General features: G+C 51.7%; 1 protein-coding gene across 1 annotated transcript; it reads left to right on the top strand.

Moving 5' to 3' along the window:
• Nucleotides 1–17,229: 17,229 nt before the first annotated feature.
• Spsb1 (splA/ryanodine receptor domain and SOCS box containing 1) lies at nucleotides 17,230–80,336 on the top strand. Its single transcript, XM_052178222.1, has 3 exons — nucleotides 17,230–17,445; nucleotides 68,402–69,243; nucleotides 78,291–80,336. The coding sequence occupies exons 2-3, from the start codon at nucleotides 68,550–68,552 to the stop codon at nucleotides 78,416–78,418; spliced, it is 822 nt and encodes a 273-aa protein (XP_052034182.1). The 5' UTR covers nucleotides 17,230–17,445; nucleotides 68,402–68,549; the 3' UTR covers nucleotides 78,419–80,336.
• The last annotated feature ends 28,523 nt before the right edge of the window (nucleotides 80,337–108,859 follow it).

The raw sequence follows: 108,859 nt of genomic DNA, 5'->3' as shown, positions 1-108,859 counted from the left end.
CGCACAGAGGCATACACACACACACAGGCATATACACACACAGAGACATATACACACACAGAGGCACACAGAGGCACACAGAGGCACACAGAGGCACATACACACACACACACACACACACGCACGCACTCACAGAGGCATACACACACACACACACAGAGGCATACACACACACACACACACATGCACAGAGGCATACACACACGCACGCACAGAGGCATACACACACACACACACACACACATGCACAGAGGCATACACACACACACAGAGGCATATACACACATAGAGGCACATACACAGGTACACACACAGGAATACACATTTACATATGTACACACGCACACACACACACCATGCACACACGCACAGGTACTCATACAGAGGCACACACATGTTCATATATAATAAATTTTTTAAAAATGTTATTCTTTTGGAAATCAGAAATGCTACTCAGAACACAGTTGAATTTACATATCCACCATGAAAAACAGCCATGACAGAGTCAAAACTAAAAAGAAAAACACCGCTCTCATGACTCTGGTGGGCTTGGCCTGTATTTCAGCCTTCCTCACCACCAAACATCCTCTCTATCTCCTTTTTAAGTCTTGTGTCTGTATGGTCTCCTGTTGCCTATTTACCTGCACACATAGACGGCTACACTCGGAATATGATGAAGAACATGTGTTTTAGGTTTTTCTTTATGTCTTAGGGGAACCCCGTATAATAATGTACTTTCCTGGTCCGTCTGTTTTCCTGAAAAAATCTCACAATTTCATTTTTTTTTTAACTCTACAGAAGAGTCTTCCAGCGTGTAACTATCACACGCTGGCTTCGTCCAGTCATCTGCTGACGAGCAGCTAACCTGCTGCCATTTCCTTGTTCTCCTGAGTAGAGCAGCAGGAAACATGAGGGAGCAGACATTTTTGTGGCAGAGTTTGAGGGCTTTGATAAATGCCCGGGTCTGGAATGGCTGGATCGCAGGGTAGTTCTACATTTAACTTGTTGAGAACCCTCCAAACTCCTTTCCACAAAGGCTGCCTTACTTTATACTCCAGCAGCGAACAAAGGCTCCCTTTCCGTACACTATTTCTAATGTTTGATGTCAGATTTCTTTTTTAAATAAAAAAATTAATATAATATTTCTATTAATTCTCTTTCTCCTCTCCCTAACTTCCCCTGGATCTGGGTCGATCTCTACATCAACAGCCCTCCCCACTTTGTTTTATATCTTTTATTTTTGTTACTTTTATGTGGATGAATGTTTGGCCTGTGTGTATTTCTGTGTGCCACATGTGTCTAGTGCCCAAGGAGGCCAGAACAGGACATCTGATCTTCTGGAACTGGAGTTGCAGATGGTTGTGAGCCACCGTGCGGGGGCTGGGAATTGAAACTGGGTCCTCCAGAAAAGCAGTCAGTGCCCTTAACTGATGAGCCACCTCTCCAGTCCTTGTGCCCTCTTTTTCAAAAGAAAAAAAAAACCAAAAAACACCACCCAGTCCCATTGGGCTGCCCAAAATCTCATGGGTGGCGGGCATCTACTAGGCCAAGGTCAACCTACTAGGGGCCACACCCTTAAAGAAAATTGACTCTCCCTCCCCCAGAAACCATCAACTGTCAGTAGAGGGAGTGTGTTACTGGCTAGTTTAATGTCAACTTGTCCAGAGCTAGAGTCATCAGAGAGGAGGGAGCCTCAACTGAAGCCCCTAAGATTGGGTTGTAAGCAAACCTAGAGAGGATTTTCTTTTCTTTTTCTTTTTGTTTGTTATTTTGTTTTCGTTTTTTGAGACAGGGTTTCTCTGTGTAGCCCTGGCTGTCCTGGAACTCACTCTGTAGACCAGGCTGGCCTCGAACTCAGAAATCCGCCTGCCTCTGCCTCCCAAGTGCTGGGATTAAAGGCAGGCGTGCATCACCACTGCTGATTAGTTAATTAGTCATTGATGGGGTTGGCCACCCAGCCCACTATGGGTGGTGCCACTTTGGAGCTGGTGGTCCTGGGTCCCATAAGAAAGCAGGCTGAGCAAGCCACAAGGAGCAAGCCAGTGAGCAGCACTCCTCCATGGCCTCTGCATGGCTCCTGCCTCCAGGCTCCTGCCCTGTATGCATCCCTGTCCTGACTTCCTCTAATGAAGAGCAGGCAGCATAAGCCAAATAAACCCTTTCCTCCCGGAGTTGCTTTCTGTCAGCAACCCCAACTAAGACAGGCTTCTCAGGTTTCTTGATGACAGCCATTCTGAGTGGGATGTGGCGGTATCTCAAGGTAAGTTTAATTTGCATTTCCCCAAGTGGTGGACACTTTAACAATGGTTCTCGCCTGTGCGTTTCTCCTTTTGACAGCTGTCTGCTCAGCTCCACTGGTCCATACGCAGTATTTATTTCCCTGAGGTTTTATTACTCTGGTCTCTTGCGCATTCCGGACATTAGCCCTTATCGTTGGTACAGCCAACAAAGATTTTCTCCCCTGCCTTGGGCCGTCTGCATGATCTGCTGCCCCTTTTCCTTGCTGTGCAGAAACTTCTTGTGTAGTTCTGACCGTTAAGACTTGAGGCTGGTCCCTGTGCTGTTGGTGTTCTGTTCAGGAAGTTCTCATCTGTCCCCATGCCTTGAAGAGCATTCCCTGTGTTCTTTCTTTCCAGAATTTAAACTAAAGTCTTTAATCATCTCAAGTTGATTTTGCACAGGGTAAAAGATATGAATCAATTTCATTCTTCTATAGGTAGAAACCCAGCGTTGCTGGCATCATCTCCTCAATAGGACATCTCCCCTCTCCCACCCCACTGCAAGTTTTTTCTCCTTTGTCAAACATTAGCTTCCCCTGGCTTTGTGAGTTTATTTTTGCATCTTGTTTTGTTTTTATTTATTTTTTTATGTTTGTGAATATACTGTTGCTATCTTCAGACACACACCAGAAGAGGGCATCAGGTCACATTACAGATGGTTGAGAGCCACCATGTGGTTGCTGGGAATTGAACGCAGAACCTCTGAAGAGCAGCCAGTGCTCTTAACCACTGAGCCGTCTCTCCAGCCCTTATTTTTGCATCTTCACATCTGTTCAGCGTCCTGATACAGCCATCTGTGTTCTTCTCTTTAAGGACTGCTTTGGGTTTTCATGGTGTGTGTGTGTGTGTGTGTGTGTGTGTGTGCTTCCACGTGAATTCTTTGTGTTTTGTTTTGTTTTTTTCTAGATCTGTGAAGAAAGCTGTCAGAGCCGGACATGATAATGCAAGCCTTTAATCCCAGCACTTGGCAAGCAGACTCAAGTAGATCTCTGTGAATTTGAGCCAGCCTGATCTACAGTAAGTTCCAGGACAGCCAGGGCTATGTAAAGAGACCTTGTCTCAAAACAAACAAGCAAACAAAGGATGTTGTCAGGGTTTTGGTGAGTATTGCATTGATATTGATATTGAATATCTGCGGAGGCCTCTGCTGCCTCTGCAGCCTCCACAGCGAGGAGTGACAGTCTGAGGGAGGCAGAGGGCCTTCTGTTCAACTCGACTAAATAGCCAGTGTCGGTTTAAACTTCTGAAATCTGACTCCAAGTAGTTTATTTCAGGTATATTTAAGCACAGCACAGTCTGGTGAAAACTTTTCTGGTGATAATTAACTTGTCTGTGTGTACAACAGAGGACACATAAATTCCATCAAGGAACAAAGGAAGTTAAATAAAGATCGGACATGACCACAACAAAATTCTCTGTAAAGTGCGTGTGACACCTTTCACAAAGATGGATTCTATAGATTGACTGGAAAGAACACGGTAAGGGTTTGGGGGAGGAGCCAGTGTGATATTGACCACACCGACAGTGCAAAGGTCTCCAGGCTATTAACCACGCCCGCTCCGAGCCTTCTGGTCAGATGACAGGTTACAAATCCCTTCCTTTGAAGGGGCAATATTGTGTATTTAACATTTCGGGTTCCCCTGTACCTATTTTGGAGCGTAGGACCTCCGACAGCTATCGAGATTAATTTTGGTAGTAGAACTATTTTCATGACATCAGTTCTGCCGATCCAGAAACATAGATGGTTTTTGCATTATCTAATCTTCTTCGTTGCTTTCCTTTCCTTCTTTTGTTTTTGCTTTTTCAGTAGGGTCTCTTTATGAAGTCCTCTCCATCCTGGAACTCACCGTGTAGACCACCTTGAACCGTGTAGGCTGTCCTTGAACTCACAGAGATCTGTCTACTCCTGAGTGCTAGTATTTAAAAGCCTGTACCACCACACCCAGCTTTGGTTTCCTTTTTCCGATGTGTTTTAAGTTTCAGTGTGTGTGTGTGTGAGTGAGTGTGTATGTGTGTGTGTGTGTGTGAGAGAGAGAGAGAGAGAGAGAGATGGTTTTTGCATTATCTAATCTTCTTCGTTGCTTTCCTTTCCTTCTTTTGTTTTTGCTTTTTCAGTAGGGTCTCTTTATGAAGTCCTCTCCATCCTGGAACTCACCGTGTAGACCACCTTGAACCGTGTAGGCTGTCCTTGAACTCACAGAGATCTGTCTACTCCTGAGTGCTAGTATTTAAAAGCCTGTACCACCACACCCAGCTTTGGTTTCCTTTTTCCGATGTGTTTTAAGTTTCAGTGTGTGTGTGTGTGAGTGAGTGTGTATGTGTGTGTGTGTGTGTGAGAGAGAGAGAGAGAGAGAGAGAGAGAGAGAGAGAAGAGAGAGAGAGAGAGAGTGTGTGTGTGTGTGTGTGAAGGCACACATGTCAGAAGACAACATGGGAAGTCGGTTCTCTCCTTCCATCCTGTGAGTTCCAAGGATTGACCTCAAGTCATTAGGCAAGCACCCACCAAGTCCTCTCCCACAGACTGATGCTTCCTTTGGTCTCTGAGGTCAAATGCTTAAATGCCTTCCTGGGGCCTCAAAAATCCAGAGGCTGCCACAGCTTCTCCGCTCTCATCCGCCTTTGATTTCTTGTATTATGACTTCCTGTGCTGTGGCGGATACCGCACAGAGCCATGGGGGGTGGGAGGGGCTCTGGTGTCTGTTAGATAGAGGTGACATAGCAAATGCTAGGTGTGAGACACAGGTGAGCGGAGACGGTGCCTCTGCACACTTTCCCATGTGCAGCCGCTGCTCAGCTCCACTGTGGGGGAGTAGCTTAAGAAAGAGCTTTCCAGGGACAATCAAACCAACAGGCTTCCTTTTGATCCTTTCTTGCCCTTCTCTCTCTTCCCCCCCCCCCACCTGCAGTCTCCAGGTGTCCCATCTTTCTTCTCTTGCCACCCTAAATATCTCAGTACCTTCCTTCAAGGATGTGTCCCCAACTCAGCTCCGTGCATCTGTCAGGCAGTCCAGGGCCCCTCTAGGCCGGGTCTCAGAGTACCTGGATCTGTCCCTCCCATGTCTACACAAACAGAAGAATGCATGCTACCCCCAGTCTAAGTCCACGCCCTAGAAGGTGGGTCCCGGACCATACTAGTGTCCTGAGTACCAGGCTTTGAGATGGCCTCAGTGATCTCTTTCATTTGTTTATACGCCTTGAGTAGAAGCGGAGGAAGAGATGGAGGGAAGGGGATAGTGCTAACGATAGAAAGAGAAACCTTGTGTCAGGGAGTCTACGGCCATGGCTTGGACTTCTCATCTCTTCCCTGGTTCCAACTCCGAGCCCTTCTCAATAGGGAGGCTGGCTGCACTAGGCTGCTTCTGTCTGGGCATCCTCCCCTGGCCACAGATACCCAGGGAGAGGGGAGAGGAGCCGTCAGCTTAGGTCGTCTATAGGTGTCCTGCCCGGTAGCTTCCCCTCCATCCCTTCTAACACGATCCGAGGGAAGTTCATCACACAGAGTGCGCTTGGCCCTGACCAAGGTTTGAGGTATCAGTGGGCATCCATCTGGGGCAGGCCTTCTCGCCGCCTAGCCCTTTCCTTTGGGTCTTCAGAAAGGAGTAGAGGAGGGTCACAGCAATAGCACCCAGCACGGCTTTCCTAACAGACATGTGCCAAAGGCCAGGCAATAGGTCTCACACAGCCCTCTGACATCTTCTACTTGGATTTGAGAGCAAAAGAGAGTTTCTCTTTTTGTCTAAGAGCTGATCCTGTGTTTCAAGCCTGCAAAGCAGGCATTTGGGTCTCTTTCCTCCCCCATTGCTGGTCCCAGAGAAAGAAGCCAGCAGACGAGGGGCCTGAGGATTCCAGCCATTCCGTGGTGCCCAAGGCTCTGCCCACGCTTCCCCCATCCTGTAAACCAATCCATCTGCTTCTTTCCCAACTTAAACTACTTTGAACTGGATTTTTTTCACTCTTAAGGAAGAACCCCTGGACAACGGAGCGAACAGACATAGAAGAGAGCATTCAAGGCCAGTGCTCTTCCACAGAGACACATCCCCAGCCCAAGACGATATTAGGGACGTAGGTTTCTTCATATCCGTATTATTTTTAGTTTATATGGTTTTTTTTTTTCAGGGTTGGGGATTAAACTGAGGGCTATGTGAATGCCAAGGTACAGAAAAAACAGGTTCGTTGTTATTGTTTATTTTTTTGAGACAGGGTCTCATGCATCTCAGGCTGGCCTTGAACTCACCGCTTTTGGAGTGCTGACATCGTACGCAGGTGTCCAGCCAGTATTGCTGCTGTGTGAACGCAGGGGAATGCCGGGGAATGCTGGGGAATGCTGGGATGGGTGATCTGCACACCACCACACCATTCACTCACTCATTCACTTTATCCACGCCACCGTAACTCTTCCACTCAGGTCACGCACAGTGGCAGACTATTGATGAAGCTGACCAGGTCCTCCCTTCCAGTGCCACACTGTGACATGTCTCTCCATTTAAGGGCAAGGGCCTGCTGTTCCTTCCTACACACCCTCCTGGTGTGCCTTGAATACTGAGAAAGTGAGTCAGGCCATAGGCCGGACCACCGTGCTGCCCTGCCCACGCACATTACCCTCCCGTGGGCTTGCTCAGTATCGGACTGGCTCATGCCGGTCCGCTGGCACTCTGCCCACACACCCTTCTTTGGCTCCTGCCAACGGCGATTTCCTTTCAAACCTCCTCCGAAGTCCACAAGGGAGGATCGGCTTTGCCTGTGACACACTTTCCACCCTCTCTGGAGGAAGCGGGGAGCAAGGGTGTGGGGTCCCAGTTGTTCTCAGCCTGTTGAGGAGACAGATGCCTTGTAAGATTCCAAACATGAAAAATCCGAGTTCAAATCCTGGCCCCACTACTTAGCAGCGAATGCCACGGGGTTGTGTCACCACTGTGAACTTTGGTCTCCTTCTCTGTGAACTGGGAATAGTTGACTCTGCTGCTTTCCAGAAAGGAAGCACAAAACCAGGGCTCTGTATGAAGTCCTGAGATCTTAGGATGGAGCACAGCAGGGCTCTGGGCCCTTCTGTTGGGGACAGTAAGAATTAGGAAAAGATTTCCACTGAGCCAGGGCTACCGATAAGGAGTTCGGTAAATGCCATAAGCTGATTTTGTGTGGTCCCACAGGTACTTCCTAAACACATACGGTGTGTGGGGACAAAGTTCATAGCAAGACAGAGAATGCCATGTCCCAGGATTCCAGTCTGAAGGAGACAGGCAGGGTCCCAGGCAACCACAGCCCCGACCACTGCCTAGCCCAGCTAAGACTGTGTGCAGCCAGGAGCTCTGTAGAGGGAGCCTCTCAGGAGACACCTGCCCTCAGCTGGGGCCAGTCAGATGGGCCTGGCCTCACCCTCTCTCGCCCCAGCAAGCTGCAGCGGCCTTTCAGGCTTTGGCTGTTGCCATGATCTAATTCCCTGGCATTCTCAGATTAATAGGACCTACTTGGAAAGACCAAAGCACCCCCCCCCACACACACACACACTTTCCTTTTCATATTTTATCTATTCTTCCTCCCACCCCCAACCGGTTTATGCACAAGTTTGACATGCCTGTTGAGGTCAGAGGACAGCTATCAGGAGTCGGCTCTGTCCTGACTGTAGTTTCTGGACATTGAACTCAGATCTTCAGGGTTACGCTGTAGTGTTTTTTATCCATTGAGCCACCTGGGTGGCTCTCTTCTGCGTTTTGGGTTTTGAGACAGGGTCTCGTATAGTCCAGGCTGGCCTCGAACCTGCTGTGGAGCTAGCCGGCGTTGGACTCCGGATTCTCCTGTCTCCTCTTTCCAAGTGTCGGGATTAGGGGGTGTGACCACCATAGCTGGCTAGGACTGAAGCCCTCTGAAAGGCCTTCGGAGAGTGCTCTTACAGTGGAGCTGGCTTGTGGAAGCAGGCTGATGACCCAGCCTGGCCACAGTGGCCTGGACCACCTCCTCCACCAGATCTGTTAAGGGAGGCACAGCTTCTCCCAGAGCCTTAAATGTAGCTCTCACAACCTTGCCTAGCTAGGCAGAGGAGCTGTTTCCCCTTTGTACCACTAACCCTGCCTGCCCGCCGCCCGGAGCAGGAGCCCTGTGAAACCCAGACCTGGGAGTTTAGGCTAACATCCTGGACCAGCCCTGGCCCCAGGCCCCAGCTGCAGAGAGTAGCTTCCTGAAGCAGGTTCCTCCCACTCCTGGTGCATTCCAGATCCTGGGTGGTCCAGTTCAGGGACTCAGAGGCCAGAGGATCTGGGTTCAGATTGCCACCAATTTCCTGAGTTTTTTTTCCCCTCCTAAGGCTCCAGGCAAACCTACCAGTTGAACAGGAAAAATAACAGACCCCACACTTAAAACCAGATGTCAGAATCTCTCCTGAGCCATTCGGAGAGGCAGAAGGCGCCAGCTCATCTCTTCTCCTTCCTCCTCTGTACAGTCCTTGGGTCAGCCACCACGAAGCCACACAACACACAACTTAGTCGGCACCTAAAAATATTGCCTTGTGTTTCTCCTCTAAATAGAAAGGTCCCTCGGCTCGATCCATGCCAGGCCTCCGCCTTCTGGGTTCTGGGTGGGCGCCTGGGACTTCAGCCAGACTCAGGGTTGAGCTGCCCTGGCTCAGCGGGGGTCGGGCAGGGTCGGGTGGGGTGAGCTGTGATGGGGGAGGTGGTGCTCGTGCACTCCTGATTGCGGCATGGGATGATACAGGGTAGACTGGTGTTCGATTCACCCAACGTCCCAGAGCATTATGTATTCAGATGGGCCCCATTTCAAAGCCCAGGACACCCCCGTGGCACAGATGAGAGACTAGAGTTCAGGATTGGAGGATCCGGTGACAGCAGAAGGGGGCGGGGCTACCTCATCCGGGGATATCTGACCTCCTGAGGTGCCAGTGAGAGCCGGGAAGCCACAGCCCATGAGTTATGAGCTCTGCCTGGCAGGAGAGACCTTGGGTTCAAGGGCCTTTTCTTGGAAGGACCAACCAGGGGCCCCTGTTAATAAAAAGATAGAGAGGTAAAAGATATGTTCTATGGGGGTGCGGTGAGGTGTGTCTCACTGGGTGGTGGCGGCACACTCCTTTAATCCCAGCACTTGGGACGCAGAGGCAGGCGGATTTCTGAGTTCGAGGCCAGCCTGGTCTACAGAGTGAGTTCCAGGACAGCCAGGGCTACACAGAGAAACCTTGTCTCGAACACCCCCCCCCCCCCCCAAAAAAGAGGGTAGTAGAGGCAGAGAAAGGCAGAGAGACAGAGGGAGAGTAGAGAAGTAGAGGCCGGCCATGACCACGCAGAGAGAGGAGGCAAGGGAAGGGGGAAGGGAAGGACCCAAGAGGGCAAGAGAGAAGCAAGTAGGGGGCAAGGAGCCCCTTTATCGGCAGCCAGGCCTGCCTGGCTGTTGCCAGGTAACTGCGAGGGTGGAGCTTGGACTGAATGCTAACACCTGGCGGCTGGGAGCCCTCCTCAGTTCTACGTCTCTGTCCCAATTGGAGCCAGCTCCACGGTCACTGTTCAGTGGGAAGAGCAGAAAGAGGCAAATGCCGGGCTGGTGGCACCTGTGGCAGGGCACACAGTGGACCTACTGTTCTCCGGAAGATGCCCAGGTGACCGTGAGAAGGCCACCTCTGGGCAAGGGGGTCGCTGGCCTTGGCTTCTCTTGATTTGCACTATAATCAGGATACCACAGGCTAGTGCCAACTGAATGTTTGTGTCCTTAGAGCCGAATGGTGATCTCATGAATGGGATTAGTGTCCCTATAAAAGAGGCCTGGGAGACTTTCTCCACTCTTCCACTGTGTCGGGGACACAGTGAAGAGAGGTTACTTAGAGGAGGTCACAACAGTCTAACAGGTTATGTTAGTTGTTTTTGTCACCTTGACATAAGCCAAGGAAGTCACCCAGGAAAAGGGAGCCCAGAGGGAACCCTAACTGAGAAAATGCCTCCCTAAGATTAGCCTATTGGTGAGTCTATGGGGGCATTTTGTTGATTAATGATAGATATGGGAGCGCTCAGTCCACTGTGGGCGGTGTCACCCCCTAGGCAGGTGGTTCCGGACTGTGTAAGAAGCTTTGGACTTCATCCCGGTCTCTCCAGCCTCCAGAACTCGGAGAATGAAATCCCCACGGTGGTTTGTTATAGAAGTGAACTATTTAAATTGCATGCAAGTCCTTTATTTGTTTATTTTAGTCTGCAGTCCCTGTGATCAGACGGGGCCCGAAGCATGCAAGGAACCTGATCTTCCATTGGGCTATCTTTCCAATCACAAATCCGTTTTTACATGAGAAAGATACAAGTCAAACAACACACTCTTTCCCCAGGGGCTTCCTGCCCGCCCCTCCACACCCCAGCTGTTACTCCCAGAGGGACTGGGGGAGGGGACTACTAGAATTCTTTTTTTTTCTTTGTTTTTCTGTGGTTTACTCTCACATTTTCCAATAGTCTTCCTCCATTACCCCCCATAATGCTTATTTTATTTTTAAATCATGCATTCAATTTATTTAAATGTAAATAATTAAATTTTAATTCAAAATTAAAAGGCATAAATTAAGATTATATGTATATATTTTTAATTTTAGTTTTAATTTTTTAAAAAGATTTATTTATTATATGTAAGCACACTGTAACTGTCTTCAGACACACCAGAAGAGGGCATCAGATCTCATTACAGATGGTTGTGAGCCACCATGTGGTTGCTGGGAATTGAACTCAGGACCTCCAGAGAAGCAGTCAGTGGTCAGTGCTCTTAACCACTGAGCAATCTCACCAGCCCCTAGTTTTAATTTTATTTATTTATTTGGTTTTTTTCGAGACAGGGTTTCTCTGTGTAGCCCTGGCTATCCTGGAACTTACTTTGTAGACCAGGCTGGCCTCGAACTCAGAAATCCTCCTGCCTCGAACTCAGAAATCCTCCTGCCTCTGCCTCCCAAATGCTGGGATTAAAGGCATGCGTCACCACCGCCCAGCCCAGTTTTAATTTTTAATTAAAGAGTAAAGTGTCTGAGGCGGCCAGAAGTGGGCATCAGATACTTTGGAGCTGGAATTGCTGGTGGTCGGAAGCTACCTGATGTGTGTGGGTGGTGGGATCTGAACTCACGTTCAGTTCCTCTGCAAGGACAGCTGTGCTCTTAACTGCCGAGCCACGTCTCCAGCCGCATATTTTCATTTTTGATGTTACCTAAACGTGTGATTTCACGAAGAGACCTGGGTGAGATGCATTTAGCAGCTGGAACAGGAAACCTCCTCCATGGGAAGGCTCTTTATTTTGGGAAGTCCCGGGATCTTTGGGACTGTGGTCTGACCCGCAGAAGTGGCTCTCTGGCTGGGAGCCTTGAAGCTGGTCTCTGATTCTGCTTCTGGCCTCAGTCTCTGCTTCTTGTCCCTCCAAGACAAGAGGCCTCTGTCTCTCACTCTTGCCAGCTGGGGACTGGCCTGTTTGTACCAGAGCTGGGGCTCTATGCGTGCCACAGCCCAGAAGTCACCTCGGAAGCACAGGCGTGGAACAGGTCACATGGGCTGCGCTTTCGGGCTCCTCCTCTCCAGTCTTCACCGTGCTATCCCTTCTTTTGACTCAGCTGTTCCGTGCAAATGGAGGTCTTCATTTACCATCCAATACTAGCTGAGGGCAGTGGGGACTGAGATTATTAAGGAAATACTCGCCGTTCTCTGGTTCCGTCTACTGGAGCGTCTTCCTCCTTCGTCCTTGTGACTTTTTGCTCCCGAAGGGAGCAGACCAGAGACCTAAAGGGCTCACAGCTGTAGGTTCTCCGTGCAGGGTTTCTGCCGCCTCCTCAGCTCCGGTCCCTGGGTGCATACACTGGGTTGCTCATCTGAGTCAGGCTCAGAAAGCCCGGGAACCCAAGGCCAGGAGAACCAGCTCATCCTCAGCCACCCAACGAATGTGAGTGGGGATAAATAATTGCTCTTTAAAGCCTCTGGGTTTGGGGGTCTTTGTTTCACGGCAGTGACCGAGAGATGCCGTGTGTCAGCCTTGAGCATCCGTGGGATCGCAACGTAGCCCTTCATGTAATATAAATCTGGTGAGATTAGGATGACCCAAAGATTCAGACAATCGATGGAGAGAGTGCCTTTCTCACAGGGGCTGTGAGGGAGGGCTAGGTCGTAGAGAGTGTAATGGGGGTGGGGGGGTGATCAAGCAGATGGGCGGATAGCAGCTGGAGCCAGAGCAGAATGGGGGTTGGTGGGGGAAGAGGCTTCTGGAGAGAGAGGCCTGTAGCGCAGTCGTGGAAGAGAAAGCAGAGGCTCGAGGAGGTAAAGCGAGGAGGAAGACTGCCCCGGACTTATTGGACATCCTCAAAACGTCTATATTACCCCCTCCTCCAACACAAGCCGCCCAAGGCTTATTGGACATCTTCGAAACGTCTATGTTAGCTCCTCCCCCTACGCACACTGCCCAAGGCTTATTGGACATCCTCGGAACAGACAAATTTAAGATCTGGAGAACGGGGAGGCGTGACATGGAATGCTGTCGTCTTGACATGCGTGGCCGCTCTGCCTGTGACCTCACTGCAGCGGTGGTTCCTGCAGAAGCCCAGTGTAAGAGTAAGCCAACCAACGTGATCAGTCCACATAGTAGCAGGCAACACCGACTGAACTCAGTGGGTTAAAAAAGAGAAGAAAACGAAAAAAAAGAGAAGAGCTCAATATATATCCATTAAGATCCTCAAATTTTAATTAAAAAAAATATCGAGAGACTGAAGGAAGAAATACTCTCAGGAAGCATTTGCTTTCGCCGTTTAAATAAAGATTTACTGTTCCAGAAAAGGCGTCCCATGGGGAAAATACCCCGAAGGACTGGCAAAAATTGCTAGCGACAAGCTGACCGAGGCACAGCGTCCCAGCCGACTGGCTATCATTTTACTGAAAGAAGTCTCAGAAACTATTGCAGTAGGAACTGGAGAGGTGGCTTAGTGCTAAGAGCACTGGCTGCTCTCTCAGAAAATGTGGGTACAGCTCACAGCCATTCATAACTCCTAGTTCCAGGGGGTCTGGACCTTCTTCTGGCCTCCACCAGTACCAGGCACTCACACAGCACGCTTGGACATGTAGGCAAAACACTCATTGATATAAAATAAAAATAAGAACATCCTTTAAAGCAAACAACAAAAACCATTGCAATAATGGCTCTCCCAAGATGCCCCCTCTCCCTCCAACCCCATCTCTTGGGATCTCATGTAGCCCAAGCTGGTCTTGAACTCACTATGTGAAAGATTATAACCTTGAACTTCGGATCCTCTGCCTCCACCTCCCAAGTGCTGGGTTTACAGGTCCATGCCAGCAAGGCCAGGATTATGTGATGCTAGCTAAAAACCGCTGAGCTGCATACCCCCAGAATGACCATTTCTCCGTTAACATCTTCTCGGAGTCTTAAGAGCTCCTTTCACGTCTGGGTACCACCCAAAGCCTGGCATAGTTACTGAACCTTAGAATGTTTGACATCGCTATACTGCAATCTCATATCCTGTCAGCAGGTGTCACTGTTCAACAACGTGATCCTGCATCAGCGCCCCCGACAAGAGTTTTACCTTGTGAGCGAGATCTGTCTTAGGCTGTGGGATTGTCTACTTGTATTAATATGCTCCCATGTTTGTTCTCTCTGTTTTGGTACCATGTGCAACACTTTTGTGTCATGGGTTGGTCTCAGAAACCCTTGGGAATATTTAAACTCCTCAAATCCTTTTTTATTTCACGTTTGTTAAATGAGTGCACATACGTGTGTGAACATGCCTCTCTCCAAACCCTGGGAAACACGAAGAGCAGCTTTATGGACAACAAAACCAAATACCTCGAGCTGAGTAAAGTAAAGGAGGCTGTGGTAGTGATCAGCATAATCTCACTTAAATATTCATACTTCTCAGATTAGGAGCGCGCGTGCGTGCATGCGTGAGTGTGTGTGTGTGTGTGTGTGTGTGTGTGGACTGGAGAACCCCCAGAAGCTCCTGTAACCCCCAGAGACACTTGTATCTCTCAATCTGATTGTCAGACTATTGAAACAATGGACCCCCAAAGAAATGGAAATTTCCCTAGAAATCTTACAATGACAGAAGAAATGACTCTGGCCAGAGGGGGAACTTGTCTCCCAGAATGATTTCACACAGTTCTAAGAGTTCAGACCTCCCTATGGGATCTGACTGAGGCCCAGGCCATGATGGGCCAGCGGAACCACATTTTGACTGTAACTGCCTAGACGCGCATATCCTTGGCCTCTACCTCATGTCACAACCCCACAGATGAACGTGTGGGATTTACGAGACCTCTCTGCCCCTCTTCCCAGTGCGACCACACCAAATATATCTTTTTTTTTTTTTGCTTTCCACTTTTAATTTGGCTCCATTAATTGGCTTATTGAGGATGGGTAACCCGACCTGATTTGGACGTATGTTGTAACCCCCAAGTTCAATAATATGCCCAGACCAGCTAGCCTGGTGTATGCAGCACTAAGCAACAAACGCTAGCCTTAAACAAGGTGGAGGGCAAGGACCAATGCCCGGGGTTGTCACGACCTCCATAGGCACACTGTGCTACAATTGTACCCACATTACATTTACACATACTGGCATGCACACAAAATTAACTTCAAACAAATCGAATCTCTGCAGGTTAAATATCTTCATGAAGGACACCCAGTGGGTGAACAAAGGGGTTTACCCTAGGCTGGTCTTTTTGCAAGGGGCCTCAGAGAAGACAGGGGTCCTGTCGCCCTTAAAGAATGGCAGGATTCTTTCCCTGGGGGCCCCAACCGTCCAAGACATCTCTAGCTAGACCTCAAACCAACCTCAGAGAACAATTCTGCGAAGACTTGTTCCCTAATGACCCATCCTTATCATTCTCTGAAGATTAAACGACATGAGCAAACCCATATCAACAGAATCCGTGATGTGGGAGTGGGGTCTTGGGACGTCCTGAGCAGAACAGGGCGTCTGCAGCCTCCTCCTCCTCCTCCTCCTCCCCCTCCCCTGGGGCTCACAGATTTGACTCAGGCTGAAGCAATCATCAGCTGACATTTTCGATCGTGTTTATCAGCTGGTGTTACACTATTGCTAGCTTATGACTTTTTAACAAACAATAGGATCACGCCCCTTCTACCGACTCTGGCCTTGAGTTCTCTTTCATCCCGGTCACTGCTCATGACTAACCATGCGATACTGGCCCACCTTCCCAGTATCCCAGGGGCAGGAGGATGACTGTAAGCTAAGCTTAGCTATTTAGACCGTCAACATCTAGTCACCCAACAGGATCAGAACTCAAGAATTCAAGGTCCGTGCTGATAGAGAAGTACTCAAGCTTTTTGAGAGCTGTCTTTCTCCAGGCCAAAGCTAAGGACCCAAATGGACAGCTGCCCTTCTATCCTGGTCTGTCCTGGGAGCTTTCCCCCAGGCAAAAGACAAGTCTTAAAGCGTGTGTAGTTCCTGGTGTATGCTGCAGTACCTGCCCTGTGGGGTCACCACACCTGATAAGAGACACGTACTTCTCCCTCAACAGACGGAGTGTGGCTCTCCTTCCGAGCTATATGGGTCAGCGGCTGCTGTGCTCACAGGGAATGCTACACATTTCCAGACTTTGAAGAGTCCAACAGGAGGGAGTCACCCCTGAGTCGCCGACAAGGCCCACAGGGCCCCGCAGAGGTTACTATCCTCACACAGGCCCACCTTGTCCACAAGCAGTCCCGAAGCATCTGTGTTTTCAAACAAAACTGGCAACTCAGTAAGGCGATTGGGGTTTACACAGTAGCCCCCGGCCCTTTGAGTCTTTATAGTGAGTGCTTAAATAACTTCAGCGGCCACAGTATTGATAGCAACTTCTCTAGCCTCCCTCGACACCTGTGGGTGAGGAGTGGAGAGATCTTAGAGGTATGTCGTTAAGACGGGAATGTAAAATCCCCCCAGTCACCTGTGACTATTCTCTTCTGTAGGGAGGGGATAGGAAAATCCCTTTCAGACTAGAGTCTCTAAGGGGGTACTTTTACTGTGAAGTTCCTATGCCTTGTGCCATCCTAAGCTCGGTGTCTAGGTACTGTGGATGCCTTTGCGACCAGGACCTCAGGGTCATGAAGTCCTGAGATGACTGACTGTCTTCAGGAGTGCGGAAATAGTCCATGAGTGCATCCGGAGTTGAATGAACCTCAACTCCTCAATACTGTACCGGACACCACCACAGGCCCCACAGGTTTTCCGTTATTATGATTCCCCGCCTTAGGCCCAGCCTTTCCTAAAATCTCCATCAAAGGGATCAAAGCTCTTGTTGCAGGGCAGATGTATGTCTGAACCACGTCTACAAGAGGTTGGTACAATTCCTTTGTATGGCAGAACCTTAACTCGGAGTTTCAAACGAGTTAAGCAAGAACTTGCTCCTGTGGTTATTGTTATAACCTCACCCTGCCAAACATTTTGTTCCCTAATGAATGAACCTCAACTCCTCAATACTGTACCGGACACCACCACAGGCCCCACAGGTTTTCCGTTATTATGATTCCCCGCCTTAGGCCCAGCCTTTCCTAAAATCTCCATCAAAGGGATCAAAGCTCTTGTTGCAGGGCAGATGTATGTCTGAACCACGTCTACAAGAGGTTGGTACTGGGGTCTACAAAGCTCGCGCGGAGCCGCAGTCCGGCCCTGCCTCAGAGACCCGAGCGCTCAGCGCTGCTCTCGGGCGCCCCGCAGCGCTCAGCCCGGGGAAACCAAACACTGGGTCGGAAAGTAGAGGGGCGTGGTGGGGAAAGGGGCGTGGCGCAGGGCGGGGCTAAGCGGGAAAGTGGGGAGGGAGAGGGACGCGAGGAGCGACGGGCAGAAGTGAGGGCGGGGATAAAGGGCGTGACCCGAGGCGGGGCATGGTGAAGGAGCGTGACACGGGGCGTGGCAGGGCAGAGGGATGCGGGGTGGGGCGTACAAACCCCGCCCACGGCGCGTCCCTCTTTTTCTCCGCCCCCCCACTTTAGAGCGGTCGGTGGCTTTTTCTTCTCAGCGCACGAGTCGCGCTCGAACGGCCCGCGCGCTTGCTGCAGGAACCAGCTCCAGGCGCTGGCGCCGGGGCCGCGGGAGGAAGCGACTTTGCTCTCTGCAGCGGGCGCGTCCCTGGGCACCGCGAGCCTCCGGAGCTCCCAGAGCTGCGGCCTCTCTGTGCGCGGTAGGCGGCGCGGGACACCGACGACCCGTTGGGTGGGTGCGCGTTCGGGCTCTGGGATCCGAGGAGCGGGGGAGACACGGGGACCACCTCATTGTGGGAACGGAGAGGGTGGGCGCGGGGCAGAGCGTGGACATAGGGTGGGCACCAGGCGGGGAGCCATGATCGATCTCGGGTCCCCGGAGAGGGGCCGGGCGCCGCCCAGTGCGCTGCCGCTTCTGCTGCGGAGGGGCGGCTCCTGGAGGCTCTGGGGTACCACCTGCGGGGGCGGCATTGGGCGGGGACCTCAGTGGAGCGGGGACTGTCGCGCCCTAGGATGAGCCTAGGCTGCAGACCGAGAAAGAGGCCTGGGGCGCGCCATAGTCCCGGGGCGCCTTAGGGTTCTGGTTGTCGAGTCCAGAGGACCCCTTCTGCCCCGTGCATCGCGACCCTGCTGAGTTAAGTTAGTTTCGCTTCCCCCGCCCCCGCCCCCCCCCCCGCCAGTCAGGGTTCTGATTTGCAGTGGTCACTGCCCTGGTCCCCCTTCCCGATCGGGGCCCCGTGTAGCGCCTCTCTCTGGGAGACCTCCTGGTGACACAGAGCGCGGCGCCAGCCACTCCGGAGCCGCCGATGATTCTCCCGGCAACCGAGGTTATGTCAGGAAATCGATGGAAACAGAGAAACAAGAGCAGCCTGAATCGGCTGGTGGAGCCGCGGGATGGGTTGTCCCGCGCCTGACGGGTGTGCAAGGACTTGTTAATTTCCAAGTTTAAGGATGTGCCATGGCAAAGACTGAATGTTCACAAATGGTGCCTGTGAGGATGCTTGCCAGCCAGGAAGTTGTATAGTTGTGTGTGCTTTTGCGAATGAGAGTGTGTCCTTGTGTTTCTGTGAGTGTCTGTTCGTGTATCGGTGTGAATATGTGTGTTTCCTAAGTGTTCTTGCCTGTTTGTGAACATATTTCTCTGGCATGAGTGTGTCTGTACACATCTGTGTGTGCCCACTGCCATCTGGGATAACCCAGCAGGGCTCTGGAAGGTCGTGGAGTGTGACTCCCCTTGCTTGGTTGGTTTGGGTAAGTGGGGTATTGCTGGAGGGTTGGCTGGCACCTTTCCAGGGACGCTCCTGCCAGCTGAGGAGGGCTCAGGCTTCTCTCTCTCCCCCTCTCTTTTTCTCTGAAAGCAAACTGTACAGTGTGGTGGTGAGCTGGCAGAGGCTGCTTCCTGAGTGAGTAATGGTTAATTAAACACTTTAGTTAGCAACATCAGAAACTGCTCATGAGCTGAGTTTTAACAGGTGTTTATGGTAAGGGCGCCATTCCCCATGATGAAGGCTTGGTGTCCTTGAAGAAGGCTCACAATCACGGACGAGTGTGTGTGTGTGTGTGTGTGTGTGTGCGTGCGCGTGCGTCCAGGCACAGGCTGAGGTGGGAGGGCCTGGAGGGAGTTGGTTTTCTCCCTAATTGTTAGACTCCAGGAGAGAGTGGGATTCCCTTTTGCTTTCTGCCCCATGCCTTCTGAACTTGTGTCTCTGGGAGGCAGAAAGCACCACACTAACATCAGTAGTACAGACAGAAGGAATCATGCAGTCAGAGAAGCACTACATCATTTAGAGAGTAGCTAGCTAGACCAACCCTTTCCCAGTGGAGGCCCAGAGAGGTTGGGTCACTTAGCCAAAGTGCACAGCCAGGGCTATGCACCAAGTCTTAAATCCTGGCCGTTGGTTACTGTCCTTAGCCCTGAGGTCATAGGCCAAGTGTCTGCAAAGTGATGGGCTGGATTAGATCATCTGAAACATTTCTTCTTCTCCTCTTACTGCAGGGAACACTCCTTCCAGTAGATCTCAGGCGTTATCTAGATGAGAGGTATGGAGTTTCTGAAGCCAGAAACTTTACAAGTCTTTTTCTTGCTTAGCCTGTATCCCACTCAAATCAGCCAGACCAAAACCTGGGGAGAAGCACAACTGTCAGAGTCTTAGGAAGGCCTTGTCTTGCCTGGGGCCCTGGGCGAGGTCACTGGGGGGGGGGGTAAATTGGGCTTCTTGAGTGTGAGACTGTGCCAGCAAGAGTGGACACACCCTGCAATGGGTTCCTCATGGCTGCTGCATAAAATGGGTCCCCCTGGAGTCGGCAGAGATGTCGAATTTCTCCTTGCTCCCCAGGCTGCTGTTGATGGGGATGCGGGCGCTTCCTCCTTGAAGCTGCTGCCGTCTGCAGGGTGGATGAAGCTGTATGGAAGGCAGATGTAGTTACCTCTGCTTTATCCGAGTCTTTGCACTTCTCATCATGTTGTGAGTTTAGTCTAGGGATTTACACCACCAGTCCCTTTCAGAAATAGGGTGTGGCCAGTATTTGTGATTTTTTATTATTTTTTGGTTACAGTGCACAGTGCTTGGCAGGTGTGCCTCGGTGGGTCTGGGCGCCAGGGCACAGTCCCTGCATTCACTGTAAGCCGTATCGGTGAGAGCAAGAGCAGAAGGCTGCCTGTCACCCAGGCTCTCGGTGCCTCAACTACCCTTCTGCAGATGGCATCCTGGGCTCTGTGAGCCCTCACACCCTTGCTAGGCAATGGCTGGTACTGGTCCTGGGCTCCAATCCAAGTCCTTGACACATCGGGTTGTCTCTTCTTCCCAGGCGCTTGGACTGGGTGCTCTCCCGCTTCGTCCCCCTCGGCCCCAGCAGGTTACTTAACCAAGGTCTGCTTGCCATCGAAGGGTGGAGCCGAAACTCCAACCCAGTCACCATCACCATCACAGCGTGCCTCTCTTCTGCCTTCCCTGTCCCTTCAGCAAGTTTGTGTTGGCTGTTAAAATATTTATTAATGCATGTGTATGGTGTGTGTGTGTGTGTGTGTGTGTGTGTGTGTATGTATGTGTGTGCATTTGAGTGTGTGCGAGTTTGTGGCACTTTTTCTGCTGCACCATCTTGATAGCCCCTATTAACTTCATAAATGGATTTTTTTTTCTGTTGTTGCTGCAAAAAGCTCAATCACATACTCGTGGAAAGGATAACATAATGGCTATGTCTTCACATTTCTTCACCCATTTTGAGGGTCAATGTGTGCACATGCGTGAATGCATACCTGCATACATACATGTTGGGATATTTGGAAGCAGAAGTATGTTTGTCAAATTACTTGTCGAACCTTGTAAGATATATTTAAGGGGACAATTGGCTTAAAAGCAGACCCTGTGATCCTGTATGAGGTTAAGGTTTGTGTATCTTCAGTGTGGTTTCTCACTGAACGTGAGGAGGAGGATGCCGTATTCTGGGAACAACGATGGTGATCACGCCTCCAGCAGCCCGTCAGGGGCTCCAGTTTGGTGCCACTCTTCAGAGTTGCGGTCAGCGCTTGGCTTCTTTAGCATTATAAAAGTTCTGTTCATTGCCTAATATTAAAAACAATGAGTCTGAGGATCATGAGGCAAACCACATCGGTTTAGGCCCTATCGGCCTCCCTGAAGAGTTGGGCAAGAGAAGTCGCCAAGACACAGCCCGGCTCTGCCTTGCTGTGGAGGCCCAGGCCTTGTGCAATGCTCGTGCCGGGGTCACGGCAGGCCTGGGTGTTAGGAATGAGACATGATTTGTCAACACATGCTGGATTAGACCTCAGCCCAAGCTTAACTCTTTAGCTTGCAGTGCTGGCCATGTCTGGAAGGGTCTGGAAGTGTTGGGGAGGCCCTGCTTACCCCCAACTTCCATGTGCCCAAGGCTGAATGTGGGGGGTATTGGGATGTGACCTCCACACTCACAGAAGGACAGCTGAGTGGGACTTTTGCGTCTCAGGGTTGGAGGACCCTGCCTTAGGCACAGTCTCAACTCTGCCCCTCACAGTGACTCCTGCTTGCCAAGTTAGCTATGTGGCTATGAGGCTGCCAGCTCTTTTGGGGGCCACCTTGATTGTTAAAGTTACACCTGTGTAAGTTACTTTTCTTATTGCTATAACAAAATATTTGATTTTGTTATGGATAGGTAGGTAGGTAGGTAGGTAGATAGATAGATAGATAGATAGATAGATAGATGATTGATTTGAAACTATAACAAAGAACAACTTAAAGGAAGGCTGTTTCATCATCTTGGAGAAAGTTTGAGTATAGAGGCCAGAGGTACCTGATGTCATGGTGGCCACAGTCAGAAAACAGTGAGATAAGTGGTCATACTCAGCTGGCTTTATCCTGTTTAGTCAGCCCACGCTGGACAGTGACACATTTAAGGTGGGTCTTCCCTCCTCTTCAGTGTTCTCATAGACACACTAGGAGTGTCTCTGAGGTGATTCTAAATCCTGTCAAGCTGACAAGGAGGAGTAAACATCACAGCATCTCTGAGTTGTACACACACACACACACACACACACATACACATCCCGCCTGCCATCCCACCCTTAATGAGTAAAGGTACTCTCCCCTTGGGACACCTCCCTTTGGGTCATCTTACTTGTGCACAGCGAGCTGCCTTCCAAAGGAACTTCTGCGCTTCCTAATTTCCTAGGAGGAATTCACAAGGCTATGGGGTAGATTTTGTGCGTATGGGGTCTAGGTGGCAGGGGACATAAAGTTGGGTCTGCTGTCTCTATCAAGGTTCTTCAATTAATGCTGCAGTTTCGGGGGTTATGGGGAACATTAACATGTTGGTTGGCTAGCTGGAACATAAAAAGCTGGCACACTGTGTCAGAACTGGAGATGCCAAGTCTCTTTGGGTTCAGTGGAGGAAGGGTCAGTGGCAGCTGGAAAGGTTGGGATTCCAGAGGATTAGATCCCTCCCTCTTCAGACCTCACCGCCCATCCTGGGAGGGCCCAGAGGACGAACTTCCTTCCCACCAGTCCTCTGGGAAATAGATTTGGGAGACCCACTCCGAAGTGCTCACTGCTCTTCTGCGACCTTCTGTGGAACGCACGCGTCACTGAGAAGTCTCGAGTTAGTCGGATGGGGAAGAGGAGGCTGAGAGGTGGCTCTCTACCTCCAAGGGCACGGTGGGTGTAATTAGTAATTACCAAAATGGGCGGTCGAGCAAAGCGGTAATCACAGCCGTCTGGCTCGTGCAGACCTATGGGGCTGGCCAGATAATCACCATGTTCCTCGGGGTGAAGTCGAAGAGAAGCCTGCTGCATTCTTGACTGCAAGCGGGTGAGCGAACTGAGGTGTAACTCAGATTGTAAAAACAGAAGCGTGGATCCTCAACTCGTCCCACCTAAGTGATGGGAGGCGAAGGCGGGGCCATCCGAACACACCCAAGTCACTCATGAAGGAGGTGCACACTGATAATCTTTCAGCCAGGCCTCCCTGAAGGGCCTTAAGGTCTTTGACCAGACTGGCTGTACACTAGTGGACAGGAACTCATCAGAGAACACGGGGGCTTAGTGATGTTGTCTGTGAGCTGACTCGATTCCAGGAGTCTGGAGTGCCATTGTGGTCCTCTCTTCCCAGAGGGGCTGATGGAGGTCACGGGGTCAGTGAAGTTTTAGCTTAGGCCCAGCTTAGAGGGTGCAATGGATCCCTGAACATCTCCCATGGTTATTTATTAGAACAGAAAGTGTAGCAGCTGGCCTAATCATCACACTGACTCTGCCCCGTGGAACAACACCAGGGTCAAACGGAAACCGTTTGAAATGTGTTCAGCCAGGGAGAGATGATGGATTGGAAGCAGTGATTGATTGATATATCTCTCGGAGGGTTACAGAGATGAGCATCCCATCAAGGATTTGAGAGACGCCAAGGGTGGCGGTCTCCTCACCCACATGCCGGATTCAACTCAATGAGCACAGGTAGCCTATGCAAAAACGACTCTGGGTCTTAGAGAATGATAGTGCTTATCATTAAATGGGCCAAACAGTGACTCCAGCTGCAGCTGCTGCTGTACCAGATGTGGCTTTCTTGTTTGAGTGCACGCATCTGGTATATAGCTATTGATCTAGAAAATACATTTTGTTCTCCAGTCCTGTCCACAAGACCTTCTGGAAGTAGTTCATTTCACCAAGCAAGGCCAGTAATACACATGCATGGTCCTACCTAAGGGGCAGGTCACTCTCTGTGCTTTGGCACAAAGCCTACCGTGACCTTTACAATGTGTCACAAGTGCCAATGATGCTAAAAATATTATGCTGCTTGGATTGAATGAGTGAGAGGTGAAAACCGCTCTGGACTTACTAGGAAGATCTTCTTGGCAAAAGCTGGAAATAAGACCTATTGAAATTTAGGACCCTTTGCATCAGTGAAGTTTTTTACGAGTTGTGTGGGGAGAGGCGTGCTGGCTCACCCCTTCTCTGGCAAAGGATACGTTGTTGTGCCTTTGTCTGTCTGTTTACAGCTAAGAAAGAAGCCTAATGCTCGCAGACCTATTTGGAGTTTGAAGATAGTACATTCCAGACTTGGGTGTGTTGCTTGGGCCGCATCTATCTGAATGGATAGGACTCTAAATGCTGCTGGTTTTGAGTGGACCTGGAGCCGGAGAGGGTTCTGCAACAGATCCAGGCTCCCGTGCAGGCTGCTTTTGTGTTTGGGCTGCGTGATCCAGAGGCTCAGGGATCCTGGAGGTGCTGTGTGGTAGATAAGGATGCTATTTGGAGCCCTTGGCAGCCCCCAAAGTGAATCACAGCACAAGTGTTTGGGATTTTGGAGCAAGGCCCAGCTGCTATCCCCAAATAACTACTCTCCTTTTGAGAGACAGCCCTTGGCTTGCTGCTGGGCCTTAGCGCAAAATGAACCTCTGACCGTGGGCCACCACTTTATCCTTTGATCTGAGACAACCATATAAACTGGGTGTCATTGGGTGCTGCCCACAAAGTCATATGGACGTGTACATAGGAACAACCCATGATCCCAAAATAGTTTCTATGGCCCTGAGCAACGCCTGCAGGCTTGAGTGTGTGTCTGAGTAGACGAAGAACACATAGCTAGATTTGAATGGATAGGATGCTTGTTTTGAAGATACCGGACAGTCTCCGTTTCCAGCCATCCTTCCTGTTGCCCAAGGATGCCCTGAAGTAACTATGGTGCCAGAAAAGGATATGGTGTGTGAGAAGCAGAGAGACTGATACTCGTATATGTATATTATAAGCATGCATGCACTGCTTGCTTCTTTTCTGTCTGTATGGAAAATAGGCACTGGGCTTACAAACCTGGGGCTGACAGATCCTGAGGAATGACATGCAAGGTTGTCCTCCGGTCTCTGCATGCAAAGACATGCGTATTTGCACATGGACATGTATACACGCATACAGAGGGGGAGACAGAGAGAGAGACACAGAGAGACACAGAGAGACAGAGAGCTTGGTAAGGAGTCTATAACTGGAAGGTCAGGGGAAGCCACTATCTAACACTGGCCTGCCGGTGGGGGGATGACCTGACAGCAGTCCTCACGTGCAGGGCATGCGCTGGGAGTTCACTGGGCATGAAGTGTTAAAGGGGTGTGTGTAAAGAAGAGTGGGTGTGTCTGAGAAACCTGGATGGTTAGGAGGTCATGGTAGATCAAGGCCCTGGAGAGAGGTCCAGGGACTAGTACATGGAGGTGCTTGGAACCTGTCCTGGAGTACATGGCTCTTGGAGGCCTGTCCACATGACAGACAGGAAGGCTTGGGGTCAGAGAGAGAGAGAGAGAGAGAGAGAGAGAGAGAGAGAGGACTAGACCAGCAACTAGGAACTGGAGCCTTTTTTGAAAGGAAGTTTCTCTGCCAGCAGAAGATTGCACGGCATGAGGTGAGACATCACGGGGTTGGGAGCCACGTTGGGCATCTTCTTCCAAACAAGGAAGAGGACCTTTGGTGGCCTCGCAAGCCTGGGGCTTTTACCTGGTACACCCTGTCTGGGGAGAGGCTACCTTTGAACACCAGCAGACACCTGCTAGCTGATGTGTGCTCCGACCTCTAAGGGGAGTTTCATAGTATCTGAGAACCTTCTAGAAAGTCTTTGAAGAGAAAATTATGAAGTCTACCATTTCTAACATTACTTTTCTTCAGTGTTGGGGATTGAACTCAGAGCCTTGTGTGTGCTGAAGAAGTGTTCTCCCACCGAGCCACATTTTCAGCCCCTGGGTTTTTGAGGCAGTCTTGCCGTTCTAGCTTAGATTGGCCTTGAACTTGTGATCCTGCATCAGCATCCCTGATGCTAGGATTATGGGTATGAGCCACAATGCTCAGTTTCTGTGTTTATAGAAATAGAAACCAGGTCTTGGTGCATGCTAGACCGATGCTTTCCCGGCGGGGCCTGGGGAAGGTAACTTTGTGGTGTACCTTTAAGGTGATTGTAGAGACATGAGCTCTGTGGGTAGCCATGGCTTTCCTCTGATGCCCTCTTCAGCTGGATTGTAGGTGGAGTGAAGTTACTTGTGCTGCAGGTGGGGGAAAGGTCTAGAGGCTAGAGAGGTGCCCTGTTGCTCTGGTTTCTTGGCCATTAGTGCCCCCACCCCAACACACACACACACACACACACACACACACACACACACACACACACACACACACACACTACCTCTGTCCTGGAACAAGAGAAATAACACCAGTCATGGCCCAGCCCCTGTTCCCAGGTCTTTAGATTGTGGTCCACACAATCGTCTCCGTTCTCAGCTTCCCTCACCCTCCTAACCGCTGCTCCAGCCTGATCCTGGCAGCCCTGGATACTAGAACTGCTCAGCAGAGCTCAGTGATGACCTGTCCCCATCAGCCATACACTCTAGGGTGTTCTTGCCCTCCCCACCTGCTCAGGAGCTCCTGGACGCTCCTTGGGTCTCCCCTGATGTCACCAGACCCTGTTTCCTTCCCCTCCACTGCCACCTGCCACCTTATCTCCATTCTATGACTTTTTATTGCTATGACAAATACGTGAGAGAAACAACCCAAAAGAGGACAGCTGGACCTTTGGCTAGTGGTTTCAGACCTTGTAGGCCATGGCCACTCAGCTCTCCTGCTTCCGGGCCTGTGTGACACTGTGTAGCTCATGGGCAGGTGAGGAACGTGATGCAAAGAGGGGCACCTCGTGGGAGTTGGGAAGCGGAGAGACTGGTGTTTGGGGAGCTAGCAAGATCTTCTCTCCGTTCCTGCCTGACAGCTTCTGGTATTCTTCCCACACTTGGGCCGGCAGTCAGCAGTGGAAGGTGTCTGAAACACCATCTTCTTGAAGCACGGTTCTGCTAGTTTTGTTGGAATCTTTGTCAAATGCCTTCTCTGCCAGGCTCGGTGCTCGACACCCTCAAATGGCCCCGTGAGGTAGACGCTGCTGCCTTGTTTATGGCTGAGAATAACGAACTTCAAAGATGTTTCCTGAGCTGGAGACAGCTTCCAGGTTCCCGTGGATCCCGAGAACACGTGAATTCCAGACGCGTGTGGCCATCAAGAGGGTTCCTACAAGGCTGGGATTTTCCGGTCAGTGCTAGGAAGACTGGCTTTCACAGGGAAGCCAGAGGTGTGGCTGCTACATTGCAGGGGGTGGCATCCTGTGTGAGGCCTCGTGGTTGTTTGTAGGTTCAGGGTATCCTTGTACCCCCTCCTCCACAATCTCACCTCCAAAGCTATTCCTGCGATATTGATCAGATAGAATTTCCTGCTTCAATTTCCTCTATTACCTTGTATTTAAAACACCATACCTGTGGATCCTGGACATTTTCTCTCAGAAGACCCAAATTCAACCCCCTTGTCTGTCCAACTGCCTGTGCCCCCTCCCCGCCGGGTTGTTGATGCCCCCTGGCAATGCTCTGTCCACTGACCGAGGCACAGGTGTGCTGCTCAGTTACCTAAGTCTTCCCTCTCGTGGGTTCCACGATAGGAAGACAGTCCTGTGCCTGCTGTGGGGAGGGACGGAGGAAGCGAGCCATCTGATGGGGACCCTAGGAAGCTGGCAGTCCCCAAATTAAGCAGACTTTGTGAGGGATGAGGCATTTGGTCTGAGAAAGCCTTCAGAGGGTGTCCGGATGAGACCGGTAGACAAATCCCCCGGGAAGGGAGCCCTGGAGCTCGGATTCCTCGAGGATGAGGGATGCGGGAGAGCGGTGCATGGTCTCCAGATCCCAAGCTCGTCTCAGCTTGGCGATTTGTGGGCCCGTGAGAATGGCGGCAGGATGTGTCTGTGAAGCACAGACGTGGGAAGAAGAAGGGCTTCCCAAAGATGCACAGCAGTGTCCAATTTATGATAATTGCCTATAAATTATATATATGTTGCAGACTTCCTTTGAAAAGACTGTCTTCAGAGTGATGGATGGATGTGAGGCCCAGATTTCTCTGTCCTTTGTGTGCTGCTGTGTTGATTCTGAGCCGATTCCTATGGTCTCCCCACCCACCCACCCCAGATCCCATTTGCCCTCAAAGCCAGCCTTCTTACCACCCAGCTTTCGGGGCTATCTGGAAAGCTCACGATAAAAGGCTTTCTGCTCCCCTCTTAAAAAAAAAAAAAAAAAAAAAAAAAAACCTCCCTCATCATTCAGCCGCTGTCCCCTGAATGCCTGCTCTGTCTGGACTGTCCCCGTGTCTGCACTGAGGGAGATGCCCAGACAGGGCTAAGCCGGAGGTCTGAGTCTGAGCTGCACCCTCGTGACTGGGTCTCTTTCTTCCTGCAGTGGGTCTTGCCACAGCGGAGGGAGGTTTGACCGGCTGTCAGATGTTTACTGTGGAAACTTGCAGACAGGGATACCTCCGGGCCCCGCCCTGGCCACCCAGGTCACTGCTCATTCCCTGATCTCCTCAGCAGGCAGAGTCATCCTCCCTAGAAAACCCACGAGGCTCAGGAATAGTCAGAGTTCTAGGAAAGATCAGCAGGGCTCTTGTGCATTGGGGGTTTACACTGAATGTCCCTGAATCTGTGTCTTTGGACACCATCCACAGTTTGTGCAGAGAGGGGTTCTATTTACATTGGATTTAGGGAAGAGGTAGTATAGGGTTTTCTACTTATGTTTTTGAGAGGGGTAGTTTGTACTGCTCAGCATAGATTTGGAGACCACTCCCCTAGAAGCTGACTCTGAGGGGCTGCCTCCCTCCCCTCTCTGTCTTTCAAAATGCTTCCAGGAGCCGGGCGGTGGTGGCACATGCCTTTAATCCCAGCACTTGGGAGGCAGAGGCAGGCGGATTTCTGAGTTCGAGGCCAGTCTGGTCTACAGAGTGAGTTCCAGGACAGCCAGGACTACACAGAGAAACCCTGTCTCAAAAAAAAAAAAAAAATCTTCCAGGAATGACACGGGGAGGGGGGTGGAGCCAGGCAGAGCACAGGATGTTGCTGGACGACAGGTGTGACATATGGCTTCACCCAGCATATTTGAGGCAGTGCGGGATGTTCTTCCTGAGAAGCAACCTGAGGGAAGTGAATTTTCTCTGTGGTACTTGGCTGCCTGTGGTACTTGGCTGTCTGTCCTTCCACCCCAGCACTATGGAGTCTGTGCTCAGACCCCATAGAAACCAGGGCCGGAGCGCGGGCTCTCTCAAGCCTACCGCTCACGGAGTTGAGACTCAGTCCAGTAAAAGTGGCACAGCGTTGGAAAGCCCCCAAGGAAAGCTGTCCCCAGGAGGTGACCAAGGGTAGCATAAGAGGCTTGTCCACGCAAGGCTCATTGTGTGAGCAGGGTGGCCATGCTGCACATGGGTCACCCATTTCCTTCCTGTTCGTATCGGAGTTCCTTCTGGATCTAAATGTTTTCCACTAAACACATGGTGGGGACTCTTAGGCCCATCCACAGATAGGTAGATGGATGCTAAAAAATAAACCCTCAAAAACTATACACGGAGGTACAGTGCATGCTTCTAATCCCAGTACTTGAGAAGCTGAGGCAGGAGAATTGTTATGTTCCAGGCCAGGGGGACTATTTAGTGACCCAGTTGAAAGAAAACTTAAACAGGAATAAAAGAATAGAGTCAAATATCTGTGCCACCATAGTGATATAGATGCAAGAAAACTGTGCTTTGTTGTGTGTTTTTATTTACATCTTTCCTGCATATGTGTTGTGTATGCATTTTTTGCAATTATGTGTGTGTGCTTGTGTGCAAGTGTGTACACAGGGTGTTTGTGTGCTTGCTTGCATGTGTGTGCACAGTGTCTGTGCTTGTGTGCATGTGTGAGCACAGGGTATGTGTGTATGCTTGAGTGCATGTGTACACAGGGTATATGTGTGTGTGCTTGTGTGCATGTGTGTTTGTGCTTGTGTGCATGTGTGCGCATAGAATATGTGTGTGCTTCCTTGCATGTGTGTGAACAGTGTCTGTATTTGTATGCATGTGTGAGCACAGGGTATGTGTGTGTTTGCGTGCATGTGTGTGCACAGAGTGTGTGTGCTTGAGTACATGTGTATGCACAGGGTGTATGTGTGTGTATGCACGCATGCATGCGTGTGCATGTGTGTGCACAGGGTGTGTGTATTTGCATGCATATGTGTGAATAGGGTGTGTATGTGTTTGTGCTTGTGTGCATATGTGTGCACAGGGTGTGTGTGTGTATGTGTGTGCTTACTTGCATGTGTGTTCACAGGGTGTGTGTATGTATGCTTGCATGCATGTGTGTGCACACCAGCATATGCATGCTTGTGGAGTCCCGGGGCTGATGTTGGGAGCCATCTGCCATCCGCCATCACTCTTTCCCATGGTTCCTAAGTCAGTTTCCTGGTCAAGCCCAGACTGTACCAGTAATGCTAGCCTTACTGACCAGCTTGTTCCAGAGATTCTCCGAACCTGGAATTACAGGTGGGCTGCCATTCCCATCTGGCACTTTTGTGGTTTCTGTGAGAGTGTGGGATCCAAACTCTCAGTAGTCTTCCTGCTTTAAGTGCTGAGCCATCTTCTCCAGCCCCTCCGTCTGTATCCTGACCCTCTGCCTACCACTGAGCTGGAAGACTCAGGATGGGGAGATGAGAGGCAGTTAGTTACTGGTCACAAAGGGTGAGCCCTGGGGTGGGGGGCCACGTGACTTGGTCTGGAGGAGGAGGTGAGAGGGGGCCCTTTCCGTGCTGCGAACAGCAGTGCACATCCAACGCACTCCCAATCCCAAGCCTTCAGCACATGTTCTTGTGGGTGACAGCAGCATCTTCAGAGGGGTAGGAAAAGACCCTGAGTCTTGTGCTTTTCCCAGACAACCCTAGACATGTTTAGTGGTTCTGCTGGGCTCTCAGTAGACCAGCCACACCCAGCGAATCCTCTTCTTTCTCACAAATACCTGGAGCAGCGCCCGGCTGGGAAAGCTGGAGAACTCCCCTTAGCTCCTAGACGGGTCCAGCTGGGAGCTGTCCTTCCCCAGGTTTCGAGTCTCAGACCCATCTCCTAATGCCTGGAGGGGCAGCACCCAGAGGGATGCTTACTGGGGTGGGGTTTGCATTGAGGAGATTGAGGGAGGTGGGGGGGGGGGGGAGAGAGCAGGGCCCTGATGCTTGCTTCTGCTCTTTGTCTAAGAATTCACATTTAGACGAACTGAAAGACTGATGGTCCCCAAGGCTGGCCTTCCCTCGTGGTGCCGCTTCTCTCTGAGAAAAACCAGCCTTGGGCGTCAGACTTTAATTACCTTCCCGAGGGACGCTTCCTGTGGATATTTCTAGTGATGAGTGGCTGAGGCTGAGCTCTTGAATAAAATTAGGGTTTTTAACTGGGTCATAAGCTCCCGTGCTTCCAGAGGCTGGGAAGGGAGGTAGAAGGGCATCGGAAAGCCTGTGGTGTAAAGAAGTGTATGTCCCTGCTGAGGAGTAGCCCCTGGGACTGCAGAGCCCACTGGCGTGGAAATGTTTTGATTTGGTTTGCGTTTTCCCCAAGACAAGTCAAGAAAACACACACACACACACACACACACTGATAAGTAACTCAATGAGTTTCATTAGAGAAGTCCCAACACTACACAGGTTGAAAATGAATCTTTGAGACAGCACACAGCTCACAACTGGGGAGTCCACTCAGTTTAGGTCCAGGCAGCTGGGATGGGAACTGGTTCTGCACCCCGTCCAGCCCCAAGCCCACGTGCCCAGGTTGCATTGTGGTTAAAACTAAGGACCAGCTCAGCAGATTCCACTACAACATGAGATAATACACGGTGGCTCTGAGGAACAAGAGGGAACAGCCTCCTACTCCTCAAAAGATGGCATTTGCATGGTTGTCTTTTGGGCACCCTGTGTAGGGTAGCTCTGGTCAGTTTTTTTTTCTCACACTTTTGGAAAGGTAACACACAACAGGACTCCTGGTAGGAACTTACTTTATGTTGCAGATAAGCAAATTGTGTGACCTGCTGGGGCCCCACCTACTTTGGTGGGTGTGGCTTTAATAACAGGACTGATGGCCGTGTGTGTGTGTGTGTGTGTGTGTGTGTGTGTGTGTGTGTGTGTGTATGTATGTATGTGCGTGCGCTCCCCAGTGACCTCGCCCTCAAGGCATGGGCTATATTCAAATTATACAGGGTGTGGAGGTCAAGGTCCCCCAGCTCCTCTCCTCTTAGGCACCTGCAGGGTCCACAGGCTGTCCCACCCATGAGCACTCTATAGGCTGCTGACTAATTCTCCTCGAAAAGGGCTCAGTTTCACATACAGGGGCTTCCAGGAACCTCGTGGGTGGATTTGTTTCACTAAAGGGTAAAATGAAACAAAACATGGAGGGGTTTTCTTTCCCGAGAAGAGGAGTGAGTAATTAAGGCTGCACGCGTGTGTCTCTGGGCATCCTCCTGGTGCATTCTGCAGCCGGCAGGGCCTCTTGGCAGCCGGCTCCAGGGAGAAATCCCTTAGTCATTTACGAGCAGATCCAGGTGTGGGAGGTCAGGGAGGTGCAGGGGCTGCGGAGGCACAAGAGACCCTGTGGTCCCTGCCCAGGGAACCACATCAGATGGGTGCTCCTTCCAGCTCAGATCTGCCCCCAAGCCGGGTGAAGAGGAAGGGGGCAGGTGAGACAGCAGACCAAACCCTCGGGCTCATGGCGCTCCCAAAGGGCATGGCCTGACAAGGAGATGCTCCCTGCTGGCCAAGACCATCTGCCTACTGCAGTTGAGTACCTAGGCTGCTTAGATTCTGCAGGAGGGTGTACACATCAGTCAGTTCCGGGAGGTGTGTGTGTGTGTGTGTGTGTGTGTGTGTGTGTCTGCATTGTATATTCCCACACAGCCCCCTCCAGGTCATCACTATACCTGGTTGGGTCTGGGTCCACCTTGTTCTGGTCCTGATATTTGACAGGGTCCCGTGAGGCTCTGCTGGGTCCTAAACTTAAGGCAGAACCTCGTTTAGTCGCTTTATGGTGAGGAGGCACAGGTCAGAGCAGAGACTGATTGGTTGGGCAATTTTTGGTACCCTGCAGCCCATGGGTGTCCCTTGTCTCAGAACAGGGACATCAGCAGACTGTGCAGTGACCTCTCCGAATGCGGTGTACTCTTCTTTAGGGTGGCAGGCTCTCGTCTGGATGAGGCCGCAGGGGACGCCGGGTTTAGTCTGTGTGGAGGAGGTTGAGGCTGTTTTGAGCTTGGCTGGGAGTCAGGGAGATGACTGCAGTCTAGCGTAGGAACTTCCAGCCTCTATGACCTGAGAGTCCTGGTCACTTCTCTGAGCCTCCCGTCTCCCCCTTGGAAGTGGAAGCGTCAGAATGACCCCTTGAATGCGGTGATCTGATGCAGGTGAGTTGCCAGGGGTTGTCCCCCTCCCCACCCCCAGTATCCAGGATGCCCTGTCTATTGGGAACAAGACAGTTTATCATGAAGAGGATGGGCAACTGGATAACTCCTCCCAAATACCACAGGAATGGAGGTGGCGAAGGGTCAGCAGGGGTTGGGGAGGCTTTTGATGGCTATCAGGATTTATTCGGGAGACTATGGGAAATCTACCCAGGGGTGGTGTCTCTGACCCTACTCACAGTCACAGTCACAGTCTTAGTGCTGTGAGAGCTGAGAAGGAGGAGAGGAAGACAAGAAGAGACATTCACTGGGTGAGGGTAGTGTGCACGCAGAGTCCTCAGGCGCTTAGCCGGGACTTAGAGTCTTACTAGCACCTGAGAAATGTCGTCAGTAAAGGCAGAATGACGTCTGGATTTTCAGTTTCAATATTAGAGAGAGAGAGAGAGAGAGAGAGAGAGAGAGAGAGAGAGAGAGAGAGAGAGAGAGAGAGAGAGCGTATGTGTGTGTGTGGTGTCCGTAAGTCTGTCTGTGACTTCCCCTACCCCTGCAGCTCGATTGGTTTCTTGGATCCGACCCTTTTATTCTTCTCTGACCTTCTGTTTATCACACACATGCACATTAAGGATGTCTGTGGGCCAGGCTGGCCCAAGTACCAGCCCCTCCCCATCCCCAGCCATAGGAAGCACAGTGGACAGCTGTGGGCTGTGACAAGCCAGGTGGAGACGGGAAGCAGCTGGGCTGTTTCCCCCCTTTCCGGGCAGGTTAGGGAAGCTCGGTGATTGTTCTGGGAAGCTCAGCTTGGACAGCACCCACGTTTCCTGCGGCCAGTGAGGGCGTGGCCTTGGGGTCTGGGCTAGGCAAGGGTTGGGGTGGGCGTGGGCACCAGAGGCTTACAGCGCCATGCCACATCTTCGGCTAGAGAGGTGGCTGGTGGTGATGGACTCTGCCCATACCCATGGTTTGCTGTGTATGCTCTCCGGTCGTGCTTTCTTCAGTCTCTCTGAGTAGCAGGCAGGCGGGCGGGCGGGTGAGACTGAAGAAAGCATCTGTGTACTGGGTCTCTGCCACGCTCTTTGCTCCAGAGCCACCTCCCCACGTCCCCTCCCCTCCCAGGCTTCCGTGTCTTGAGAACACCGTGATTTGGTTCCGGCTTCTGACCTGGATCTCGGACAAGTTCCCGTGCCTCTGAGTCTCAGCTGTGGAAATAGGTGTGAGCTCCTGGTGCAGAACCATGGCTATCTGGACTGAGCAGAGGTGCGGACAGATGTGTGGCTGGTGCCACTGGCGCCATCGTTTAGACGACTGTGCCTTTTGTGGGTTCAGTGGCTCTGTCAGACTCTGGATGCAAACACAGCTGGGTTCACAGCCCTTCCACAGTGGGGACAGTCATATGAGCTGGTGATTAGAGCACAGTGTAACTGCAGGAGCGACCCTGGCAGGATCCCAGCCCATGATTGTGCCCCAGAGCAGGTCCTGAGGAGGAGTCAGGAGCCTCAGAGGCGGAAGCCTGAAGGGCAGTGTAGTGTGTGACTGTGTGAGTCTCCCAGGCCACTGCTCACCAGACTTTTCAGTCCCGCATCATACCCAGCTCCACTTCAAGATAGCCCCTCCCCTCTGGGATCCTGTTTGCTTCTAAGGGTGCGCTGATCTGAGGAGGTATGGACCCTTTTAGCCGCATATCTTTAATAAACACTGCTAAGGCAGGAGGATTGCTATATGTTTGGGGCCAGCCTAGGCTATGCAGGGAGATCCAGTGTAGGAGAGGTAGGCAAAGAGTTCTACTTTCAAGTGCGCTGGGATCCTGCAGCTCTGGCTGTCTGGGGATAAGGCACAGCCCCATCCCAGAGACCAGATGTCCGTGTTGCTTCTGCCGCAGTTTCTTTGCCTTCTTCCTGATTTTTCATGGCAAGAACTTCCTCCTATAAACAGGTGTGGAGATCCACTGGTACTGTAGAGTGATCTTAGTGAGGGGGTGGGTGGGCCGTTCAGTGGGGCAAACACTAGAGGGCTATAAGTAGCCATCACCGTCTCTTGGGGCATCTTAAACACTTGTCCACTGGTTTGGCTGGCCAAGCCAGAAGCTCAAACCTCCAGAAGCCTTTGTCTCCTCTCAGCTCCCTGGCGCCTTTGCCTGGCCTCATGTGTGTGCAGATGTGGGGAGGCCACAAGAACCTTTGCCCCCCCCCCCCACGTGATCTATTTGGTAAGTCTCAGTTCTTGGAACACAGAGGCAGGAAGTACCCACCTCCTTCCATCTTCCAAATATTTTAGGCAGTGGCAGAGTAGAACCCCGTGGGAGATGTGGAGACCCATCTAGGGCTGACCCCTTCCCTCAGTATCAGGCCTGAGGGTGTCTAAAGAACCCACAGGTCCCAAAGGGGATGCTAGAGCACACTCCAGACACAGACATGGCTTGATCACTGTGAGGGTTTCGGGTGCCCATCTTATACAGTAGCTGGGACGTGGTGGCCGCACAACGGTGGATGTTTGGTAGACACTGAGTTAAGTGGATAAACAAATGAATGAGCTAGCTCCTCTCTCCACTGATGGTGGAAAAGAGAGCATCTTTGCTCTGGCCAGGTTAGACTTTGTGGTTATCCACGGATTGGCTCTCAGGGGCTCCATCCACTTGGTTCTGAAGCCACTGTGTCTAGGACAGTGCCTAGCTTACAAGGGATTGATTCCTTTGGCCTAGTAAGATGGACAAGGTTACCTTTGGCCCTCTAGCCTGTGTCCCCTCCTTGAAGGGTCAGGTCTGTCTCCTTCCTCGCCCAAGCTGGCCTCTCCAAGCTCAGACTCCTGCCTTCCTACTGAGGGCAGACCTGTGCTCTCCCCACACAAGCTGACCATCTTCCTCCTCCGTGCCCATTGAAGGCGGGCTCTGGATGTCTTATTTCTCCTTGAGAGGCATTTTTGTTTATGTCACCGGTGTTCTTGAGACCATAACATCCTGAGGTAAGACAAGCGGAATGGAGTTACATAGGACTCTTGCTGGTCAAGTTTAGGGTACCAGGAGGGACCACGTTTTACTAGGCTCCAGGGGAAGACCCCACCCCTCCTCTGCCCCACCCACCCTATGTCCTGTTCGGATGTCTGAATCCCCGAGAGCCCCACCCCCACCCTCTAAGCAAGGGGAGTATCTTTGGCCATGATTCTGGGGAAGGAGGCGGCAGGGTAATTACAGTTACTGGAAATAATCTTATTTCCTTTCACCCTTCTCTATCCCACTGAAAGAAAAAAAAAATAAAAAAGAAATCAAAACAAAACAAAACAAAAAACCGTCCCCAAAACACCAAGCCGAAAGAATTCTTAAACCTCCCTAGTTTAGTCTGTGCGGTTGGTTCAGCTGAAGGCCTTAAACATTTGCATCCCTGGAGCTTAGCTGGCTCTTTGGGTGTAGGGTTTCTGGGTTAGTGGTCCTCCAAGGTGGAGTCAGAACTCCTTACAAAGAAAGTGTGTGTGCAGTGGAATGTCAAAAACCTGCTGGGCATGGGTGGGCTCCCAGAGCACCGGGGGATAGAAATGGACTCTGACCTATTTACAGGTCACCTCTGTGCTGGGGAGAGAAATGTCCCCTAGTTGGATCTTCAGACCTTTTTTTAGCATATTCACTGTGTGTTGGGGTCACAGCTGAGAAGAGGTAAGAAGTTTGGGAGACAGACATGGGGTTGTTCACATTTCATCAAAGGCCATTAGGGTGGAAGTCACCGGATTGTCACTGTAAGGTGCCCTGTAAGGTGCCTTTGTCTTTAGGACTGCCAATCTGATGACAGAGATTGTAAAATATGGGTCACATGACTGAGTCCGTGTAGGGGCGGGGGGGGGGGGCAGAAAATGAATATGCTAGACAGGTGGGTGGTGATGTGGTGATGGGTAGGCCAAGGTCACGGGGAAAGGTTGTTATGGACAGGCAAGGTGGAGAGCACAGACCTGATTCTTCAGGCAGGACCCAGGGATGGGAGACCAACCAACTGCACGCTGAGTCGAGAGGCCCCTGTCGGTGGGAAACTGTCGTCCGCCCCGGGCTGCAGGGCTGCGTGTCTCTGTGGCTCACCGCAGGCCTGGAGAGGGTGGCACACAGGAACAAGCCCAGAAAGTACCACCTATGAATGCCCCAGTGTGGCCTCTTGTCCTGTGAAGGAGCAGCTCTGGCATCTGTGTTCTATGTGGGCAAAGGCTGTCTGTCCTCAGGAAATACACAGCTGGCTCATACTGCATGCCCTCTCTGAATTCCCATCCTGTGGGAGGCTCACAGGGTCTTTATTAAATGCCTGATTTTAGCCCAGTGAGTGAGCCTTCCTGTGGTCCTGTTCCTGTGGCTTCCTTTTAATCAGCTCTTGGTCCGTGCCGGGCTCGGGACCTAGTGGATACCAGCATTGTCTCCTCTAATCTTCAACTCATTCCTATAAAACGAGACTGTTAGTCCCATTTGTAGAAAGGGGGAAACTGAGGCCCACAATATCTCAGGTCATAGCTGAGCCAAGGTCACAGCTCACATTGGAAATACAGAGCTCTCACCTCTCTCCGATTTGAGCCAATTCTCAATAGACTTCTTGTTTATCCTGATTGGAGATCTGTCCGTTAACCTGCCTTCGTCTGAATGGTGTGACAGCTCTTGACAAGTGTGAGCAGAAATCCCAGCCTGGTAACTGATCAAGACCAGACACCTCTGACTAGACCCAGGATCCTCCGCTAATGTGCTTTCCTCAAAGCTGGATGAGACATGCCTTCATCTCTGGAGAGGGGCTGAGGGGACTAGGGAATGAATGCTCTGCTAGGGAGTTCTGAGTCAAATCTGAGGCAGTCAGGGTCACCTGCTGGTTCCATTGTGGTTGGAACTTAGTGGACGGTTTTGGAGGGCGAGAGAAGCCACATACAGGTCCAGGTATTACAGAGGGACAGTGACTTATAATGCCAGACTTAGACGTGGCTACTCTGATGGCTAGCAGGAGGCTGGGGCCTTGACCTGGAGGCGAGCTCTAAGTTAAGTCAGCAGACACATCCAGCCTCTTACCCTCACCACACCCTTCCTAAAACTCTTCCCAGACACCTTTTGTTGTCTGACTCTGACAGACGTCTGGGCTCCCAGGGAGGTTCCTGATGGGGGGCTGGGGGGGGGGAGGGAACCTTGGAAATAGGTCACTCCCTTCCCGTGTTGCCAGCACTGACCCAGATGTGACCTGCCTCATGTGACAGTGTCAGTCTGAGTATCTTTGATGCTGGCAGGACCAGGTGGCCGTCTCTTCCCAGCACTGGCCTTTGAAGACTCTGCCTCCTCAGCTACAGCCCTCTGAGTGCTCCCTCAGTCAGCCCCTCCTCCTCTCTGCCATATTGGAAAGGGGAAATCCAGTCTTGACCTCTTCCGCTCTCACGAGTGGCCTGGCTGGGCCGGCGGCTCCCAGTCTCTGGATGAAACAGGACAGTTCCTGCAGAGCCGAAGCCAAGGGCTGCTGGGCCTAGAGATGGCCCTGCTCTGGCCCCCTACCCTTCAGCATCCCTTAGAATCTTGGCATTTTTCCATCTCTTCCTGGCTGGCTTTCTCAGTTGTACCCCATCCCATAAGCCTTTTGGCTGGAGCCTTAGGAGATGCTTGGACCCATAGACCTCCCTCCTCTTCCTCTCAGGCTTCCTGGGAGCCAACGAGAAAGTCCAGGGGACTTTCTTCCAACAAAGAAAATGGAGGTACAAACCCCAAGGAGGAGATCTTTTTATCTGAGCTGCAGAATTCCTCTCAGAGTATCTGGTCACAGTTCCTGGCTGTTCTAGGCCTTTTCTCTTTCTGCTTCCTCTAGTTTCCAATCTTTTTTTTTTTTTTTTTTTTTTTTTTTTTTTTTTTGTGGAGTTCTATTAGGACCTTTATTTATCCCTCCCTAGACAATCTCAACTTGGTGGAGTGTGTGGTGTGTGTGTGTGTGTGTGTGTGTGTGTGTGTATGTGTGTGTGTGTGTGTGTGAGGTTGAATGTGAAGGTAAGAGGACAACTTGTGAGAGTTGGTTTTCACCTTCTATGGTCCCAGGGATCAGACTTCGTAAGCTGGGTTACCAGCTGGGTTGTTCTATCGGGCCAAGGGACCCTGACTTCTAATCATCTCATGCCTACATTTTTCTCAGTCAGCAAGTCTGGCCCTTGTGATGCAGCTGGGTCAGACCCCAAGGAAGCAGGCTTGTCTCTATCACCATGTGGACCCACTGTGAGGCAGGCACACACACACACACACACACACACACACGGGAGCTTACACACAGCCATCCGTGGCCACCGTGATGGCCTCAGTGACTGGCAGTGTCATCCCATCTGTGGCTCTGCAGGCTCTTCTGCATTCCCACTGTTCAGCACATAGTAGGTCCTCAGTAAGCTTCTCATTGGGAGTGAGATGCCCAGTGCTGATGGAATATGCCTATCGTTGATGTCTTTGTGGCCAGGTTCAGAAAGTTTGGTGAAGTGGCCTGGGGGTCCTGGACTGTAATCACTAAGGACGCTCATTGGGTAGCGATGGCGTAGGTATTGTATCCTTGGAGAAAATCCAAACCTGGCTTTCTCTGATGCTGGATCTGCCCGTGGCCAGCCTGTTTTCCCACAAAGACAACTTTGCATGGATCCTCATGTGAGGCAGCCACTGGCCACTTGTCCCCTGGTGCCCAGAGATTCTGGGTTGCATGTGACAACCTTGAAGCCAGGATGCAGACAACTCTATGATGCTTAACTTAAAGCTGCCATTAGACTAGACAGTCATGTTTGGGACAAAAAGTCTGATCTCTCTGCCAAGGGGCCTGCGTGGCCAGATCCGGTGCAGACACATGCTTTCTTAGAAGACAGTGTACAGAAAGCACCGACATTGGCCTCTCGGACTGACAGAGAGGTGGCTGGGTGCAGGGCGCACCGTTGGTTGCCCTGTCTGGAAGGATTGTACTTACTAGCTGTTGCTCCTGACGAGAGTGCGCCTGTGGATGGAGGGAACATGTTGAGCTTCTTCTGTTCCCAATGTAGACGTGGGTTCCCCGAGCTGGAGCTGGGTGCCCAGAAGGTCCAATGCTCTTATCATCCAGCCCAGAACTGGGACTTTAGGCTCCAAACCAGAGAGGGTGGAGGGAGGGACTGAAGCCGCTGTTCTTTCCCAGGAGGACTGGGTGGCGTGTCCGTGGAGCACGGTGCTATAAGATAGAAGGAGCCCTTCTCATCCAATAGGCATTCACATAGTCCCATGCCGGCCACTGCCCCACATCCTGAGATGCGGTGAGCTAGGTGACATGCATGTCCTCATAGAATGACTGTCCGGGTAAAGATGGTGTCTTAAGCTGGTGTCTCGGGAGAAGCATGGAATGGTCTCCTGAGACAGGAGGGCTGGGGCAGATACATCTGACCTCATGAACAATGGCTGCCAGGCCTCGGTAGTGATAGATGTTGGAACAGAGACCTGATGGGAGAGAGGGATAGCCCTCTGAATGGTGCAGAGACCCTGAGTTTGAGACTGCCAGAAGACCGGAGAAGCTGGACAGACATGTCAGGGTGAGGAAGATCAGGGGACAGCAGGGTCCAGAGGGAAGGCCTACAGGCTCTGTGAGATGTTAGCTCAGACCTGAAGGCAGCCACAGGGGAGGGTGGCCAGTGGGCAGCAGAGGCATGAGCTGGCTTAGAAGAGACACAGGGAAAGAGAAAGGAACCTGAAGGAACAGACGTGTGGAGAACAGTCTGGTTCTCCTTAGGCTGCCTGGGTTTCTTCCCTCAAACTTGTACGTGATGTGACATCAAATAAGGGTCGCCAGGATGTAGGCACTCCATCCACACTTGTCCGGCGTGTGCTGTGTGCCCGGTACTAACTTTGAGAAGGTTTAGTACCAGCAGTTATGACAGCCCATGTGAGACTGAGTCAGGGGACATCATAGGGACAGGGCTCCCGTGGCTGAGCACATAGAGGATGCTGGGAAGCAGGTCAAGAATGGAAGGCACAGGAGGGGTGTCACAGAGGAGAGGCCACCAGACTTCCCGATGTCAGAGGCTCTGTGGGGAGGCAAAGTCTGATCAGGAAACAGGGTGTGCCTGGTGGGAGAAACGGTGAGCCGGAAAGCAGCAGCCTCTAAAGCTGTCTTTGGGATCGTGGGAGAGTTCTCAGTTCACCAGCAGGTCTGCCTCAGTCCCCAGCACCCTAATACATAAAGTTTATTTATGCAAATTCACAAAACCCCTCAACCTAGGAAGATGACTCAGTGGTTAAAGAACTTGTCATGCAAGCACAGGGAGCTGAGTTTTAATCCCCTAGAACTCACACAAGCCCCAGCGTGTGACAGCATGTGCCTGTAAGCCCAGTGCTGGGTAGGCAGAGATGGGAAGAGCCCGGGGGCTTGCTAGCTCCATCAGTGAGCTCCAGGTTCAGAAAGAGAGCCTGCCCCAAAAGATAAGGTAGAGAGTGAATATGGAAGACACCCAGTGTTGACCTCTGACCTCCACTTGTGCACGCGCGCGCGCGCGCGCGCACACACACACACACACACACACACACACACACATACACACACACACACGAGCACCAAAGCTTAACTTGCTTGTCAGCAGGAACTTTTTTGAGTCAGAAAATCAAATCTAAACAAGGAAAAAAAAAAAAGAGTTGCTGAATCTCAGGCGTCTCTGGGTCCAGGGGCTCCAGCCCTGGCATCAGCAACTGTGTTTCTGCTATTTAAACATCTAATTTAATTTTTTCTTAATCCTTTCTCAGAAGGTCATTTAGGCAAAAGTCCCAGGATTGTTTTGACTGGTCCCATATCTTCACTGTCCCAGGGCCGTGTGAATCATCTCCTGATGCAGCATTTGAGATCATGTCCCAATTCCCAGCAGCAGAAATGGGGACAGGGGACTCTTCAGAATTGGAACTGAGGCACAGCATTAAAGTGAGACAAACCAAGTACTGGACAAAGACACCAGGTGCCCTGCCACCCCCAGCAACTTGTTGGGGACATTGAGCATTCTCATAGGGTGGTCATGTATTTTCTTGGGGACAGATTAAAAAAAGAATAATAAGGGATGAATCTAGAATCATAGTTGGAAGTTACAAAGCACCCTTGACTGCTGTCCGCTGTCCTTGAAGTGACCGGTGCCTGTAGAGTTGCCAAGGTGATGTGCATACTTCATGGGCGGCCAGCAGATGGTCTAGCAGGGGCATGAGGCAGCACCCTGGAGGATGCTGGGTCCTGGAGACCGCTTGGGGCAGGGCACGTGAGGACTTCAGGAAAAGTCAGTAGAGTTGGCACCAGGGAGCCTGTTGAAGCTCTGCTCCCTCCTGATGACCTTCTCCAGGTGAAGCTGCCTACAGAGGAATGGAACCTGTCATTAGCAGGCCCAAGCAGCCTCTCAGCCCTTAGCCGCTCTGGAGAGCTCACACCCCGGTTTTAGCTTTGGCATGGCTGATGGAGAATGTGTTTCTAAAAGCAGCCTGTCGTGGGGCCTTCTCACTTGCCTTCTGAACGGAAGTTACCACCTGGTTCCCTTGGCATTCCTGGCTCCTAAGGAGATGTCTGCCTCTTTTGCCACCGAGAAAGCCAGTCCTATAGCTAACCCCAGAGAGCTTGATCTCTTGGGATTAAAAGTCATTATAGCAAGGGGGTAGTAGAAGAGACAGTGTCCCAGGGCCAACCAGAGTCAAGTAACTGGCCCAGACCCATACTGCTGTTGTCCCAGCTGTCCCCAAGAGCATGACAGAGCCAGCTGCTGATGCCAGATTGGGGGGAGGGGGTGCTCCCTTACAGTGGAGGGTTTGGTTTTCTCTGCCTTCGATTGGTTGGCCCTCTGGTGCTCATGGGAAGGCTTCTCAGGGAAGAAGAGTCCCCTTAGGGTAGTCAGTATCTACTCTAGAATGGCCAAGGGCTGGTCTTACAGCTTTTCTGAGACTCAGCCTCCCCCTGCCACAGAGGCAGACACCCGTGGGCCGCTAAGATTCACACAAACACGCTCAGGCAGGCCATTGGAGGCAATGTTGTGCCTTGAATGGGGATGAGAGACACGACCAGAATAGATGCAGAGGTAGGAGCTTGGCCTAGCTGTCTCTGTGTAGATGCCTCCTTGGAGGGCTCTGGAGATCTGGCACAGGAGCTGGGGGCAAATTTAAGAGTGTGAAGAAGTTGGGATACCCACAGAGCCATGCTGCGGCTGCCCATGTCTGCTCTCCCAGAGAACGCTTCTGGGCAGAGGGGTCGTGCGCACCCAGCCCCTGGAGATAAACAGTCCCTGATTGCGAGCTGAACAGACACCACAGGCAGCCTGACTTTCCAAGGGGCTTTCCTCATCCCTGGAGTTTAGTCTACTTTGGTTTAATTTCAAAGAGGGTATTGCTTTTGAGTCAGAACATAAAAATCCCCTTGGATGCAGTGTGGAGTTTGTTGACTCTGGGGGAAGGGGGCCCTGGGGGAGGGGGAAACAACTGGAACATTCTCCAACCCTTTGCTGCCTGCAGCCCTGACCAGCCGAAAGCACTCCCCTCCCTCATCCGAGGGTCTTTTCATTGGGGCAAGCATGTCAAGGCTGGATAATATGGGGGGATTTCTTGTGCTTAGATGAATCTGTGTTGTTTCTAGGCTCAGAGTCACACGTGGCCCTTATGCATGTGTGTAGGCTGGTGACCCTCCGTGCCTTCCTGAGTAGCATTCACAGGACGACCCCACAGAAGCTGGGGAAGAAAACTCTCTCTCTCTCTCTCTCTCTCTCTCTCTCTCTCTCTCTCTCTCTCTCTCTCTCTCTCTGTGTGTGTGTGTGTGTGTGTGTGTGTGTGTGTATGTGTGTGTATGTATGTGTGTGATGATGTTAAAAGTCTTTGTAGCTGCAGCCATATTGTGAGTACACTACATGCGTCAGTGTGCCAGTGTGTGTTTTGGGAGTGATTGTTTAAAAATGGACACTCTTTGCAAAATAGGCATAAAAGTTGAAAAAGGATGGTGAATTCTGGTGCAAATGATGCTCTGGGTTGTGAGGAGTAAGTGTCTGGGAGTGTCCTAAGAAGTTGGGGGAGATGCGTCTTACAGGCAAGGACAGGCCAGACCAGGAGAAGGATCTGTGGGCAGAGCAGCTAAGGGCCGGGGGCCATGCTCTGCTCTGCTCTGCTCTGCTCTGCTCTGCTCTGCTCTGCTCTGCTCTGCTCTGCTCTGCTCTGCTCTGCTCTGCTCTGCCCTGCCCTGCCCTGCATGCAGCTGGTCCCCATGGGAGCCTGCTCCTGGAAGAACCAAGTTTGGCTGTTACCTAAGGTCCCAATCAATCACGGGCCAGCAAACTCCACAGGCTGGATAAGCAGACACAGGGTTGTCCATCTCCTGGCAGTGATGTCACACTGCAAAGGGCAGCCTTTTTTTTTTTTTTTTTTTGAGACAGGGTTTCTCTGTGTAGCTCTGGCTGTCCTGGAACTCACTCTGTAGACCAGGATGGCCTCGAACTCAGAAATCCACCTGCCTCTGCCTCCCAGAGTGCTGCGATTACAGGCGTAAGCCACCACCGCCCGGCTGGGCAGCCATTTGTAACCACGGGCCCACACTGTGTTCCGGAGCTGCATGTTTACTGCTCAAGTACCAGGAGTGGAACTTCTGGGTGGGTTGCTGGTTTGTTTCCCTCTTCAAGCTCCTTGACTCCCTTAGTGGAGGTTGGATCTGTCTGGGCTCCAGAAATCTGGCATGTGCACAGCGAGGTCTCATTTTAATTTGGGGTTCCCCTGTCAACTTGAGTATGAGCATCTTTGCAAGCAAGTCTGTTTGCCATGTGCAATTTTTTTTTTTTGAGTGGACTATTCCTATCCTCTGGCCACATGATGTCTGTGTTAGCAGACTGAAGAGCAAGTGTGTCAGGGCTACCCCTGCAGTAGCTTCACAGGTGAGGACTATGGCAGGCAGAGAGAGGACCAGTCTGAACCAGCATGAGGTATGAGGGACACCCAGCAAGGAAGGAAGGCATTTATGTGTGGATGGAGGCAAGCCGGGCGTTGAGGGTAGAAATTGATAGATACAAAGAGAGAGACTGGGAGGGGTCTCACTGAGTTCTTATGAGATGATGTTTGAGGATAAACTTGAGAAAGGTTTCCTTGAGAAAGGTTTCCCGAGCCACCAAAGCAGAAGGGTGACTGACGGCGAGGGACAGCAGCCACCTGCAGAGTTGCCTGGGTGGGGCAGCGGGCTGTGAGGAGCACACCTCATGGAGAGGACAGCATCTGTGTCAAGGACATGGCAGGATTTCGAGATGAGGTTGAGAGGCAGAGAGAATGCTTTTCTTAGGCCCGGTCAATGTATTGATTAGGAATCCATAGCCTTGAAGGGCACTTCAGGGCTGGACCTGAGTAGCCTGCTTCTGAGTATGGAAGGGGACAGAGCCACAGAAGTGTGGGCAGGAGTGTCCTGGGCGTCTTGGCACTCACAGCCCTCTCCTGGGCTCTCGGGCCCTGACTTAACTTTAGTGATGTCCGTTTGTTTGTTTTAGGCGCTAGCATCTCACGTAATCCAGCCTTGAACTCACTATATAAATGGAGGCTGGCGTCAAACTCCTTCTCTCTCAGCCTCCCAAGTGCTGGGATTCCAGACATACACCACCACACTTAGCTTGACTTTCTCTTCACCAACAAATGGCTGTATTGAACGCCAGTGATACCGATGGGTCTCCAAGCTGGTCTCCAGACGTGTGGTCCTGGGTGACGCTCTGTTTATTGTCTACCTGATGAAGGACCCAGGAGAGATGGGTTTTATCTCTTTGAGGCTTGGTTTTTAATGTCTTAATCTGCATGCCACCCCCACCCCTGCCACACTCCCACCCCACCCCACCCCACCCCCACCCCCACCACTGCCGCTTCTAACTCTTCTTAGTTTAGTCTCATGAACTGCCTCGAATGGCCTAGACTGGACCCAGATGCAGTCTGGGAACTGTGATAGGAAGGTGGATGCTGCAAAGGGCCCTGTGGACCTTCACCAAACAGCTGGGGTCCTTTACGGCAGGGCTGCTCTTGGGAGGACAGACAGCCTTGGCCATCAGCAGCCTAAAGAGACACAGGGCACTGCCGTGGGCAACAGGACACATTAAGCAGCTCTGAGCATCTGTCCCAGGAATACCAGGGCAGGGGAGGTTCTTCTTTCGTTGCTTTTAGACTTCCATGCCTCGGGTTTTTCTTTCTTTTGTTTTTTCATACGAAAGAACTGTTGATTGTGGAAAATATAGGTAACCTAAAATTTAGTATTTAGATCTCAGGCTCAAACCCGAGGCCTCACACTCTGTGGTAGGGCAAGTGCTCTACCGCTGGACTGAATCTCCAGCCCCTGACCATTTTTAAGAATAAGATCGGGCTAATGAGATGCCTCAGAGAGCAAAGGCAGTGTCCACTAAGCCTGATCCCAGGAGCTCAGCACCCAGAGCCATGCGGTGGGAGGGAGAAGTGATTCCCGCAGGATCTTCACAGGCGTGCCATGGCACACAGACACACATACACATACAATAAACTAACATGTACATGTGTGTGCGTGAGGGTAGCTCAATGGGAGTGACAGTATGCATGCTGTCATGACGCCCTCCCCACTACCTGTCTCCAAAACGTTTTCATGTTCCTCAACTGAAAGTCTTCGCTCCGGCTGGAGCCCCGACATTCACCAATTTGCATCAATCTCTGAATCCATCCTGACAGGGACCACGCAGAAGTGAGAACATACCCTATTTGTCTTTTTGTGACTTATTTCATGTCCCAAAATACTCTCAAGGTTCATCCTTGACACAGGTGTCAGAATTTCCTGCCCTTTTAAAGTCTGAACTGCACCTCACTGTGTGTAGAGATTACAGCACACACATGGGTTGCTCCCGCCCTCGGCTGTAACGGCTGGAAATGGTTTCTGTTCTTTTGGACATTGTGGTGATCGATCTTCATGGTTAATTGGATTGGATTTAGAATCAATGTGGGCACACATTTCTGAGTGTGTCTAGGAAAGCATTTCCAGAGAAGTTAACTAAAGAGGAAAGACTCACCCTGAAGGTGGACAGTCGCATTCCACTGGCTGTGTGCTCTTGGGTTGAATGAGAGAGGAGCTGAAAGCCTGCATTCCCCTTGTGTAGCTTTTTGACTGCAGACACCACGTGACCAGCCACCTTATGCTCTTGCTACTGTGAATGCCTTTCTGCCACTGTACCTGCAGTCTATGAGCCAAGATGAACCCTTGTTCTTGTTGGGTGTTTTGACACAGAAGCAAGAGGATGAATCCAGAGAATTGGTGCTGAGGCAGGGGGTGGGGCTGTTGCTATGATTAACCCGACCGTGTGGCTTGTGGGCCCTTAGAACTAGTTTGTAGGGGGAACATGAAAGAATTTGGAACCAGGGACTGGAATGCCGTGCTCAGAACTGTTCCTGTGGGAGTTTGGAAGAATGCAGAAAGAAGCGTGGACAGTGGAAACCCAACTTAGGTTTCACAGAGAACAAATACTCTATTGGGACTGGCCGGAAGCCATCCATTTTGTTTTATTCAGACAACGAAATCTGCTGCACTCTACCAGTGTCCTGGGAATTTGGGTGTGACTTAAAGGTAACTGGCTAATTCGCTTGGCAGGAGCAATCTCAGCAGGTTAGTGTAGTCAGACCGCGGCCTGGTCATTACTTACGGCTCTTATCCAGGTCTGCGGTAACCAAGGGCAACAAAGAGAGCAGAGAGGTAGGGAAGAAGTGACATTTAGCTGGAAAGGTGCGTGACAGAGTTTAAAGATGTGTGTTCAAGAGGAAACTACCCTTAGCTCAGGACATCCCATCCCCCGCCCCTCTCATGCTGAGGGCTCCATCTTGTAACATTAGTAGCTGTGTTTGGAAGGGCAGAACTGGAAGTGAGAATGGAGATGAAGGAGTGCCCTGCTCCAAAATGGCGACCCAGGCAAGCATTTTCCCAGGCTCAGCCTTGGAGGCCCACGGAGGCTACTGTGATCATGGTCCAAGGGGACTAGGCTACACCTTGAGCTGACGGCTCAGTGTGTCACTGTCACCCAGCTGGTGTTAAGTTTGCAGGCACAGAAGAGTTGAGGAGGCAGTCGTAGAGGCTTGCACCAAGGTTCCAGAAATGGAGGCTTAGATTCCTCTCAAGGAGGCCTTGAGAGATCATTGCATGAGCCCAGAAGGTAGGGAGACCCCCCAGATATATTGGAGGTGCTAAGAAGAGGGGACGTCTGCCAAAGGGAGCTGCAGTCATGAAGTAGAGTTGGTCCAGGATTCTAACCACCGTGAGTCCCAGAGGCCAAGTACGGAGCTGCAGGGCTGACCTTTGTCCTTCGAGTCTTAGTCTTGCTCTGGGCTGGTGCTTCCATCCTACCCTCCTATCCCCGCCTTTGGAACAGGAATGTTTATTCTATGCCCCTGTGGTGGAGGATATATAACCTGCTCTTTGATTTTATAGATAGGACGCTGCCTTGAGTGTTAGAAGAGACCTTGGTTGTTGAGTCGTATTGGGCCTGTTAAAGACTGCAGGACTTTCAGGAATAGACTAAGTTCATTTTGCATTATAAGATGAAAATGAGACTTTCTAAGTCAGGGAAAGACCGTTATGGCTCAGTAGCTGTGTTTCTGAAGGCCATGCGGGCATAGGGTGGAGCTGTGATGGTTGGTCCTCATTATCAGCTCCACTGGGTTAGAATCGCCATGGGAACACACTTCTGGCTCTGGCTCTGGTCCAGAGAGGTTTAACCGAGAAAGGAGAGTCTACCCTGAATGCGGGTGGTACTATCCCATGGATCGAATAAAGACAGAAAGAAGGAAGGGGCCTATGAGACGTCTCCATCAGTAAAGTGCTTGACATACAAGTCTGAGGGTCTCAGCTCAGTCCCCGGGATCTGCCTAAAGGGAGGCGAGAACTGACTCCACAAAGCATGTGTGCATGTGTGCGTGATGCATGTACCCACCAACCTGTCTGTCTGTCTCTCTCTTTGTATGACTCTTTCTCTTTCTTGTGTGCATGTGCGAGCACACACACATACACACATACATACACACATACACACATACACACACATACAAACATACACACACACACACACACACACAAAGAGTAATACATTTTTAAGAAGGAGCAAATGAGCTGCCTCTCGGCATTCCCCTCTCTGCTCCCTGACTGCAGATGTGGTGCCTTTTCCGCCACGATGGACTGTGCACCCTCAAACTATGAGCCGGAATGGACCTTTCCTTCCCGGGTCACTTTTGTCAGGCATTTTGTCACAGAGATGAGAACCAGCTGTAGCCAGTAGAGATTTATACACCACACAGAATTATGAGATTACATGGTCATTCTTACTGTTTCTCACCATAACTGCATTTACAAAACAAAGCATTCTGAATGAGTAGATGATCCTTTCAAAAAAAAAGTTTTTTTTAATCTTTAAAACTGTGGAGCCGGGCGGTGGTGGCGCACGCCTGTAATCCCAGCACTCTGGGAGGCAGAGGCAGGTGGATCTCTGAGTTCGAGGCCAGCCTGGCCTACAGAGTGAGTTCCAGGACAGCCAGAGCTACACAGAGAAACCCTGTCTCAAAAAAACCAAATCCAAAAAACCAAACAAACAAACAAACAAACAAAAAAACCACCTGTGTATATGTGTGTGTACATGTATGCAGTAGCCACGGATGCTAGAATCCTGGATCTGGAGTTACGGGTGCTAGTGAGCCACCAGACATGGGGTGCTGGAAACTGAACTCAGTTCTCTGCAAGAGTAGTGCTTTCTCTTGATCGCTGAGCTATCTCCCCAGCTCCATGGTTGGATGGACCTTCGGGTAGCTTTGTGCTTTAAAACAATGTGGTGCTCATGCAGCAGAGTATTTTGTGTTAAGATTTAACCACACGGGCGCCAGGAAAACAGTGGTGTGCATCACCTGATGCCCAAACGCAGGCCACCTATCAGTACTCCTAACTGCCCACACAGACAGCTGTTTAAGCTTTGTGGCGTTGTTGAAGGACCTACCGTGTCCTGGAAATTGTTGGACTGTCCCTGCATGTTCTCGATATTCTCTGATGATCTCAGGAGCCTCTCGGTCTGGGACTGGTATTTAATCTTCTGCCTTTTGCAGCGAAGACTGAGCCCGAGCATGCTGGTGGCGGTGCCGTTTGTAGGCTGTTTCCCTAAAAGGCACCTACTTAGATACTGCCCAACTCATCTTTCCTGGTTCTTACGTACGTGTGTGGAGGCCAGCGGACACAGTCAGACGGATCCTCGGCTGCCAGCTACCTTGTATATTGTTGTTTGCGTTTCTTGTGTTTGTTTTTGAGACAAGATCTCTCTCTCTCTAGTTGTCTTGGCTATCCTGGAATTAGCTGTGTATTCAGGGTGGCTTTGAACTTATGGAGATCTGTCTACCTATGCCTCCCATGTGCTGGGATTAAAGGCATGCACTGCCACACCTAGTGGTGTTTTTTAAGTCAGTGTGTGTGTGTGTGAGTGTGTGTGTGTGTGTGTGGTGTGTACACACACCATATATGTGTGGAGGTCAGAGTTCAACTTGTAGGAGTCACTGTTCTTCCACCATGTGGGATCTAGAAACTGAACTTAGGTCACTAGGGTTGGCAGCAATTGCCTTTGCCTGCTAAGCCATCTTGCCAGCCCTGTCTTGTTTATTGACGTAAGTTCTCAGACTGGCCTGGAGCTCTCCGAGTGGCCAGGTAGCAGCCCTGGGTCGTCACATCAAGTCTTTCTGCTTGTAGGGCAGGAACTTTATCAAGAAAGCATCTCCCTAGCCCCGTCTTAGCTCTTAACCCACTTTGCCCAAAGCAAAAGAGAAGGAAAATAGGAAGAGAGTCAGAGAGAGAGAGACAGAAAGACAGAGAGAGAGAGAGAGAGAGAGAGAGAGACAGAGAGACAGAGAGACAGAGAGAGGAGAGGAGGAAGATGGTGTACCAGCTGTTTCCCATGGCTTTCCATCACATCTAAGTGCCAGCTCCCATATCCAGGCCTGACTTAGATGGCTTACATGGCTGACTTTGGAAGAGCCTTCACTTTGACCCGCCAAAACGACACCAGTCACCACATTTATGGACCCGCCGCCCTTCCCTGCCCTTGCAATAGGTAGTGAAACTCTAACCACTTGGTAGGGAGAGGGCATCGGCTCTGCTGATAGCGTTTCTGGTTCCCATCCGGAAACCTGGGGGGTCAAGTTCTGCAGGGGAGGGGCGTTCTGACGTGCGGTGTCTTCCCTGCCTCTCATCAGGCTGCTCCCAGTGTCCGGTCTTGCTCCCTGTCAGGTCACAGCCCCAGCATCCTTGCCATCGGCCCCAGATGGTGTCTCCTATCCTTGTGTTCTAAGCAACGTTTCCACTGACTCGGGCAAAGCAAAGGGAGTGGGGGTTTCTGACAGTTTCCGGCTAATCATCCTCGGAATGTACTGTTTAAAGTTTCAGTCCGACAATATCAAAATCTGAGCCTCTGACTATTAAGTTCAATGGCCTTCCAGTCTGTGACTGGGGCGAGAGGGCAGTGGGTCCTCGAGTCCCTTCATGGTAAGCAAGGACTAAGGTTGAGTCCAAAGAGTAAGTTGGCTTTCAGTGAGGTAGGGCCTCTGCTTTTAAAAACAAGGACTATGCCAAGGCGGACCCTCAGCCTGGCTGGTAAGTGCAGTGGTTAACTTTTTTTTTAAAACTATGTGGCCTCCCTGGATAATGGACACAAAATACTCTGGGCTGGGGGATGGGAGGATGAGAAAGTAGGACAGAGTTGAGAGTGGGGATGAAGACTGTATCCTTGCTGTACTCGGAGTGGGGTTCTGCTTGCACGTACACAGGGGCAGGGAGGGGGCGATGACACCTGTCAGCATCCATCTTGGAGCCCCCCCCCGCCACCCCCTTCCTGCTTCACATTCATTCTGCCTCTCCTTCCTGTTCTGTCTCTCTGTTTCTTTCCCCTGAAGCCGATATAGACGGACTTCTGTGGACACAGAAAACTATGGCTCCAGAGTGGCCGCAGGCCCAAGTGAGCCTGAGGTTAGGGGAATATTTCCGAGGGTCTCCAGGTGTTATGGTGGCTCTTATATTAACAAGGATTTGGACCTTGTCCAAGGTCGTGATCCCCATGCCCTCCTCACCCATGCAAAACTAGATAGATGGGGCTATCCCACCTCCCTAGTCAGACTGCAAAGAAGAGCAAGCAAGCTCACGTGGAAACCCAGGAAGTAAGGGATAAGGTGGGGGAAGGACCAACGCTTCTCTCTCCCTACATGTCACCTCACTGCACGTCACCTCACTGCAGGGAGCAGACCTGGAGACTTGGGGTGAGGGACTGAGGGGGGACGAGATGTGGCCTCAGCTTTCCCCTATTTCTGATTAAGCATTCTTCCAGTGTCTACTTATGGTGTCCTGAGACCCTGACAATAGAGTATCTGCGCAGGGGAGAGATCCCATTCCAGACGAAGATGGGGTTGAGGGGAAGGTTCTGGATGTGCTGGGATAGGAGGGGATTGGGACCAGCACCCAGGCTGTGCTGGCTGTACTTGAAGCCCTACCCCACAACGCCCCCAGGACAGTGCAGGGGCCCTGGTGGAGTCCTGGCTGCTCTCCTGCCAGGTTTGGCTGGAGTCTGGTGGGAAATAGCTTTTTTTTCTTTAATAGTCTTTCTATGTGTCTGATGATGAGCTGTTCTGGGGAAGGAGTGAGGGAGATGGGGTGGTGGGTCATAGCTGGCAGGATCTGTGAGAACTGTGCCCACCCTCAGCCTGCCCCTGCCTGGCTGAGGTTTCTGGTGATCCCTTCTGATGAAACATCACCCCTGCACCTGCCAAGCTTCCTGGTGGAAAACAGTTTTGCAAACCTGGCTTAGTGCTCTTGTGCTGTGTCCTGTGTTGGCCATGACTCTGCAGTTACTGGGGCTCCAGTGTGTTCCCTGTCTTTCTGAGTGGGATTCCGAAGGGTCCCTAGGTCTTGGGAAATACACAGAGGCATAGGAAGGAGACGAGTTACCTACCAGCCTCCCACAGGCTCTGAGCCTCCCATCTTGGAGGGCCCTTAAACGGCTGGGCCGATTACCCTGTAATTGTTCCCAGCAGCAAGGAGAGAGGCCTGCTAGGCCTTCGTGTTTGTTTTGCCTTCTGTGTTAGGCCAGTGGTAACCAAGGGCCGTTTCCCCTTGGTGACGGTGGAGCCGACTCCGGCCAGGACTGATCCAGGCTGCTCAGGCACCGCAAGCCTGGGGGACCTTGTGTGGCAGCCACATTCAGGAGGACACCCAGGTCTCGGCAGCCCAGTGCTGCCTGCACTGTACTCAAACCCTACCCCCTGGGTGGTGAAGACCCACCGATTTTCCTCCTGGCTTTTCTCCAAGGCACTTGCCTGGAACATTCCAGAACTCTGGATTTTGTGGTAGGTGTTGGGAGACTGTGAGGCCACTTTCTGGCTGGCCACGTGTGGGCGGGCCTTTACAGGCTCATGGACTTTAGCCAAGAGGCAGGGTTGTGACTGACCGACTGCCTAGGTTCCTGCAGGCCCAGGGTCCTGAGGTCATCCCAGGGAGAGATGGGAGGAGGAGATGGCTGTGTGAGGCAACCACAGGCAGCCGTGGACACCGACCAGGGAAGGCTCTGTGGAGGGGGCAGACCTTGAGGAAAGAGCTACAGCTGAGTGTGGTTCGTTCAAGGGCAGAGAATGATTTATAGCAGGCGCGGTACCGTGAGGTCTCAGGGTCCGCCTGTCTAACTGGAATCTGGGATGTTTGGAGAAGAGCCTGGCACAAGGGCTGAGGCCTGGGGTGGGCAGAGGGAAGGCTGATGGGTGATTAGAGGAGCAGCCTGGCATGCTAGCCCCATGACTTGCCCTCCCAGGTCCCGGTGACCCCTGCCTTCTGTCAGGGCTAGGAACCACAGCCTGTTTTATGTGCCCTGCCCTGCCCACCTCTGTGGGACTGGCCAAAGAGTCTCTCTGCATAGTCTGCTACCTCTGTCACATGGTTGCGCTTTAGGATCAGCATCCTGGAGGGAGATGAAGCCTTCCATCTAGAACAGGGGTCCCAACCTTCCTAATGCTGGGACCCTTCAGTACTGTTCCTCCTGTTGTGGTGACCCCCAACCATAAAGTTATTTTTGTTGCTACTTTGCAACTATAATTCTGCTACTGTCCCAGTATCTGTGTTTTCTGATTGCCTTAGGTGACTCACCCGCAGAAAGGGTTTTTCAGCCCCCAGGTTGAGAATCACTACCTAATGTCTTCCTAATGTACTTCCTGTAACCCTCCACCCCCCAAAGAGCCCACCCTGACAGCCCCAAGGTACCTGAGCACGCATCACCTGAGGCCTGTCTCCAGTCCCATCAGTGAGTGAGTAGGCAGCGTGGGGCCTGAGGCTCTACATTTTCATCAAGCTCCTAGCATGTTTGCTGGGTGTCACAAGGTGTAGGACAAGCCAGGTGACCCACTCCTTTTATAAAGTGACAGGGTGCCTGTGATGGGGCCATAACGGAGTCACACTGCACCACATGCAGGATTTCCATGCTGTCTGGTTTTCCGTTTGGGGGCCTGGCGAGGGAGCTGTCAATCAGGAGAGCTGGGATGCAGGGAGTCGGGCTGAACATCCCGTGTAACTTTCACACGGGTCTCTGCCACCAGCCCAGCTGCCTATACCATTAGGCCTCAGTGATTCATTGTAGCTGTGTTACGAAAACGCAGGTCCCAGCGGCTTGTTTTGTTGGCAGGTCTTGTCTGCTCAGCAGAAAAGAGGCTTTTGATATGGGAACGGAAACTCAGACTGCAGTGGAGCTCAGTAGCGCCTTTGGTAGGAGCAGGGATTGTGGTCCAGCTCCAGCTGTGGGAATCTGAGTCTGGCAGGAAGGCTTGCAGCGGAGTCCTAAGGAGGGGGGTCTCCCACAACTGGTCTGGTGGCAGCTGTACAGCTGTGATGTGCCAAGCCCTCCTGTGTCCCCCTTCAGGGGGCAGGGAAGTGTCTGTAAAGGTGACACACACACTGCTGTTTTCATGTCGTGGGAAACCTAGCCTGCTGAGCCCTCTGCCAGCAAGGCCAGAGTGTAAAATATACATCTGAGTCTTGTGTGTGTGCTGGGGTGGCGGGAGCCGGGCTAGCTAAAGTGGCCTGTCCTGGGCTTGCTTCTGTCCCAAGGCTGAGCTGACTGTTTTGGGACAAGCAGCCTCTTCCTTCTCTCCACTGGTTGCCGTTCTGGGTCTGTCCGTTAAATGGCTGTGCGTCCAGTTTCCCCTGTTCCCTTTTACATTTTTCAAGACATGAGAACTAGAAAAGACAGTCCCCAGATCCAAACTGCTCTCCTAAGAAACTTCTCTGATGCTCTGGCTTTGGCTGTCTGGTGTCAGGGAACAGAGGAAAGGGAGGCCCCCTTCTCTACCAGACACTAGGTGAAGTTCCCAGGGGCTCTGTGACTCTGAGTTCAAGATAGCCCAAGGTGGCCACAGAGCTAAGTCACAACATCTCCAGGTTGCTTCTTTGCCAAGATGACTGATTTGGATGTCTGCGTTGAATCCCGGTCTCAGGAGACACACCCCTCTGCCCTTCTCTTCCCTCACACCACTAAATTGGAAATGTATCTTCAGTGTTATCTGTTCATGTTTTTAGTATTTGTTTATTGGTTGGTTGATGTGCATGTGTGTAAGCATGTGCATGCCTGTTGTGTGCCAAGACCTTTCCTGAGGAGGAGATGCAATTCACATGCCTACTTATCCCACATAGGGAACCCATGACGGACCAAAGTACTGATGCTACCAAAGTCCGACTTGATAAACCAGTAAGTTTTATTGGAGCTCCTTACAGGAATATGGGTGAGGGGGGTTCTTAAGGAGCAGAGATGACTCAGACACCTGCATCACCAAAGCCCACCCTAGCATGAGTGACAGCTCACAAAGCTGGGACCCGAACTCAGTGCACAGCCTGCAGCTAGCACAGCAGGTTGGAGAGCGTCCTTTCCAGGTGCCCCAGTTGGTCTAAACCTCTTCTAGGCAGCTGCTCTGGGCTCCGAGTCTTTGCATCCCAGCTGTCTGAGATAGGGACTGTGAGATTTGACTGCTTACTCTGGTCGGGAGGGGCCTAGTGATTCTGGTCAGTTTCAGGGACTTCCTGAAGGCATTTTGAGTTGTTTACCTTCCTGCTTAAGGAGCTTCCCCCAGGGTGGAATGTTTAAATCTCTGGAGGAAACTACTATACACAATACCATAGAACACGTGTGAAGATGGTGTCTCTCCTATTGTGTGGGTCACAGGACTCAAACTCGGGTCCTTGGGCTTGGTGGCAAATCCCTTTCATCTTCTGGCCCTGGCTGATCATTTAATGCTGAGCTTCTGATAGGATCTACGTTTTGTCCTCTAAGCAACCAGTGAGGATGGACCAACAGTGGATAAGGGACCCAGAGCTCAGAGAGCTGAAGAAATAAGGTCACCCTGCTTGTAGAGCAGAAGGCAACTGACAGCCCAACTCCAGACTGTACATGCCCTCTGCACTTGGTTAAACCAGTTTTCCTTGATTGACTGTGTTTCACACAAGCCCAGCCCAGCTGGAAATGGCCTTTAGAAAATGGTGGCACCTGTCTGAGGTGCTTGGGCTGTGCTCAAGCTGTAAGAGGTAACGTTCCAAGAACATATCACTTTGCCCATTAGAAGAAGTTTGCATGTGGGGACAGGCTGGGTCCGACTGAGCATCAGTGTGGGGCCTCCAGGGTGTGGGCAGGAGTCCTGTGGTGTAGTATTGCTGGCAGTCAGGCCAAGATAGCATCAGCAGGGGGGAGCAAGCGGGAGTTGAGCGGCCAGGATGGTTTCCTGATATCAGAAAGCGGGGTCCTTGCCAATGCTTGATGCCTCGGGCTGTGGACCTGCTCTGTGAGAAAGCAGGTCCTGGGGCGTGTGAGCGGGCCTTCTGCCCGCTGGGCTGGGCCCTGCTCTGCTCTGGCAGCATCCTTACAGGACTGTAGTTTGCGGGGTGCTGGTTACCACTCCCCAGACTTCTGTTTGGGTGCAGGCAGGAGATACAGGCACACACTCTGGATTTCTCCAGAGAAACTTGATCCACAGGTGCTTGCTCAAGGACACAAAATTGCCAAGCCACGATCAGCACTTTTTTTTCTTTTGCAGAGGGAAAAAAAAAATAGTGCGTGGGTGCAGGGACAGAAGATTACAGCAAGCAGACGCTCTCGAAGGCACTTAACTCCCACATCTGAATACTATTAGCCGTGGCGGGTGTGAAGCACTGACTGCACGCGGTGTGCTCCGTCAGCCAGGTCCCTGTAGGTTCTGGGTGTCCTTCAGCCTTGCATCTCTGCCCCACCCCCTCCTCCTTTCATCCTGGGCGTGCAAAGGTGCGCACTTCCATTCAGTTGGGCTTCCTTAACTTCAGAGAGCATAGGATTAACCTTTTTGTGTATGTTTGTAAGCGTGGCTGGCTGTGTGTGCGTGTGTGGAACACACACACACACATACACACGCATGCGTGCGCGCGTGCTTGCGCGACAGTGTGGGTCAATACACCTTGGTGTTATCTCTCAGGAGCTACCTACTTTGCTTTTTTGAGACAAGACCTCTTCCTGGAGCCTAGAGCAAACTCATCAGGCTAGACTGGCTGGCCGGAGAATCCCCAGGGTTCTGCCCTGCCCCCACCTCTGTAGAGTTGAGATTACGAGGATGCGCCACCAGGCGTGGCTTTGTACATGGGTTTGGGGGTTGGATGATGGTCTTCATGCTTGTTTGGCAAGCACTTTATAAACCGAGCTATCTCCCCAGTCCTCATTCACTTGTATGTTTAAGAATTACATTTAGTGTTTGTGTGTGTGTGTGCGTGCGTGCATATGCATGTGTGCGCATTCATACATGTGTGTACATGTGTGTGTGCTACGGTATACACAAGTGGAGGTCAAAGGACAACTTTGGGGGGGTCCTGTGATCAAACTCAGGTTGTCAGGTTTGGTGACAAATGCCATCTGCCGTCTTGACAAATCAATATTAATCTTTTTTTAAAAAGGACAATTTGGTGGCACCTGGTAACTAACACACACACACACACACACCCACCACTTAGTTCCCAAACATTTGGGTCCCTCATCAAGAGTTCCTGTCTACTGGCAGTCTCTCCCCGTGACCTTTTATTGGCACCTCGGAATCTGCTTTGGTCTCTACGGATTCTCCTAGCCATTCCATAAGGTGGAATCACAGGCTGTGTGGCCTTTTGAGTCTGGCGTCTCTCAGGTAGTGGAAGGTTTTATAGGCACTCCTGTAGCACGTACCAGGACACTGCTCTGTTCTCCCCTCATGCTAAACACAGCATACCTTTACATTCCTGCTTCTTTTCTATTTATTTGCCCGAGAATGACAGCTTTGATGTTATTTTGGCTTGTTGAGATAAGGTTAGCCAACTTGTTGTATAGCCCAGGCTAGCCTCCAACTCAGAATCCTCCTGCCTCCACCTCTGAGTCCTGGAATTCCAGGCATGAGCCAACACCTTGCCAACAGCATTTTTGACAGGTGAGGGATAGTCTACCCATACACTGGCCAAGAGGTCATTTTCTCCCTCCTGCTCTGTCCTACATGTGACTAATAGATGGGAATTTGCTCCCCAGAGTCTACGTGCAGATTGTCTGAAGCGTAGACTAATTCTCTTGCCGCCTTTGCACTTGCTGGGCCTCCCCTTTAGAGGCCTTAGGACTTTCCAGGCTAATGGACTCAGAACAAGAAGGCCAGGGACAGAGAAGAGGAAGTTCCTGGAGGCTACAGGAATCTGAGAAATTAAAGTCCCTGCTTTCCCCACTGCCTGTGGGACCTGGCAGCTTGCCCTCTCCTGGGCCCTCCTGTCAGGTCTGTGAAATCCCACCAGGGACCAGCGCTAAGGCTGCTTCCCAGCTCCTCTTAGACCACTGCCCAAGTTTGCTGGCAGCTGCCCTTTAGAAGTCTGATGGACAAACTAGCCAGGCAGAAACTGTTCAGCACCTCAGCTGGCTACTGTGCAGTGCAAAGACCAGGAGGCCTAGAGGCAGGTTAGGGGGGGTCTTTCTTCGATGTCTTCTATGAAAGGGGACTGTGAGGTGGGGGTTCTGAGAGCCGAAGTTTTGAGGGTGAGAGTGAACTACTTCCAGGTCACACTGTTAAAGAGGAAATCTCAATCCCATATGTGACTGTCCTTACAAAGAACTCAGGTTAACAGAAAACTGGTGCTCGGGCTAAGCTGTGGCTAAGAAACATAACCCATGTGCCGGGTGTGGTGTGACCTTTGGCCATAAATGTCCGTCATCGTATCTGTGGTCTAGAATAGTCTAGAAGGAAGACAACTATACATGTCTTGGTGCTTCTCCCTAGCTGTGGAGGAGAGAAAACTAACTGTGCTTTCTCCATTTCCGTATTGTGACTTCTTACTGGTGACATTTGAAATAGTTTATGTCAGGGTAGAATGAGAGGTTTTGGGGAGGTCAGAGAGGGGTTGGGGAGACGGCTCGGCGGATGGAGTGCTTGCTGCACAGGCGTGCCAGCTGCAGTTCAGATCTCTGGCACCCATGCAAATGCTGGGCTCATGTAGTAGCTGACCTGTAACCCCAGTGCATGGGAGGTGAAGACGGGGTAGTACCCATTCTGCAAACTGGCTAAGTCTCTGCACACACACAGGGGCATCGCACACTCACACACACACATCATAGAGTAAGCCCATTTAATATGGATCAAGGAAGCAGGTATGACGGTGACCACCCTTGTCATCATTTGGGAGAACCAAGACTCTGTACAATTCCCAGGAGCTTCCCCCACCGCACCACCTCACTTTGAGAACCACACTTGCAAACTTGATTTCAGGGAGTAACTGTACAGCCTCTTCCCCTTCTGGATATTTTGGGGGTGACTCCTGCTGCTGCTGCTGCTGCTGCTGCTTTTCATCTAAGGGGTTCACATGACTGACTGAATGCAAGAGAAGTTAAGAGGGTGTTGTGCAAAGGGGCCTTCTGGTCCCTCTGCTTTTCGCATGCCCCATGCAGCAACATCTGTGTACGTTTTGTGTCTTCTCTCAGAGACAGCTGGGTAACTGGACTTATCTCTGTGAACCACGGACTGGTGACTTCCCATGAGCTCCTGCACTTGCTATTCACATTCCTTGTTTTTTGGAGATCCTTTAGCACTGAGAGAGACAGGAGGAGACAGAGCGGCTGCATAGACGATGCTTCTCGTGTGTGCTAGATGCTGGGAGCTGGAGCTGCAGTTTATGTCTTGAAGTAGCAAATACCCTACCTCTTCCTCCTTGCACACGCCCAGGCAGTTCGAGGCTATTCACCTGGATCTGCAGGATGGGGCGAGTGTACCCCAACCCAGGCCCCTAACCTCCCCCAGCTCCTCCCTACCCATTCTCCCTACCTGATCCTGTTCCTTCTATCTGGAAGACTGGGAGTGAACTGAGGTCTTCTTGTAGATGTAATCTCTATGAGAGGACATCGGGGTGATACCTGCTCCTCTACTAGGCTTTGGGACCCCGAAAGCTGAGGTTTGGTTTGGCGTTGGGCTGTAAGCTATATCAGACCTGTATTCGCTTCCTCTTAGATCAGGCAGCCCTGGAGTCAGCCTGTGGGGGAACCAGGAGAGAGGGACCCTGGAATTGTTTCCCTGGGGAGTTCTCTTCAAGCAAGAGAGCCCCATTTGGGGGCTGCAGGCACCCATCTCCAGCACCCCATCTTCTGCTTCCCTCTGGAGCTGATAAGGGCACAGGGCAGCCAGGGCTTTTCTCTGTGGATTCCTTCAGTAGCTCTCTCTGCTTCTCTGATGCTGTCATGGGAAGCACTCAGCTCCGTCTGCCCCAGCACTAGCAGCCCAGTTTGTGACTGACTCCCCTAGGCTGTGAGAACAGTGGCCCAGAGTCTATACTCTTCCCACTGTCACTAAGGTACACATGCCACGTTGTGGCTGTCCCTTCTGCGGCAGAGCTTCTCTGAGGGAGTCGCAGACCGTGGCCCTAACTAGACGGCACACTAACTGTTATTTTAATTTCTGGTCTCTGTATGAATGTCTCGCTGATTTCCCAGGGGTGCGAAGCAACTGCTTCAAGCCCATTTTGAAAGTGCACTGAGTCATCTGGGTCCTTCTGTAGGTGTCTGCGGCAGGTGCAGTTTGCTCTTTTTGAAGCCAGAGGCTAGAGCTCTGGACGATGTGGGATTTTCTTTCCAAAATCGCCTCTCAGAACTTCCCCGAAGGGTTTGATACTCTGATAGTTCTAGGGTCAGAGACTTAGTTTTATCCCCGCTGCTGCGTGAGAAGGCCTCTCAAGTGGCTCGGGTGGGAGATTACAGCCCCACGACAGGCAGGAGTCTCACTCACGGAAGATGATGCCTTTGTTCTTTAGCTCAGTTTGTGCTGGTGTGTGCCCTGAGCGCTCTCACCGCCCATGTCTCCCTGCCGTCTGTGTTCCTGGGCCTGGAGGAAGCAGTGAACCCTAATGAACTGACTGGGCTGGGGCAGGCGGTCAGACAGTGGCTCAGCCAGCCTGCAGAGGCTGCACTGTAATATAATAACAGGCTGTTCTGCCTCAGGCTGTACTGCTCTTGCAAAACCCTGGGCTGCAACCACTGAGGTGTGAGGCAGGGAGGCCACAGGAGGGAGGGAGCCTATTTGATCTTCAGGTGAAAGGAGGTTTTATAAATAGGTCACCTTGTTCCACATCCTGAATTTCATTCTTTCTCCATCTCTGTCAAAACAATGGTTTTACTGTTCTGGGGTCAGGGGTACTGAGGGCGAGCCTAGCCTCAGGAGGTGGGTGGGTGTCTGCTTTCTCTCTGGTGGCCCTCTTCTGTCCACTCCCATGCACGGCCCCCCAGTCACCTTGGCAGTGGCTTCTGCAGTAAAAGGCTAGTTTTAAGAAGTGGGACTCTCCAGCCAAGGCATCTGAAAGCTCTTTGGAGGAAGTGGGGTCTGAGGGGTTGTCTCGTTTACTGAAGGGACGTGGTAGAGTTCCAGGTCTATGCAGGCACGTTCAGAAGTCCCAACTGAGACAAGTGCTGGAAGTTGTCCCCTTCGATGTCTCTCTCTGAGGTCCCCATTCTTCCTCCTCGTCCTCTCTAGAGTTAATCTGGGTTCAGCATTATGAGGACCTTGACGAGGGCAGAGCTTGGGTAGAGGCCACCCGGCTGGTGGTAGTCTAAAACAATGTGTCTGGGGCAAGTGGCGACACACGGCCACTCCATCTTCAGCGGACAGAGTAAGTTGGTGATGTAGAAGTCGTAATGGCACTCTGGAGAATCGATTGCAGAAATAATGGTTTCTTAGGGACGGGACGGCCTTGCAACTAGACCGGCATTCTTATCTCTGGTTCCGCTCTTCTGCCAATCACGTACCTCAGAGAATCTAAAATGAACATGCCTTGTCTTTCCTAGCCCTGTGTCCTAGGGTGGCCGCTTTAGAATGTCCGGCGTTTATTCTGGGTCTTCCTCTGCGCCTCATCCTTCGGGGATGGGAGCACACGCCACACGTCCCTGTGACCCGCTTTAACAGCCTCGCAGCATAATTTTGCAGCCTTTCCCAAGATGCCTCATTCCCAGGGCTTACATGCATGCAGTGTCTTCATCCGAGTGCTCACGTGTGCGTGTGTGTGTGTGTGTGTGTGTGTGTGTGTATGCGTGCACGTGTGAGTGTGCACAAGTGCGTAGGCCTGGTGGGGCCATGAGTCTCTCTGATAAGAAAGAGTATTTGGCACCCGGTTGGAGGTGTGCCATGCCCCCCATCTCCCACAGAGAAGGTTGTCCTGGTCGGGGTCCTGTTCTTCACACTAGCTGACAGTTCCCCACCAAGCTTGGCCCCTCTGGGGTCCATGATGTCTTGGATAACAATAAAGGGCCCTTGGCTGAGCGTATAGAAGGCTGCCCACGGGAAGCCAAGCTTCGGAATGTTCCTATCTTGTTAGAACCAAGCTGTGCATTTGATAGTCTGTGACAGATGCCGAGGTTGGTAAGTTCCTGGTGCCCCTGGCCATCTAATCTAAGCTTTTTGCCTCTAACCTGGAACTGAGCGGTGGCCCCAACTCCGTGTGTGGCAGGAGTGGGGGAGGGGTGGGATTTCTTCCTTAAAGGCAGGCGGAAGAAATTTAAACCACAAGGTTTAGTGTGGTCTAGCGGATGCAGACACCCCCTTCCTTAGTTCCTGCGCTTCTGATCTGATTCACTCTAACGTAAAGAAATATAGAGTGAGGTGTGCCTGCGCATGTGTGAATGCGTGTGTGCCTGTGTGTGTGTGTGTATGTGTGTGTATGTGTGTGTGCCTGTGCATGTGTAAATGCATGTGTGCCAGTGTGTGTGTGTATGTATGTGTGTATGTGTATGTGTGTGTGTGCCTGTGCATGTGTGAATGCGTGTGTGCCAGTTTGTGTGTGTGTATGTGCCTGTGCCTGTGCCTGTGCATGTGTGAATGCGTGTGTGCCAGTGTGTATGTGTGTGTGCACCTGTGCATGTGTGAATGCATATGTGCCAGTGTGTGTGTATGTGTGTGTGTGTGCCTGTGCATGTGAATGCATGTGTGCCAGTGTGTGTGTGTATGTGTGTGTGTGCATGATGTGTGAATGCGTGTGTGCCAGTGTGTGTGTGTGTGTGCCTGTGCATGTATGTATTGTGCCAGTGTGTGTGTATGTGTGTGTGCCTGTGCATGTGTATATGCGTGTACGCATGTGTGTATGTGTGTATGCATGTGTGTGTATGCCTCTGTATGTGTTGTGCCAGTATGTATGTGTGTGCGTGCCTGTGCATGTGTGTATGTGTGTATGCATGTGTGTGTGTGTATGCCTGTGCATGTGTGTGCATGCACGCCCATGTGTGTGTGCATGTGTCTGTGTCTGAGCATCTGTGTGTGTCTGAACTGGCCTGTCAGGGTCAGACATCAGCCCTCAGGCCCAATGCCTTTGCTCTCCCCTGCTGTGCTCCTGCTCTGCTTCCCGTCTGTGTTTTTCTTACCCACCCCACCCTCCAGCCAGAGATAGGAAGGTCCCACCGTGTCCTGTGTCCTCGGGCTGGGTCTCGTCCATTCCCAGGCTGTGACTGGTGTGTGCCAAGTGGAGCATGGGTTGAGTTGGGATCCGAGGAGCAGGAAGGTGAGAACTGAGAGAAGAGACTGGGGTCCACCTAGGACGTCCCCTCACAGCCTTGGGATCAGTCCAAGCCTGGCCCCTTGTCAGTGTGCTTAGTTCAGCCACACATCCCTAACAAGAGAGCGGGACATCCAGTGGCATTGGTGCGACCGACTTGTGTGACCCGTGAAGCTGCTCCCAGGGCATTTCCTGAGTAATTATCCAGGTGACTTTCATGTTGCAGAGCCCCTGTTGCCTTGACTCTAGAACAAGAATTCAGACTCCAAACATGAGATAGTTCTCTTTTGTGAGTCACCAGGTTCTCAGTGTCTTGTGCAGAGAACATCCTTTCTCTCCTAAGCAGCCTGCTCACCCTTTGCTGATGCTTTTCCCCGCTCCCCCACCCCACCCCACCCCACCCCACCCCACCACCATCACCACCACGCTGTCCGTGGTTGATCTTTAATCTGATTTTACCTGCAGAAAAACATTGCTGAGAGAAGGACTGGACATATTACCTGTTGCCCAACAAGAGTAACAGACCTGCAGTTAGAGCTCATGCACACACGCATACATAAGTACCTACACACACGCAGTTAGCATGTACAGACACACATGCACACGTGCACACATGTGCACACACACAAATGTACACATACACACACACACACACACTTGTGTGCAAAATCTCTTAGCTGGGACGCTTGCCTGCTGCCCAGGAGCTGTGGAGTGAGGACATTGCCTGTCTCCTCCTCAGCCCTCTCTTAGGAGTGCTACTGGGCGTCTGCGATCGCCAACATTGTACCTGCGTGACAGTTGGCGACGGCAGCCCTGGAGACTAAGCAGAGAGGATGTGTTCAGTATTCAGGGTGGCCAGGGTTTGGTAGGGCACGCGGGGTACCTCCGACTAGGGCTCTGTTTGGGGATTAGCCGTGAGGGTGCCCAGCAGGTGTGTGTAGAGGGGCTGCTGGTGCAGAGTTCACGTGCTGAGCATGAGAGTCAGGGACTCAAGCAGGAACCCCCAATGTCTAGGCATCTGTCCTGCTCCTCCACCTTAGGCGTCTGTCCTGCTCTTCCACCTCAGTGACCCCTGATGTCACCCCCCTTGGTGGTACCCCTGTGCACACGGGCATAGGAGCCTGTCTACATAGGCATCTGTGGGTGCTGTGGCAGATGGGGCGTGGTGATGGCAGGCCAGCCCTGTGGACTCCCTGCTGTCTAGTTTCAGCCTACAAGGCAACAGACATATAACCGCTCCCTTCCCACCCTTCGTGACTTGGTGGCTCCGGGGTAGGGACAAAGGCTGAGTCCTCCACTCCTCCGAGGCCTGCCGTCTGCTCCTCCTGGGAATCTCAGGCCCTAGCTCTCAGGTGGCCCATCTGAACTGGACCTGGCTTGAACCTCTGCATTGCTCCTAGATCAGCAGGAGGTGGAGGTGAGATCACCAAGCTGGAGGTGAGCCAGAGCCAGCATCTGTACTGGGTCCCCCACTTCCTGTTAACAGTACTCACTGTTAGTCCTTACTGGCTCAGTGAAGCCTGTCCTGTCCAGTGTCAACCACACTGTGAAGACTCGCCCATGTTCCTGTCATTCGGCACACACGGATGGCACACACCCACCCCACCCTGAGTTCCACGTCTAGGTATTTTGGAAGAGTAGGTCAGCAGTTTTTCACAGTTTTATAAGAGGGGGGCAGTCAGCAAACTATGGCTATGGGCTAAATCCAGCTCTCTATTTTCTTAAAGTATTATTGGATATAGCCACACCCATTTATTTACACACTGTCTGAAAAGCCTAAAATATTTATGATCTGGCCATTCGCAAAGCCAGTCTGTGACCCTCTGCTTTAATGGGGTCCTTCATCATGGCCTTTCGTGGGACGGTGCTCTGGTGCTTGGGTCACGGCCAGAGGCGGTGTTCATGTGCTAGGCCGGGTGTGGTAACCAGGAAGACTGCCTCACAGTGATCTTTGTTCAGTGAGCGAGCACATTCTAGAACATCGAAGTAACATGCCAGTCGTGCCAAGCCCTCTCTAGGACATTGTCTCCCTTGAGTTTCGGATAAGCATGTGACACACGGGCGACACCCATGATATAGATGAACAGAGGAGAACTTGAACAAACCAAGAGTGAATCGTAGCCGCTGTACCGGGCACGACGTCCCTAGTGAGTCTGGGAGCCTTGGAGACAGGCCTGGGGACATGCCCTGTGGGCTGCAGCCCGGTGGAGGTGAGACTGGGAGACTCCATCTGCATGGGCATGTTTTTTTTTAGAAAAAAAAATCGCTTGTTTTCAAATTATGTATGTGGGACGGGGCCTGAGTGTAGGTCCCCACAGTGGCCAGAGGCCCCAACTTTTCTGGAGCTGGAGTTACAGACAGTTGTGAACCACTTGGCGTTGGGCTTGGGAATCAAACTCTGCAAGAGCAGGTATTTACTTTTAACCTCTGCGGCATCTTCCAAGCTGCCTGCACAGGGATGATTTACAGTGGATGGGAGGAGGGGAGAGGACGGCGTGGGAACCCTTACATAGGCTAGCTATGAACAATAGAACAGTGTCATCTTCAGCCAACAACCTGGACACACAGGAAAGATGAATCAAGACTGGCTCTAGTTTGCCATGGCAACTGGCCACTCAGAGGGTGACTCAGACGATGGCATGGTGGGACCCGTACAACAGAGTGCTTGGACCGCGTCCCCCGGCCTGCCCTTATGAGAATCATCCCACAATACAGTGGACACTTCAGCTGGTGCCAGCCAGCCCTCTCTCCAGCTCCTCCTTCCCACACCTTCCTTCTGATTCGCAGCCGTTCCATGTCTGGGGCTCTCTCTCACCTTCATACAGACCAGAGAGGGAAGCGGCTCTGCACAGAATCGTGTTAGTGAGCTCCCTGGGCTGTGTGTAGGCTGTTGGTGACGTCTTAGAATTACAAGAGCTTGTGGGGTTGACCTGGACATGTAGTGGCTGCTCTACCCTGAGATAACTGTTTTGGTTATTCTTTCTAAGGCTACTAAGAGATCCCTTCTGATACCTGCCTTATTCCTGCCTGCTTTGGCCTTCCCAAAAGTCTGTTCGGTGGTGACAGATCTGGCTCAGGAGCTGGCAAGCTGCTCTTACAAATAAAGTTTTACTGTAATGCAGTCATGAACATCAGCCTCCATGCCTTCATAGGTGCTTGTGTGCTACGGTGGTGAAATTGAGCAGTCGTTATCTGGTCCATAGACCCCAAGACAATCAGCATAGAATTTACACATAGAATTTGCTGGTTTCTGGTTGTTTCCATTTGATGTCTGTGACGGTAATAAAAAAACGTTCTGCTGAGAAGCAGTTTTGGCAAGGAAAAGGTTTGCTCCAGCTTACAGGTCACATGCTTGTCATTGAAAGAAGTCAGGGCAGTAACTCAAGGAGCTTGACGCAAAAATGGCGGGCGATGGATGGAGTCAGCAACACGAGGCTCTGGTTCCAAAAGGGAAGTTTCTTAAAAGGTCTGGTGATGTAGTGCACACCACTTGAGCGCATGTACACACACACATACACAGTATGCATACATTTAAAAAATCACACTTGTGAGGCGGGCCCTTTATCCACCGAGCCATCTTTGCAGCCCTTCCGGTTTGGGTGACAGAGAGCACGGCTCATGAGTGAGACCCAGGAGTGTGAATGCTTCGCTGTTTTCCCTGATCCAAGGCTGGACAGCAACAGGTGGGGCAAGCATCGTTAGCCCTCCTCTTCAGCCTCCTCCTCATCACTGGAAGTCAAAGATGCCGTGACGTCTCCCCTTTGGTCCCACTTCCCCATCCTCCCTAACATAGCCAAGTCATGGTGGACATGAAGTTAGGCCTCTTTCTACGGGGCTGGACCAGGGAGACTCAAGGGTGAATGAAGCATTGTCTTCTAGTTGATCATCTGCAATTTAGCCCAGAATCTTTGAGGCTAGTGGATGATTCTTGCCTCTTCTATGGCCATCCAAATCCAGGACCCACCCTAGGGGGGCTTGCAGGAAGCCTTGTTGCTGGCTCGGGTCCAGGCAGGGTAAGGAGCTGATGAGGAGTTGCAGAGGATGATGATGTCACGACCATGAAGGGTGACCATGCTGGAGAAGAAAAGGGAAGGCTGGGCGTGGTGTCTTCGTCTGCCTGTGCTGTGCTTTGTGTTCTATACAGAGAAGAGGGGGCCAAGATGGCGTTATTGAGCTGAGGCTCACTCCAGGGTCTGTGCTGTCACTTTGAGCTTCTGACTGTCAAAAGCCAGCTAGGAGCCCAACCAGCATCTCTCCTGTCTCAGACTGACCTGGGACGTTGAGTTCCAAGTCCCTAAGCCCACCTCTGCCTCTCCACACAGACAGTGGGGTGGATGGCCTCTTTCCCTTTGTGACAACATAGCCACAGGGACAGGGGCATTTCATTCTGAACCAGGGTTTCAAGCTGCTGAGACGTAATGGGGTGTGTGCTTCCATGTTTTCTCCTGAGTCCTCCCCCCTGCAATTGCACCCCAGCTCACCCACTCTCCTGTTTTTCTTTCCACCCATTAGGCAACACAGAGTGCTTCACAACCTTTGGAGATCACCTAGCAACCTCCCTTAGGGGTTCTGTCCGGCCCTGACTAGAGATCTGGAGTCAACGCCCCGAGATTGATGAGTTTGCCTTGGGAGTCAGTGAAAAGGTGAAATAGAGGTCAACATGGGTCAGAAGGTCACGGGAGGGATCAAGACTGTGGACATGCGGGACCCCACATACCGACCTCTAAAGCAGGAGCTCCAGGGTCTGGATTATTGCAAGCCCACCCGGCTGGACCTGCTGCTCGACATGCCCCCCGTGGCCTACGACGTACAGCTGCTCCACTCCTGGAACAACAATGACCGTTCACTCAATGTCTTCGTGAAGGAAGATGACAAGTTGATCTTTCACCGGCATCCGGTGGCCCAGAGCACGGACGCCATCAGGGGCAAAGTCGGGTACACACGTGGACTGCATGTATGGCAGATCACATGGGCCATGAGGCAACGAGGCACGCACGCCGTGGTGGGGGTGGCCACAGCAGATGCCCCTTTGCACTCCGTTGGGTACACAACCCTTGTAGGAAATAACCCTGAATCCTGGGGCTGGGACCTGGGGCGTAACCGTCTCTACCACGACGGCAAGAACCAGCCAAGTAAAACATATCCAGCCTTTCTGGAGCCAGATGAGACATTCATTGTCCCTGACTCCTTTCTCGTGGCCCTGGACATGGATGACGGGACCCTGAGTTTCATCGTGGATGGACAGTACATGGGAGTGGCTTTCCGGGGACTCAAGGGTAAAAAGCTGTATCCCGTGGTGAGCGCCGTCTGGGGCCACTGTGAGATCCGTATGCGCTACTTGAACGGACTTGATCGTAAGTGTTCCCTGCTTTGTCTAAAACGGTGTTGTTTCCCCCATGTCCCCGTGGTCCTGGCTAGCTTAGGTAGTTATTGGATTTAAAATATCTTTAGGTAGCCCAGTGTTTGTAGAGCCTCACATGTCATATTTCACCTATACCTGGTTAAATGAGAAAGTCTGTCTAGAGCTCACAGGAGTACCCAGAAGTGTGTCATGAATAAATAAAAAATAAATGGATGGATGATAGATGGATGGATGATGGATGGTTGGATGATGGTGAATGGATAGATGGATGGATGGATGATAGATGGATAGATGGATGGATGATGGATGGATGATAGATGGATAGATAGATGGATGATAGATGGATGAATGACTAGATGGATGATAGATGGATAGATGGATGAATGATGGATGGATGGATGGATGAATGGGTGGATGATAGATGGATAAATGAATGGATAGATGGATGATAGATGGATAGATGGATGGATGATGGATGGTTGGATGATGGTGGATGGATAGATGGATGATAGATGGATAGATGGATGGATGATAGATGGATAGATAGATTGATGATAGATGGATGAATGACTAGATGGATGATAGATGGATAGATGGATGAATGATGGATGGATGGATGGATGAATGGGTGGATGGATGATAGATGGATAAATGAATGGATAGATGGATGATAGATGGATAGATGGATGGATGATGATGGATGGGTGGATGATGGTGGATGGATAGATGGATGGATGATGGATTGATGGATGATAGATGGATAGATAGATGGATGATAGATGGCTGGATGGCTGGATGGATGATAGATGGATAGATGGATGAATGATAGATGGATGGATGGATGAATAGGTGGATGGATGATAGATGGATAAATGAATGGATAGATGGATGATAGATGGGTAGATGGATGGATGATGATGGATGGGTGGATGGATGGGTAGATGGATGGTGCATAGATGATAGATGGGTGGATGGATGGATGGATGGATGATGGATGGGTGGATGATGATGGAGATGATGATGGATGGGTGGATGGATGGATGGTGCATAGATGATAGATGGGTGGATGATGATGGATGGGTGGATGGATGGATGGTGCATAGATGATAGATGGGTGGATGGATGGGTGATGGATGGATGATGATGTATGGGTAGATGGATGGTGCATAGATAGATGGATGGATGATGGATGGATGATGGATAGATGGATGCATGATGGCTGGCTGGATGGATGATGATGGATGGCTGGATGGATGGGTAGATGGATGGTGCATAGATGATAGATGGGTGGATGGATGGATGGATAATGGATGGGTGGATAATGATGGATGAGTGGATGGATGGTGCATAGATGATAGGTGGGTGGATGGATGGATGGATGATGGATGGGTGGATGATGATGGATGGGTGGATGGATGGATAGTGCATAGATGATAGATGGATGGATGGATGGATGATGGATGGGTAGATGATGATGGATGGGTGGATGGATGGATGGTGCATAGATGATAGATGGATGGATGGATGGATGGATGGATGGATGATGGATGGGTAGATGATGATGGATGGGTAGATGGATGGATGGTGCATAGATGATAGATGGGTGGATGGATGGATGATGGATGGAGAGGTCAGATGACTTGATGAATAGGTGATGGATTAAGTAGTAAATGAATGAATTGTTTTGAATGGTTTTTATTATTCTCTGGTAATATGCTTCCAGCCTTGAGCTGTAGTTGACTGTATTCTAGCACAATAGCAAGCGTCAGCAAATTGAGCTCTGTAGCCTTGGAGATGCTTGCTCTCTTAGATCAGTGAAAGCCAGGGACCTCTCCCAGTCATGACCCAGATTCTGCCATTCTGCCATTCTGCCTCTCTCTCTCTCTCTCTCTCTCTCTCTCTCTCTCTCTCTCTCTCTCTCTCTCTCTCAGAGCTAGACACTCCATTGCACCACTGTCTTGAGAAGGACTTGCTTGGTCTTGGAGTAGAGACTCTGCTGAGTCAGCAATGGCATCTACCTGTCTCCTTGGTAAGGGGTGTGGCCTTTCTGGTGCCATACTGGTGGCAGGTCCAGGTCATGCTGCCATGAGTAGGGTTGGGAAGCCATGTCAGCAGTCCTAGTGCTCCAGACCCATCCACTCCCATGCCAGGCCCCCTCTCGTTTCCTACAAGGGCATCTGCTGTGGTCTAGACTGGTCCATCTCCATAGGGGACGAGCCAGGCAACGCCAACCACCCATGGCTGCTTTTAGGGGCAGGTTTGACTTGGCACTAAATCCCAGCCCCAATCTGTGTTTTATAATAGACGTGGCTCTCACTCTTGTCAGGAGCACAGGCTGGACCATCCTACTCTCTAACCCTTCAGGATGCCCTAGTCTTCCGCAGCCCTCCCTCAAGTCCATCTTTAAAAGGCTGTGGAATATTCAGAGTAGAAAGACATGGGCGCTAACTCCTAAATCTTCTTGGAAGCTCCTCCCCTTTCTTATCCATATTCAATGACTGGGAACCACTTTTTGGGTGGAGACATCTGTAGTGCAGAGTCCCTGCCTGCTCCATCATTCCCCATGCAGCCCAGCCAAAGGGTATGGCACTCCCCGAGAAGTCATCTCAGACCTGGACCAGGGAACTAGCTATCCTGTGGGTCTGTCTCCCTCCATTACAGAAACGTGTAGTGTAAGGCCACAGCCGACCTTGCAGGCATGGCCAGAGACTCCTGAGCATAGGTTCAAAGGGAACCCTGGCTCTGGGCTGGCCTCCCTCCTCCCTACAGAGTAGTGCTGCAGGCTCCAGGGAGGTTTATGCTCCCTTAAAGCAGAGTGACAGATGGGGGGACCAATGTCTGCTAGACACCAGCTCTGAATTTCACCAAGAATTGTTCAACCTCGTATTTAGGAATAGGCTTGCCAATACTTCTGCGAGCCCAGGGAGTCTGTATCCCAGCTCCTGCACAGAATGCAGACTCTTAGCAGCTAAGAGGGTCCTGGGTGTGTTTGCTCTTGGTGTGTCATGTGTAAGTGACATGACTTTTCCATCAGTGCCCTTCCAGAGGCCTAGACATGCCCTGTGAGCAGATGGTACTTCACTGAGTTCTGCATCGGGTGGAGGGCTGGGCTACCTACCAAACTTGTTACGCTGACAGATGCCCCAAAAGGAAGGGAGGGAGGGAGGGAAGGAGGAAAGGAAGGAGAGAGGGAGGGAGGGAGGGAGGGAGGGAGGGAGGGAGGGAGGGAGGGAGGAAGGAAGGAAGGAAGGAAGGAAGGAAGGAAGGAAGGAAGGAAGGAAGGAAGGAAGGAAGGAAGGAAGGAAGGAAGGGCGTGTGTTTTCTGGCTCGGTTTGAGGGATACAGTTCATCATGGCGGAGTAGGTATGAGGCAGCCATTCATATCACATCCATAGTTGGGAAGCAGAGAAAGATGAACGCTTGCTTTCCCCCTTTTTCTTCAATCAGGAACTCCAGTCCTACCAGGAAATTCTAAAGAGGTTGGGTGGGACCATGCGTCTGGAAATAAATTGTAAGGAACTGACCGGCAGTCTGTCGTGGCAGCTAGGATCCAGATAGATTCAGAATGTCACATCAAGACACTTCTTGGTCAGCCGCACGCACTCGGGGCTCTCTCTCCAGCTTAACTGAGTTGGCCAGGCAGTGAACGCCAAGACCCTTGACTCTCCCTCTTCCACAGTCCTGGATTACATATGGTTGACTTTGGAGGGTGCAGATGAGAACAGAGATGGGGCCCTTTCCTGACAAGCTGAGCAGGACATCTGAGGGCGGCCTGTTGTCATAAGCCCTGATGCAGAGGGAGAGGGAGGAGAGGGGGCCTGTGTTAGCTCCATCACCCGCCTCCACTGACACCTCAGTGCATTGTTGAGGAGCGATGACTCGTGCCTTACGGGGATCCCTTGACTGAGGGTAGGGAAGGGCAGATGCCATGAAAGTTGTGGGCAAGAGATGACTGTGCCTGAGGTAAGGCAGGAGCTGTCGAAGTGGCAGAGGCAGCCGGATTCTAGACTGCACACCTTAGTAGATTGCGTCCAAAAAAATGAGAGCATCTATCGAGGCTCTGACCCCGGGTGTTCAGTCTGAGCAGGTTGAAGGGTATGGCCGCAATCCGAAAGCTGGGAAAGGTGGAGAGGGAACATACAGACGTTGAAATTAGTCCAGGTGGACCCGCAAAGTCACCCGAGACACTGTTGCAAGCAGGGAGTTCATCTATGTACAGACAGCACTGAAAGTGGCAACTCTTGGCTGTGAGTGTGGCTTAAGGGTAGCAGGCTTGCCTGGCATGCAGAAGGTCCTGGGATTCATCCCCAGCCACCAAAACAAGAAACACACCACGACCCTGGATGAAAGCCCCCAGAGGGGTGCAGAGAGCCAGGTTTGAGAGCTGCGGTTGGACCCCCGTTGGAAGCAGGAGGCCCAGGAGAAGCAGGCCATGTGTCCAGAGGATCCCAAGAGATGGTATTGGGTGCCAAGAGCAGAGAGAGTTTCAAGAAAGACAAAGTAATGACAGGTCAAGACAGCTGCCTTGGCAACCAGACAGCTGTTTGTGACCTTGCCAGGAGTCATCTGGGTGGATCGGGTTTAAGGCCCGAGGCCCTGATGGCGGAAGCAGGATGCTATCTGTCCCAGGTCAGGAGGCCAGATGTCTGAGACCTAGCTGTCAACAGGGTTGGAGCTCCTAGAGGCTCTGGGGGAGAATCCGTTCCCTGAGGCCAGCAGGCCTGGCGTCCGCTGTAGCCGTGTCACCCTCTTCCTGCCTCTCCCCGCTCCTGGCCAGTTCTCGGTGTATCCGTCCTCTCTTCCCTCCTCGTTCTCTGGCTGCCCTGCCACAGTGGTTCCTTCTCAGTGCTCTCCCAATTCAAGCAGTGCTCTGGGGAGCCTGGCGACCCTGCCCCTGCCAGGACGCCCTTCGGGGAGTGTCACACCATGAAGGAGAAGTGACACCCTCTCTCAGAAATGCTGGCTTCGGGATGGACAGCAGCTTCTCAGGGTTTGGAGAACAGAGACCAGGAGCATCTGTGTCACTCGGAGAGATATCAGATGCTCTTCCCTGGGGACAAGGACAAGGCTTTGGGGTTACATGGCTTGTCCTGTGAGAACCACATAGCACAAGGAGTAATCTGAGTGGCTAGTTCCACTCAGAACATTCTGGAATGTCCCCATGAGTATTTCCCCAGCCGGCTGCTTGTAGGAGCCAGCCCCGTGTCAGCCACAGAGACCAAAGGGTTAGCCGCATGACCTTTACTGAACTAGAGTCCCCTCCTGAAACAGCTTTCCCCTGCATCGTTTGTCTGTCCTGGACTGGGACAAAGCACTTACCTCTTTTTTTTTTTAACTTCCCATTTTTTGCACGTGCGTTTGCATGTTTTTGCATGTATGTGGGTACATGTGTGTGGTTGAGTGTGCTTGTGGAAGCCCAAGGTTTGTGTCAGGACTCGTCCTCAGTAACTCTTCCACCTTACTGGCTGAGGCAGGTTTCTCAATCAAACTCAGAACTCACTGATATGTCTCATCTTGCTAGCCAGCTTGTTTGGGGAACCTGTCCCTATCTTCCCAGGCTGGACTTACAGATTGCCATCTCCAGCTGGCATTCACTGGGTCCCAGGGATGCAAATATGGTCCTCACATTTACATGAGTGCTTTAACTCATATTTAACAAGTACTCAAACCATCCCCTCCCCCACTCCCTGAAAAGCCCTTGTGTTTTTGAAGCTTTGTTTGGATCAGATCTTTTTCGGGGTACCACAGACATCTCAGGTTGGTGCTCCGGGGCTGCACAGAGTCTCCTAGATCACTAGGAAGCTGTTCCTCTTAGAAATGCAGAAGTTGGCATGGGGGCCTCTCCCAGGTCCTCAACCTTCTGCTCCTGGAAACAGTGTCTGGCTGACTTCCTGGTGTCTTTACTGCACACCCTGCCCTGTCTTCTCTGTGGTTCACATAGAAATCAGCGACCCACCCCAACCTCCCGAGTAGCCAAGTAACTGGTGGTTCCGGCCAGCAGCAGCAGCAGCGGCAGCAGCAGCAGGTGTAGCCATCAGCTCAGTGGGACAAAGCTCCTGGCCCATCATTCCTGGCCCAAAGTCCTGAAGTGGGAGCCACCGTCCCGGGTCCTGCGGTGACCAGCTGAAGTTGGCACAGTGGGCATTGTGTCTGTTTGCACGGTCCATGCCTTCTTGTCTCTGCCCAGGATTTGAGAAGTAGGCAGACCACAGCTCCATGTACTGCTTCTTCTCCCCCTACAAGGATGGGGAACTGTGAACTGTTTGTTCTTGTTAGCAGAGTGACTGGCTTACTCTGATTATATTTTCGACTCTAATTGCATCACTGCAGCCATAAGCTGCCCCTCCTAGAAGGCCACACAGCCTGTGACCATACCACCCCTCCCCCGTGTGCCTGCCTTCTGCATGGGTGACTGAGGTAGCAACTTCACCTCTTCAGAGTCTTTGGGCTCCTGATGTCTGTTTTCCCATCTCTACATTGAGGCAGCAGTCCTCCCAGGCCCACAGCACGGGCTCCACCTACCGTAGCGGTGGTGGTGGTGGTGGTGGTGGTGTCCGCTGCAATGTCCGTCCTGAAACACTGGAGCTGGGGCAGTCCGAGTCCTAGTCCCCTGCTTTGGAAACTTACTTCACACGGCTATCTGTGAGGTGGCCAGAAACCCACAACACCAAGGGTTTCGTGGTGGGAAGGCCTTCTGGGTGGGGCTCCTAATGTCTCACCAACAGCTCTCCAGCCCTTGGGGAACCCCCTCTAAGCTCCCAGTGGGCTAGCCGCATCCTGTGGGAATGCTTCACTGAGCAGCCCAGCCCTGAAGAGGAGGCACATAGGCTTCCCTACGCTCCCATGTAGAAGGGCCACCCACAACTGCCAGATGTTGGCCAGAGGCTGCGGTTAAGCCTTCTGGTTTCAGGGTCTAGTTGCACATGAATGGGCAGAACTCCTTTAGTTTATCCTCCTGTCTCCAGGCCTCTAGCGATCACACCGAGTTGTCTAGGAAAGGCTCTGTTTCAAGGCTTCCCATTAAAAGCCGCTGCTATAGGTCCCGCTCCTGAGAAGCTGTGGCAGAAGCTTTCCTTCAAGTTAGAGGTTGGGAAATGTCTAACGTTTGTTCTTTTTTTTTTTTTTAAATTTGTGTGATGTGTATATGTGTGTGTGTATGTGTGAGTATATGTATGTGAGTGTGTGTGAGTGTGTGATGTGTGTGTAATGTGTATGTGTGTGAGTGTGTGTGATATATATATGTGTGTGAATGTGTGTGAGTGTGTGATGTGTATGTGTGTGTGAGAGTGTGTGTGTGATGTGTATGTATGTGAGTATATGTGTGTGAGTGTGTATGTGAAATATGTGTGTGATGTGTGTGTGTGTGTGTGTGTGTGTGTGATATGTGTGTGAGTGCTGGCACACCCATGCTTCAGCTCATACTCAGGTCATTGAGTTTGCACTCCAGGCACTTTACCCACTAAGCCTTCACTTCAGCTCAGGTGTATCCTGTGGGGCGGGGTGTAAGCGTGGGCGGATGCATACGCACATATATGTGGGGTCAGAGGTCAGCTTCAGGTGTCATTCCTGATACAGAACCTCTTTCTCTGGGACCTGGGACTCACCCACATGGCTAACTTAGCTAGCCAGCGAACCCCAGGCATCCTCCTGCCTCTGCCTCCGCAGCACTGAGATTACAGCGTGTGCTACTACCACACCTGGCTTTTTTCACGTGTTCTGAGAACTAAACTCGGGTCCTCCTCCTTCCACAGCAAGCACCTTCTAGACTGAGTCATCTTCCCGGCCTGGGTTACCCTTTTTTAATATGGCTGGTGTAAGACTCAGCCTAGACGCCGTTCTGATGCATCCCAGTGACCTTACCGCGATCAGCATCCAAACATTCTCCTGCCCCCAAGAGTCCTGCACTCCATGTTCTCCCAGACGTAGAATTCAATTTTCAGTAATTTTTTTTTACTTGCTTCCTTTAGTTAGCGATTAGGTGATGCAATCTGAACCCAGGGCTTTGCACATGCTAAGCACACACTCTACCACCCTTAAGGCGGTTATGTTTACTGTTTGGCGGCACAGCGGTGAATACTGAAGAATTAAACGGAAGAATGCACTTTAGCATTAGGGAGACAGCCCAGTCCATAAAATGCTTGCCTTGCAAGAAGGAGGGAAGGCCTGAGTTCGATCCCCCAGAACACATGTGAAAAAGCCAGGTATGACGTGTGCACGTGTAAGGCCAGCATTAGGGACACATATCAGAGGCTAGCTAGCCAGTCTAGCCCATTTGGCGAATTACGAGCCAATGGCCCTGTCACAGAACAAAGAACAATATAGTAAATTGTTTTCCTGCAGAATATGAGCTAAGGTTGCACTGTGGCCTCTGCATTCACACACATGCATGTACACATATGAACATGTATACATATATGTGTACACATATGAACATGTATACACTTTGTCATCATCCTCTGCCATCAAATGAAGGCCAGGACAGTCCCTGACAGGCTCCTGAAAGTAAGAGCTGGGTGACACGCAGGGACCTCCCCTCCCTAACCTGCCTGGGGCTGTGTCTGGGATGGGGGAACCTGAGAAGCTGACTCACTGCCCGGAGCCATTCGTATGGAAGGTGTGTTTATGGAAGGTGTGTTTATCCAGACAGGGCAGAGTGGCCCCAAGGGGAGACCAGGAACTGCTCCTTCAGAGTCCAGCCTCATCTCTTCCAGCAGGGCAAGCCTAGGCAAATTGTTTAGATGCTGCTTCTCAGCTCCCCTTCCCATAAAGAGAATAAGGACAGCAATGGCCTCCCGTGACTGATCCATCATGACTGAGCCATGACTTGGCGTCAGCAGAGGCCTTCAGACCTGTGTAGCCCAGGCTCCCCCTCTGCAGCCGCCGAATTCAGAATTTAAAATACGCTTCTTAATGATCCGTTGGTCAAACTCTCCGCTAAGATCGATTCGGTGCTAGCCTCGGACACGTTGTGAGCGCTGTCTGTTCCACACCCCTCCTGAGCTTTGCTAAGAGTTCTCCTCTTTCTCCTGGTTTTCCCAGCTGAGCCCCTGCCACTCATGGACCTGTGCCGGCGTTCGGTGCGCCTAGCGCTGGGTAAGGAGCGCCTGGGTGCCATCCCCGCTCTGCCGCTACCTGCCTCCCTCAAAGCCTACCTCCTCTACCAGTGATCCACATCCCAGGACCGCCATATGACAGCCACCTGGTGCCAACTCACTGAGCCGTTGGGGCCCACTGACCCCCTGCGCCTGGGATGGACGCCCACCCTCAGCCACGGGCCAGCGTGCCCTCCCATCCTACCAGCTGCCTCTCTGGGTGGACCGATGCCAACGGACTCCTCCCTTCCCAACACTGGCTGAAGCAGCAGCATCCAGGCCCTCCCCTCAACCAGATGCAGAGAATAAACTATGAGAACCTCTCTCAGGCGCCTTCTGCTCTCAAGTGGAGTGGGCTGTCCCCACTCCCTGCAGAGGGAGTCTACAGCCACCTGGGGGGTGTCCTGGGGCATAGCGAGGCTAGCGGGAGATGCCAGGACCAATTCCAGGACCAGGCCACACAGAAGAAGCTCAGGATGTCACATACCATGGACACTGAGACAGAACCCCAGGTTGGACCTCCCTTGGGCCCACGAGTGCCAGCTTTAACGTCAGCTGCCGGTGCTTCGTGCCCTGTATTTATTCTTTCAACAGTAGCAGAGGCCATTTATTTATTCCACATAGAAAGGAAACCGTGTTGGGTGGCTTCCCTTCATGTCCTCTGTCTCTTTCCCATACCTCCCTGGAATGTGTGTGCTACACCTGTCCTTCCCCGGGGGCCAGGCCTGTGGCCCGTGAGCTGGTGTGCACAGATACAGGTATGTTGTCATCGTGTACGACCCTTGACCCAGTTTCAGAGTAGTTCTGTACCAGAGAAGCCCCCGGGAGAGGCCTGTGCAATTCCCATGTCCCCAGGAACTTGCTTCTATGACCTTGGGCACACATACGCCGTCACACGTGGTTTGGTCTCTTGTCTTCCATGAGCTTTGAATTTTGCCCCCAACTCTTCTGATATTTCCCATTAGCCATTGGCGTCCCCCAAAGCTCTAGGCCTGGAAGACTATCAGGATACACGGAGTGAGTGGGGTCTCCGCCGCCCCCTCTCCCGAAAAGCCACAGGCAAGGCAGGATCAGAGAGACCAAGAGCAGGGTGGGGCGCCACGGAAGCCTGTGCCCGTCAGGCTCAAGACACCGCCACACACACCCTCAAGCCTCAGAAGTGGGGTGTCGGGCAGCCCCAGGAGATGAATGCCTGTTCCTAGCGGTGCAAGCAGGGAGCACACTACACCTGCTCCAGCTCCCTGCGTGTTTCTCATACTTTAGAATCAACTCCCTCAACTGGGAATGTAGAGGCCTTGCCTAGCATGCAGAAAGCTCAGGTTCCCATCCCCTGCACCAAGGAGAATCAAAGCTCAGGAGGCTGAGGCAGGAGGATTGCTATTCGGTGATGTACAGAAGTCGTGGCCATGCCAGGCTATGTCCTTTAAGAAAAAGAAAGGAAACCAACTTCCGTTGAATCTGAGTTCTATTCATTTCTGCACAGGTACAGTAGATGACTTTATTTGTTGAAAATGTTTAATATATTTACATATATATATTTGTAAGAATCATTTTAAGCAGCTGCTGTAGGGTACCTTTTTTTTTTTTAAATAAAAAAAATCTTCCAGTAGAGTATAATTTTTAAAGCACAGAACTGGTGCCAAGACTAGATAAAGAATGTAAATTATTCCATTTATATTTTGAGGTTCTTTTCCTTTGGGGACCTTTGTCGGACTGTAAAACCTTACTCGTTCCCATTTTGGAGTGGGTCATATCCAATCCTAAAGATCCCAGCTTATCATCTCGATCCAGCTGTGCCTCCACGGATGCTGGTGAATCGTCAGGCTCTCCTGTGTCCCCCATACTCCACCACCCCAGGACTCACCGCACCTCCCTGACGTCCCGTCACCATCACCGCAAGCCTTGTGGCATGTATAGTTCTGAAACCCCCGTTCCGTTCTGTTCTATGATGACTCATAACAGTCAGTAACCTAATAAAGGAAAGTTTGTTAAAATATGAAACTATTTGAGTGTTTTTGTGCCTTTTGAGTCCTTTTGGGGGGAGGGGCGTGGCTAAGCAACCTTCTGTCCAGCCCAGCCAGTGACACTGCGGCTGGCTTGCCGTTCCTTAGCCTGGCCTAAGAGTGGGATGGGAGCCGAGGACTGTGGGTACCATCCTGGGATACACCTCATGTTTGCAGAAAGTGTTGCAACCCCAGAAACCCAATAAATGCAGCCCACAATAGGAAGTGATTCCGAGCGCTGTTGGGTTTCTCTATTAAAAAGAAACTTGTTAAAAAGCTCAGGAGGAGTGGCAGGTGGTGATGGAGGCAGTGATTGGGATGTAAAGTGGATAAATAAATTAATGAATTAATGGGGGAAAAAAAGCTTAGTGTAAGACTTGGGGAAGATAGCCGGGCAGCGGTGGTGGCGGCGGTGCACGTCTGTAATCCCAGCACTCTGGGAGGCAGAGGCAGGCAGATCTCTGAGTTCTACAGAGTGAGTTCCAGGAGAGCCAGGGCTGAACAGAGAAACCCTGTCTCAAAAAAACAAAATAAATTAAATAAATAAATAAATAAAATAAAATAAATAAATAAAAAAGTTGGGGAAGATGGCCTGTCACTCAAGCATGGGGACTTCGGTTTGGATCAGAGCACCAGTGTAGAAAGCTGGGAGTGTCTGTAACCCCAGCACTGAGGACAGAGACAAGCAAGTCCTGCAGGCCAGCCAATCGTACCAAATCTGTGAGCTCCAGGTTTAGCGAGAAGCCCCATCTCAAAAAATAACGTGGCGTGTGACTGAAAAAAACAGGTGAGATAAGCCTCCCGCCTCTACATGCTTGTATGTGCAAGAGCACACACACACACACAAGAGCGATGAAGAGGGAAACTTGGATTGACTGTGGGTCGGTTAGGATCAGAGCAACAGCTAGTGTGGCTGGTCCTGGCCCTCAGAGTCCAGTCTCAACGCTTGCCAGAAGACCTTAGGCTCATGTCCCTCCGATGGAGAACACAGCGCTATTGAGAGAACCTTGCCCGAGGAGTTCATCCTCCAGCTGCAGCCGGCAGAGGCCCCATGGGAAGGACAGGAAATTCTGGCTCATTTAGAGGAACAATGAATGACATCGTGAACAGTGAGCTCACGTGTCATAACAAGTTCCAGAGAGTCACCAAGAGTGTACGCAGCTCATGGGGGGTGGGGGGTGAGCTGCGAGGTGGGGCTGGGCTCCGGGATGCTGTGAGAAGCACCTGGTTGGTGGCGCCCATGCAGAGCAGCCCTTTCCGAGAGCCTCTTGACCAGTTTCCCTTAGATCCCTCCATCGTTGAAGGCAAGTTCCTGCTTTGTACCTATAACTCAGCTGGTCTTACCTAACATGCAGAAGCCCTGTGCTGGGTTCCTGTACTGTAGATAATCAGGCATGGGTCACCAAGATGGCTTGGCAGGTAAACGCACTTGCCAACCAAGCTTGGTGACCTGAGATTCACCCCTAGGAAGGTCCCCACCATCCTTGTGGCAGAGCAAACTGACTCCCTCAGATTGGCCTCTGATGTGCACACAAGCACAGGACAATTAAAATTGTCAAAGCAAAACACAGTCTGGCGTGGTGACATGCCAGTAATCTCAGTACTCGGGAGGTAGAGGCAGGAAAAGCGAGCGTTTCGGGGTCATCTTAGGCGAGATTTGTAATTTAGAGGTCGGGCAGGGCTACATGGGATCCTACCTCAAAAAAAAAATGTTTATTACAGCAACCTTACCCCATAAACCCATTAACCAGCATTTCTGGGGCAGCCCCGGAACCTACACTTCCTTACATCACTGCTTGCTTGAGAGACAGACACATCAATGATCTTTGACATACTCTCTCTTACAAAGTTGCTAGGTAGAGACTCACTTCAGTGTGGTGGCAGCTTGACCCAAGAGCTAACACATAGTGTCCTCAGTTATACCCGGAGTCTAACCCTGGTGGTGTAACCTTGGGCAAGACTCTGTAAGATGGCAGTCACCGGTGGAACAAGGGACTGTGGGGTTCCCAGAGCAGGCCCGACATCACCGCCCGGCCCGTGTGCCAGCACGGGCTTCAGAGACCAGCTCTTCTGAAAGGAAACGTTTCCTCCACTGGAACCTGGCTTCTGAGTACAAACCAAACATTCCTGATCTAACCTTCTTTTCTTCCCAGGTAGTATTCCACAAATCAAGGTGGATCCTGGGGGTGGGGAGAGGGGAAGGACCTTTCCACACCCGCCCCAGATGTAGGCAGAGGAAAGAGGGCAGGTCTCTAGTTATTTTTAGGCAGGAGTTCATGTCTGGGTTGCAGTTGGAACTCAGGCCTCCTTTGAAAGGGTGGCAGGGGAAGAGGGGTCAGGCATGGGGTAGGGGAGGCACCAGAAAAATGAGGGCCTTTGTACTGCCAGGAGACTTCTGGGGGAGCCGGCCTTTGTGCTGAAGGGAACAGTTTTAATAAAACCATCTGTGCAGACTTGGCCCATCTGGTTGTAATTAATCCCCTGCCTTCAAGCAGGTAGCCGGCTCTCTGGCTTGGCCATAGATGGGAAGCTGCCTGTCTCCATCCTGGAGCTGCCTCCCTCCCTCCCGCTCCTCGGCGGGATGAGGAATGTGGACTTTGCTGAACCGTAAACTATGCCGGGGCAAGCTGGGGAGGGGGCTGAAGACAGAGCGATTCGTTCATGTTCCAGTCCAGACACCCAAACATGGTCGGGTTCCAGCCGCAAGGAATATTTGAAATAAATGCACTGCGCGGGGGCCAGGAGTTTTTGCTGTGTTTTCTGCATGGGGCCATGGCAACCGGAGAGGAAATCATGAGCTCCGATCAGGCCGAAGGATCAACAAATGATGTCCTGGCCCAGCAAGCCGGAGGAAGGCTCGCTGACTCTCGGAGAGCTCCTCGGGACTCAGGCGCCGGGAGCCAGGACTCAGACTGTCCGTCTTTCTGGTACACTCAGACCTCACGATCCGCTTCCTGACTCAGGTGCTCCATTATGGCTTGGGTAGACCATAGGAGGTCTGCTACTGCTACTGAGGAGATGATAATGGTTTTCCGAGCAGAGAGAGGATGTTCTCAGTGAGAAAGCCCAGGCTAAAGGCAGCCACTAGAATCTAGCCTCTCTGTGGAAGTGTCCATAGTGCTGACCCTGGGGCCCAGGGCCTGTCTTCCAGCCCAGCCCAGCTGCGATCCTTCTGGGTCTATGTTCCACGCAGAAAGGCGCCCTCTAGGTTCCTCCTTCTCCTGAGGTCATCTGATGTTTTTCTCTGTGTCTCTGTCTCTGTCTCTGTCTCTCTGTCTCTTTCTCTCTCTCTCTCTCTCTCTCTCTCTCTCTCTCTCTCTCTCTCTCTCTCTCTCTCTCTCTTTCTCTCTCTCTCTTAGGATGTGGCTTGTATATGCCTATAAATAACAGGTCCTAGCTGGAGGTGTCAGCTGAAGTCCACAGATGCCCCCTACATCTGACTCACCTGAGGAACATAAGGAAAACCCCAAATCCCAGCAAACTTGCTATGCCAGAATGGAGAATCAGGTGACCAAGAGATGATATTGATTGCCCCAGAGTTCCGAGATCCCAGAATTCTGCAAATAGCTTTCTCAGGCAGACCTCTCTGCCATTCCCCAGGCTCCCATGGAAACCTTCTTGGGGTTAAGAAGGGGCTCGGTGAAATCCCTGGTGTAGACACTGCTGTGGGACGGCTTGGCCAGGTCTGTCTGCTATGGTCTGAGTGCCTGCAGAAGCCCAGAAGAGCTGAGGCTAAAGCGGCAAAGGCAGTGCCCCAGCCAGGCCCAAGGTCTAGTTGCCAGAACTTAGTAACCGAGCCCACGGGGAAATGCCTCCCTGGAAAGCTGAACCAGGAGGCTACCGGCACTATCAGGTCTCCAAGCCATGGCTCAGCGAGATCTTTCTACCAGGACTGTCCCCTCAGGAGCTGGCCTTTTATTTGCAATGAAACCAAAATCACATGATATTAAATTCACAATTTTTCAGTGCACACATCGGTGGCTTTTAGCACGCTCTCAATACTGGGTGTTAGCCTCCTGCTTGATCTCATATACTTCATCATCCCCAAAGGAACACACGTGCATGCACACACATGCACACGCACACACACACAAACCACATCACACCACATACACACATATACACACATACACATATAACACACATATATACCACATACACATACACACATGCACTACACACATACACACACCACACACACCATACTACACGCACATATAAACTCACATATACACATACATATACCACACACACATATCTATACCACACACATACATACATACATACACACACATATACCACACACAACACACATAACACACATACACTCACATATACCACACATACACCACACACACATATACATGCACCACACACACATATATATATATATCACACACACACATGCACACACGCACACGCACATGCGTACATACACACACATGCACACACACACATGCACACACACACACACACATACACACACGCACACTCACAATCCCTCTTGTATTTTCCCTTGCCGACAGTCCCTGGCAACCATGCGCCTGCTTTCTGCCTCCATGGATTTTTTTGTTCAATGGGCTCCTGACACCCTGGGGTCTTTTGTATTTGTCATTTGCTTCCAAATGGCCTGTGGAGAGGGCATGTCCCCCACATTCTCCTTTACTATTTCTCTTTGTCTCCTTGTTTGTCAGAGAGGGAGAACATTTCCTCTCAGGATTCTTTCAGGATCCCTAAGCCAGTATCAACAGAGCGCTCGGAGCACATCTAAGCCACAGACACATGAGAGGCACTCTGTGGTTCCCAGCCCGTAGCCCCTGTGTGTGCTGTATCTACCAAAGTCCTTTCCTACAAGGTTGCTTCTCAGGCCATTGCCAAGACCCAGGAACCTCAGTTGCTCTGGGAGGAAACCAGGTCTAGCTTATTGTTGTTGTTGTTGTTGTTGTTGTTCTTGTGGTGGTGGTGGTGGTGGTGGTGGTGGTGGTGGAGGTAGTTGTAGTTTGGTTTGGTTTGGTTTGGTTTGGTTTGGTTTGGTTTGGTTTGGTCTGGTCTGGTCTGGTTTGGTTTGATCTGGTCTGGTCTGGTCTGGTCTGGTCTGATTTGGTCTGGTTTGGTTGGTCTGGTTTGGTTTGGTTTGGTCTGGTTTGGTTGGTTTGGTCTGGTCTGGTTTGATTTGGTTTGATCTGGTCTGGTTGGTTTGGTCTGGTCTGGTTTGGTTTGGTCTGGTCTGATTTGGTCTGGTTTGGTTGGTCTGGTTTGGTTTGGTTTGGTCTGGTTTGGTTGGTTTGGTCTGGTCTGGTTTGGTTTGGTCTGGTTTGGTTGGTTTGGTCTGGTCTGGTCTGGTCTGGTCTGGTCTGGTTGGTTTGGTTTGGTTTGGTTTGGTTTGGTCTGGTTTGGTTGGTTTGGTCTGGTTTGGTTTGGTTTGGTCTGGGCACCAAGAGCAACAAAGGTCCAGGTGCAAAGAGCTTCGTGGCCTTGCTCAGCATCTCTGAGGATACGAGGGGTTCCAGGTTGCCACCCAGCCCCCTCACCCCATTTTTACATCTGTCTCTTAGAACACTTGTCATCGGGGCCCACGTGAGCACCCCCAACACTTATCACTTAAAAATGACATTGAGTTGATGTCAAGCCCTGGACTCAATGGCGTCTGCTGAGACCCTTTCCCCAGAGAAAGTCACATCCTTGGGTTCAGATCTCAAAACACAGTCACATCACTTGGGGCCACCATGCAGTTCTCCACCTACTTCTTAAGGACAGAGTTCCTGGGATGGCTGAGAGGACTTTTCTAACAGAAACCCATGAGATATACAGCCCAGGCTAGCCCACAGGGGCTGCTGCCAAACAATCAGCGTTCTCAGTCATCAGTGGTTACATTGTCCTCTCTCCCTGGCCGCTTACCCAAGGCTAGTCCTATGACACCAGGTTTCTGTGTGCTCGATCCATATTCCCTGGGAGGAACCCAAGGCCGACTCAAGACCATAGAGCCGGGATCCGGTTACAAGCGGTTTAGTGTGCGCTTCAGTGCATGCTAACGTAGATGCTGTCCTATGTAGATGTGACCTACTACACTATCAGGGTCTAGAAAGGATGAGCACGGATCAGAGGTCCCTGGAAACAGGTTGAGCCTGAGTGAGACATCACATCTTAAGGGTCACGTTCCCTGTGGAGATCTCAAGAGGCTATCTCGCTCCATCGGATGGCACAGGGATGGCACAGACCGCTGCAGCTTTTCCTGGAGGGCCGTTTGAGTTGGTCCTACAAGGACATGGAATGCAAACCCCGAGCTGCTGGGAGACAGAAGGCGCAGCTGGTGCCGTGCCGGACTGGGGTGCCGTGGTCCGCAGGCACAGGCCTCTGGGCGCATGGTTTGATTTACAGGAGGCCGCAAGCAGCTCCAACTGCAGACAGAAAACTATTTGAAGCAGCTGCCAGATGTTGTGTCTGAGCAGGGTTTTACAACTTGCTTACTGGTGAACAGTCACTGCCTGCTGGAGTTCAGCTTGCCCCAGTGGGTTCGGGCCTTGGCGCCAACCCCACAGGCTGCCTGGAGGTTCCCTCCTGCTTAGCAGGAATCTTGTTGGGACCTTGAGGGGAGCCAGGCTGGGAGCCCAGTTTCCAAGGCATCCCACCGTCCTGAGGAGGTCCTGAGGAGGTCTGACTTCAGGATTTCTCTTAGGAGCTCTAAGAATGTTCTGGAATGTCTGTCTGAGCTCAAGCACTTGGGGTGTGTCCTGAGAGATGTGTGTATGAGAGAGTATGACTTTTGTCTTTCTTGTTCTGTAGCCTGGTCTCTCCTGCTTTAGCCACCTGACACCAAAGGCATGGGGGACCAGGGCTGGGACTACAGCTCAGCCAAGAGCTTGTAGAAGGTTCCTAACTTTGTGCATGTGCGTGTGAGTGTGCATGTGTGTGTGTGTGTGAGAGAGAGAGAGAGAGAGAGGGGGGGGGGAGAGAGAGAGTGGGGGGTGGCACTAGTGAGTACAGCCTGCCCGTGGAGGCCACTGTGTCAAGCCAGGACAGCCCTGAAGGGCTGTCAGGCTTTTCCCCAGCATGAGACTACTGGGGTTCACTGGAAATTAGAACATGTTTCTCAGCCTTCCCTGTGGCAAGAGACTCAGGACTCCAGGCTCCTGGTCACTTCCTGGGGCTGTGAAGCATGGAGCTGAGCGGGTGACAGGGAAAGGGGCGGGAAGGAGGAAGGAGACGCATGATTAATCTTGTTGCCTGCGAAAGCATGCCTGTGTCCGTCCAGGAATCCTGGCCGAAGGCCTGCAGAGGGGACAGAGTGTTCAGTCCCCTCCTGAGAGCGCCAGCGATGTTTTGTCCGCCCGCTGGGAAGGAAAACACCCTTTGCCTAAGCTAGAACTTGGCTCTGCCTGGGGAGACGCCTGGGAGGCCTCCTTCTGAGAGGAGTGTAGCTGAGGACTGAGGGTTTTGAGAGCCCGGCTTCTCTGAGGTGCAAGGGCTGTCCTGTAGACTCAGGAACGCCCTCTGTGCTCTTCCCCAGCTCTCCCCACCCCCTTTTTTTCCTTCTGAAATATGAAAAAGGAAAGAAATTCCTAAGAGTTCATCTGTCCAGAAATGATGGTAGAACTTAAGACATCCCTCCATCAGGCACAGTGACCCTGCAGAAGTATAGGGACTCAGGCCCAAGATGATGCATCTAGGGTTTGGACTCAGAACATCTGTGACTGTGGCCCTGTCTGCTTCCCAGGTAGCCTGACTGGGCCATCTGTGATACAGGAATAATGATAACTTTCAACTGAGCTCACAGTGTTACCAAGATCTAAGGCAGCGTGAGTAAGGAGATATGACCTGTAAGCCCAAGAAACCCACACCCGCCCGCCTGCCGCCGGCCACCCCTAGACTATTACCCATTTATTTACGGGACAGCGGGAAAGAGACACTTCCTAGGAATGCCTACTGCTCCAGACAGCTCCTCCGTCTGGCTCAACACTTCCTCCCAGGTCTGCAGCAGCCCTCCAGGAAGCTGATGGCTTCTTTGAGCATCTCCCACTTCACCCCCATGCCCCACCCCACCCCACCCCTCTGCCCCACCCCACCCCAACCCCATTCCCACTTCCTGAAAGGATGAATTTGGCTGCAGGTGTCACTTCCTTCAAAGGAAACCATGCAGCCCAGTCTAGACTTACCCTGAGAACATGCTGGTCTCTTAGGAAGGCTCAGAGGCCAGGGGTCCCTGTCAGGATAGCCCACAAACATGTTGCCAAAGACCCCAGACTCAATTCGTCCCATCAGACACAAACAGGTCTCGGCCCCATTGTCTGCGCTGGACACACATGGACACTGAACAGAGAGACCTAGAAAACCTGAGACAGGGATGCAACAGTAGGACGCAGACCAGCAGACATGCGGCAGGAGCTACAGAGGACAAAGAGATGGACCACCCTGCTGGTCATTCTGGACAGGGATGCCCTAGGGGCATTTGGAAAGGTGACTAGGAAGGTTCCAGAATGGAAAGCAAGCCTATGTATGCACCTTTCTGAACACAACTGGTTGTTACTGAGTAGCTCTTTGTAAAACAGTAGAGCCCAAGGTTCGGGTGGTTCAGTAGTAGAAGTAGCGGTCGTAGTTAGTGATGGTGGTGGTGATAGAGATGGTGGTGAAGATGATGGTGATGGTGGTGATGATGGTGATGGTGGTGATGATGGTGATGGGCATAGAGACAGATAGGGTGATGGTGGTGGTGGTGATGTCGTCCAAATACGTGCTGTCTCTGCAGCTCACAGAAAGCTCTTTGAAGAGTCTTAACCCAGACCCCCAAGCACCAGGGTCGTCTCTGAGTCCAGTCTATTCAGTTTCTGGCTTTCTGAGATGAACCCCTTCAGAGCAACTATCTTGAGGAAGGCCCTGGATTCCTACCCTATTCTATATCCTGCCCTTTTCCCATTGGGATCTTGGGGCAGTCACGAGCCAGGCCAGCAAGGCTGCTGCCACACAGTGGGAGTGTGGGCCCAGGATCGTAGCACCCCACAGGCTCAAGAGTCTGTGGAAACTTTTTCCTGAAGTGACCCCCCACAGGGCTAGAAAGATGGCTCCATTGATAAAGGACTTGCTGTGAGAGCATGGGGACCTGGCTCAAATCCTCAGCAGGCATGTGAGAAGCCAAGTGTGGTTGTGTGTCTCTAACACCAGCCATGGGGCTTACGCGGGGTGGGGAGGGTGGGGAAAGTGGGGGGGTGGGGAGTGGGGAGGGTGGGGAGGGTGGGGGGGTGGGGAGTGGGGAGGGTGGGGCGGGTGGGGCGGGTGGGAAGGGGGGGGAGACCTAGCACAGTGGTTCCCACCCTTCCATGATGCTGCGACCCTTTAATACTGTCCCTCATGTTGTGGTGACCCCTGACCATAAAGTTATTTCATTGTTCCTTCATATCTGTGATTCTTATACTGTTGTGAATTGGGACATAAATATCTGATACGGCACCCTGAAGAAGTCTCGACCCGCAGGTTGAGAACTGCTGGTCTAGCTGAATCTGTGAGCTCCAGGCTCAGACGCCTGACATCCGCAACCAGCCTCCACATACTCACAAGTGTGCGTGCTTCTGTTTGTGTGCACACATTCCATTACATAAACACACATAGAACACACATATACACACACATACATACACACACATATACACACACAGAAACACACACACATACATACACACATACATACAGACACACACAGAGACATACACACACATACACACATACAAACACAGACACACACAGACACACACATACACACAATCCTAATTTCTACTCATGTTGGCTCCCAGGTCCAGGAGGCCAGGTTTTCTGCAGACTGACTCCTAGTTGTTCTAGAAGGCCTGTCCTGGGCGAGGCAGTCTCTCCCTCCTGCACCTGCACCTGCACTGCTGCCTATGATTTGGGCGTGCCCTGTGGCCTCGCCAAGGGCGAGGGCGGCCCTGCAGAGGGGCACCACAACAAGCAGGCTGGCCTCCCCAGGGCCACATGACTCCTGTTTTCTCCGTAAACATTGCTCCGTCCAAGACCAACGGGGACACCTGACCCAGCCGAGGTTACCCTGGTCTTCTGAGCTCCGTGCTGGCTGCCAGCTTATTTTTACGAGCTGTTTAATCTGCTCACTGTCCTCTGTTCCCAGTAGATGAGGACACGCATTCCAGGATGGAATCGAGTGATAACAGCAGCTGTCTAGACAGAGGCTGGCCCCAACACCATCATAAATAAAAGTAGCTTTGTGCTCTAGGCTCTCGCCTGAGCAGGCCCAGGGAGGGGCGAGCAGGCCCCCGGCAGGGCCAGCTGCCACAGGGGCTCACCCAGCTGCTGTCTGCCCCTGCCCCACACCCTGGGAGCCTAATCAAGTGCCTACGACCCACACGAGGGCAGAAAGCAGCCCGCTGGCCCTAGGGTGCCCTTGGGGGAATGGGGTGCTGAACATTGGCCTTTTCTCTCTTCTGTCCGTCCATGTGATCTGACTCTGCTGCTTAGAGAACACAAGGCAGTCATGTGCTGATTTAACTTTAGACTCCAGAGCTAGTGCTCTGCCCACTGCTCCCTGGACCCAGGCCTCCAGGCACAGCCAGAAGTTTCGGCTTCCAGCTCTCTCCCTTTACTATCCCCTTGCTCCATGGAGCCAGTGCTCCCTCCACACGGGGCGGGCAGGCAGCGTTCATTCCCTGCTGCTGCTTTCTGCTCCCTCGTTCAACGCTGACTGAGCCCCATTTCCACAGAGCCAGGCAAGGCTGGACTCAGGTCTGAGAGGAGCTGGCTGGTGGAGGGACCTTGGGATGCCCCTGTGAATTTAGAGAGCTGAGCATGGCTAACACGTCCATCAGGTGCGCCAAGGGTGTGCGGAAGCATCCATGGGTGCATTCAGGCCAGCGAAGGAGCCCACAGAGGAATTGAGCCTCCGGTTCTTCTCCGACTCCGTGGCATGTCGATTTGGCTTCTTGCAGGGGATAGGGAAGCTGTGGAGCACCGTGGGAGACGGTCCAATGCATATACCCGTCCTTCCCCAGGCCCCAGAAACAGACAGCACAGACCTGGGGGATCCTTTTGTTTGAAATGGTTGTCAATCTATTGGATCTAAATGTCATCTTAGAGTGGGCTAAAGGGTCGAGTAAGGAATTCCCAACCCAAACAGATGCCTCACACTCAGCAGAGGTCACTTTTCCTCCCTCCCCAGACCCCACCCGCACACACCCACAGAGGGTCCAAACTCAGGAGAGATTTCGCTGTGCTGGAGATAGCGCGGCAATGACTGCTCTAAGTCTTTCTCGGATCCCCAGATGACACCTACCCCTGTAACAAGTACTGCCAGGCCAGGAGTCCCCTTCCACATCCATGGTAACCAGGCAACCTTGGTCCATCCCATTCCCGAGAGGCACCCCCATTCTGGCTTCACAGAGGCAGCAAGCAATCTGACACTTTGAACACTGGTTCGCATACCTGGCCTTTAAAGGTAGAGGAAAAATGTCCAGGAGAGACGGTGGGTGGGGATGGGGGGCCGCTGTGGGTCCATAGGAAAAGGCAGTGCTGACAGAAAAGAAAGCAGCCATTTCCAGGAACAAGGGACAAGGGGGAAACCGAGTAAATAACCTAGAGAGAACCAAGGCAGGCTGCGCCCCCCGTCCCTCCCACTCCCATCCCCCCACCCCGTCCCCCCCCACCCCCACCCCGGTTGTGTCATCTGCCACATCCTTCACCCTGAAAACACATCCAAGTCAACCAAGCAGAGGGTAAGGAAGAGGGCAGACAGTTTCCTCCCTGTCTTTTGTTTTGAGATAGGGTCTCATGTAGCCCAGGCTAGTCTCTTGATAGGTAACTCAGCTGACAAAATACACCAGTTCAAGCCAAATTAAACTGTTTATAAAGGCGGGTTTATTGGGAGCAGCTCTTAGGAGGCTTCCCTGATCGCCCAGGAGGAGGTCAGGGAAGTAGCATTCGAAGAGAGTGGGGGTGGGGAGGCTATGTCTGGGTAATATAGAGAAGAGCCCAGGCCCTGGGCGGAAGGTTCAGGGTGGAGGGTGGGGTATGCCAGCTGTGCCCTTTAACAGGTGGACTGAGGGATCCTGGGAAAGCCAGGTCTGCTTTGGTACGCTAACCCGGCACCTCAGCTACATGTTCGCTTGTGCTGTACAGAGGATGGCTGTGACCCCTGATCTTCCCATTCCCGATACGTTGGAAGTACAAACATGCACCGCCATGCCCGATTTGCGCAGTGCTTAGGATGGACCAGGTGCATCAGGACAGCACTGTCCCAACCGAGCTGCATCTCTAGCCCAAGGACAACATTTTACGTGTTTATCATTTTTAAAATTTATTTATTTATATGAGTACACTGTAGTTGTCTTCAGACATACCAGAAGAGGGTGTCAGATCTCATTACGGATGATTGTGAGCCACCATGTGTTTGCTGGGATTTGAACTCCGGACCTTTGGAAGAGCAGCCGGTGCTCTTAACCGCTGAGCCGTCTCTCCAGCCCAAGTTTATGGTTTTTTATAATTGAACACAAGCAGCAGGACTTAAGGATGTCTCTGTGCCCCAAACCTGTGGTAGAACACCAGGATGTTCTATCTCAATGCCACTGAAATTCTGAAAGGTTGGACCCACCGCCTCCCTGGCCTCTTCATTTTACAGAGGAGGAAACTGAGGCACGAGGGGGGGGCAGGGTATGCTTGATTCAAGTGTGCCCCGCAGCTGGCAAGGGCGGAGTCAGGATTCCAGACACAGATGGCTCTGATTCCCTGTTGTCTCGGCCTGTGTCCTTCAGCGCCTGGTGCTGGGCTGGCACCAGACATGTTTATTCAGCGTGTGGCCCCGGGAGCGATCCGAGGCCTCCCCGCCTTGCTCCGAGTGGAACATCACGGCAGTCTCCCACGGCAGCTTACCAAACGAGAGTCTGTTGAGGATGTGGAGCAAACAATGAAGCATTGGACCAGCCACTCTGCTTGCAGGGGCCTCTGGCCTGGGTGGACAAAGGGAGACACCCGTCCTAAGTCAGAAGCCTGGCTTTGTGGCCATCAGGAGCAGAACAAGAACCAGGGCGTGAGAAATGGGGACACAGCCCTCCCTCACCGTCTTTGGAGAGCTGGGCAGCATGGTCAAGGCCCACCAAAGTCTCCCCTCATCAAGGCAACAGGAAAACAATGTCCAGGACAGAGAGGAGCAGTGATGTGTGAGGGTGGGCAGGACCCTGTGCATTCCAGCATTAGTGGGGACAGCCCAGGACACCAGTCAGGCCTGCTCAGCGTCGTGAGCCCTTGGGACCGTCTGAGTGTAGCTGCCTGGGGTGTCCTAAATCTGACACAGGACAGGAGGAGCGCAAGCCTTGCCCCCTCCCCACAGCCTCTGACCACCCTTTCCTTTTGCTCGCTGGCTGGGGAGGACCCTAGACGACAAAGCCTCCTTGCCCATGTTCCCTCGACACTACAGTTGACCCCAGCAAGGGCTCCTTCCTTGGTAGGACCTAGGCTTAGGGTTAGGGTTAGAGTTAGGGGTTAGGGCTTAGGGGTTAGGGTTAGGGTTAGGGGTTAGGGGTGAGGGGTGAGGGGTTAGGAGTTAGGGTTGGGGTTAGAGTTAGGGGTTAGGGTTAGGGTTAGGGTTAGAGTTAGGGGTTAGGATTAGGGTTAGGCTTAGGGTTAGGGGTTAGGGGTGAGGGGTTAGGGGCTAGGGGTTAGGGTTGGGGTTAGAGTTAGGGGTTAGGGTTAGGGGTTAAGGGTTAGGGTTGGGGTTAGAGTTAGGGGTTAGGGTTAGGGGTTAGGGTTAGGGGTTAGGGTTAGTGTTAGAGTTAGGGGTTAGGGTTAGGGGTTAAGGGTTAGGGTTAGGGTTAGAGTTAGGGGTTAGGGTTAGGGTTAGGGGTTAGGGTTAGGGTTAGAGTTAGGGGTTAGGGTTAGGGTTAGGGTTAGGGGTTAGGGGTTAGGGTTAGGGTTAGGGTTAGGGTTAGAGTTAGGGGTTAGGGTTAAGGTTAGGGTTAGGGTTAGAGTTAGGGGTTAGGGTTAGGGTTAGGGTTAGGGGTTAGGGGTTAGGGTTAGGGTTAGGGTTAGGGTTAGGGTTAGGGTTAGGGTTAAGGTTAGGACCTATGCAGCCTAGCTATATCCACTCTCTCCTAAAGTGCCTTCAGCTCCCAAGTTTCAATTTGGGGAACTACCTGTCCAGCCTATGACTATTCACCGGCGTCTCTCCTATGACCATTGTCAACACCATCAGGAATGAATCCTACTTTGCAAGGGAAGCCTGTATAACTGGATGGATCCCATAGCCCAACCCGCTGGGAGCTATCTCAGTCTCCCTCTGGAGGTTTTCTCAGTCTCACCCAGTGGAGCTGCTGAGAGTGAGCCACACTGGCTGGAAAAACATCCGAGATGAGGAGAGAGATGGGGCCGGGCCAACTTCAAGCCATTGTTTGCAAAGCTGCATCCACCGGCAGCCCAGACCAGGCCTCCACAGAGCTCTTCAACCTATTTCTGCTGAAGCCAGTGGGAGCTGGGGCTCTGGCACCTGCAACTGCGAGAACTTGGGGTGGCCAGGCTCAGTTCCCGTGTCTCCATACCATAAGCAAAAAGGCTTTCCCTGGGGACCCAAAGGAGGAAGGAGAAGGTTATTGTCTGAGTTAGTGAGGCCCATCAGGAGCACAGCCCTGAGGCAGACCTTGGCCAGTCTCAGCCTCCCCATTCCAACCAAGCCCTTTGGGTTATGGAGATAGCCCAAAGCCCCTTCCAAGCCTCCGGTTCTCCCTGCTCAGTGGGAAAGAAGAATAGACAGAAACTAAGATGGCTTCATGGGAGCCTCAGAGAGAAGGCAGCTGAAGCTGGTGACAGCAAAGCCACCTTCTCCCCCAAGCCCCGAGGACAATGGTGGCGACCGAGAGCTGACACCAGGAATGGTGAGCCAGTCTGCTGGCAACACTAACTCTCACTATAGACACTGCCGGCTCTCAGGGGCCAGCAGTGTTCTAGACCGAACCCCAAATTTGATGTCCCCCCAGAGCCTCAGAATGTGAGCTCACTTAGAAGCTGGCTCTCTTGTTCTCTCCAGATGTAAGTGGGGGAGTACAGCAGATACAGCCACATCCAGTGACCTGTGTCCCCCTGAGAGGGCAGCACAGACAAAGGCAGAGCTAAAGGCCGTGCACTGCGGAGGAGGCAAAGACGTGAGAGAAGCTTCCCCAGCTGAGGAAGTGGGGAAGCCATTCCAAGTGGAGAGATCCCCGGACAGAGCTTCCCAGAGCCCGGGGAGGGCCCCAGACTTGTGGAACTGTGAGAGAGTGCGTGTTTGTTGTTAGCTCCGGGAGATCACACACGTCTCCTTCCCTCTGACTCGCCTTGAGTCTAGCCCCAAGGCCAAGGGCTTGAAAATCTCTCAGGGTGATCTACACAACACAGCCTCTAGACAGGAAGCTGGGGAAAGAGGGAGCCGGGACCTGGGGGAGGAGAGGAAGGCTAGAGGGGACAGCTGTTGTCACAAAGGGCGCTTACCCAGATGTGCAAGGGAGACCTGCTCTCTCGGGTGAGCTGTCACTGGTGTGCTCCCCGTGGCCATGTTGGCACCTCGGTCCATTTTTTCATGTCACATGCACATCTATCAGAGTTCCTCAGAAATCACCTGCCTGCTCTGCCTCAGAGAAAGTCAGGAAAGAGCGGAGTCCCTGTAGCCACTCGCAGGGAAACAACCCAGGGACACTCGGGTTTACCAATGCATGTGCCTTGTCTCGCTCACTCTGTGTGTATGCGTGTGGTGTGTCTGTGTGTGCATGTCTATATGTGTATCTGTGTGTGTGCACGTGTCTGTGTGTGTGGTGTGTGTGTCTGTATGTGTGTGTTTGTGTGTGTATATGTCTGTGTGTATCTGTCTCTATGTGTGTCTGTGTGTGTCTCTGTGTGTTTATGTGTCTCTGTGTGTGTCTGTGAATGTATGTGTGTGTGTCTATGTGTATGTCTGTGTGTGTAAGTATCTCTGTGTATATCTCTGTGTATGTGTCTGTATGTGTGTGTCTGTGTCTGTGTATATATGTGTGTGTCTATGTATGTGTCTGTGTCTGTGTGTTTATATGTCTATGTGTGTGTCTGTATATGTCTGTGTGTATCTGTGTATGCATCTGTATGTGTGTATCTGTGTATATATATGTATATACACATATATACATATGTGTGTATGTATTTGTCTGTGTGTATGTGCGTCTGTGTCAATATGTGTATGTTTACGTGTGTGTGTCTATGTGTATCTGTGTGTGTGTGTATCTGTGTGTATGTGTATGTGTGTGTCTGTATGTGTGTATATTTGTTGTGCCTGTGTATGTGCCTCTGTGTCTGTGTGTGTATGTGTCTATGTGTGTGTCTCTGTGTATGTCTGTGTGTGTGTCTATATATGTGAGTCTGTGTCTGTGTGTATATATGTGTGTGCGTGTGTGCATCTATGTCTGTGTGTATGTGTGTCTGTGTATCTGTGTGTGTGTGTGTGTGCATCTGTGTCTGTGTGTGTATGCATCTGTGTGTGTATGTCTGTGTGTGTATGCATCTGTGTATATCTGTGTGTGTGTGTGTGTGTCTGTGTGTGTGTCTGTGTGTTTGTCAGTGTGAACACACTTGAGGAAGCCATTGAATCTCAGGACACCAGCCATTTTGATTTTTTTGGACACATGGTCTTTCACCAGCCTGGAACTCAACCATTCAGCTAGGTTGGCCAGCCAGCCATCCCCAGGGGAGTCACACGTCTCCACGCCCCGCCCCCCAGCACTGGAATAGAGATGCGAGGCTCCCCTGGCTCTCTTCTTGGATCCTGAGGGTTGAACTCAGGTTCCCACGCACACGACTGAGCCATCTCCTGGCTCTAGGTAAAGTACGTTGGATTTCTGCAAGAGGAGTGTAGAGTCAAGCACACAGCCAGGCCTAGGGATTCATTTGGACTGAACAAAAGGACAAACAGATGAACTGAAGGACCAGTGGGTCAAGCACTGGGTTTAAAGGCCAACTAAAGTCCCAGGGTCTATAGGGACCCTGCCCATCAGTCTCTTGACACACACCCTAGGTGGTCAGATGGCAGGTGGGTGGGGCTGTTTCCTGCACAGTGTCCAGTTCCCTCCACTTGATGGGCTCCAGGTGCAGGCATTCCCTTCCTTCAGTCTGTGTCCCTTAAGTCCTTGAGCCTGGCTTTCCTGGTATGACTTTAATACATCCGTGTGCCCATATGGTTCCAGTCTAGTGAGACAAGTTTTCAAGTGTTCATTTCTTACTTTTGGGCCATAGTTATCAGTCCGCATCCCAGGTCACCCCTATGTGCACAGGATGCAGAATTAACCTGTCCGCATTTGCACTGAAAATGCAGTCAAGTGTTGCTTGTAAAACGGGGTCACCCAGGACAGGACAAAGCACAGCCTGAAAGCCGCAGAAGGGTACTGAAAGAAGCTAGGGGCTTCTGACAGGAGGCGAGGACACCAGGCAGTCCCTTTGTGTTTCCTGTGGCTGCGTGACAACCATCCACAGACACACAATGTGTTACTTCACAGCTCTGGAGGCCAGACGTGACAGAGGCAGGTATGAGCAGGGTTGAATCACTCCGAAGCCTCGGGAAAGACTATTTTAATTTTCTAGCTTTGAGCAATGCCTCGGTCCCTGGGCTCACAGCCTCCGCTCCATCTTCAAAGCCATCGGCTCTGAAGCATCTCTGTCTCTTCCTTTCTCTGGCGTTATCTCTGCGTGTTATCTCCTCTTCCTGTTTATGTCTCTCTGACATTTCCTGTCTCTCTCTCTCTTTTTATGTCTCTGTGTCTCTATCGTTCCGTCTCTGACTTTCTTGCCTCTGATGCTCCTGTCTGTGTCTTGTGGGGATCCTTTCAGTGACACCAAACCTGCCTGGGATTAAGGAGATCCTTAATCCCATCTCTGCCCTGTAGAATCATGAAGATGATGGACATGTCTTCACAGAGATGTCATTCTGCCCACAGCGTCCCTTCTAACTAATGTCACACATCGCTTAAACTGCAGTCCTACGTCACTCAGGATCAATTTCCAGGCCACCTCCCAGGGCCTTTGGGGAATTGGCCTCTTACAGTGGAGGATGCCCCAGCTGACCTTTGACCTGTGTACACAGGGTGCTGTGTCCAGTCCAGCGGCATACAGAGAACCCTCCCCAAAAGTCAACAGGGATGGCAGGGCAGAGGCTCACTAACCAGACACAAAAGGACTTTATCATTGCAGATAACTCACTGTCCTAGTATCCTGGGAGATCTCCAGTAGGTACAGCTAGGGAGGCCGGGAGTGCAAGCACCCCCCACCAGCCAGAAAACTCCAGAAGACTGTTCTTTCTCTCCTGAGGCCCCAGAAGGTGTTGAGCCTGCTGACAGCGGCTTCAGTCCCTGTCTGCAAAAGAGAAAAGGCTACCACTGTCCTTAGCGACACTTGTGTGGACACTGAGGGGTAAATCCCAGACCCAATAAAGAGTTTTAAGATGCAAAGAAAAAAGTCTATTGTCCTGCCATACACACCAGCATCTATGGGACACAGAGGTAGGAAGGAATTTTTGACTATACAGAAAATTCAAAGTCATCCCAAGCTCCACGAGACTGTGTCACGATACTAAAGAAGAGAGAAAAGAGCACGTAAAGGATCTGTGGTAGCAAGACAGTGGTCCCTGCACAGAGGGGGAGTCACATACCCGGGGAACCTGACCTTGAGGGCTAGCACAGTCCTGATTGCCTCCCTGGACAGTATGGAAGAGGTGCTAGTGCACAGGGCCCAGGCTGGCCAACTGTAGTTGCTATTCCTGGTTGTCAACTTGACTATATCTGGAATGAACTACAATCCAGAGTTGGAAGGCTCACCTATGATCCTAATCTGGAGGTTGAGAGATACAAGTTTCTGACCTGGATCTTGGCATGGAGATCTTGAAGCATAGTGGCAATGAATTCCAGAAGATTATTACAGGGAGATCTCTGAGTTCAAGGTCATCAAGGATTAAAGGCAAGGTGGCACATGCCTTTAATCTGGGCCACACCCTCTGCTAGAGACCTACATAAGGACATTGGAGGAAGGAAGACTCACTCACTCTTCCTTGCCTGCTTGCCTCGTGGGACTGAGCAACTGCTAGATTCTTAGACTTCCATTCGCTGCTGCTGCTGACCATTGTTGAGGAGTTGGACTATAGACTGTAAGTCATCAACAAATTCTCTAACTATATAGAGACTGCCCATATGTTCTATGACTCTAGAGAACCCTGACTAATACACCAACAGGTCCTGGAGTGTTCTCAGGAACTACCCAGAAGAGAAAAGGGAAGGGGTTGTACAGAGAGTGTGCCCGGCAGTGCTGGCTGTCCCCAAGGCTAACTGCCCTGCTACTTCCAACCAGCTTGCAGGCAAACCTCACAAAAACCCCGGGGGCTACACTGAGCCCTGCTGTACTGAGCCCCAGTTGATGGAGGCCTCCCCTAAGCTTGCCCAGAGGCTTGCCTGAGCTCGCCTCGGGGAAGAGGGAGCGTTTTGTGGACCTGTAAACTGGCTGCCGGGCACTGCGAGCTTCTCCCTGGGGTGGAATCCAGAGCCCCATGCTCTCTCCAGACCCTGATGACCCAGCCACAGGAGAGATTTTATATGCTTCTCAATTAAGCCTGGGGGTTTCAAAGCACCCTCGAGCGCAGTGCACAAGCCAGGGCCCTCCGATAGCTACTCTGTTGGCACAGAGCCCCGGGCTAGGCCTGCCAGGAACACCCTTGGATAAGTCAGGCTTTTCCTGAGTGGAAGTTAGGTTCAGATCCACGTGCCCTGCAGGCCTGAGCAATTGGGCAGGCCATCCGGGTCCCACAGAAAAGGTGGGGGATTCTGGCCACCAGCCTGGGAGGGGACAACAGAGGATTCTGAGAAGCCGCCAGGCTTCATCCCGCCCTCCTGAGTCACACGGGAATGTTTGAGACCAGAAGGCAGGTGGGTGGGGGTAGGGGCCTCCTCACAGCCCCCTTCCAGGGTCACAGTCGGGGCACTGCAGAGGGAGAGACCTGCGAGGGATGGCTACAGAGAGGCGAGCGGAGGATACAGCTGCAGCCTCAGACCAGACACCACTTCCTCCCCTCAAGCCCGCCCTCCTTCCCAGAGATGCGGCCCACCAAAGATCTCATGTTCTGGAAACACTGGCTGGTCCCATCTAGGAGCGTAGGGGAAGGATCTGAGGTTCCTGTTCCCAGCTGATCCCGGGAAGCCCAGGGCCTTGACTCACAGGCTCCCTTCCCTCCCCAGCCCTCCCACGCCCACTGTCCCACCCCCACCTGCAGCTTCTGTCCCACAGCCTCTTCCGTCCTCCCATCCCCCACAGCCAGCAACAAGCCCAGCATACACTGGGGCTTAGCGGGAACACCCACCGTCTCTCCTCAGCATCCCCACAGCAGACTGTGCAGCACACTGCAGTATAGGAGCAGGAGCTTGCTGAAGCATCTGAGCACTGTAGGACTACTTCTTAGTGGGGCCCTGCCCAGCCAGGGAGATGCTAATGATGACTCTGCTGTGACTGACACCTGCCAGTCCCAGATGCACTTCTGAGAAGGATGCTGGCCATCATTCTCCCTCTCCCCGCCCCCAACCCGCCCTCTGGTGCTTCAAATAAGCAGAGCTGTGTCCCCCCAGCTGCCCACTGCCCTCCAGCCTGAGGGTGGAGGCCCGAGTTTGTATCTGTCTCCCCCGCCCCCCAAGCTCTGTAAGGAAAAGTCTCGACCCCAAACCCACCAGGCTGGGCCTGTGGGAGAGTACTGCACACCATTCTTGGTGCTGGAAGTGTGGTTGCTGTATGCTGCTGTGGCCTTTATGTTGTAGGAGGGCAGGGTCAAAGACATCAGGGTACTCAGCCTTGAAGCCCAGATCCTGCCACCTCCGTCTCTGGGTGAGCAGGAGCTGGGACAGGAAGCAGGATGATGCCAGCTGCTCCCCTCACACCAGGGCTTGCAGATCCAACAGCTGGGATTCGTCAGAGATTCCAAGTGAGGCCTCAGCCAGCTCAGCCACAGGGATGTTCTCCGAATGGAAAGCTTGGTCCATCCGGACCGGGCCAGAAGCTGGTGTGTGTGCTGGAGTGATCCTGGTCCTCCTGGCCAGAGGCACCACTGGTCCAGACCACACCGGCCTCGCCTAGGGGCATCCGATGAGAAAGAGAGTTGGCCTCACTCTCTCAGGCTCCCACAGTAAAGGAAAGGTTACTCCCTCCCACCAGAGGGATTCGGATAGCTCCCATCCAGCTACCTGGCAAATAGCCCTCAACTCAGCTTTGTGCAGGGCACGCGGTGGTGGCTGCTGAGATGTTGAAAAAGACCAAACAGTGGCCCTGCCCTATAGGATCCTGAGGCAGACAGGTAAAACTAGGCGGACGCAGCATGTCTGAGTCAACGGAGCAGAAGTCAGGGAAAATGGCTGGTGGTCAGCTACCCGCAGGAGGGTCCTTGGGGCTGAGGATCAGACTGACTTTGCAGGGAACAGGCCGGGATACCGGAGAGCTTGGAGACAGCGGCCAGTCCCCGGCGTTGGGCTTTTTTATCCCACAGTGCCTTTCTACTATTTAGTGTGCCAGGCCTGGGAGTGCCAGACTTGCTTGGGAAGCCTCTGGTGGGCTCTGTGCCCTGGAAGACTCAGATGCACCTGCCTGGCCTTGAGCCACAGGAAGTGACTTGCCTGTGAGGTCCCCGCAGGCAGCATCTCCCAGAAGGCACACAGGAAAGAGCTTGCAAGGTTTATGGCCACTGAAGTCAGGCTAGGTTTGGGGAAGACGTGAGCCAAGCCTGCTGGTTCTAATTAGAGGACTGGGCTCCTCAGATGGCCAAAGGGGCTAGGGGCTATGCCAGGTTTGCAGAACAGATGGCAGTGTTTTGTACAGCGTCTCCTAGCAACAGGGGCCACTGTAATGGAGAGGGGGTACCCCAGGAGCTGGAGAACTCAGCAGCTAGTTTCACTGCAGAGATTGTGACTAGCCTGGCCGGGGTACCTGTCCTGAGCTGAAACCAGCTGGTTCTTATCCCACCACCAACCAGATCTTAGGGGGAAGCAAACAGGACCTGTCTTCTTGCCTGGAACCGGAATGAGAGCTGTTGTCTCCCACGCCAGGGTGGTACTGCTAGGTGCCAAAGGTCCTGAGGCCAGAACCTGGCTGTGCACCTCCCCCAAGCATTCTGAAATCAAACTAAAGCTGAGAGCTGAACCCAAAATCTAGATTAGGCAATGCCAATGCCCTGTCCACACTCAGGGCCCAAACCAAAAGGAAAGAGCCAGCAAGTAGACCTTAGTCAGCGAGTAGAACTTAGTCTGGTGTTCAGGGGAGGGAGGGCTCTCAGTGTAAGTACTTAACTGATGAAAGGAAAGAATGTCATCTGTCTTCAACACCAGACCAAGTGACAGACAGACACACAGACAGACGGACACACAGACAGACAGATACAGGCAGCGTCCTGAGCTCACCTGCACATGCGCTGTGCTATCTCAGGCTCCAGGGCTTCCGGGTTCCCACCCTGGTTGGTAGAGGGCGAAGGGGGACGGGTGGGGTGGCAGGTCCGGGTCAGACAGTGTGTGTCTGGCCTTTGAATGCTTTCCCCAGCAGTTCCTCTGATTCACAGCTGTCCCAGGAACAGTCATTGCTGTGTCAATAAATATTAGTGACACCAAGTGACCTCTCCGTCTCGCAGGGTGGCTTGGGCCTTCCTGCCCCTCCAAACCCTGTCCCGGCCATTGTTATCCTAGTCAGCACGAAGGTCTCCGAGGCATGAGAGGTCCTCGGGGAGAGAATAACCCCTGCAGGCTGATAACCCAGAAAGCTGTGGCCGTGGCCTAGATTGGGGTCCCGTTTTTAAGTAGGAACTCCAGCCCTCTGAGAGTTCGCATCTCCGGGTACATGAGGGTGAGGAACAGACACCAAGAGATCCTGACTTCGAAAGATGTTGACCCTGCCCTGTCCCCGAATCCCACCTAACATCCCCTGTTCCTCCCTATTAGCGAAGGGGCAGACACGGGTTGTAGACAAACACAATCACCAAGCCAGGACAAGTTGTCCCCCTCCCTGCTTCACATTTTCCACAGCGGGCACCCAACGTGCTCCCTTTTCGGGATGACAGAATTTTAGCATGAGGGAAAAAGACAACTGTGAGCACACAGGATTTGTGTCACCCCCGCCACTCTGCTCCGAAAACGGCGCAATTTCAGCTTTCTGTGGGCTAGGCGTTCTGGAGATGTGACAAGCCCAGCCCTGGCCCTCTCTCCTAACAAGAGTTCTGCAGCAAGAGAGAAAGACTTAATAGAGCAGGTGTAGGGCCCTGGGGAGCTGCAGGAGCAGCCAGCAAAGACTAGAGGGACAAGCACGAGAGGCCTGAGGGCCAGGGAGGGCTCATGACTGGAACCTGCGTTAAAGGCGAACATTGGGCCAGTGACTAGTATTTGGAGCTGCTGGAGAACTTAATTAAAGAGTGTGTTAACTGGCATTCCTAAAACAAGGTCACATTTCTGGCTATGAGAATGGACTTTGGGACACAAGAGAGACTACCCCAGATCCTCCAAGGTGCTTGCTTACGTGTTAGAGAAGAAGGGGTCTTTGACTCCGCAGCTGTCTTTGGAATGCTTAGGAGTCTCTAGATGGCAAAGTGCCGATGGCTGAGCCGCACATTGCTGTACAAAGACGTGAGGGGTTCAGTCGGCTGCCAGAGACGAAATAGGAAAAGGGCAGTGAGGCTCTGGCAGCAGACGGCCAGCAGGCCACAACAGTTCACGTCTCCAGAGTGTGGTTGTGAAGTCTAGGAGGTAGGATCTGTAAGTATGAGAGATGGTACTGGAGGGAAGAGACCTTCTGGCTTCCGGCGGAGACCAGGGGAACAGAAATAGACCTGGCATGGAGAGAAGACTCGGTGCCAGTGAGATCGCTAGGTGGTTAAAGGTGCCTGTCGCCGAGCCTGACACCCACACGGAGGAAAGGGAGAGCCCACTCCACAAGTTGTCCTCCGACCTCCATTCATGCCGCGGCATGGACGTGCCACCTCCACACGTAACAAAATATAAATAAAACTGTTTTTAAAAATTCAGCTTCAAAATATATGGGACATCTGGCAATGGGACATCTCAGAACCCCAGAAATTCGGAGGTACGTTGACCCAGAGAACCCGCGGAGTCTGGATTCTCTTCTCTGGCATGGCTGTGGGCCCACCATGTCCTTTGGCAATGCCAGCCAGGCACGCTCGATGTCCCAGAACTGAAGATCATTGAAGGCAGATAATGTCCTTCCTCGTCCTGATCCTCTCTGCCTCCACGGGATAGACAAGCACGCTGTTCATTCTCACGGATCCTTGATGCGAGTCAGAATCCACAGACATCCCACGAAGCCCTCCGCCTCCCATCCCAGGTAGGGTGGGAGCAGGTGTCTAGAGTTCAGCTAAAGAGACGCCATCCTGAGCTTTCTGCAACCCGTGTTCCTTGTCTATTTATCACGAGGGCCTTCATGGTGGCTTGGACACATAGGCGTGAGATGAGCCAGCCTCGGGGACTCTGGGATCTGATCCTTTCCTGGCTTTCCTGCGGGCTAAGCCTGTTCCCAGGTTCCTTACTCACTTGACACATGATTATTAAGCTACTGTGTTCCTGGCACCACCGCAGATGCCAGGGAGATAAGCTCAGGCGACCCAAGGAACAGAGTAATCATGTAAATAATTATGCACGAATGCACAGACAGAAGCTTGGTCCTTGAGGCATTGGGAAGTACACCCAGCACTATACCAGAGGCCCTGTGTCCCTGTAACCTATATGCAGGATCATTATCCTCAGTTAAGTTAGGACAATAGAGACTCCGAAAAGGATCCACGCGCCTGCCCAAGGTCGTGGCTTACAGGTATGGGGTCAGGACATGACCTGGGGCCTTTGCCCCTTCATTACTCTGCCACCTCCCGGGGCCTCAGTTTACCTATGGAGGGTGGCAGTTAAGACTCTTGTTCAAGGGGCTGGAGAGATGGTTCAATGGTTAGGAGCACTGGCTGCTCTTCCAGAGGCCCTGAGTTCTATTCCCAGTACCCACATGGTGGCTCACAAGCATCTATAATGGGATCTGATTCCCTCTTCTGTCATGGAGGTATACATGCAGATAGAGCACACATATACATAAAATACATACATATATGCATACATACATACACTCATATATACATACATACGTACATTCATAATACATATATACATACATAATACATTCATATATATAATACATATATGCATGCATACATCCATACACATATATATACCTATATATACCTATATACATATATACATACATATATATACATACATAATACATTCATATATACATAATACGTTCATACATACATACATTCACACATATATTCATACACACATACATATATACATACATACATATATACATACATGCATAATACATTCGTATATACATACATTCACACATATATTCATACATACATATATATAAATACATACATTCATACATACATATATACATATATAATACATTCATACATATATACATACATTCATACATACATACATAATACATATATACTTACATACATACAGTTCTGTTCTCACAAGTTTGAATCTTGGACTCACATTTGTCATTGGTTCTAACCCTGGACCTCTCCTTTCACGCTGGGATCAGTCAGTGCTGCCTGGCAGCCAACCCAGCCCTTGAGAGGATACAAGGGATCAGAGCCACAGCCTGAAGCCAGTTCAGACTGGCTAAGGGAGACAATTACCCCATGGTGCATGGGATGTGCATGCATGCATTAAAAAGGCCCTTGCTGGTTCACATTTAAGGCTTTCTATGTGGGTGCTGGGGCTCGAGCTAGGTCCTTGTGCTTGGAAAGTCGCTTTGCTGACTGAGCCACGCCCCCAGTCATCATCCTGGCAAAGGTCCTGAAGTTCTCTCTCTCTCTCTCTCTCTCTCTCTCTCTCTCTCTCTCTCTGTCTTCGGAGGGGGAGGGCCCTTGGCATATCAGGCGTAAACTCCCTCCTTCCTGGTTCTCCTCACTCAACTCAGTTTGAATGTTTTATTAGACCTACTTCCAGTGGCCCTGAGGCCTATCTTGCTGCTTGGGCTTCTCAGTCTCCAGCTCCATCACGAATTCCAGCATATTCTGGAATTTCCAGGACCTGTTCCTTCTGTCTAGAACACTCTTTCCCTTCACTCTGCCTTTTTTCTAGAAGCCCATCCCCCATGACCCAACCCTCCCCAATACCCCAGCCCTCCCCCACACCCAGCCCTCCCCCACACTCCAACCCTCTCCCACACGCAGCCCTCCCCACACCCAGCCCCCACCCACCCAGCCCTCCCCCACACCCAACCCTCCCCCTCACATCTTGTGCTTCCTTTTAAAATATAATATTTGTATTGGTTCTTGAGGATTTAAAACATGCATACAATGTATTTTGAACACAGACACACATGAGAACCAGCTGTCTGAGGGATGGGGGAAGGCTGTTCACCTCTTGGTGGTCAAGGACAGACAGACAGACAGAGTGGAGCAGGGGGATAGACAGCAGATGCAAGGGGAGAGACAATATCTAATTCCCACAGACACGTGTCTGAGGACCTACTTCCTTACTAAATTCACCTTCTAAATCTCTGTTGCCGCCCATCAGCCATTGGACGATGAATTCATCTCTGTTAATCCATACCCAAGGTCAGAGACAGCCCTGGCTGGTTGGTTGATTGATTGATGACTGATTTTTTTTCTGAGACACTTTCATGTACCTCAGGCTGGCCTTCAGCTCATGATGTAGCAGAGGATAGTCCTTTTGTTTCCATCTCCCAAATACTGGGGTTTCCCGGGGTTTCATGCCCTCTGGGGAAGCACTCTGACAAATGAACTATATTTCCACCCCTCCCACTCTGATTTATGACCAAAAATGTCCCCTGCAGCTGGGAGGAGAATGGGGGCAAAACCACCCCAGCTGAAAACCATCATCGTGTTCAGGAAAGGAAGGTCAGGGGACAACGCGGTCTGGAGCGGATGCGTTGAGGATGCAGGCTGAGGAAGGGGCTCTGTGTAGCGCTAGCCACAGCTGGCTCTGGATGCTGTGTGACCCACGAGGCTTGGGGAAAGTGGAAGGGCTCAGGGGAAGGCCAGAGCAGGCTGTGACACGCTCACTTACTTACCGGCCTTGACCCCTGAACTCTGGGCTTTTCCTGGAACGGCTGTCATAAGGATATGCACCAGGGCGAGGCCTGGAGCCATGGGCCTGTTTCAGACACATCCATTTCCTCCTCCACAGTCTGGCGTGTGTCTAGCAGGTGTTGAGTGTCCCTTGTGCCTGAGACCACCAGGGGAGTTCGTCCCAGATCTATTTAATGTTCCCCTCACCTAGAGCAAAAATCCCCAAGAGGGAATAACATTGGTTTGAGTTTTCTGGGCTGTTTGGTTGTTTGTTTGAAGGTTTTTTGTTTGTTTTTTAAAGATTTGTTTTATTTTCTATGCATAAGTGTTTTGTTTGCCTGTGTGTACATATACCACATACATGGGACTGATCACCTGGAGCTGGAGCTGGAGGCAGTCGTGAGCTCACAGTTTCAGATGCTTCAGGTGTTATCCACATATTTATTGTTAAAGACAGCTTCAGGTCTTTCATTTTATTTTTGGGTGTGGGTGTGGGTGCATCTTCTGCTTGTCTGACTGTGCACCACATACATGCCGTACCTGTGAAGGCCAGAAGAGGGCATCATATCTGAAGGCACTGGAGTTAAAGAAAGCTGTGAGCTGCCATGTGGGGGCTCAGAACTGAACCCTGGGTCCTCTGGAAGAGCAGCCAGTGCTCTTAACTGCTGAGCCGACTTTCTATCCCTAACCTGCTTTCCTGGGCAGTGCCTCATACTGGTCTGAAATTCTCCAAGAAGGTTATCCTGGTTAAGAGCACTTGTTCTTGCAGAGGACCTGGGTTCAGTTCCCAGCACCCACATGGTGGCTCACAGCCACCTGTAACTCGTTCTAGGGTAGCTGATACCCTCTTCTGACCTCTGCGGTACAAGGCCACAGGGGACAGAGGGAGTCTACCAGCTTGTTTCAGGAAGGCTCACAAGTGGGCTAGCATCAGCTTCAGAGGCCAAAGGTCTCCAGAGTTCGCATGATGTCTGTAAGCCTCCATATTCCTCCGCAGCCAGGGAGGGTCACCTAAAATCCAGAGCTGCCCATCTCAGCGCTACAACTGCTGTCCTTTCCAGACCCTCAGCAGTCTGGCAGAAGAGGGTCCAGAGAATATTCTGATAGGCCAGCCTGCACCGTGTGCTTAATAATCGAGCCAGCCCTTGCCATCAGAGCTGCAGCTGTATCTGCAGGTAGCTACTTTCGAGTGGGCTTGAAAAGGAGGGATATGGGTCTTAGGTCTCTTGTGGAACCATTGTTGCCCATTGACCAAGCCCCACCCACACGAGCTCTACCCCCAGGCTGGTCCTTCCAGCACACCACCATCCCCTAGTCTGAGGAGGCTTGAGTGCCTTCTGTCCCTAAAGTCCCTAATGGCAACAAGGGACCTGGCCCATGGTTTCCCACATAGCTTCTCCT

This window comes from Apodemus sylvaticus, chromosome 3, assembly GCF_947179515.1.
Source record: "Apodemus sylvaticus chromosome 3, mApoSyl1.1, whole genome shotgun sequence".
Classification (NCBI taxonomy): Eukaryota; Metazoa; Chordata; class Mammalia; order Rodentia; family Muridae; genus Apodemus; species Apodemus sylvaticus.
Note: the sequence above shows the minus strand (reverse complement) of the source record. Positions and strands in the feature narration are given on the sequence as shown.

Excerpts from the sequence above, each read along its gene's own strand:
- Spsb1 (XM_052178222.1), top strand. The coding sequence starts at position 68,550 with ATGGGTCAGAAGGTCACGGGAGGGATCAAGACTGTGGACATGCGGGAC. Across the intron at positions 69,244-78,290 it reads CTACTTGAACGGACTTGATC|CTGAGCCCCTGCCACTCATG; the intron begins GTAAGTGTTCCC and ends TGGTTTTCCCAG.